Raw genomic sequence first — 144,179 nt, 5'->3', positions numbered from 1 at the left:
GCAGTCATCAAAAAACTCCCAACACACAAAAGCCCTGGACCAGATGATTTTACAGGAGAATTCCACAAAGCATTTAAGGAAGAGCTAACCCCTATCCTCCACAGGCTATTGGAAAAAATCCAAACTGATGGAAGACTCCCAAACTCTTTTTATGAAGCCAGCATCATCCTAATCCCAAAACCAGATAAAGACCCAACGAAGAAAGAAAACTTCAGGCCAATATCGCTGATGAATATAGACGCTAAAATTCTCAACAAAATATTGGCAAACCGCATCCAGCAATACATTTAAAAGATCATCCACCATGACCAAGTGGGATTCATCCCAGGGATGCAAGGATGGTACAATATTCGCAAATCAATAAACATAATACATCACATCAACAACAGCAAAGACAAAAATCATGTGATCATATCAATAGATGCAGAAAAAGCACTTGATAAGGTACAGCACCCATTTCTGATAAAAACACTGAGCAAAGTGGGAATAGAGAGAGCATTCCTCAACATAATAAAGGCCATATATGAGAGACCTACAGCCAACATCACACTCAAGGGACAAAAACTTAGAGCTTTGCCACTAAGATCAGGAACAAGACAAGGATGCCCTCTCTCACCACTCCTATTGAACATAGTGTTGGAAGTCCTAGCCACAGCAATCAGGCAAGAAAAAGCAATAAAAGGCATCCAAATTGGAAAGGAGGAAATGAAACTGTCACTGTTTGCAGACGACATGATAGTGTACATGGAAAATCCTATAGACTCCACCAAAAAACTACTCGACCTAATAAATGAATTTGGCAAAACAGCTGGACACAAAGTCAATACTCAGAAATCAAAGGCATTCCTGTATACCAACAATGAAACTGCAGAAACAGAAATCAGGAAAAAAATCCCATTTGATATAGCAACAAGAAAAATAAAGTACCTAGGAATAAACCTAACCAAGGAGGTAAAAGACCTGTACTCGGAAAACTACACAACATTGAAGAAAGAAATTAAGGAAGGCACAAACAAATGGAAGCATGTACCATGCTGATGGATTGGAAGAATTAACATCATCAAAATGGCCATACTACTCTAAGCAATTTATAGATTCAATGCAATCCCTATTAGAGTACCCATGACATATTTCACAGATATAGAACAAATATTTCAGAAATTTATATGGAACCATAAACAACCCCGAATAGCTGCAGCAATTTTGAGGAAGTAGAACAAAGCAGGAGGGATCACAATACCTGATATCAAACTGTATTACAAGGCCACTGTAATCAAAACAGCCTGGTCCTGGCATAAAAACAGGCACATAGACCAATGGAACAGAACAGAGAGCCCAGAAATATACTCAAGTCTTTGTGGTCAATTAATATTTGACAAAGGAGGCAGGAGCATAGAATGGAGCAAAAACAGCCTCTTCAACAGATGGTGTTTGGAGATCTGGACAGCTACGTGCAAAAAAATGAAACTTGATCACCAACTTACGCCACACACAAAAATAAACTCAAGATGGATAAAAGACTTAAATATAAGTTGTAACACCATAAAAGTCCTCGAGGAAAACATTGGCAGGAAAATCTCAGACATTCCACGCAGCAACATCCTCACAGACACATCCCCTAAAGCAAGGGACATGAAGGAAAGAATAAACAAGTGGGACCTCATCAAAATAAACAGCTTCTGCAAGGCTAAAGAAAATAGCACCAAATTACAAAGAGAACCAACAGTATGGGAAAACATATTTGCCAATGATACCTCAGACAAGGGCCTGATCTCCAAAATATATAAAGAACTCACACGACTCCACTCCAGGATGACAAACAACCCAATTAAAAAATGGGCAAAGGACTTGAACAGACACTTCTCCAAGGATGACATACAGAGGGCCCAGAGACATATGAAAAGATGCTCAGCATCACTAGCCATCAGAGAGATGCAAATTAAAACCACAATGAGGTACCATCTCACACCCGTCAGAGTGGCCAACATAAACAAATCCACAAACAAATGTTGGAGAGGATGTGGAGAAAAGGGAACCCTAGTGCACTGTTGTTGGAAATGCAGACTGGTGAGGCCACTGTGGAAAACGGTATGGAATTTCCTCAGAAAACTAAAAATGGAACTGCCCTTTGACCCAGCAATTCCGCTGCTGGGATTATACCTTAAGAACCATGAAACACCAATCCAAAAGAGCCTGTGCACCCCAATGTTCATAGTAGCACAATTTACAATAGCCAAGTACTGGAAGCAACCTAAGTGCCCATCAGCAAACGAGTGGATCCAAACACTATGGCATATTTACACAATGGAATTCTACGCAGCAGAGAGAAAGAAGGAGCTTATACCCTTTGCAACAGCATGGATGAAACTGGAGAGTATTATGCTAAGCGAAATAAGCCAGGCGGTGAGGGACAAATACCATATGATCTCACCTTTAACTGGAACATAATCAATAGAAGAAAAAAGCAAACAAAATATAACCAGAGACATTGAAGTTAAGAACAATCTAACAATAGCAAGGGCGGGGGGGGGGGGTGGCGGGGACAGTGGGAAGAGGGGATTACAGGAACTACTATAAAGGACACATGGACAAAACCAAGGGAGAGGGTGGAGGTGGGGGAGGGAGGTGGGTTCAGCTGGGGTGGGGTGGAGGGATGGGGAGAAAAGGCATACAACTGTAATTGAATAACAATAAAAATTTTTTAAAAATTGGCCCTTTATAGTTACCCTCTTTCCTGAGGCTGGTCTCCAGCTCTGAGTCTCTGATCATCTGCTCTGTAGTGCCTGGCTCTAATGTTGCCTCCCATTCACCCTCTAATCATGCATATTTTCTTTTTTAAAAAATGTTTTTAAAGATATTATTTATTGAGAATTTGGAAGATGGCAGTGAGGTGGGTGGGAGCAGAACCCAGTTCTCTCTGTGCCCAGCTGGAATACTTAGCCAATCTTCTGGAGAACAGAGTGAACAGCCAACAGAATCCCAGCTCATATGAAGTTTGGAGGACAAAAATTGCAGAGGACATTGAAAAACAAATGGTGAGGAGATTGCCCCTGGGATCTGCATGGGGACCAAGGCTGCTGTGTCCCCCGGCCTGGTGCCTGCCACAGGATACGGAGAGGAGAGTTAGATCACCAGCTCCCTCCCCTACCAGAGTAGGGAGGGCAGCCCATTACCAGGAGGGACCAGGATGCTGGAAGTCGCTGGGGGGTATAGAGACTAAGTGGGAGACACACAGAGGGGGTACACATCCGCTGGGACTGTGGACACCAGCACCAGAGAAATTGAGGTGCTGGGCAACACATGGAGAAAGGAAGAGGTGGGCTGAGTCGGACCCTGACTCTGATAGTATTGGGACTGGTTGGAAAGTTGGGCTGTGTGACATGGATGGAACTGGAGAGCATTATGCAAAGTGAAATAAGCCAGGCGGTGAGGGACAAATACCATATGATCTCACCTTTAACTGGAACATAATCAACAACAACAAAAAGCAAACAAAATATAACCAGAGACATGGAAATTAAGAACAATGTAACAATAGCCAGAGGGGAGTGAGGAAGGGATAGTGGGGAGAGGGGTTTACAGGAGCTACTATAAAGGACCCAGGGACAAAATCAAGGGGGAGGGTAGAGGTGGGGAAGGGAGGTGGGATTGGCTGGGGTGGGGTGGAGGGATGGGGAGAAAATGCACACAACTGTAATTGAATAACGATAAAAATAAAAAAAAAAAGCGTGTGCTTGTTTGGGGGGGGGGGGCAGCAGCTGCTTTATAAGGAACTCTCAAGCAGTGGCTGACTTGCCCCCAGGGTAATTTCAGCTGTGCTCGCACAGAGACTGAGTGGCTGAGGGTAACCGTGAGCTTTTCTCCTGCTGTGTGCCCAGAGGTTAGGTGGCAGCTAAGTGTAGAACCTCCTGCTCCACTCATCTCATGCTACATGCCCAGAGGCTGAGTGCCTGAGTGAAACAGCATTCCTGAGATTGACTCATGCTGTGAGCAGCTGAGTGGCTGATTTGAGCCTGGCAGCTCACAGAGCACCTGGGCCAGAGGCCAGGAAACTGTGAATATTGCAACCCAGACCTGGTCCCCATCCTCACAAAACCATAGGAAGGGAGAAAAGCAAAGCCCAGCCCCCCTCTTCCTGTCATTAAACTAGTCCTGGCATCTAGGACTAGTAGAACTCACTGAACAGGTTTAAAGTCAGCAGGAGGCTTACTATTATTATTTTCTTTTTTGTTTCTCTCTCTTTTTGTTTTTCCTTTTTTTTCTTCCCCAAAGTGAGACAATAAGATGTGGAGTTACAAAGGGTTCAGAGAAAGATCAAAAGGGGGAGAAGAAAGATAACCCCCAAAATTAAGAAACTGAGACAAATGTTGTTTTGCTATCCCATAGAGCTGGCATTTTATTGCTTATGTGTATTATTATTTTTTTTTTCATTATTTTTACCATGTTTTATTAGTATTTTTTTATTTCTCTTCCTTATGTTTAGTTTTCCTCATTTTATTTGTGTTTAATTTCATTGTTTGACTGCTTTTCCTTATTCTCTCTATCTTATATTTTAATTTTCCTTCTTTCACTTCACTTGTGTACAACTAACTCACTACCCTTGATTGGGTTCTCTCTATTCTGGTTACCCAAATCGTATACTTCTCATCATGTTATTGTTGTTCCAGTACTGTTGTAAATAATTATTGTTTCATACAATTGTACATACTACAAAACAACCCTCCAAGGTTAGCCCATTTTACTTTATCCCTGAGCATTATTATTGTTATGGTTAACTCTATTCTCTCTCACACTAAGCCTACTTTCTATCTTTTGCTCTCACTATATCTCATTATCTAACTTTGCACAAGTGCTCTGTTTTCTGGATTCATCTCACAATCCTCCTCCGCTCTTACAAGAGTATTATCTCTCTTTCACCTTTTATAAAAAGTGGCTAGTTGGGCGAAATATCACAGTTAATGCTATACTTATCCAAAGAATCTCCTATCTCTCCTCTACTTGTTGGTACTTTAAATCCCATAAAATACTCTCCTGCTGTCTTCATCCATTTTGCCACCCCCTGCCACTGACCACATACAACAATAGGTGGGAGCTGCAAACATCAGTATACCTCCAGGAGGAGAGAATCCACCGACAAAGGAACCACCTTTGGTAAACTTTTTGTTTTACCACTTGGTAAAAACACAAGTACAAAAAGACAGCCCACACAAACGGAAAAAAGGGCAAACGTAGAGCTTCCTGACAAGGAGATCAAAGAGACCACAACACAGAACCCGATAGAATGCCTACCATAGAAGTTCATCCTACAAAGACAGCAGGCAAAGTGAAACATCAGGAAGTGCAGAAACAAACAAAAAGAGTCAAGTAAAATGGGGAGACAAAAAAAGAACAATCAATCAAAAGGAATGGAAGACTCCCCATAAAAAAGCTAAATGAAATGGAGGTAACCAAACTATCAGATACAGAATTCAAAATAATAGTTATAAAGATGCTCAGGGAACACACAGACAACTACAAGGAACTGAGTGAGAACTACATCAGCATGAAAAAGGAAAAAGGCTATATCGAATGGGATTTTTTTCCTGATTTCTGTTTCTGCAGTTTCGTTGCTGGTGTACAGGAATGCCTTTGATTTCTGGGTATTGACTCTGTATCCAGCTGTTTTGCCAAATTCATTTATTAGGTCGAGTAGTTTTTGAGTGGAGTCTATAGGGTTTTCCATGTACACTATCATGTCGTCTGCAAACAGTGACAGTTTCATTTCCTCCTTTCCAATTTGGATGCCTTTTATTGCTTTTTCTTGTCTGATTGCTGTGGCTAGGACTTCCAACACTATGTTCAATAGGAGTGGTGAGAGAGGGCATCCTTGTCTTGTTCCTGATCTTAGTGGCAAAGCTCTAAGTTTTTGTCCATTGAGTGTGATGTTGGCTGTAGGTCTCTCATATATGGCCTTAATTATGTTGAGGACTGCTCCCTTTATTCCCACTTTGCTGAGTGTTTTTATCAGAAATGGGTGCTGTATCTTATCGAACGCTTTTTCCGCATCTATTGATATGATCATGTGATTTTTGTCTTTGCTGTTGTTGATGTGATGTATTATGTTTATTGATTTGCGAATATTGTACCATCCTTGCATCCCTGGGATGAATCCCACTTGGTCATGGTGGATGATCTTTTTAATATATTGCTGGATGCGGTTTGCTAATATTTTGTTGAGAATTTTAGCGTCTATGTTCATCAGCGATATTGGCCTGAAGTTTTCTTTCTTCGTTGTGTATTTATCTGGTTTTGGGATTAGGATGATGTTGGCTTCATAAAAAGAGTTTGGGAGTCTTCCATCAGTTTGGATTTTTTCGAATAGTCTGTGAAGGATAGGGGTTAGCTCTTCCTTAAATGCTTTGTAGAAATCTCCTGTGAAACCATCTGGTCCAGGGCTTTTGTGTGATGGGAGTTTCTTGATTGCTTCAATTTCCTTTGCTGATATTGGTCTGTTCAGGTTTTCTGCTTCTTCTTCATTCAGTTTTGGAAGATTATATTTTTCTAGAAATGTGTCCATTTCATCTAGGTTTTCAAGTTTCTTAGCATACAGGTCTTCATAGTAATTTCTTACGATCCTTTGTATTTCTGTGTTATCAGTTGTAATCTCTCCACTTTCATTTCTAATTCTGTTTATTTGGATCCTCTCTCTTTTCTTTTTGATGAGCCTACTTAGCAATAGAAGAAAAAAGCAAACAAAATATAACCAGAGACTTTGAAGTTAAGAACAATCTAACAATAGCCAGGGCGGGGGTGGGGGGTGGGGGCGGGGATAGTGGGAAGAGGGGATTACAGGAACTACTATAAAGGACACATGGACAAAACCAAGGGGGAGGGTGGAGAGGGGGGAGGGAGGTGGGTTCACCTGGGGTGGGGTAGAGGGATGGGGAGAAAAGGCATACAACTGTAATTGCATAACAATAAAAAAATAATAATAATAATACAAAAATAAATAAATAAATAAAAATAAAATAAAAGCTTAAAAAAAAAAAAAGGAAAAAGGCACTATAAACAAAAACCAGGAAGAAATGAACAACAAAATCTCAGAAATAGAAAACACATTAGAAGGAATTACAAGCAGGCTGGATGAAGCACAGGATCGAATCAGTGAGCTGGAGGACAAGGTAGAAAAAACACATGCAAGGTGCAAGAAAAGGAAAAGAGGCTCAGAAAGAATGAACAGGTGGTAAGGGAGCTGCAAGACAACATGAAATGCAACAATATCTGTATAATAGGAATACCAGATGAAGAAGAAGAGGAGCAAGGGATAGAAAACCTGCTTGAAAAAGTAATGATGGAAAACTTCCCTAATTTGATGAGAGAAAAAGTCACACACATCCAAGAAACACAGAGTGCCAATTAAAAGGAACCCAAAGAGTCCCACTTCAAGACACATAATTAAAATGGCAAAATTCCAAGACAAAGAGAGAAACTTAAAGGCTGCACCGGAGAAACAAAAAGTAACATTGAGGGGGCCCCGATAAGACTAGCAGCTGACTTCTCAATGGAAACCCTATAGCTTAGAAGAGAATAGTAAGAAATATTCCAAGTAATGAAAACCACAGGCCTGCAACCAAGGCAACTTTATCCAGCAAGGCTCTCAATTAAAATGGAAGGCCAAATAAGGAGCTTCCCAGAAAAAGAAGTCTAAAAGAATACACCTCTACCAAACCAGTTCTGCAGGAGATATTAAAGGGACTGTTTTAAGAAAAGGAAGGAAAAGAGTAAGAGAGAGAGGAACACAGGTATGAAAAAATGTCAATGAGTAAGTACCTATCAATAATAACCCTAAATGTAAATGGATTAAATGCTCCAATGAAAAGACATAGAATAGCTGAATGGTTAAGAAAGCATGACCCACATATATGCTGCCTACAAGAGACCCACCTCGGAAGAAAAGACTACACAGACTGAAAGTGAAGGGCTGGAAACAATATTCCAAGCAAATGGACAGGAAAAAAAGCCAGGGTAGGAATACTCATATCACACAAAATAGACTTCAAAAAAAAGGGCCATAAAAAGACATTCAGAATGTCATTTCATAATACTCAAGGGAAGAATCCATCAGGAACATATATACATTGTAAATATATATGCACCCAATATTAGAGCACCCAAACACATAAAGAAAATCTTGGAGGACTTCAAAAAGATATCGACAGCAACACAATCATAGTGGGTGAGTTTAACACGCCACTGTCAAAAATGGACAGATCTTCCAAACAAAATATCAACAAAGATATTGTATCATTGAACAATGTGCTAGATGAAATGGACTGAACTGATATATATAGAGCTTTTCATCCCAAAGAAGCAAAATACAATTTCTTTTCAAATTCACATGGAACATTTTCAAAGATAGACCACATGATAGGTCACAAAGCAAGCCTCAATGAGTTCAGGAAAATTGAAATCAAGCATTTTCTCTGACCACAAGGGACTGAAACTAGAAACCAACCCGAAAGGAAAAAATCCAAAAGACTCAAAATCATGGAGACTGAATAGCATGCTATTAAACAATGAATGAGTCAAGAACGAGATTAGGGAAGACATCAAAAACTTTCTGGAAACAAATGAAAATGAACTCACAACAACCCAAAACTTATGTGACACAGCAAAGGCAGTTCTGAGAGGGAAGTTCATAGCAATACAGGTCTACCTGGGAAAGATACAAACATTTCAAATAAACAACCTAACCCTACACCTTACAAGAACTCAAGGAACAACAAAACAGACAGCCCAGAGAAAGCAGAAGGAAGGAAATAACCAAGATCACAGCAGAATTAAACAACATAGCACAATTAAAAGCATAATTCTAAGGATCAATGAATCCAGGAGCTGCTTCTTTGAAAAGATAAACAAAATTGACAAGCTTTTAAGCAGACTCATCAAGAAAAAAGAGAGACGATCCAAATAAACACAATCAGAAATGAAAGAGGAGAGACTACAACTGATACCACAGAAATACAAAGGATTGTAAGAAATTAGTACGAAGAACTATATGCCAAGAAATTTGAAAACCTAGGTGAAATGGACAAATTTCTAGAAAAATATAATCTTCCAAAATTGAGTGAAGAAGAAGCAGACCAATTAAAGTCTGAACAGACCAATAGCAGGTGACAAAATTGAAGCAGTAATCGAAAAGCTCCTGACACACCAAAGCCCTGAACCAGATGGTTTCACAGGAGAATTCTACAAAGCATGTAAGGATGAGCTAACCCCTCTCCTTCACAGATTATTCCAAAACATTCAAGAAGATGGAAGACTCCCAAACTCGTTTTATGAAGCCAGCATCATCCTAATCCCAAAACCAGATAAAGACACAACAAAGAAAGAAAACTTCAGGCCAATATCACTGATGAACATAGACACTAAAATCCTCAAAAAATATTGACAAACTGCATCTAGCAACACATTAAAAAAATCATACACCATGATCCAATGGGATTCATCCCAGGGATGCAAGGATGGTATAATATTCGCAAATCAATACATATAATACATCACATAAATAAAACAACAGACAAAAATCATGTGATCATATCAATAGTTGAAGAAAAAGCATTTGATAAGGTACAGCACCCATTTATGATAAAAACACTGAGCAAAGTCGGAATAGAGGAAGTATTCCTCAACATAATAAAGGCCACATACTAGAGTCCTACAGCGAACACCATACTCAATGGACAAAAACTAAAAGCATTCCCACTAAGATCGGGAACAAGACAAGAATGTCTGCTTCCATGACTTCTATTCAACATAGTATTTTAAGTCCTAGCCACAGCAACCAGACAATAAAAGGAAATAAAAGGCATCCACATTGGAAAAGAGGCAGCAAATCTGTCATTATTTGCAGATGACCTGATAGTGTGCATAGAAAATCCTATAGTCTCCACAAAAAAACTGTTCAACGTAATAAATGAATTTGGCAAAACGGTGGGATACAAAATCCGAAATCAAAGGCATTTTTGTACACCAACAATGAAACATCAGAAACAGAAATCAGGTTAAAAATCCCATTTGATATAGCAACAAGGAAAATAAAATACCTTGGGATAAACTAACCAAGCAGGTAAAAGACCTGTACTCAGTAAAGTATATAACCCTGAAGAAAGAAATTAAAGAAGATACAATGGAAACCTATACTGTGTTCATGGATTGGAAGCATTAACATAATCAAAATGTCCATACTACCCAAAGCGATTTATAGATTCAGTGCAATACCTGTTAAAGTTCCAATGGCATATTTCACAGATATAGAACAAGCACTTCAAAAATTTATATGTAACAATGAATGACCCCAAATAGCTGCAGCAATTTTGAGAAAGAAGAACAAAGCAGGAGGGATCACGACACCTGATATCAAACTGTATTACAAGGCCACTGTCATCAAAACAGCCTGGTAGTGCCAAAGGAACAGACACATGGTCCAATGGAACAGAATAGAGAGCCCAGAAATAAACCCGTCTCTACTGCAATTAATTTCTACAAAGGGGGCAGCAGCATAAAATGAGGTAAAAGTAGCCTCTTCAACAAATGGTGTTGGGAGACCTGGGCAGCTACATGCAAACAAATGAAACTCGAGCACCAACTTACACCATTCACAAAAATAAATTCAAGGTGGATAAAAGATTTAAATATAAGTTGTAACACCATAAAAGTCCTAGAGGAAAACATTGGCAGGAAAATCTCAGACATTCCACGCAGCAACATCCTCACAGACATGTCCCCTAAAGCAAGGGACATGAAGGAAAGAATAAACAAGTGGGACCTCATCAAAATAAACAGCTTCTGCAAGGCTAAAGAAAATAGCATAAAAATGAAAAGAGAACCTACCATATGGGAAAACATATTTGTCAATGATACCTCAGACAAGGGTTTGATTTCCAAAATATATAAGGAACTCACATAACTCCACTCTAAGAAGGCAAGCGACCCAATTAAAAACTGGGCAAAGGACTTGAAGAGACACTTCTTTAAGGAGGACATACAGAGGGTCCAGAGACATATGAAAAGATATTCAGTATTGCTAGCCATCAGAGAGATGCAAATTAAAACCACAATGAGATACCACTTCATACTGCTGAGAATGGCCATCATAAAGAAAGCAACAAACAACAAGTGTTGTAGAGGTTGTGGAGAAAAGGGAACCCTAGTGCACTGTTGGTGGGAATGCAGACTGGTGAGGCCACTGTGGAAAACAGTATGGAATTTCCTCAGAAAACTAAAAATGGAACTGCCCTTTGACCCAGCAATTCCACTGCTGGGGTTATACTCTAAGAACCCTGAACACCAATACAAAAGAATCTATGCACCCCAACGTTCATAGCAGCACAATTTACAATAGCCAAGTACTGGAAGCAACCTAAGTGTCCATCAGCAAACGAGTGGATTAAAAAAACTATGGAACATTTACACAATGGAATTCTACACAGCAGAGAGAAAGAAGGAGCTTATACTCTTTGCAACAGCATGGATGAAACTGGAGAGCATTATGCTAAGTGAAATAAATACCATATGATCTCACCTTTAACTGGAACCTAATCAACAAAACAAAGAAGCAAGCAAATTATAACCAAAGACATTGAAATTGAGAACAGGCTGACAGCTACTAGAGGGGAGAGGGGAGGGGATGATGGGGGAAAAGGGTGAAGGGTCTGCAGCAACAATTATAAAGGACACATGGACAATCACAAGGCAGGGGTGGAAACAGAGGAGGGAGGTGAGGAGGGCTGGGGGGAAAGGCAGAAAACTGTACTTAAACAAGAATTTTAAAATGTTTAAAAAAAAGATTTTATTATATTTTTTGAGTGTGGGGAAGGGAAGGAGAAAGAGAGGAAGAGAAACATAGATGTGTGAGAGAAACATCAATCGGTTGCTTCTCCCCAACTGGGGACAATGTGGTCTGCAACCCAGGCATGTGTCCTGACTGGGAATCAAACTGGCGACCCTTCAGTCCACAGGCTGGTACTCAGTCTGCTGAGCCACACCAGCCAATGCAATCATGCATATTTCCATGGATCTTTGCTTGCATACCCTCTCTAAGACTAGATAATTTTTAAATAAATAAATAGGTTATCACCAAAACTATATGCCAACCCATGTGATGATCCATTCATTTCGGTTACGGCATCCAATAGGTGGGGAAAGACAACTTCACTGTCCCTTTGAATAAGCCAGTTGTCATTGCCTGGCCAGGTGGTGAAGAGGACTTTTTTACAGATGACGTTACAGATGAAGTTGATAAGTTTTCTTTTTCCCATTATTGTTGTTTCACTGCATAGAATCCCTGTGTAGTACTGCAACGACAATTATTGAAACCACAAAAATAGCATAGGTCCCCAGTGACTATATTGAGATTGGGCCCCTTTGTCTGCCACATGTAGGCCTCTCTATGGCAGGAATTTTCCTCTCAGTCTTCCTTATAGTGGCGAGGATAATGAAATCACCTTCCTTTCAATAGCTGTTGAATTAAGCTTATTCTACATTGAAGACATGGCAGAAACTTGGGAGTTTAATTTAAAAATCCAAAATAATTGATAACACCACTCAGTCTGTTGGCCTCCAAAGCTACCATGGTGAGAACTGGGGACAGAGGTGAGCAATAGGTGAGCACTTCCTGTGTCATTTCATTATTTTTTCACATTTTTTCATTGTTGTTCAAGTACAGTTGTCTCCATTTTCACCCCACAACTTCCCCCCACCCCAGCAATCTCCATCTCCCACCCTTGATCCTACCCGCCTTTGGCACTGTCCATGTGTCCTTTATACATGTTCCTGACAACCCTTTCCCCTTTCCCCCCTTTATCCTCTCATACCTCCCCTCTGGTTACTGTCAGTTTGTTCTTAATTTCAATGTCTCTGGTTATATTTTGCTTGCTTGTATGTTTTGTCTGTTGGATTCCACTTATAGGTGAGATCATATGGTATTTGTCTTTCACTGCCTGGCTTATTTCACTTAACATAATGCCCTCCAGATCCATCCATGCTGTCTCAAAGGGTAGGAGCTCCTTCTTTCTGCTGCATAGTATTCCATTGTGTAAATGTAGCATGGTTTTTTGGTCCATTCATTTACTGATGGGCACTTCGGTTACTTCCAGCACTTGACTATTATGAATTGTGGTGCTATGAACATTGGGGTGCATAGGTTCCTTTGGATTGGTGTTTCAGAATTCTTAGGGTATAGTCCCAGCAGTGGAATTGCCAGGTGAAAAGGCAGTTCCAACCTGGGTCATTTCTTTAAGTAAAAATCAGCTTCCACATTCATTTCTGAGTCTCCAAAGGCATGTCCTGTGAAGATTATTGTCTTCATGGAAAGGGTTTCATAAGTACTGTTCAAGTATTGTGTTGTGATAAGTGCCAACAAAGCAGATGAAGTGATCACAAGTGAACCCCTTGAGCTTTTCCAGCTGCTAGTTCACAGGGATGTAAACTGTTGAACTAACAAGAGAATAAGATGCCTCCCAACATATGTTCCCCAACACCCTACATTTCAGCTGTCAAAACCTTCACTCAATGTCTTTGAAATTATTTCAGTGTAATATCTTTTCTCCTTTTAAACCAGAAACTCTGTGAGAACAGACCTGTCTGCCATGGTCTGCCACAGTTACAACCACTAAGGCCTGACACAATGCCTGATATAGAGTAGTCACACAATGACTGTTTGATAAATGAGTAAGAGGTGGATGGATGGATGGATGGATGGATGGATGGATGGATGGATGGATGGATGGTGGGTGGGTGTAGTTGTATATATTCATATTGTACTGTGATCTTGCTTTTATTTTCCAAAGAAGACATATAAGAATAGCATGTTAACACAATGTAGAATGATAGAGAAATTGCCTTCCCTCTAATTTAATTGAAGAAAGTCTCAAGTGATTTTTTAAGACATGTCTTAAAGGTTGATGACCATATTTTTCTATTTAAATTTCTTTTCTATAGTAGCCCTGTATTCTGTGAACTTTTATTTATGACTTTTTTTCTGTTTTCTTTCATTCTAGGTTTTATTCATTGCTTTGTTTTTTGTTGTTTTTGTTGATATAACATCCCAGAATCTATGTGGCAATGGGCTGTTTATAAATTTTACCTGGAGATACCCTACCATTGTCCACATTTATTGATGAAGATATCATTGACACATGACCAAAAGAATACTTATACATTTTAAAATCTTTGCCTTTGGCTTTCCTTGCATCATCCTATGCGGAGATGCACAGTTAAATCTTGAGCAACATAGTTTTCAACTGTGTGGATACATTTATATGCAGATTGTTTTTCATTTGACCTGCTCAATTCAATTAACCTGAGCAAGTCAAACCTAGTTGTTCAAGGGTCAACTAGTGGTTGGAAATTCTCATACTCAAGACTAGCTTAAATTATACACTGATTTGCAACTTTGCAGGGAGTGGGTGCTTCTAACTCTACCAACTTCACCCACCCCATCCCCACCCCCAGTGTTGTTCAAAGGTCAAGTGTGTGTGTGTGTGTGTGTGTGTGTCTTCCAGTTTGAACATATCCTATGTCCTGAAACATTCTTGCCATTAAGCAGTTCAAAGTTCAATTCCCATTGTGATAACAACACTTAAGTGATAAAAAAAAAAGGGAGTGTTTTAATGGGTCCGTTTTTAGACCCTGAATCTACCTTCTCTGTTTTGAACAGAGTATTACACGAAAACATTGATCAGATGAATATCAAGTATTCTGCCCAGCTTTCAATGACTTGGGTTAGAGAATGAATTGACACAAATATTCCTGGAGCTTTGGAGAGTCTGGGAGGGAATGTAGGACATTCATGTGTGAGATGATAGCCATTTCCTTTCACCTGTTCTCTGATTCCCACCCCATCCCAGGCCATGTCTACCTTGAAAACATTGCTTCCAGAAGCAGAGTGTGTTTACATATAGTTGAAACAATCAGGTTTAAGAACATGTGTTGGAGTAGACAGAACTGCCACAGTTCTGAAGATAGCAAGGATACCGGAAGAGAGAAGCTACCATGTCTGGCATTTGGAGAACTCACATTCCCTTATGCAAAGTGAGGGTCCCTGGGTTCCCAATTTCACAAATACCCACAATTAAAGGGACCACACCACATGGATGAAACTGAGTTTATTCTTCATGATATATACATGTCTCTAGTGTAATATATGCATCCAAGAGGCATGGTAAGATGGAACTTACATGTTATTCTCAGTTTTCTTGTTCTGTGAAGTTGCTCTGCTATATCCCTCAACTCAGAGGATGTTATTGTTTCTGAACTGATCATTTTTAAAACCCCAGATCAGAAAGTATAAGACTTCATGTCCATGATGATTTTTCTTTTCTCACAAGAGCAAGTTCTACCCATGATGAAATCATATCCTTCTTCTATAAGGAATAATTTTTAAAAATAAAATATATTTGTCCTAGTTAGAGAAATGGATTTTTTATAACTGCAATAATCACCAGTTGTGGATAGAAACTTGAAAGATGGTTTTGAAATAAAAGTTATATCCCATACAAATAAACTCACTGCAAAAGAAGCTTCATTCCTGTGCTCAGAAATAGGCGTCTTACTAAAATTATTACTCTGTTATCTGTTCTGTCACAGTGGAGATATAATTGCCTTTGAAAATCCACTAATTATGATAGCATATCCAACAAGTTGGAACAGTGAGTACTGAATAAAATAGATTTACTATAGCAGACCCTGCAATATTCAGTAACTACTTAATTAGATGCAACTATTTTCCTGTGTGTAATGTTATTTGTGTGGCCTTAAACACTCACCCATTTGACCATTGTTGATTTTTTAATGTTTACAGTGTGCCACACATTATGTTGGGAGAGATAAGGTCCCTGTCTTCAAGGAGCATACTGTGTGGCTGCTCATCAGCTCTTTAATGTGTTTTTTACCCTATAATTTAAAAGGATGCATAGGTTTTGAACCAACAAATCTGTGTAAAAATGACTCCATATTACAGTTATAGCTCTTTGAATTAAGACACCAGAACTATTAATAGCTATGGCATCACGAGTTGAATTTTATTTTAGTGGCTAAGACAATATGCTAGCACTTTGATGCTGTCTTGTTGACAAGTGATTGGACATGTTTTAAAAACCTGTTTTGTGCCTTGACTGCTGTAGCTCAGTGGATTGAGTGTGGGCCATGAACCAAAGGGTCGCCAGTTTGATTCTCAGTCAGGGCACATGCCTGGGTTGCGGGCCGGTTCCCCAGTACGGGGTGCTGGAGAAGCAAACACGCATTGATATTTCTCTCCTTCTCTTCCCCTCTCTCTAAAAATGAATAAATAAAATCTTTTTTAGAAAGTGCCACATTAAAAAAAAAACCAACCCTGTTTTGTGACCAGCACTCTTGAAAGCTGAATAAGGTACAAAAGAAAACTAAAAACACAATCAACAACAAAAAAAACATTGTCCCTTTACTTGGGTAGAATACCGTTTTATAGCTGGAGACTGCAGGTAGACATGAAACAACTGTTCTCTTCAATGCACAGTGCAGGCTATCAGAAGTTTGGGAACTCCAAAGTTTCATGGGCCTCCCCAGAAAACATTGCCTGTGTCCATTTCCTATTGCTGCTGTAATAAATTAATATAAATGTGATGGCTTAAAGCAGCACAAACTTATTATCTTGCAGTTCTACATATCACAAGTCCAAAAGATTTCTCACCAGGCTAAGAGCAAACGGTTGGCAGAGCTGTGTTCCTTCTGGGGGACTTAAGGGAGAATTTATTCCTTGTATTTTCAAGTTTCTAGAGATTGCCCTGTTCCTTGTGGCTCTTCTCAGCCTTCAAAGATGGCAAAGGCTGGCTGAGTCCTTCTCTATGCTGCCTTCTCTGATTCTCTGCACCTGGGAAAGGTTCTTTGATTTTTAAGGACCTTTTTTTATTATATTGGGGATCACATGGATGACCCAACATCATCTCCCCATCTCAAGGTCCTTATCCTTAATCACATCTGCAAAGTCCCTTTTGCCAGGGATTATGATGTGGAAGTTTTGGGGGCCATTATTCTGCCTGCCACACTGCCCTTGAGCTAGTTCTTCTGGAAGGGTCAAAAGGATCCGTCTGTAGGAGACATTCATCTTGAGGGTGTTAGCTTGCATTTGTGCTGAAAGGTATGTGGGCAGTGAGGAGTCAGAAGTGAGAATGTGGTGGAGCAAGAAACTCTGAGTGAGGCCCAGATAATAGACAACTTGTCAATGCCAGGCTGAGGAATTTGGATTTCACCCAGGAGACTGCAGAAAACCATTGAGGCATATTTAGAAGGAAATTGACAGGATACGTTTGCCTTGGGGGTGGTAATTCTGGGAGTATTATCTTTAAGGATACAGGAAAAACAAAAAGTATTGAGGAGAATTGGTGGACTAACTCAAGGGAGGCAGATGATGCCAAAAGGGATGGGCATGACAGGAAGGACTCCCTATTGTATCTCCAGGTGTTGCCATATGATATGTGCTCACAGAAGGTTGGTGGAATAAATGAATGACAATAATTCCGATGACATTTCTGGGTCTGTTAAAAATCCCAAATGCATTTAGTATACATGGAAAAGCTAGATAGAATTTCTTGCTTTTTTTCTTTGTTATTTTGATGAATAACTTTTCTATTGTGGGAATCCCTCTAATTCATTACTGAGTGTCTTCTCCTGCAGAGATTCAAACGTGAGTAGAGTTCTTTCCCACACTTTTTTATGTTTCTGATTGTTTATATTTTGAAGAAAATATTTTGGTTTATGGTTTAAATTTTTTGTTTACTGAAAGTTCAGTTCTTTTCCCACAAAGAGGCCTGAGGGAATTAATTTCAGAGACACATGAATTTACTTTTTATTATTTTAATATAGGCTTACTCATATTCTCCTTGTAATAATTTCTTAAATTACTATGATAGTGTATTTTCATATGACTTCTTCTGAACAGATGAAACTATGTTGCATTTGCCATGTGGCAATATACAGATTCATGCAGAGTGGGACAAAGAACAGTCTGCCTAGAGCTGATGTTCTCAATTTGACTGTATATATGGCTCACTTGGGAAGCTAGTTAAAATTAGATTTCTGGCCTCATCTGATTTAGTAAAACCCTAAGGAGATGAACCCCAAGCACCCCCATGGATTCTAATATAGATGATTTCAGAACCATACTAAAAAAATACTGGCTTTGATCACTAACGGAAATGGTTTACCTTCCCATAAATTGTTCTTGTAAAGGAAAGTCTATACCTTTCATTCTCCTTGTTAGTTCAGGTCTAAGACTTCTGATACAACTAGCCATTTACAGATGTAGCGACTCAAGGGGAGACAATTTGGTGGGCAGTTGTAAAAATATATCTGTGGCTTTAAATTATTTATAGATAATATTTTCATTGCATGTAACTATACAGCACTTGTAATACATGACCACAAGAGTGATACACCTGGCTCATATATTAAGTTCTAACTCTTTCTTGCTTACTATAATTAATAGAATTATAAAGGAAGGGTAGTATCATTTGAAATGAAATAAGGGGGAAATTTGCTGGGATCAATAAAGTGTGCAGAGATATAGATAAAATATTACATAGAACATTAACCTATAGTAGTGATATGATTATTGCATGGTTTATATGTGAGAAAATACATATTATTTTAAAAAATAATCCATTGTGTAAGTTGTTCCTAGTGTGAAAATCATTCACTGATAACAGAGTCAGTAAGATTGCCTTTGAATTCAGGAGGTGTCTATTCTGGAGCAAGAACTGGCAAAGAAGTATTCCTATAAAATGGTAGGCTTGCACCCTGGGGAGACTATCTTTTTATGCCTTTGATACCTCAGGCAGTAAGTGTCTTTTTATTCACCTATTACGATTGCTGACCAGATGAGTAATATAGGCCTTGATCCAGACCCATGAAGACCAACCTTTTTCCTGGACTTGGTGGTGGTCAGGAAATTCAGGTTTCCTCTCTTGTTCTATAGAAAGGCTCCACCTGGGACCACTCTGTCATCTTCTAGAGTGAGGGCCTTCTGTAACAGAGGGTAGATTTTCTAGAAACTTGGACTGGGGTTATGGAGGGGGAAAATTGGGGTTTAAGGAGAAAGTTGTCAATGATCAATGATCTTTAAAAAGGGTGGTATAGACCCTGGAGTTATGATATTTAAATTGAAGCTACATCAGTTTTAAGCCAATAAGGTATACATTACTTCACAGATACTCAACTACTGTCATATCAGAAGTGCAACAGCCTCCAAGGATTTCAGAATGGCCTTTGAGGAGCAAGTTCATTCTTGAAGTAGCCTGCAAACTGAAATAATTTTTCATCTCCTGCTCAAATGTATTTTCTTCCTGATGAATACTGCAACTATTGTCAAGACATTTTACAGAACATGAGGAACCAAGAACTTGAAAGGGTAGGATTTTATCTGTAAAGTACAAACATTTATGACTCATTATTAACCATTTTACTTGAAAAGACCCCTCAAGAGATGCCTAGAGGTAATTCACTGTACTGAAGGGCTTAGCTATTTTATAGTTACTGAATTCTTGAGGGTGATATTTTTTTTACTTTTAATTAATTTATTTATTTTTATTCAGTTATAATTGTCTGCATTTTCTCCCCTTCCCTCCACCCCACCCCAGCCAGTCCCACCTCCCTCCCCCACCTCTACCCTCCCCCTTGATTTTGTCCTTGTTTTATTCAGTTTAATCATTTGGCAATTTTCCCAGGTGCTAATATATCTAATTTTATGCTTTAAATATAATCAGCTATTTTTTAGATCCTAATTACAGCTGATTTTGAAAGTATTGGTAATATTATTTACCCTGGGATTTTCAATAATGCTAAAGAGTTGCATTTTATTGATGCATACTAACTGAATAAGAAGGACGGCTTTGAAGTAGGGTGATTTGATGTGGATATAATCATGATGTTACAGAATAGTCCCGTGGAGGGGGAAAACAATATACTATTACTGAATGGACCCCTTCTTCTCCTGGGGCCCCCCTGTACTATGTTCACCTTGCCCACCACCAGGAAATTACATCTCTCAATGCCAGAGATTGATGAAAAGGAAAGGAATTATTTATTCAAAATTTATACAAACTTAAGAGCAATGAATTAATGTCTTCATTGAGATCCCAAAGTCCCTTAGAATACCCACAAATGCACACAGACCTTCCTTCCCCCTCTGCCCAGTCCATGGTACCATATCTCAGGAAAAGAAATAGAAGTCCATGGCTCAGGTAGCCCCTGAGTTATCAGCAATCCACCCTCAGCTGGCCGGCCTCCCTCGGTTCCCAGCACCATCAGCTGTGTTGCTGGTGCAATCTCCAGTTAATCCAAAACCATGTGGCACCATCTCATGGCTCACCAGCAAGAGTCCTTTCACCCCTTTTCTTCCCAGCAATGTCTCTCCTGCTTCCTAAGCCATGTGGCAAAAGGGAGCACCCCAAAGCCGCATGGTCCTGACTCTCACCAAAGCATGTGGTGCCCCCCTGCATGGCTGCCACATCTGGGTTTAAATCCCAATGCCAGTCTTTCTCTGCAGCCCCATTTCTGACTCCTTCCACAATCAGCTACACCTGCCAGCATTCCCATATTTTTTCCAGCTTTTCTGGGCTGCCATGGTAAGTCCAGGCGGTGTGGATCCGTGGCGTGGAGCCAATCATCTCTTAGCTTTTACACAGGCGCTGTAACTTGGGGGAGTTGCCTTCCAGTTACGTCATGGGTTCAAGTCACTCCCATCTCCCTGGCTCAAAGCATGGCCACAGCTATTTAATATATCCATGAAACCAGTTAAAAGTTATAGATATGTTAAATGACCATGCCTGAAGTTAGCTGCAAAACTTGCTATGCAGAACAACTCTCAATTGCCCAGCTCCATTTGTCCCATCCCCCACTTCAGACTTGTGGGGGTGAGGACATCCTATATATATATATTTTAATATTTCCTGGGCACTGAGTTATGGACCCCATTACAAATCCCTATCTGGGGGGCCCATGGCTACACCTTGTATCAATGACTGGATTGTGGAAAAATAAATAAATCCTTTAACCATTCTGAGTTTTACCCTTTGCAGGAAAAAACCGGAAATGTAGGGAAACAAGTACACATTTAAATTAAAACTTTTCCAATGCTTTATGTTCTAAATACTTCAGCTTTGGGTGATAATATTCATTCAGCATGAGTACATTTAGTAAATACATATTCAGTGTAAAGCATAATAGTGAGATAGAGACCAAGATGTCTTCAAAATGGCCCCTGTCCTATTAATGCAATGTTTAAAATGTCGACCCCCATTGGATATCTATTATATTTCTCATTTTCTTCATTCACTCATTAATATTAACTTAATTCTTACCCTGTGACCAATACCATTTCTGGAACTAGTAAATCAGTGTCCATAAATCTTGATAAGTTGATAGTCTAGTACTAAAAGGAACAACATAAACCCATAAATATGATACAGTATGGTAAGTTGTAGAATAGTGGTATGATTAGACTGTTGTGGGTGCCCAGAAGTAGAGATGGCTACGGTGGACTCCCAAGAGGGGGCCATGCAGCTGGACTCTAGTAGGAAAGTGTTGGGAACTGCCCTGCCTGGTGTCAGAAGCTGTAAACCCCCATGGCTAAGGCTGAATCAGAGACCTTGGGACCATAAGCCACTAAGGAGACAAAGCTTATCTCCCTGGCAGGGGTGCCATCTCTGCCCACTTTACTTCACCCTGCTTGGCCCTGAGCTTGACCATTTAGCCAATGACGGGTAAGATTTCTCAAGGGAGGAACAACCTAAGACAGGCATGGTCACAAAAAAGGCCCCCAAGGAATGACTCGGAGGCTATAGAAAAAGGGGGTGATGGACACTCGCCCCTCAGCTTTGACATAGCCTGAGTCCTCATTCTGTCTGCAAGAAGTCTCCTAATCTCTTGGCTGCCTTACTTCCCTTGCCTAACTTAAACCTGAAACAATGACAGAGGTGGGTGCAGCCCTGTGCTGGAAAGGGCGGATTCCCCGAGGTGATCAGATCAGGCCTAAGAAAGAATGCATACAATCCTGTGAAACCTGCTTTGTTTATACCCTCAGCTTAGATGATAAGGGTCCAAGCCTGAAATGAGTTTGTTTCCCAAAGTCTTATAGCCCTTTAACTAACTGACCCTAACTCAGAATAAACCCTCAAACAACCCCCAAGTTGTTTGACCCTTACTGCCCGACAATGATTGATGAGCTTTACCTGTATTTCTGTGCAAAATGAACCCAATAAAAGCCCATTGAGGAAAAGGCTCTTGGCCCTTCTCCTTTGAGAGATTGGCCACCTCTCCTCCCCAAGAAGATGATGTCTTGGTAGATTTATTTTCATCCATGGTGGACAGGGGGATCTGCAGTAAAGCTCCACCACAGAAAAGCAGGGGTTCAACAGACTCAAATAGAGTGGGAAAGGGATTCCAGGTAGAATAGTAAGTGTGTGCAAAGGCAGCAAGATGTTTATAGACAAATGACAAAAAGATCACTCTCTAAAGGAGGGAAGCCAAAGGGGAGGTGGGAAAGTAGGCTGGTGCTAGAAAAGGTCTTGCATGCCCTGTGAAGAATCATGATTTATTGAGAAGACAATGTGGGAGCAGTGACACAGATTGCCATATTGGAGAAGAGAGGGTTGTCAGAAGGTTTTGTCATAGGCAGGGTAAGAAGCAAGAAGGTTGTCACATCAAGGGCAGTGACAATGAAATCAGAGAGAAATATTTCTGAAGTAGACACAACAGGATTTGATCCCTTGGATGCAGGGAGTGAGGGAATCAGCAGAGATGAGCCCATGACTACTGTCTCATTCAAACCCATCAACCCCACAACGTCATGCTCCAAACTTACCAACCTGAGAAGGAAAGGGTTAGTATATTCCACTTGTCTCATTACTGGATTTTTTGGTTGAATAACCATGAGTCTGTGGAGATGGCTTCTCTAGAATTCATGCACCTAATAACAGGGTTTTAGATCAGGTAACCCAAGAGTTGCCCCAACTTCCTTGACAGCCTGCACGGGGAGAGTGGTGCCTTGCCTGAAATCCCTGGTGGGTCCTTGTGTCAGGGGTGCCATGCCTTAGAATACTGGAGCCTGCAGAAATCCCCAATAGTCAAGGGTCTTTATCAACTGGCAACTCAGTTTTGTCACCTGGTTCAGTCTTGGAATCAGAAACGTCAACATGGGAGAAAATAAAGAAAAGGAAGCTTCTATTTTGTCTGTCAGTGTAACAAACATAAGAACCTATAGAGAATTTTTGGTGAGTTTATTTGAGTCAAACTGACAACAATTGCCAGGAAGCAAAATCTCAATGAATTGAGAAATGCTCCTGAGAATGGCAGTTTAGCACCTTATTTTATACATTACAATCAAAGGAGGAGACATAAAAGGACTACCTGAAATCCACTGGTGATAGATTAGGGATGTGGGAGAAAGCAAAGCAGTTGGAGGATAGGGAACTCTGGGACTGGATAAAAAGTAAAATGATAAAATGCATATTTCTTTTATACAGGTGAGTACAGGGTAGTTAACAGTCAACAATTAATATTATAACAATAACAATGAAGGGATTTGTAGTCTCAGCTTGTGTACAAGGGGTTTGGAAAAAGAAAAATGACCTTGACATTCCAAAGGTATGTTATCATAGATGCAAAGAAACAACAGACAGGCTCAGTTAAGGTAAAGATTGACCTTTGTTAGGGAAAAATAGCAGCCTAGGACATGACAACCCACCATGAACTGCTTTTAGTTAATGAGTTTTAGTTTCAGACCATCCTTTGTGGTTACTTTAGGTCTCTGAGTTTGTAAGACTCCCTTGAAGGCCTTCCCTGAGCTTGTCAGGTTAATATGTGGCCCCTTTTCATCCACATGTGCCTCAATAAAAGTTGTCCACATCAGTCTTTAAAGAAGGCCCCTATGAAGAATGACTCCAGGCTGATTTTCTTTCACAATCCTTAGGTGAATTCTAACTCAAGGTCAAGGAGGAAGTCTCTTTGATTAAGTACTGGTACCCTCTTTCAGACCTGAAAAGTAATTGAGGGTCGATCAGTCAGTGAACATTCATTCTATACTCTGCTCTGTACCCTTCTGGCCATTTCCTCATCCTGTTATAATCAACAGAGGCCCTCTTGTGGTTAAAACTCTTTCCCTTCCAGAAAACTTCATGAAAATATGTTCCTCATTCTTTCACCCAAATGGAAAACCTGATAGGTTAAGTTTTACATTAATTAGAATGAAATTCATCCCATTATCAGTTGGGGCTGATTAAGTACATATGGAGGATCAGTCTCGCCAGACCCAAAATGAGTTTTTGGAGATAGCTTCCATTCCTTACCTCAGGTGCAGGACTTGCTTACTTCCTTCTAGAAATCCCTGCAGCAAGATACCATCATGCTTATGTCATTGCCTGAGGTATGCCACCTCTTTAAATGCTATGATGTGCAGGTGTACAAGGTAAGAAGACATTGGTTGAGTTGCTGGTTTGTACCTTTCCAGAAGTTGGTGCCAAAGGCTGGGGTTAGAACCACAGCCCTTCCTCTCCACAGTGCCCATGGCTTTAGGAGTCTGAGCAGTAAAGTGTGAGGTTGAAGGCTCACAAGCTTTTGATATTTCCCTAAAACTCAGCTTTTCTTTCTGAATTCAGTGAGAGTCTGACTCACTTCATGTAAGGAAAAAGCCAGTATGCATGGTAAACTTTGGTTTCAGTGACCAGAGAACCCCAAACTGAATCAAAATTCTTTCTCTGGCCATTTCAACAAAAGAAGACATTTTAAAATGAGTAATTAGAATAATTGCTTTAAAATAAAATATATATGACTGCCAGGGGTTTGGGGTTTGTTTTGTTTTAAACTCTATCTCTAGATTGATTATTATACTTTGGGGGTCAGTTATATTTTCACTACAGTTTCTGTGGTGAATATCTGGGTTTTTTTAAGCTAGTCATGAACCTTTACCTTTTTTTTCTTGTTTTTAGGAAACAGTCTTGTGCTTCTAAGTTTTTAACACAAATGTTGAAAGCCAGGGCCTGGGTTCAGCCATTAAATATTTTGGTTTGATCCACCTGTTTTTTTAAATTTTGAATTAGCCCTTGCTGTGTGACTCAGTTGGTTGGAGCATTGTCCCATAACCACCAAAATGTTGTGGTTTCAAGTCCTGGTCAGGGCACATACCTAGGTTTGATCCCTAGTCAGGGCACTTGTGGGAGGCCACCAATCTCTTGATCTCTCTCTGCCGCCCCCCCCCCCCCTTTCTCTCTCTCTCCCCCTTTCTTCCTAAGGTGAAGAATTAAAAACTATTTTTGAATCAATTATCAATATTGTAAGACCTTTGAAAAAATTCAAATTCTGTTCCTGCACAGTGAGCTGTGGCAATGGCTGCATGGTGTCTGCCCCCTCAGACTAGGTGGGGCCTTCCCTCTGAGTTCGGCACATGTTACCTTTGGGCACTTGTAATTAGAGGATATCTCTTCACTTTTGTTGTAGGGAATTGAAGATGTCCTCCTTAATGATTTTCTGGAAGATGTTTCTATTCAGTACCTGAAATCTGTCTGGTCATTTAGTGAGAAACTTAAGCTATGGCTACTTAATACTTTGGATGGTTTTCCAGCCCTCTTACAGATCTCCAAACTCAAAGATAGGCTTCAATGAGAAAGTAAATACTGTGAGAGTAGATTCAGAATTTGACTTTTAGACTGGGCAGGACCTCTCAGATGTGTAACTCTTCTTCCCCTTCATGCACGAATACAATTTTGCTTCAGACTATCTGGCTTGTGTTTTAGTGCCAATGGTGTATTCCTGTACTGATCCATCCACACCCTTTTATTGATTCCCCCTTATGAATAATAACATGGAATTTTGACAGGTCCAAGGGGTTAGAGGTATAGAAAAGGTGCCTGACTGTCATAAAGTCAGGGAGAATGTGGCTGGTGCTCCAAGCAGCCCACTGCACACCTTTCTTCTTCAACCAGCTCCTTGGGGCAGTCCACAGTCCTCACTCATTGCTCCTGCAGCAGGGCTGAGCAAGCTCTGGCACCAATATCCTTCCACCTCTTTATGCTCTATGAAGCCTCCCAGAGAGGCTTCAAAAAATATAGATTTCTCCTTAGAAATTCCTCCCATATCCTTAAGTTTCTCACAACCTGTGGGGGCATCAGCGTGTCTGCTTCTTTGTAATCTTGTCTCCCTGCTGACTTTCTAGAACACTTTTTCTTTCCGTCAGCTGCCAGGTTATGGTCTCTGACACAACTTTCATCAGGCTATCTGTCTATTCAAGGCCAACCATGGCTTCCTTTAAACATTAGTACACTCCTGCTGTATGAGTACCATCTTTATGGTCCCCTGGAAATAGCCACTTTCTCCCTTCTGCCAGTGTGAAGTTTCTCCATCATTGCTTGGAGCTCTTCCAATGTCCCCTACCCATTAAGTCCCAGTTTTCTTGGGTCAGCATAGAGCCACTGTCATCACCAAGCTTGCCACAGTTATCTTCCTATTCTTCTGTAAGTCTTTGCACATTTTTTGCTGGCTTCTCAGAGTGCCCACAGAATAGGATCACATCTAATTTTTAATCCGCCACCCCTGCACCCTGTTCAATACTCACGTTGGGAATCTTGATCCCAGTTAGACCCATCTGGAAATTTTTACCTTGCCAGTGTAGGCTCATGGGCCATGTGGTTGCCAGCCAGGAAGACAGTAGGATGGGGACACTGCAGAGAGAAAGTGAGGTCTGAGACTTTCTGCGAAAGGGCAAAAGAAGCCTACTCCAGTTTTCTTGGGATCACGTTACCACTTGCCCTAACTCAAGCCCTCAGTTTCTCTCTGTCACTCCTATAGCTTACTTCAGTAGCTTCCTAGTCAGTTGAATGTCCTGCTTCCAACCTCAGTCACACTCCCCTCTAGACCCAGTGATTATTTTAATTTTTCATTTAATCTTTATTGTATTTTTTCCATCACCATTTAGTCCCCTTATACCCCTCCCTGCAGCAATCACCACAATGTTGTCCTTGAGTCCTTTTTTTTTGCTCAATCCCTCTCTCCCCTCAGGTACCCCATCCCCACTAGCTGTCATCCTGCTCTCCATCTATGAGTCTGTCCCTATTTCCCTTTCAGTTTGTTCATTAGATTCCATACTTGAGTGAAATCATGGTATTTGACTTTCTCTAACTGACTTATTTCACTTAGCATAATGGTCTCAAGGTCTATCATGCTGTTGCAAAGGGTAAAATTTTCTTCTTTTTTATAGCTGAGTAGAATTACATTGTGTAAATGGCCCATACTTGATTTATCCATTCATCTACCAATGGACATTTCGGCTGGTTCCATATTTTGGCAATTGTAAATAATGCTGCAATGAACATAGAATTGCTTATGCTCTTTAGAATTAGTGTTTTGGGTTCCTTCAGATATATTCACAGAAGTGAGATTGCTGGGTCAAAAGGAAGATCCATTTTAATTTTTTCATATATCTCCATACTGCTTTCCACAGTGGCTTCACTACCAACAGTGCAAAAATGGTTTCCCTTTCTTCACATCCTCACCAGCACTTGTTATTTGTTGATTTATTGATGATAGCCATTATGACAGGTAAAGATGATATATCATTTTGGTTTTAATTGGCATTTCTGTGACAATTAGTGATGTTGAGCATCTTTTCATATGTTTATTGGCCATCTGTATGTCCTCCTTGGAGAAGTGTCTATTCAAGTCTTTTGCCAATTTTTTAACTGGGTTGTTTCTTTGTTTGGTGTTGAGTTTTATAAGTTCTTTATAAATTTTGGATACTAAACCCTTATCAGTTGTATCAGTGAACACGTTCTCCTATTCTGTGGGTTTTTAATTTTGTTGATGCTTCCCTTTGTGGTGTAAAATGTTTTTAGTTTGAGGTAGTCCCATTTGTTTATTTTTTTCTTTTGTTTATCTTGCCTGGGGAGATACATTCAATAAAATATTGCTATGAGCTATGTCCAAGATTTTTCTGCCCGTGTTTTCTTCTAGGATTTTTATGGTCTCGGTCTAACATTTAAGTCTTTGACCATTTTGAATTTATTCTTGTTTTTTTAATAATTATTTTATTGTTCTTCAATTACACTTGTCTGCATTTTCCACCAACCATTCCCACCCTTACCCCAGACATACCCACCTCCCTCCCTTGCTTCCATCCTCCTCCTTGGTTTTGTCTATGTATCTTTAATAGTAGTTCCTGAAAACCCTTCCCCTCATTATACCCTCGCAATTCCCCTCTACTTACTGTCAAATTGTTCTTAGTTACTTTGTCTCTGGTTATATTTTGCTTGCTTTTTTCTTTTGTTGATTATGTTCCAGTTAAAAGTGAGATCATATGGTATTTATTTCACTTAGCATAATGCTCTCCAGTTCCATCCATGCTGTTGCAAAGGGTATAAGCTCCTTCTTTCTCTCTGCTGCGTAGAATTCCATTGTGTAAATGTTCCATAGTTTTTTGACCCACTCATTTACTAATGGGCACTTAGGTTTCTTCCAGCACTTGGCTATAGTAAATTGTGCTGCTATAAACATTGGGATGCATAGGTTCTTTTGTATTGGTGTTTCAGGGTTCGTACGGTATAATCCTAGCAGTGGAAATGCTGGGTCAAATGGCAGTTTCATTTTTAGTTTTCTGAGGAAATTCCATACTGTTTTCCACAGTGGCCTCACCAGTCTGCATTCCCACCAACAGTGCAGTAGGGTTCTCCACGTCCTCTCCAACACTTGTCTGTTGATTTGTTTATGATGGCCATTCTGACCACTGTGAAGTGGTATCTCATTGTGGTTTTAATTTGCATCTGTCTGATGGCTAGTGATGCTGAACATCTTTTCATATGTCTCTGGGCCCTCTGTATATCCTGCTTGGATAAGTGTCTGTTCAAGTCCTTAGGCCATTTTTTAATTGGGTTGCTTGTCTTCCTGGAGTGGAGTCGTGAGAGTTCTTTATGTATTTTGGAGATCAAAACCCTTGTCAGAGGTATCACTGGCAAATATGTTTTCCCATACAGTTGGCTCTCTTTTCATTTTAATGCTGTTTTGTTTAGCCATGCAGAAGCTTTTTAATTTGATGAGATCCCATTTGTTTATTCTTTCCTTTATGTCCCTTGCTTTAGAGGATGTATTAGTGAAGATTTGCTATGTGGAAGGTCTGAGATTTTCCTACCTGCAATTTTCTCTAGGAATTTCATGGTGTCATCACTAATATTTAAGTCTATTGTCAAGCTTGAATTTATTTTTGTGTATGGTGTAATTTGGTAATCGAGTTTCATTTTTTTTGCATATAGCTGTCCAGATCTCCCACCACCATTTGTTGAAGAGGCTATTTTTACTCCATTTTATGCTTCTTCTCCCTTTGTCAAATATTAATTGACCATAGATACTTGGATTTATTTCTGGGCTCTCTATTCTGTTCCATTGGTCTATGTGTCTATTCTTATGCCTGTAACAGGCTGTTTTGATTACAGTAGCCTTGTAATACAGTTTGATGTCAGGTATTGTGATCCCTCCTGCTTTGCTCTTCTTTCTCAAAATTGCTGCAGCTATTTGGGGTCATTTTTGGTTACATATAAATTTTTGAAATGTTTGTTCTATATCTGTGAAATATGTCATTGGCACTTTAATAGGGATTGCATTGAATCTATAAATTGCTTTGGGTAGTATGGACATTTTGATGATGTTCATTCTTCCAATGCATGAGCATGGTACATACTTCCATTTGTTTGTATCTTCCTTAATTTCCTTCTTCAGTGTTGTGTAATTTTCTGAGTACAGGTCTTTTACCTCCTTAGTTAGCTTTATTCCTAGGTACTTTATTTTTCTTGTTGCTATATCAAATGGGATTTTTTTTCCCAATTTCTGTTTCTGATATTTTATTGCTGGTGTACAAAAATGCCTTTGATTTCTGTATATTGATTTTGTATCCCGCTCTTTTGCCAAATTTACTTATTAGGTCAAGAAGGTTTTTGGCGGAGTGTATAGGGTTTTCTGTGTCTACTATCATGTCAGGTGTACAGAGTGACAGTTTTGCTTCCTCCTTTCCAATTTGGATGCCTTTTATTTCTTTTTCTGGTGTGATTGCTGTGAGGAGGATTTCCAATACTATGTTGAATAGGAGTGGTGAAAGCAGGCATCCTTGTCTTGCTCCTGATCTTGGTGGGAAAGTTTTACTTCTTGCCTATTGAATATGATGTTGCCTGTAGGTCTCTCATATATGGCCTTTATTATGTTGAGAAATCCTCCTTCTATTGCCACTTTGCTAAGAGTTTTTATCATAAATGGGTGATGTATCATATCAAATGCTTTTTCCACATCTATTGATATGATCATGTGATTTTTCTCTTTCCTTTTGTTTCTGTGATATATTACCTTTATTGATTTGCTAATATTGTACCATCCTTGCATTTCTGGGGTGAATCCCACTTGATCATGGTGTATGATCTTTTTAATGTATTACTGGATGTGGTTTCCCAATATGTTCTTGACAATTTTAGCATCTAGGTTCATCAGCGATATTGGCCTTAAGTTTTCTTTTCTTGTTATGTCTTTATCTGGTTTGGGTGGTTAGGATGATTCTGTGTTTATACAAAGACTTCAGGAGTCTTCCATCTTCTTGAATTTTTTGAAATAGTCTGTGAAGGATAGAGGTTAGCTCATCCTTAAATGCTTTGTAAAATTCTCCTGTGAAACTATCTGGCCCAGGGCTTTTGTGTGTTGGGCGTTTTTTGATTACTGCTTCAATTCCATCAGCTGTTATTGGTCTGTTCAGGCTTTCTGCTTCATCTTCACTCAGACTTGGAAGATAATATTCTTCTAGAAATTTGTTCATTTCACCTAGGTTTTCCAATTTCTTGGCATATAGTTCTTCGTACTAATTTCTTACAATCCTTTGTATTTCTGTGGTATTAGTTGAAATCTCTCCTCTTTCATTTTTCATTATGCTTCTATGGGTCCTCTCTCTTTTTTTCTTGATGAGTTTGCTTAAAGGCTTGTCGATTTTGTTTATCTTTTCAAAAACCAGCTCTTGGATTTATTGATCCTTAGAATTCTGCTTTTCATATATATATATCATTTAATTCTGCTGCGATCTTGGTTATTTCCTTCCTTCTACTTACTCTTAGCTGTCTTTGTTGTTGTTCTTCAAGTTCTTGTAGGTGTCGGGTTACGTTCTTTATTTGAAATGTTTCTATCTTTTTCAGGTGGGCCTGTATCACCATGAACTTCCCTCTCAGGACTGCCTTTGCTGTGTCCCATAAGTTTAGGGTTGTTGTGAGTTCCTTTTCACTTGTTTCCAGAAATTTTTGATTTCTTCCTTAATATCATTTTTGACCCATTCGGTGTTTAATAGCATGCAATTAAACCTCCATGAATTTGAGTGTTTTTGAGTTTTTCTCTGAGCTTGGTTTCTATTTTCAGTCCCTTGTGGTCTCAGAATATGCTTGATATGATTTCAATATTCTTGAATTTGTTGAGGTTTTTTTTGTATCCTATCATGTGGTCTACCTTTGAAAATATTCTATGTGCATTTGTAAAGAATGTGTATTTTGCTTCCTTGGGATGAAAAGCTGTATATATATATATTAGTTAAATCCCTTTCATATAGGGCATTGTTCAATGACACAATATCTTTGTTGATATTTTATTTGGAATATCTGTCCATTTTTAACAGTGGGGTGTTAAAGTCCCCTACTATAATTGTGTTGCTGTCATTAACTTTCTTGAAGTCCTCCAAGATTTTCCTTATGTATTTGGGTGCTCCTATGTGGGGTGCATATATATTTGCAATGTGTATGTCTTTTTGATGGATTCTTCCCTTTAGTATTATCAAGTGACCTTCTGGGTCTCTTTTTATGACCTATTTTTTGAAGTGTATTTTGACTGAAATGAGTATTGCTACCCCGGCTTTTTTACCCCTGTTCATTTGCTTGGAATATTGTTTCCAACCCTTCACTTTCAGTCTGTGTAGGTCTTTTGTCCAGAGATGGTCTCTTTTAAGACCAGCATATGTATAGGTCATGATTTCTTATCCATTCAGCCTTTCTATGTCTTTTCATTGGGGCATTTAATCCATTTATGTTTAATGTTATTATTAATTCTTTAATTTTTATTGTTATTCAATTACAGTTGTCTTGCATTTTCTCCCCATCCCTCTACCCCAACACAGCCAAAACCACCTCCCTCTCCTGCTTCCACCCTCCCCCTTGATTTTGTCCATGTGTCCTTTATAGTCGTTCCTGTAATCCCCTCTCCCCACTGTACCCTCCCCACTACCCTCTGCCTATTGTTAGATTCTTCTTAACTTCAATGTCTCTGGCCATATTTTGTTTACGTTTTTCTTTTGTTGATTATGTTCCAGGTAAAGATGAGATCATGTGGTATTTGTCCTTCACCACTTGGCTTATTTCACTTATCATAATGCTCTCCAGTTTCATCCATGCTGTTGCAAAGGGTATAAGCTCCTTCTTTCTCTCTGCTGTGTAGAATTCCATTGTGTAAATATACCATAGTTTTGGATCCACTCGTTTGCTGATGGGCACTTAGGTTGCTTCCAGTACTTGGCTATTCTATATTGTGCTGCTATGAACATTAGGGTGCACAGGTTTTTGGATTGGTGTTTCAGGGTTCTTAGGGTATAATCCCAGCAGCAGAATTGCTGGGTCAAAGAGCAGTTCCATTTTTAGTTTTGTGAGGAAATACCATACTGTTTTCCACAGTGGCCTCACCAGACTGCATTCCCACAAACAGTACAATAGCGTTCTTTTTTCTCCGCTTCCTCTCCAACAGTTGTTTCTGGATTTATTTATGTTGCCCACTCTGACTGGTGTGAGATGGTATCTCATTGTGGTTTTAATTTGCATCTCTCTGATGGCTAGTGATGCTGAGCATCTTTCCATATGTCTCTGCGCCCTCTGCATGTCTTCTTTGGAGAAGTGTCTGTTCAAGTCATTTTCCCCATTTTTTAATTCTGTTATTTGTCTTCCTGGAGTGGAGTCGTGTGAGTTCTTTATATATTTTGGAGATCAGGCCCTTGTCTGAGGTATCATTGGCAAATATGTTTTCCCATACTGTTGGTTCTCTTTGTAATTTGGTGCTGTTTTCTTTAGCCATGCAGAAGCTTTTTATTTTGATGAGGTCCCATTTGTTTATTCTTTCCTTTATGTCCCTTGCTTTAGGGGACATGTCTGTGAGGATGTTGCTGCGTGGAATGTCTGAGATTTTCCTGCCAATGTTTTCCTCAAAGACGTTTATGGTGTTACAACTTATATTTAAGTCTTTTATACATCTTGAGTTTATTTTTGTGTATGCCGTAAGTTGATGATCATGTTTCATATTTTTACACGTAGCTGTCGAGATCTCCCAACACCATCTGTTGAAGAGGCCGTTTTTGCTCCATTTTATGCTCCTTCCTCCTTTGTCAAATATTAATTGACCACAAAGACTTGAGTATATTTCTGGGCTTTCTGTTCTGTTCCATTGGTCTATGTGCCTGAATTTATGCCAGTACCAGGCTGTTTTGATGACAGTGGCCTTGTAATACAGTTTGATATCAGGTATTGTGATCCCTCCTGCTTTGTTCTTCTTTCTCAAAATTCCTGCAGCTATTTGGGGTTGTTTATGGTTCCATATAAATTTCTGAAATGTTTGTTCTATATCTGTGAAATATGTCATGGGTACTCTAATAGGGATGCATTGAATCTATAAATTGCTTTGAGTAGTAAGGCCATTTTGATGATGTTCATTATACCAATCCATGAGCATGGTACATGCTTCCATTTGTTTGTGTCTTCCTTAATATCTTTCTTCAGTGTTGTGTAATTTTCTGAGTAGAGGTCTTTTACCTCCTTGGTTAGGTTTATTCCTAGGTACTTTATTTTTCCTGTTGCTATATCAAATGGGATTTTTTTTCCTGATTTCTATTTCTGCAGTTTCATTGTTGGTGTACAGGAATGCCTTTGATTTCTGAGTATTGACTTTGTATCGGGCTGTTTTGCCAAATTCATTTATTAGGTCGAGTACTTTTCTGGTGGAGTCTCTAGGATTTTCCATGTACACTGTCATGTCATCTGCAAACAGTGACAGTTTCATTTCCTCCTTTCCAATTTGGATGCCTTTTATTGCTTTTTCTTGTCTGATTGCTGTGGCTAGGACTTCCAACACTATGTTCAATAGGAGTGGTGAGAGAGGGCATCCTTGTCTTGTTCCTGATCTTAGTGGGAAAGCTCTAAGTTTTTGTCCATTGAGTATGATGTTGGCTGTAGGTCTCTCATATATGGCCTTTATTATGTTGAGGAATGCTCTCTCTATTCCCACTTTGCTCAGTGTTTTTATCAGAAATGGGTGCTGTACCTTATCAAGTGCTTTTTCTGCATCTATTGATATGATCATGTGATTTTTGTCTTTGCTGTTGTTGATGTGATGTATTATGTTTATTGATTTGCGAATATTGTACCATCCTTGCATCCCTGGGATGAATCCCACTTGGTCATGGTGGATGATCTTTTAAATGTATTGCTGGATGCGGTTTGCCAATATTTTGTTGAGAATTTTAGCGTCTATGTTCATCAGAGATATTGGCCTAAAGTTTTCTTTCTTCATTGTTTCTGTGTCTGGCTTTGGGGTTAGGATGATGCTGGCTTCATAAAAAGAGTTTGGGAGTCTTCCATCAGTTTGGATTTTTTCAAATAGTCTGTGAAGGATAGGCGTTAGCGCTTCCTTAAATGCTTTGTAGAATTCTCCTGACTCCAGGACCATCTGGTCCAGGGCTTTTGTCTGTTGGGAGTTTTTTGATGACTACTTCAATTTCGCCTGCTGTTATTGGTCTGTTCAGGTTTTCTGCTTCTTCTTCATTCAGTTTTGGAAGATTATATTTTTCTAGAAATATGTCCATTTCACCCAGGTTTTCAAATTCATTCGCATACAGTTCTTTGTAGTAATTTCTTACAATCCTTTGTATTTCTGTGGTATCAGTTGTGTTACATTTCTAATTGTGTTTATTTGAATCCTCTCTCTTTTTTTCCTGATGAGCCTACGTAAAGGCTTGTCGATTTTGTTTATCTTTTCAACGAACCAGCTCCTGGATTCATTGATCCTTAGAATTGTGCTTTTAGTCTCTATGTCATTTAACTCTGCTCTGATCTTGGTTATTTCCTTCCTTCTGCTTGCTCTGGGCTGTCTTTGTTGTTGTTCCTCCAGTTCTTGTAGGCGTAGAGTTAGGCTATTTGTTTGAAATGTTTCTTTCTTTTTAAGGTAGTCCTGTATTACTATGAACTTCCCTCTCAGGACTGCCTTTGCTGTTTCCCATAGGTTTTGGGTTGTTGTGAGTTCATTTTCATTTGTTTCCAGAAAGTTTTTGATTTCTTCCCTAATCTCGTTCTTGACCCATTCATTGTTTAATAGCATGCTATTCTTTCTCCATGATTTTGAGTGTTTGGGGTTTTTTCCTTTGAGTTTGGTTTGTAGTTTCACTCCCTCTGGTCAGAGAAAATGCTTGATATGATTTCAATTTTCTTGAATTTGTTCAGGCTTGCTTTGTGTCCTATCATGTGGTCTATTTTTGAAAATGTTGCATGTACACTTGAAAAGAATGTGTATTTTCCTTCTTTGGGATGAAAACCTCCATATATATCAGTTAAATCCATTTCATCTACGGTATTGTTAAGTGACACAATATCTTTGTTGATATTTTGTTTGGATGAGCTGTCCATTTTTGACAGTGGGGTGTTAAAGACCCCTACTATAATTGTGTTTCTGTCAGTATCTTTCTTGAAGTCCTCCAAGATCTCCTTTATGTATTTGGGTGCTCCTATGTTGGGTGCATATATATTTACCATGTTTATGTCTTCTTTGTGGATTCTTCTTTTGAGTATTATGAAGTGACCTTCTGGGTCTCTCCTTATTGCTCTTCTTTGGAAGTCTATTTTGTCTGATATCAGTATTGCTACCATGGCTCTTTTTTCCTGTCCGTTTGCTTTGGAAATTTTTTTCCAGCCTTTCACTTTCACTCTGTGTAGGTCTTTTGTCCTGAGGTGGTTCTCTTGTAGGCAGCATATGTGTAGGTCATGCTTTCTTATTCATTCAGCTATTCTATATCTTTTGATTGGAGCATTTAATCCATTTACATTTAAGGTTATTATCGATAGGTAGCTATTCCTTGCCATTTTTTCCTACCTGTGTTCCTCTCTCTTCTCTTTTCCCTCCTTTCCTTATAGCAGTCCCTTTAGCATCTCTTGCAGAGCTGGTTTTGTGGAGGTGTATTCTTTTAGACTTCTTTTGTCTGGAAAACTCCTTATTTGGCCTTCTATGTTGATTGAGAGCCTTGCTGGGTAAAGTAGCCTTGGTTGCAGGCCTCTGATTCTCATTACTTGGAATGTTTTTTGTTATTGTCTTCTGGCTTGGAACATTTCCATTGAGAAGTCAGTTGCTGACCTTATCGGGGCTCCCTTGTATGTCATTTCCTGTTTCTCCCTGGCTGCTTTAAAGATCTTCTCTTTGTTTTGGAATTTTGCCGTTTTACTTATTATGTGTCTTGCAGTGGGCCTCCTAGGGTTCCTCTTGCTTGGGACGCTCTGTGTTTCCTGGATTTGTGTGACTTTTTCTCGCGTCAGATTAGGGAAATTTTCCATCATTACTTTTTCAAACAGGTTTTGTATCCCTAGCTCTTCTCCTTCTCCTTCTAGTATCCCTATTATATGGATATTATCACATTTCATGTTGTCCTGCATGTCCCTTGATCCCTCTTCATTTTTTCTGAGCCCCTTATCATTTTCTTGCTCTTTCTGGGTGTTTTTTTTCTACTTTGTGCTCCACCTCACTGATCTGATCCTCTGCTTCATCAAGTGTGCTTTTGATTCCTTCTACTGTGTTCTTCAGTTCAGAAATTGTATTCTTCATTTCCTTTTGGCCCTTGTTGATATTTTCTATTTCCTTTTTCATGGTGATACAGTTTGAAGTGAGTTCATTGTAGTTTCCCTGTTGTTTTGGTAATTCTCTGTGAGCTCTTTGAGCTTCCTGGTAACCATTACTTTGAACTCAATATCTGATAGTTGACTTGCCTCTTTTTCAGTGAGCATTCTTTCTGAGGCTTCCTCCTTTCCTTTCATTTGGGGATTGTTTCTTTGTCTTCCCATTGTTTGTTTCTGTTCAGTTAAAGGGGGAATTCAAAATGGTCTAAGACAGCGGGAATGTATTCTATGGTATTTAAAGTACCAACCCATAGAGAAGAGATAGGAGATTCTTTGGATATGTATAGTGTTAACCGTGATATTTCACTGAAGTAGCCACTATTTCGAAAGGGTGGAAAAGAGATAAGATACTGTTGGGCGGGGGCTAAGGGTTGTGAGTTGGATCTAGAAAGCAGTGAGCTTATGGGAGGTCAGATTATGAGGTAAAGTGAGAGTAAAGGATAAAAAATAGGTGTAGTGTGAGAGTGAATAGAGTTAATCACAACAATATTGAAGTGTTCTGGGAAAAGTGAAGTGAGATAAGATCTGAGAGGGGTGCTGTGTAGTATTTACAATTGTATGGAACCATAATTATTTACAATAGTAATGGAGCAATTGTTATTTGACAGAATCTATGTGATCTTAATAACAAGAATAGGAAGTACAGGACCTAGAGTAATGTGCTATTGGAACCCAAGTGAAGTGAATGACAGAAAATTTAAAAATACACTATGAAAGACAGAGCAAGGGAAATCAGTCAAACAATGCATTTTGAACAAACCGAGTAAAGAAGAATAAACAAAAAGAAGAGAAATAAAAAAATAAACTAATAAAATAAAAGATGTAAAAATAATGAAAAAATAATAATAATACAAATATACAATAACTTGCAAGTTCTCTGGAGTAACAAAGTGAAATTTGTCTCACTGTCTCAGTTGTTGGAATGACCACTCTTTGGGTCTAACTCTGGTCCTTTCACAGCTCGACTTTTTATTGTCTCACTTATGGGAATAAAAAAAAAAGGAAAAAAAAAGGAAGGAAGGACGAAGGAATTAAGGAAGGAAGGAAGGAGGAATAAAAATGGAAAGAAGGAAAGAAAGGAAGAAGGAATTTAAAGAAAAAAAGGAAGCCTCCTGCTGGCTTTAAACAAGTGAAACCAGTTCTGCTGGTCTTCCTGGATACAGCAAGCTGAGGGGCTTTGGTGGGGTTGGGAGTGAGGTGCCTCTGGGCAGCGGGATCAGCTTCATTCCCAGGGCTGCGGGCATGAGCACTTGGCCTCTGCTGTTGGGGTGGGATGGGCAGCCGCCACACAGTCCCAGGGTTTCAGCTGTGAGCATGCAACCGCTTTGTTAGCAGCCAGGGTGGGATGGGGGGCGGCTGGGTCGGTGGCGCACCTCTGAGGTTGCCTGCACAGCTGGGTGCCCTCCACTGCCTTGGCCAGGGTTAGGGGCGCAGTCACAGTCCTGGCAGCAGAGGTGGGCCCACGGCTGAGGCTGCGGAGGATGCTCAGGTGCAGCGGGGAGAAGTAGGGGTGGCTGCCCTGGGACAATTCCCCAAACAGCCGCTGAGTGCCTCTTTTTCTTTTTCTTTTTGAAAAATTCCTCCTGCTCAAGCCTGCTGCTCCAAACAAGCACCTGGACTGTCACACAGCCCAACTCTCTAACCAGACGGGGACTATCCTGATCAGGGCCAGACACGGCCCAACTCTTCTCAGCCTGAGTCCACAGTCTCAGCGGGTACACACCACCCCTTTGTGTTTGCCACTTTGTCCTTATTCCCCCACCCACTTCAAGCATCCAAGTCCATCCTGGTGCTGCTCAAACCTTGTTTGGCAGGGGAGGGAGCCATTGACCTGGGTCTCCCCCAAGAATCTTGCAGCAGACCCAGCTGGCACCAGGCCTGGGGCTGCAGCCGCCCTGGTCCCCATGCTGGTCCAGGGGACCTTATTGTCCCAAAGCACTCTCCTGACCGTCTGATTTTTCAGTTTTGGCCTCCAATCTTCATATATGCTGGGATACTGTTGGCTATTCATGCTGTTCCTCAGAAGATCAGGTAAGTGTTCCACATGTGCTCAGGGGGAAGTAGACTCCACTTCCACCTATCTCACTGCCATCCTAAGAAGTCTTGAATTTATTCTTGTGTGTGGTATAAAAAGATGGCCCAGTTTCATGTTTCTGCACATATCTATCCAATTTTCCCAACACCATTTATTGAATAAACGATCTTTAGCCCATTGTATGTGCTTGCATCCTCTGTCAAGTATTAACTGACTATAAAGTGTGGATTTATTTCTGGGCTCTCTATTCTGTTCCATTGATCTGTGTGTTTATTTTCATGTCAGTACATGCTGTTTTGATTACTCTAACCTTATAGTATAGTTTAATATTAGGTAGCATGATTACTCCAACTTAGTTCTTCTTTCTCAAGATCACTTTTGCTCTTCAGGGCCTTTTGTGGATCCATATAAATTTTTGAAATATTTGTTCTACTTCTGTGAAATACATCATTGGAATATTGATAGGAATTGCACTGAACCTGTAGATTGCTTTGGGTAGTATGGACATTTTAATGATGTTAAGTCTTCCTACCCACGAACACAGTATGTGCTTCCACTTATTTGTATCTTCTTCTACTTCTTACTTTAGTGTCTTCTAATTTTCTGAGTGTAGTTCTTTTTCATCCTTGGTTAGGTTTATTCCTTGGTATTTTATTCTTTTTGAAGCAATTGTGGATGGGATTGTTTTTTAATTCCCTTTCTGTTAGTTTGTTATTGACATATAAAAATGCAACTAATTTCTGGGTATTAATTTTGTATCCTGCTATTTTGCTGAATTCATTGATCAATTCTAGTAGATTCTTGGAATCTTTGGGGTTTTCTGTGTATAATTTCATGTCATCTACACATAATGACAGTTTTACTTCCTTTTCCATTTGGATTCCTTTTATTTCTTCTTGTCTGAATGATGTGGCTAGGGCTTCCAGCACTTTATTGAATAAGAGGTAAAAGTGGACATCCGTTTTGTTCCCGATCTTAAAGGAACACTGGTAGATTTTGCCCATTGAGTATGATGTTGGTAGGGAGTTTGTCATATATGGCTTTTATTATGTTTAGGTATGATCTCTCTAATCCCACTTTGCTGAGAGTTTCTGTCATAAATGGTGCTGGATTTTATCAAAAGCTTTTCCTGCATCTACTGATATGATCATGTGGTTTTTATCCTTCATTTTGTTTATGTGGTGAATCACATTTATTGATTTGTGAATATTGTACCAACTTTGCATTTCCAGAATAAATCCTACTGGATCATGGTGTATGATCTTTTTGATGCATTGCTGTAATGAGTTTGCTAATATTTTGTTGAGGAGTTTAGCATCTATGTTTATCAGGGATATTGGCCTATGATTTTCTTTCTTTGTAATATCTTTATCTCATTTTGGAAGTAAGATCATCCTGGCCTCAAAAAATGACTTTGGGATCCTTCCTTCCTATTAAACTTTATGAAATAGTTTGAGAAAGAAGGTGTTAGTTCTTCTCAGAATGTTTGGTAAAACTCACCCGTGACGCCTTCTGGCCCAGAGCTTTTATTTGTTGGGAGTTTTTTGATTACTGCTTCAATTTCACTAAGTATAATCTGTCTATTCATATTCTCTATTCTTTCTGATTTATTTTTGAATGATTGTATACTTCTAGGAATTTATCCATTTGATCCAAGGTGTCTAGTTTGTTGGCATGTTGTTCGTAATATTTTCTTACAATCCTTTTTATTTCTTTGGTGTCCGTTGTCATTTCTTCTCTTTCATTTCCGATTCTATTTGAGTCCTTTCTCTTTTGTTCTTGGTGAGTCTGGTAAATGTTTGTCAATCTTGTTTATCTTTTCAAAGAACCATCTCTTGGATTCATTGATCTTCTGTATCATTTTTTGGACTCTATTTCATTTATTTCTGCTCTGATCTTTATTATTTCCTTCCTTATAATGCTATGAATTTCCCTCTTAGGATTGTTTTCCCAGTGTCCCACAGATTTTGGATTGTGTACTCATTTTCATTTGTTTCAGGTATCTTTAATTTCTTCCTTTATCGCATTGTTGACCCACTCATTATTTAATAACATGTTATTTAGCTTCCATGTATTTGCATATTTTTCAGTTTGATTTCTATGATTGATTTCTAGTTTCATAGCATTGTGGTCAGAGAAGATGCTTGATATGATTTCAATCTTTCCAAATTTATTAAGATTTGTTTTGTGTCCTAACATGTGGTCTACCCTAGAAAATATTCCACGTGCACTTGAAAAGTATGTATATTTTGCTGCTTTGGTGTGAAATGCTCTGAAGAGATCAATTAAATCCATTTGATCTACTGTGGCACTTAAGGCCACTGTCTCCTTGTTGATTTTCTGTCTGGAAGGTCTATCCATTGAAGTCAATGGGGTGTTAAAATCCCTGACTATGGCTGTATTTCTGTCAGTCTCCTTCTTTTTGTCCATCAAGATTTGCTTCACATATTTAGGTGCTCCTATGTTAGGTGCATAAATGTTTACTAGGCTTAGATTTTCTTGTTGGATTGTTCCCTTTATTATGATGTAGTGTCCTTCTTTGTCTCTTACTATAACCTTGATTTTAAAACCTATTTGGTTGGATATATGTACTTATACCTCAGTGTTCTTTTCCTTTGTGTTTGCATGAAATATCTTTTTCCATCCCTTTACTTTTCCTCTGTGTGTATCTTTCAATCTGAGATTGGTCTTTTGGAGGCAGCATATATATGGGTCTTGTTTCCTTATCCATTCAGCTACTCTATGTCTTTTGGTTGGACTACTTAACCCATTTACATTTAAGGTGATTATCTATAGATAGGTATTTAGTGCCATTTTATCATTAGACTACTTTCTTTCTTTCTTTTTTTATTTTTTTACTCTTTTTCTTTTTGTTCTTCCTAAACCAAGCTCTTTAAAATTTGTTGCAGTACTGGTTTGGTGTAAAATACTCCTTTAGCTTTTTCTTGTCTGGGAAGCTTTTTATTTCTCCTTCAATTTTAAATGATAGCCTTCCTAGATAAAGTAGCCTTGTTGTAAGTCCTTGGTCTTCCTCACCTTGAATATTTCACACCACTCCCTTCTGGCCTGAAATTTTTCAAATAATCAGATGAGAGTCTAATTGGTGCTGCCTTATACGGAACTACCTGCTTTTCTCTTGCTTCTTTAAGATTCTCTCCTTGTCCTTAAACCTTGTCATTTTAATTATGATGTCTCAGGGTAGGCCTCTTTTGATCCAACTTTTTGGGACCCTCTGAGCTTCCTGAACTTGTTGTCTTTTTCCTTCAACAGATTAGGAAACATTTCAGTGATTATTTCTTCAAATAGGATATTTTTTTTAATTTTAATTTTTTTATTGTTATTCAATTACAGTTGTGTGCCTTTTCTCCCCACTCCTCCACACCACCCCAGATGAACCCCCCTCCATCCCCCACCTCCAACCTCCGCCTCGATTTGTCCATGTGTCCTTTATAGTAGTTCTTGTAATCCCCTCTCCTCACTGTCCCTTCCCCACTCCCCCAAGACCATTGTTAGATTGTTCGTGACTTCAATGTCTCTGGTTATATTTTGTTTGCTTTTTTCTTCTATTTATTGTGTTCCAGTTAAAGGTGAGATCATATGGTATTTGCCCCTCACCGCCTGGCTTATTTCACTTAGCATAATGCTCTCCAGTTTCATCCATGCTGTTGCAAAGGGTATAAGCTCCTTCTTTCTCTCTGCTGCATAGAATTCCATTCTTTAAATATACCATAGTTTTTGGATTCACTCGTTTGCTGATGGGCACTTGGGTTGCTTCCAGTACTTGGCTATTGTAAATTGTGCTGCTATGAGCATTGGGATGCACAGGTTCTTTTGGATTGGTGTTTCAGGGTTCTTAGGGTATAATCCCAGCAGCAGAATTGCTGGGTCAAAGGGCAGTTCCATTTTTAGTTTTCTGAGGAAATTCCATACTGTTTTCCACAGTGGCCTCATCAGTCTGCATTCCCACTAACAGTGCACTAGGGTTCCCTTTTCTCCGCATCCTCTCCAACATTTGTTTGTGGATTTGTTTATTATGGCCACTCTGACGGGTGTGAGATGGTACCTCATTGTGGTTTTAATTTGCATCTCTCTGATGGCTAGTGATGCTGAACACCGTTTCATATGTCTCTGGGCCCTCTGTATGTCTTCCTTGGAGAACTGTCTTTTCAACTCTTTTGCCCATTTTTTAATTGGGTTGTTTGTCTTCCTGGAATGGAGTCATGGGAGTTCTTTATATATTTTGGAGATCAGGCCCTTGTCTGAGGTATCATTAGCAAATATGTTTTCCCATACTGTTGGTTCTCTTTGTAATTTGGTGCTGCTTTCTTTAGCCATGCAGAAGCTTTTTATTTTGATGAGGTCCCATTTGTTTATTCTTTCCTTTATGTTCCTTGCTTTAGGGGACGTGTCTGTGAGGATGTTGCTGCGTGGAATGTCTGACATCATCCTGCTAATGATTTCTTCTAGGACTTTTATGGTGTTACGACTTATATTTAAGTCTTTTACCCATCTTGAGTTTATTTTTGTGTATGGCTTAAGTTGGTGATATAGGTTCATTATTTGCATGTAGCTGTCCAGATCTTTCAACACCATCTGTTGAAGAGGCTGTTTTTGCTCCATTTTATGCTCCTGCTTCCTTTGTCAAATATTAATTGACCGTAAAGACTTTAGTTTATTTGTGGGCTCTCTGTTGTGTTCCATTGGTCTATGTGCTGGATTTAATGCCAGTACCAGGCTGTTTTCATGACAGTGGCCTTGTAATACAGTTTGATATAAAGTATTGTGATCCCTCCTGCTTTGTTCTTCTCTCTCAAAATTGCTGCAGCTATTCGGGGTTGTTTATGTTCCCATATAAATTTCTGAAATGTTTGTTCTATATCTATGAAATATGTCATGGGTACTCTAATAGGGATTCCACTGAATCTATAAATTGCTTTGGGTAGTATGGCCATTTTGATGATGTTCATTCTTCCAATCCATGAGCATGGCACATGCTTCAATTTGTTTGTCTCTTCCTTAATTTCTTTCTTCAGTGTTGTGTAGTTTTCTGAGTAGAGGTCTTTTACCTCCTTGGTTAGGTTTATTCCTAGGTACTTTATTTTTCTTGTTGCTATATCAAAAGGGATTGTTTTCCTGATTTCTTTTTCTGCAGTTTCGTTGTTGATGTACAGGAATGCCTTTGATTTCTGAGTATTGACTTTGTATCCAGCTGTTTTGCCAAATTCATTTATTAGATCGAGTAGTTTTTTGGTGGAATCTATAGCATTTTCCATGTGCTCAATCATGTCATCTGTAAACAGTGACAGTTTCATTTCCTCCTTTCCAAATTGGAGGCCTTTTATTTCTTTTTCTTGTCTGAGTGCTGTGGCTAGGGCTTCCAGTACTATGTTGAATAGGAGTGGTGAGAGAGAGCATCCTTGTCTTCTTCCTGATCTTAGTGGGAAAGCTCTAAGTTTTTGTCCATTAAGTATGATGTTGGCTGTAGGTCTCTCATATATGGCCTTTATTATGTTGAGGAATGCTACCTCTATTCCCACTTTGCTGAGTGTTTTTTTTTTTTTCAGAAATGTGTGCTGTATCTTATCAAATACGTTTTCCACATCTATTGCTATGGTCATGTGATTTTTGTCTTTGCTGTTGTTGATGTGATGTATTATGTTTATTGATTTGCGAATATTGTACCATCCTTGCATCGCTTGGATGAATCTCACTTGGTCATGGTGTATGATCTTTTTAATGTATTGGTGGATGAGGTTTGCCAATATTTTGAGAATTTTAGCGTCTATGTTCATCAGCGATATTGGCCTGAAGTTTTCTTTCTTCGTTGTGTCTTTATCTGGTTTGGGGATTAGGATGATGCTGGCTTCATAAAAAGAGTTTGGGAGTCTTCCATCAGTTTGGATTTTTTTTTTAATGGTCTGTGAAGGATATAGGGGTTAGCTCTTCCATAAATGCTTTGTAGAATTCGCCTGTGAAACCATCTGGTCCAGGGCTTTTGTGTGTTGGGAGTTTTTTGATGACTGCTTCAATTTCCTCTGCTGTTATTGGTCTGTTCAGGTTTTCTGCTTCTTCTTCATTCACTTTTGGAAGATTATATTTTTCTAGAAATATGTCCATTTCACCCAGGTTTTCAAATTCATTCGCATACAGTTCTTTGTAGTAATTTCTTACAATCCTTTGTATTTCTGTGGTATCAGTTGTGTTACATTTCTAATTGTGTTTATTTGAATCCTCTCTCTTTTTTTCCTGATGAGCCTACGTAAAGGCTTATCGATTTTGTTTATCTTTTCAAAGAACCAGCTCCTGGATTCATTGATCCTTAGAATTGTGCTTTTAGTCTCTATGTCATTTAACTCTGCTCTGATCTTGGTTATTTCCTTCCTTCTGCTTGCTCTGGGCTGTCTTTGTTGTTGTTCCTCCAGTTCTTGTAGGCGTAGAGTTAGGCTGTTTGTTTGAAATGTTTCTTTCTTTTTAAGGTAGTCCTGTATTACTATGAACTTCCCTCTCAGGACTGCCTTTGCTGTTTCCCATAGGTTTTGGGTTGTTGTGAGTTCATTTTCATTTGTTTCCAGAAAGTTTTTGATTTCTTCCCTAATCTCGTTTTTCACCCATTCATTGTTTAATAGCATGCTATTCTTTCTCCATGATTTTGAGTGTTTGGGGTTTTTTCCTTTGGGGTTGGTTTGTAGTTTCAGTCCCTCTGGTCGGAGAAAATGCTTGATTTGATTTCAATTTTCTTGAATTTGTTGAGGCTTGCTTTGTGTCCTATCATGTGGTCTATTTTTGAAAATGTTCCATGTACACTTGAAAAGAATGTGTATTTTGCTTCTTTGGGATGAAAAGCTCTATACATATCAGTTAAGTCGATTTCCTCCAGGGTATTGTTATGTGACACAATATCCTTCTCGATATTTTGTTTGGAAGATCTGTCCATTTTTGACAGTGGGGTGTTAAAGTCCCCTACTATGATTGTGTTGCTGTCAATATCTTTCTTGAAGTCCTCCAAGATTTCCTTTATGTATTTGGGTGCTCCTATGTTGCGTGCATATATATTTACAATGTTTATGTCTTCTTGGTGCATCCTTCCTTTGAGTATTATGAAGTGACCTTCTGGGTCTCTCATTATGGCCCTTCTATGGAAGTCTATTTTGTCTGATACGAGGATTGCTACCCCTGCTTTTTTTTTTCCTGTCCGTTTGCTTGGAAAATTTGTTTCCAGCCCTGCACTTTCAGTCTGTGTAAGTCTTTTGTCCTGAGATGGGTCTCTTGTAGGCAGCATATGTGTGGGTCATGTTTGCTTATCCATTCAGTTATTCTATGTCTCTTGATTAGAGCATTTAATCCATTTATGTTTAAGGTTATTATGGATAGGTAGTTATTCATTGCCATTTTTTCCTACCTGTGTTCCTCTCTCTTTCTCTTTTCCTTCCTTTCCTGAAAGCAGTCTCTTTAGCATCTCTTGCAATGCTGGTTTGGTGGAAGTGTATTCTTTTAGACTTCTTTTGTCTGGGAAACTCTTTATTTGGCCTTCTATCTTGATTGAGAGCCTTGCTGGGTAAAGTAGTCTTGGTTGCAGGCCTCTGGTTCTCATTACTTGGTATATTTTTTGCCATTCTCTTCTGGCTTGGAGCATTTCCATTGAGAAGTCAGTTGCTAACCTTATTGGGGCTGCCTTGTATGTTACTTCCTGTTTCTCCCTTGCTGCTTTTAAGATCCTCTCTTTGTCTTGGAATTTTGCCATTTTAATTATGATGTGTCTTGCAGTGGGCCTCTTTGGGTACATCTTGCTTGGGACTCTCTGTGATTCCTGGATTTGTGTGACTTTTCCTCTGATCAGATTAGGCAAATTTTCCATCATTACTGTTTCAGACAGGTTTTCTATCCCTTGCTCTTCTTCTTCTCCTTCTGGTATTCCTATTATACGGATATTGTTACGTTTCATGTTGTCCTGCATTTCCCTTAATTCCTCTTCATTCTTTCTGAGCCACTTTTCCCTTTCTTTCTCTTTCTGGGTGTTTTTTTCTACTTTGTTTTCCACCTCACTGATCCAGTCTTCTGCTTCATCAAGTCTGCTTTTCATTCCTTCTACTGTGTTCTTCAATTCAGAAATTGTATTCTTCATTTCCTCTTGGCCCTTGTTGATAGTTTCTATTTCCTTTTTCATGTTGATATAGTTTGCAGTGAGTTCATTGTAGTTTCCCTGTAGTTTCTGGTAGTTCTCTGTGAGCTCAGTGAGCTCAGTTAAGTTCCTGACGACCATTGCTTTGAACTCAGTATCTTATAGTTGACTTGCCTCTTTTTCAGTGAGCATTCTTTCTGAGGCTTCCTCCTTTCCTTTCATTTGGGGATTGTTTCTTTGTCTTCCCATTGTTTGTGAGACTCTTCTTGTTATTCTCTGCTTCTTAAATTGATCTATTCTGACTCCCTGGGTTTATGGTATGAACTTCTATGGTAGAATGCCAATGGGATTCAGTGGTGCTGTCTCCTTAATCTCCTGTGCTCACTGGTCTAGAGCTGACGTTTATGGGTGTAGCACAATCTAACTCTGGTCTTTTCAGCACTCCAGGTTTTTTGTCTCACCTGTGGGAAAAGAGAAAAGGGGGGGGAAGAAAAAAGAAGGGAAGGAGGGAAAAAGGGAATAGAAAAAGAAAGGAAGGAAGGAAGAAGGAATAAAGAAATATCGGAGGCAAGATAAGAAGTAATTTTAACAAAAATTAAAACAAAAGAATAAATAAAAAAAGGCAGGAAGAAGGAATAAAAAACGTAAAGGATGGAAGGAAGAAGGAATAAAAAAAGAAAGAAGGATAGAAAGGAAGAAGGAATTCAGGGGGAAAGGAGGAAAGAAAAAAAAAAGTTTTCTGCTGGCTTTAGGCAGGTCAGGTTAGTTCTGCTGGTTTTCCTGTCTGTGGAACGGGAGGGGGTGGTTGGAAGGATTGGTTTCACTTTTCTCCCTTCCTGAGCCACACTCTTCGCTGTTGTTCAGCCTCAAGTGCAGTTCCTCAGGTTCCGTCTGCTCCCCACTAGGCCATTTAGTTCACCAGTTGTGCTGTCCTTGAGTTGCACCAATTAGGGGCAACTCACACTCCACCTTCTTGCTGGGTCTACTTACAACCTGGCTCCAACCCCCACAGCCTTCCAATCCAAATAGGTTCTTGATTCCTTTGCTCACTCTCTTCTCCTTCTGATATTTCCATAATGTGGATATTGTTACGATTCATGTTATCCAAAAAATTTCTTAAATTCTCATTTTTTTATTCTTTTTTTTTTTTTGGCTACTCTGCTTGGGTGTTTTTTTTCTATCTTGTCTTCCAAATCACTGATTCAATCTTTTGCTTCATCTAACATACTACTTATTCCCTCCAGGGTATAATTCATTTCAGATGTTGCATTCTTTATTTCTGACTGGTCCTTTTTCATTGTTTCTATGTCTTTTGTCATGCTTTTGAATATCCTTATAATCATTACTCTAAACTCTCTATTTGATAAATTGCTTGCCTCCTTTTCATCTAGTTCTTCTGGAAAGTTCTCTTGTTCTTTAATTTGGGGTCCGTTTCCTTTTCTTCCCATTTTGGTGGATTCTTTGTATTTTCTGCCTTAGTTGCTAAATTAATCAGTTGTTAAACTGATCATTTGTTAAACTATTCAATTTGTGATCAGCAGCACAGCTTAAGCTCCACAGGGTTCGGCAGAGCAGTTCCTGTGGTTTGGGCTATTGCTTCTCCTCAGACTGATGCCACTTGGAGGGCAGTGTTTTGCCTGAGAAAGGTGGCTCCTGCAGTATGGGAAATGACTCAGCACAGGGATCTTGGCAGCTCTTCCTTCAATTCTCTCCCTAAAGCCACCAACCCTAGACTCTGCTCACATGTCTCTAGACCACTCTGCCCTCCCTCTGCCAGAGGTCAGGGTAAGTGGCTGCAAGCGAAATTTTTTGTGTTGCATCTTTAAGAGGCTCTCTTAGTCTCTAGCCATCTCTCCCTGGCAAACAGAAACCTTGCTGCTTTTCACAGCTGGATGTTATCCAGCTTCCTTTCTGGCTTTGGTGATATAGGCTTGGGAGACTAGCTTCTGGTTTAGACCCTACACTTCTCAGGCATAACCCCACAGCCACTGAAATGTCCCTCCAGAAATTTAGCTGTTGTCCATGGGAGCGCAGCCAGCCCTCTCTCACCTCCTCTGCACTCCCTATCAGTCTCATTGTGGTAAAGTGGTTTCTTCTGTCTGTCCTTGGTGATAAGGCTTCTCTCCAGCTAGTATTCAGTTGGTTATTCAGGATGATTTCTCTATAATTCAGATGCAATTCCAGATTGGTCTTGGGAAGAAGTTATTGTAGCTTCCACATATTCTTGGATCTCTAGAACCTATGATTATTTTAAAACAGAGGCTTGACCAATTAAAAACATTCCATGGGCCCTGCTGCCTGGAGGGTCTACTCTCCTTCTTTCATTGGGTAATATTATTCATTACTTGGCTCTGGTCCCCAGTTCCCAAGGGATCCCTTATTGATCTCCCCAGCAACACAAGACAGGGTGTCTCCAAAAAGGCCTTTCCTGCCCCTCTCTGTGCCTAAATTGCCTTCCCCATGCCAGTTCCCCTGGCTAACTCCTAACTTACACATTCAAACCCAGATTGAATGTCACCTTCTAGGTGAATCCATCTCTGACACCATCTTCCAAAAAGGCCTGTTCCTCTCCTGAACCTCTCACAGTGCCAGGGAGCACTTGCCCTGTGGTTGGGAAGTCAGTGGCATACCTGGTGACTTATCCTTGGAGCATTAGCCTTTTGAGGGTGGAGGCTGCCCTACTTCATCCAACAATTTGTAACCAGACAGCCTAGGGTCTTGCCACTTGCTGCCATGTACAAATGTAACACAAAGATTGGTGGAGAAGGAAAATGGTTTTTATTAACAGAGTACCCAATTTGGGGGGTCTGGGAGCATCCCGGCTCCAAGCCAACCTTGTTTGCAAAACACAGAAATTCCCTTGTTTCCAGAAAGACTAAAACCCAAACCCATGACCAGAAGTTCCCCCATCATTTCTAAACTATACTTTTAGAGCTGAAGGTGGCTATACAAACAGGTCTCCATCCTCAGGCTCTCTGTCCCTGGGGGGTGCACTTGTGGGTTCTGGCATCACCATCACTTCGTGTAGCTTTTCTCTCTCTCCCAGGGCCAGAGCACAGGGCTGGGGTACACTTCCTGGTCACTGCAGCCCATTGTTCTAGGGGCTCAGTCTGTTAGGTCCCGGTGTCCAAGGCTGCTCATACCCCTGGGGCTGAGGACATTTCCTGGCTTTTGCATCTGTGCTGCTCTCAGAGCGAGAGAATGGAAGCAGTCTAGGACACATGTGCTGTGCTGCCCATGGTCACAGTATCCCAAGGTCTAGCACCCGGTGAGGCACATCCCAGCTCAGGACTCCACCTCTGTGGACTGGCTTTGACCCTGTGAGGTAAAAAGCACTGTGTGGGCCCGGTGTATTCCAGTTCCACAAGTGCTCCCACCCATGTGAGGCAAAGAAGAGCAAGAAGTTTCCCCACATGTTCCATTTAAAGAAGTCTTGGCCCAGAAACCCAAGCACAACAGAGCGTCTGGCTTTTCAACCAATATGTGCTAATGTCCACCATGTTTGTCAGCCCCCCAGTGTCTTTGTTCCTCTCCTGGCTACCATTTTCTAGACGGGGGCAGAGTTTCCCAACCAAGTGCAAGGGCATGAGTGTCTCGGCAGGGACAGGGCATTCAGCCCCCACAGCCCACACAGGCTGTGTGCTAGCTCCCTCCAGCTGTGTCACAAGCTACTCAGTTGCTGGGGAAATGCATGCTGGTTTGTGCAACCACACTGCCTTTGTTTATTCTTGGGTACTGCCCTGCCTGGTTTCAGAAGCTGTAACTCCCCATGGTTAAGGCTGAGTCAGAGACCTTGGGACCATAAGCCATTAAGGAGACAAACCTTATCTCCCTGACAGGGGTGCCATCTCTGCCCACTTTACTTCACCCTGCTTGGCCCTGGGCTTGACCAGTTAGCCAATGACGGGTAAGATTCCTCAAGGGAGGAACGACCTAAGACAGGCATGGTCACAAAGGGGCCCTCAAGGAAGGACCTGGTGGGTTATAGAAAAAGGGGGTGATGGACCCTCGCCCCTCAGCTTTGACAGAGCCTGAGTCCTCATTCTGTCTGCAAGAAGTCTCCTAATCTCTTGGCTGCCTTACTTCCCCTGCCCAACTTAAGCATGAAACAATGCTGGAAGGCGGCAGAAATGGGTGGTTCCCTGGGTCAATCAGGCCTAAGAAAGAATGCATAAAATCCTGTGAAAAATGTTTTGCTAAGAATGTCCTCAATTTTCTGATAAGGGTCCAAGCATGAAATGAATTTGTTTCCCAAAGTTTTATAGCCATTTAGCCAACTGACCCTGACTCAGAATAATGCCTCAGAGTTCTTTGTATATTGTCTATTGTTTGATCCTTACTGCCTGACAATGATTGATGAGCTTTACCTGTATTCCTGTGCAAACTGAACCTAATAAAAGCCCATTGAAAAACAGGCTTCTGGCCCTTCTCCCTTGAGAGATCGGCCACCTCTCCTCCCCAAGCAGATTATGTCTTTGTAGACTTATTCTCATCCATGGCAGATGTGGGGCTCTGTGGTAAAGCTCCACAACAGTTTATAGTTGCCTTGGGACATGGAAGCCTATCAAATCTCAGCTCCAAGTTCATTCCCGGGCTTCAGCCCTTCTTAACCACTGCTTTGTGCAACTCCTTCCCTTTTTGGGGGTGGTGCTGGCTCTGGCTGGATCAGGATTTCTCCTGTATTGGAGTCTCCCATGGTCCCCAGTGATTTGGCCAGACACATTCTGTTACAATTTCAGCAAATGCCCAGAAAACATTTATGAGGCAAACGTGTACAAACAAGTGTCCTCAGAAATATTTGTTATATTAATAAATGATATATTCAAGAGGAAAGCACCCTTCTCTGTATATTTTCTCTCTTTTCAACCTTTACTTTCCTTTGGTCATTTTCTGAGAAAGGCACTGTAGAAATGAGAAAGTCCAGGGAACTCAGGGTTTCTAGGTAAAAATTCTAACCTCCTTTAATCAGGCATGGCAGATGCTGGGATTTCTTAGTCTTTCTTGGATGGATGGGGAGTATCTAGCAAAGTTGCCAATTGAGAAAGTGCTAGCAGACAGTGGAAGCAGGATGCATGCAGCCTTCCCTGTGTGCAAGGCTGATGAGGACTCCGGCCAGCAGTGTCCGAGGTGTTGTGGATGAGATAAAACAAATTCACACGTACTAATGAAGTCCTGTGGAGAAAAAAGGATGGCATGGCCACTCTCTCAAGGGGAAAGTGCCTCGACCCTTGCCTTGACAGGCTTTTATTAGCTTTCTAATAGCATACATCAAAGAAGGTTCTCATTCATTATGCTCAGGTTTGCTTTTGGTGATTACTTTTTACAGATAACAAAGGAAAGGATGTTACTGATCACTTCTTACAGATTAACAAGGAAAAATATTGCAAATGCAGGGGAATGATAAAGTGATTGGTCTGGTTACACTCTGTCCTTGGGAGAATTAGCACAGACTTCAGGAAGTTACTTTAAAGATATGCAGTAAGCATTTTCTGCTTCAACTCAGGATGAGGGAGTTTTAGCAAAAGCAAGCCTCAAAGCAGCCTAGGTATAATGCAGGCCTGGTTTCCCACAGGAAAGTCGATCCATGGGTTTGGCTTCCTGTGTGCCAACACACGCCTATAGGCTTTCCAATAGGGCTGGGCTACACATGGATAGGTTCCCTATACAAGGCATCTAGGCACATGCCTTGTCCTTTGCGCTATCCTACATGAGAATGTGGCACTATAGTATTAATAATGGTCATGTGTATTTCTCTTACAGAAGTTACTGTGTTTGTCAAAAGATTAAGAAGAAAGACATACCTTTCCAACATGGCAAAGATAGGCTTCTGCCAACCAGACAGGAGGGAACAAAGCTCTTTTCTGAAGTGAAAGCCGAAAGCTGCAAGTATGCCCTCAGAGCAGAGAGGCTATTACCATGCATCCACAGGGCAGTCAGAGGTCCTTGCTGGCTACTGGCTTGGCATGTCTAGTGGGCCCAGGCACTCAGCAATAAACCCACCCTCTCTTCCCTTCCTTAGAAGGGCCCTGTCACCAGCTCTCTCTGTTCAAGAGAGAAAGTGGGGTGATCAGGGAGACCCTGTGGAAGGGTCAACCAGTGCAGCCAGTGTCAGAGGTGAAAGGACAACATAGCAGAGCCAAGGACAGACAGGCAGAGCTTTGTCCCTAAATGTGGCCCCATGGACTCAGCATGTCTGGGCTGCCAGGTTCCTCAGCTCTGATATTTCTCTCCTGCGTAGATTGTGTCACTTCAGTGTTAGAAGAAGATAGGGAAGTGCTGAGAAGGAGGTTAAAAATGCTAGCATGTGGACCACTCAGGAATGTTCTGAAATCCTGTGGATACCGGATTAGGACAGAGTTAGAAACTGTCACCCTGTTCCAAATCAGTTCCAGCATGGGAGGAACTCAGCAGGGCCTTTGTTTACTGGCTCTATTCCTGACTGGGTCAGCTGATGTGGCCCTGGAGCAATGCCTTCATCCCAATCCAACTGAGTGCCCAGCCCAGGTTAGAGCCAGCCCTGCTCCGCATTGTACCTGTATACCTCCTGCCACTAGGAAAAGTATACTTCACATTGCAAGAGCCCTCACTTTTCTCCTCTGCAAAATGGAGGTGACTCTAAGGGTGTGAGGGTGACCTATAAACTCTGTAAGGGAACTGGATTGTCCCCTTTGGACAGCTGATAAAATCAGCCCTCAGGGGTTAAATTCATTGTCCAAGCCTCCCAAGAGATGAGGACGGATAGTTTCTGAAGCCCCACAGCCATCCTCTAGAATTGGTAAGCACTGCTGCTTCTTTAGAGCCGCATGTTCCCTGCAGACCCTCTGTCCCCACCCTAAATTTCCTCTCTTAGAGCAATTTAGGCTTGTTGACTGGAGTGCAGGGAGAGGAAGAGCTGAACGGTCCTGGGAGCCCTAGACACATCTGCCTATGAACAGAGGCATTCTAAATGCTGCTTTTAGACAGGCAATTCTGTTACCAAATGGACCCGTGAGGAGAGGGGCCCAGATACTGTTACTGAAACAAGGTTCCTCCTCCAGGGTCTCTCTGTTACTGTGGATTCTTTGCCTGCTGCCAGGTGTTAGGAATTATGGCTCTCAATGCCAGAGTTTGGTAAAAAGGAAAAGAATTATTTATTTACTTGAAAGTTACAGAGATTTAGAGTAATGACAGAATGTCACTGTTAAAATCCCAAAGTCCCTTAAAACACCCATAAACACACACAGTCCTTCCCTCCTTTGCCCTGGTAGGCCAGTCTCGGAACATGCCAATCAGAAGTACTGTCCTCCAGAAGAAAAAGAAGTCCACAGCTCACTTCTCCCAGTTCCTCTCAGTAATCTCTGCTTGACTGCACAGGTTTTCTGTGGTCCCCAGCACCATCAGCTATGTTGCCACGATCTCCAGTTCTTAATCCAAAACCACATGGCACCTTTCTCGTGGCCCACCAGCAAGAGTCCTTTCACCCCTTTTCTTCCTACAAGGGCTCTCATTGTCTCATGTCCTGCATTATCCCTCCTGCATTCTTTCAAACCACTAAGAGAAATAGTTGTGCATGGCTGCTACATCTTGTTTTCCTGCTTCCTAAGCCATGTGGTAAAGGGAGCCCCCTCTCCACCCCCAAAAACGCGTGGTTAGAACCAGTATGGCTGCTACACCTAGGTTTAAATCCCAGCATGAGTCTTCCTCCATAACCCCATTTACGACTCCTCCCAAAATTGGCTTCTCCTGCCAGCACTCCTGTATTCTCTGCCTTTCTTGGCTGCCATATTAGTCCCTGGCATGGAGCAAACCATTTCTAAGCTCTCACACACTGTAATGGGAGCTACTTCCCAGTTAACTCAATGGTCAAAGTCATGCTTATCTCCCTAGTTAGACTTGTTGATATGCAAGATAACCATTTTTGCATATCAGGTATGAAGCTGGCCAGCTGTTGATATGCAAAATAACTCTCAATGGCCCTGCTCCATTTGTCCCATTCCCCAGTCCAGACTTGTGAGGGTGGAGATATCCCATATTTCTATATTTCTTGGACACCCCAATTTCTGGACCCCACTTCAAATCCTTTGTTTGGAGGGCCCTGGCTGCACCCCATTATAGTTCTAGAATATGTGCAATCCAAACATTTTAATTATTACTAAGGATTCCATTTTAATGGACAATGCCCAAATCCACTTCTTTTCTCAACAACAACAAAAAAATCTTGTTAATTTGAAGGGTGGGGGGAATTAGGCAAAAGTAAAATGACAAGATTTAATTGAGTATTATGCTTCCCCATTGTACTTAGACTATGAGAATGGTATTGAGAAATAACAGGAGTCAGCCTTCTGAAGTAGAATCTGAAAGGTATCATGAATGTTTCTAAGGAAGCCCTGCCAAGGAACCTGAGCAGCACAGGTGACCTGGAGAGCTGGGAAATGAAATGTAACCTTCCCTCTTCTGCTTGCTTTATTGGACGGAGTATGTGGCATGTATTGAGGGCTGGTGGCATAGCCTGCACTAATTTGGGAATTTCTTAATAGAAGTAGAACACAATTTACTCTTTGATATTGTAATTTACCTGCTCCTTCAGGGGAGCAGATAATTGTGAAAATCAACCTGGAGTGTCTCTTGTAGGAAAAAAATTCTGCATCACTCTTGTACATTCAGAGATTCAACATGTCTCTTCTCTCCTGTCTGAATTGGATTGAGTTATCTCTCTGCCCTGCCAGACTTTGCGGGCACTACTGTGAGAATCGGCAAGTGTTATTTTTAACAACACAAACCATGGTGCTTTTACTGTATTTCATTATTTTACAAACAAGTGATTTGAAGCATGTGGATATTCTTGCCCTCTACTGTCTGATAATTATGATTATTTTTCAAAAAAAAAAAAAAAACACTCTCTCTTTTGCAAAGAGCACCACAAGCTGGCTGACAGTGTGGCTGCATGGGGTGGAGGTGGGAAGCTCCTCCACAACATAGCAGGAGAGCTGTTCTGGGCAACATATAAAGAGAGCTGTTTGAGTTAGGAAGCTGTGTATTTATGCCCCTCTCCCACACTCTGGGCCAATCTCTAGGCTTTTGTCTGAGGGTGGCTGAGAGGGGTCCTGGGGGCTATGCTCCCATATCTGCCCTTTCCAGGATACCCCAGGAAGCTTAGCAGCTTTTTCCTTGTGGGCCTGAACTCATTCTGGTGCACTCAGCTATGCAGAAACTGCCTCCCCAGCACCTGTAAGCTCCTTCAAGTGTCAGCTGTGTTTTATCATCTTAGTCCACCCTACATAGTGCTGGCACATGGTATCACTTCAGTATTTCATGAGTTGATGACACAGGGATTCATCAAGGCACACAAGCACCACAAATTATCCTGTCCTCTTTCTTTGACCTTGAAATAGGGCTGACTTTGGCAGGATTGTACCAGTTCTTGAAATATTGAAATTGGTCCATTCTTGTTGGTAAGCAGCCTCTGCCCACCGCCTCCCCTCCCACCCTATTCTCTCCTGCTTCTATTGCTATCCCAAATCCCAGTTCCTCCCCTAGTTATTACCCTACCAACCAAATTGGCAACTAAAGGTTGAACACCTAAGCCAATGTGCTTCAAAGCTATGGAGAACAATGCTGGTTAGTAAGAGCCCAATGAGCCCCCATCTGGGCTACTGGACCCCACAGAAATCTCATGTAGTTTCTCAAACCCTGTTATTGTTCCCAGCCCAAGCCAGGGGGAGCCCCAGAAAAGCATGCATCCTCTCCCCAAGGGGCCTGCCAAGAGGCCTGCCTTCCTGCCCAGGGCTCCTGTGGGCCTTTTGGCATCCTTGAGTGACCTTTCAAGAAGAAAGAGAGCCAGCAGGGACCTGGCATGCTAGTAGCCCCTGCAGACACATGGCAGGCAAATGCTTGAGGTACACCTGGAAGATCTATCACATGAACCCTGGCCATGCCTTAGCCAGGGACATGGCAACCAACTGGGTTTTCTACACTCTTCTTGGTACCCAGCAGCACCCAAAAAGAAGGCCAAAGACTGACTCATGTGCTCTCAGTGCTGACCGTGCAGGTAGAAGACTCAAGTCCCCCATGTCACACATGCTCAGGCTTCACCCTGCATGTCTGTACTGAGTCTGTAACCCCAGGCGAGGCAGTGAACATCCCTCAACAGTTTTGAGGTTCACCATGAATTAAGAGACACTAATAAATTACACTTTAATGAAAATGACAAGAATAAGCAAGGTCATGCCTATAACATGCAATGAGCTCATTTGAAGCTAGGTCTGTGTAATTAAATACAAGGTATAGTTATTATTTCAAAATATTTCTTTCCAATTCAGCAAGTAGCAGCTGTGTTTCCTAGGAGACAAGACCATGTAAATTTGAACTAGATGACTACAGAGGTGACAAACCTGGACTTAGAATGCATCTTTTGTATTCAAAATAAGTGTGAGGCCACAGGAAGTGCTTTTGAACTTGTTGTTCAAACATTTGAATATTGTTCAAATGTTGTCCCTTGGGTTACCTAGAATACAGATACCTAAAACAAAGCTCTTTTGTGTAGCTAGCAATCTTTTTGTTTATTTTGGTTTTTTTTACAGGTTTAAGCAGTTTAATTTCTTTGCTGGGGACATCAACAGACCTCAATGTATTCCTGAATTGTCTGTCTTCAAATCTCCAAACATTCACCTTCTAGGTACAAGACCATATTTTTCTTATAAAGGTAAGAAGTTGGTGTTGATCATTCTAGCTACATGATAGCACTGAGTACCCATGACCTGGTGGAATAAGAAAGAATTTTCTGTGGCCAGAAATGTGTCAAGGCTGGTATGGGTGTTAAGTACAGAAAAATAGTGTCTCGGTCCTGTAGCAAGGCAGGAATTAGAGGCTGGCACATCAGGAAGGTGTGTGTTTGCAGGTGAGCACACATGGTGAGCGTGTATGTGTTTGGGTGTGTATGTGTGCAATGAGCCCATATATGCAGGTGAGGGTAAGTGAGCATGTGTGCAGGTAACCATGGGTGAGTGTATGTGTGCAACAAGCAATAATGTATAGAAGGAGGAGGGGTTTTCTCTGTTTAGGGAGAACAGTACTTGTCTGGGTATTTTGCAGAAACATCCTAGCAAAGCATCAAGCTTGATATTACAAAATCAAAGATGAATTAGTATTGAATGTGGGTGGATTTGGTCCTTCTGGTCAATACGCCACTTAGGAGTTACTTCAACAGGGTCCTTTGGATCAGTCATCACCACCAGCATCAGCACTTTCAGAGCTGAAAATGTCATCAGAGAAAGCCACAGCACCCTTGACCCAGTGTGCCCATAGTGGGTGAGTGGATGGGGAGCTGGGGCTGTTCATTAAAACTTTAGACTAAAACAAGGTAGCCAGGGGCCTTCCACCCTTGAGGCTTGTCCTCTGCAAGGTGAGGCAGTTATGAAAGGTCTTGATGATGGAGGTTAAATTTAAATTAGGATGAAAAAGCTAGGTAAGATGAAAATAACATAAAAAGACAAATTCACAAGAGAACAACATGGGCACAGTGAGCATACGAAACACTGCAGGACCTCTTTAGGGAAGAAGAATAGGACTTCTCTGGAGCAGAGCCAACACTTGGAGGTGTGGCACAGGGAACTGGACTTTGTGGATTTTCTCCTTTAAATCTCAGTCATATTTCTTTCTCTCCCCTTTCCTCCCCACCTGGCTTTGTCTGTGTCCCTGCCCTCCCAGTCAAGGAGAAGGGGCAGAAACATAACTGGGTTCATTAACAAAGACTGCAGGGGGAATTAGGTCACAAACCTCACTGAGATGAACCAAAAATGTAAACCTGGGCTTGTCAGAGATGACTAATGGCTTCAGTTGTTTGCACCTGACAGCATGCTAGCAGAAGAAGTGTTCAGTGATGTCATGTTCTCTCTTCTCCCAGTTCTCATGTAGTTGGGCCCAGGAGAATTTCTAAATGTAGGACCCTGAAGTGCCACACTAATGGTGAGCAGAGTAATGCTCATTGTTTGTGGTTCACATATAAACATTTGTGCAGAGAATACCAACCACTGGAGCTACTGCTCTCAATGCTTTTAGAAAGTGTACTTGTATTTGTTGAATGCATGGTTCCTTCCAGGAGCCCCATTTCAGGTGGTCAGAAATACTAGCTTGGGTGGTCAGAAGTCATGTGGGATGTTGCTACTGAAGATAATTCCCATGTACCCAAAGCCTAGGACAACCCTTCTGTACATTGAGTGGGCTTCAGTTGGGACAGAAGGGAAGACAAGGAAAGATGAGAAACGGCATGTCTTCATGTCTAGCCAGTCTCTCCATCTCTTCTTCAGAGACTTGGGTTGAGCCAGTAGGTGGACCACACACATATGATGAGATGTGGGGAGTCTTCAGGGTCATTTTTCCCAACATGTGCATGTGAAATTCATATAACTCCATATGAAGTCATTCATATGACTTCATAGCTTTAAAATGCAGTCCAAAGCTACTCTCAGTGTACATGGAGAGTCTCTTTGTCCGCATGTAGAAGCATCCCACTGGTGCTCAGTTAAGTGTCACTGGAGCTGTCAGGTGGCCTTGGCTCTGCTGGATGCACAGGTGGGACCTTCTGGTCCTCAGATAATTTACATCATTCTGCCCTGCACTCATCTCTAGATAAAATGTATCAAGACCAGAAAAGGATTGGCATGCTGTTGCCTCTCTTCTCACCGTATCATTTCTTCTTCCTATTCTCATTTCTCCACTTGAACATGTCTGTGCCTGACAAATGTGTGCATTTGAAATCATGCTTATCTTCATTTTGTCAAAAATGTAATAGCCAATAGAAGCAAAGAGGAGTTCCTCAAGTTGGCTGCCAGCTTCTGGCTAAGAGGGAATTTCCTTCTCACCACCATGAGCAAAGACATGACCCTCTGCCATAGACAGACACTTTTGGTAAGTCAGAGAATGCAAAACACTTGTGTTCTACCTTTAAAATGTTATTACAGCATAATAATTTTTCATATTTCTATGTAGAATCCAAACTTCTTTTAACCTTTTAATATAAAATGCAACATAGACACAGAAAACCATAAAAAAACTTATCTTAACCCTCATTCGAGGATATGTTTATTGATTTTTTAGTGAGAGAGGAAGAGAGAGAAGCATCAATGTGTGAGAGAAACATTGTTTAGCTGCCTCCCTTACACAGCCCGACCAGTGATCAAACCCACAACCTTTTGGAGTACCGGACAACACTCCAACCAACTAAGCCACCTGACCAGGGCTATAACAACATTTTTTTTTTTTTTGATGGCAACATGAGAGTCCACCAAACAGTTGAACCACACTTTACTTTCCCATTCCTCATTGTTGGATGTGTAGGAAGCATCCCTTGTTTTTGAATTATGTGCTTTGGACATTTTGAGAAAAGCACAAAGGGAGATGAGTGAGATCTAGGGGAAAAAATGGGTTCTTGGGGGCACTTATATTTAACTTGAAGTAATGACAATTGATAAAGTCACCAATGTACAGTGGAAAAAGTAAAGTAGTATTCATTTTGCAAACTTTCTGGTCAAATACATGGTCTTCCTCTGTCAGGGAAGGTCACATCTGTTACCACCATGGCTCAGATGCAGCCTAGCAGAGTTTTAGGAAGTTCACCACAGCCCCAAGGAAGGGATTATTCATTTCAACAGATACTTATTGTGTCCCTACAAAGTCCTAGGCACCTTCCTGGGCACTGGGCATAGAGCAGGGGAAAGTCAAAGTCTTCTCGCCTTAAGCCTACACACTAAGCAGGGTGAGGAGCCCTGCTCCGGGGGTGCTTCCTGGTGCCCTCACAGTAGGCATGCGGTCACAATAGGCAAGCGGAATAGGAAGAGAAGACAAGTCCTACTCTAGGTCAGCTTTGCAAACACACTGGAGCTCTTTCAAGAGTTGTTGCTGTAAGCTGCCCTATTGGTGACAATCATTTGTAGTGAGGCTCTCCCCTCTAATGATGTCCAAATTGACCCTGCTTTATGCTAATGGTCTTCCAGACTAAAGTGATAAAGTACATTCACATGCAATCATGGGAAGAAATCCAGTCCTGTAGTTGTTGCTTTTCCCTGACTACCTTCTCTAGACCTCCATATGAAGTCAAAGTATTAACACGAGCTGTTTTTCCTCATCACTTGGACCATGGTTTCCAAGGTTAAACAGGCCAGGAGTTGTTAGGCTCACTCCAGACCAGATCATGCCATCCCACCAAGTCAGCATCTTTCACCATAGATCCATCAATGAATATACATCGTAAAAGGCTGTGGAATAGACAAGTCTTTGAAGTGGGCAAAAAGTTTGGACACCCCTTCTGAGTGGTCTCCACCTGCCATTGTCTTTGAGTTATTTTACAACTCTGTACCTTGTATGAAACTGATAGTAATGCAAATGGTAGTCCTCCCCAGAAATGCATGCTGGTGGTATCAAGTGGATGCAATGATTACCACCCCAAGGACGAATCCCTTTTGCATCTATTTGTAAATTAATGCCAGCATTCTCTACTATCTATGTTGGTACTTTGAATTCTCCACTGAACCAGCTGCAACAGCTTACTAGTTCCTTCATTCATTCAAGCTCATTTTATATTTGTATAAGATTTGTGGTTTTACCTTAATTAAAAATTTGTCTTTTAACAATTATAATAGGCTAGATCTCCTCCTCTGCTTCTAAGCTGAACATTAATTATCCTATTTCTTTCTCTCTCTTTTTTTTTTTGGAAGACCAAAGGCCTTAGGGTTTGAAGCAGTCAGCTGAGTCAGCTTGCCCTACTGTCTCACCTACACAATCTCCCCAGTGACAGGACCATGTGAGAGGATGTCTCTCCATGCTGAGCACCAACCTCCTTCCCTCAGACATTTCACTCATCAGAAGATGCAGCTACACAGACTGAGGCAAGGGAAGGGGCTGCATTTGCAGCATCACAAATAGTAGTGGGACCCCTCTGCATTCTGCCTGCACCTTCCTCCACCCTCTCCTTTGTTTCCCTGCATGCCACCCATGGGAGGCTGAGGGCACAAGTCTCCTGCTCTGAGAATTTCTGTAGGATTTGCTCCATCTCACACCAGATGGGTTTTAAGTTTCCTTACTTGGCTCAGGCTATTTACCTCTGTGTTCTTTCTGTCCAAAAGTCACCTTGCTGGGGTTCTCTGGATATGGAATGCCAGCCATGTGGGTGATGGAGTCTGCCCAGAACCCCTCAGAATCAACTATAGGAGTGAGGGTCTAGTACACAAGAGTTAAAAGCCTCAAAAAAATTAAGTTTCACCAATCCAAAAGAACCTGTGCACCCCAATGTTCATAGCAGCACAATTTACAATAGCCAAGTACTGGAAGCAACCCAAGTGCCCATCAGCAAACGAGTGGATCCAAAAACTATGGTGTATTTACACAATGGAATTCTACGCATCAGAGAGAAAGAAGGAGCTTCTACCCTTTACAACAGCATGGATGGAACTGGAGAGCATTATGTTAAGTGAAATAAGCCAGACGGTGAGGGACAAATACCATATGATCTCACCTTTAACTGGAGCATAATAAATAGAAGAAAAAAGGAAACAAAATATAACCAGAGACATTGAAGTTAAGAACAATCTAACAATGGGCAGGGGGGAGTGGGGAGGGGACAGTGAGGAGAGGGGATTACATGAACTACTATAAAGGACACATGGACAAAATCAAGGGGGTAGGGGGAGGTGGGGGAGGGAGGTGGGTTCAGCTGGAGTGGGGTGGAGGGATGGGGAGAAAAGGCACACAACTGTAACTGAATAACAATAAAAAATTAAAAATAAAAAAATTAAGTTTCACATTGATGTGTTTTGTTTATATAATTATTCATTTTGGGTTGTTATTTAAATGTAGGGTCCTGGCATATGCTTCATTTGCTGCTTTTGGAATATGTGATTCATGTACTGCAGTCATGCATAGAAGAGGAAAGGAAAAACAACATGGGAAATATCATGGAGAGGCTACCAGATGACCAGTCTGCTGTCCATTCCAGACCAGGCACCTTGCCACCCTCCAGGGCCTTCATCATCTCAGGAGTGTGAAAGCCCAAGTGTGGATCCAGCCTGGGTGATGCTGAAACCCCTGAGCCAGAGCCAGTGTCCTGTGGGTGTGAGCAGCATGGTCCTCAGGGTCCTGGGCTTCCTGGTGGGCACTGTCACAGGCAATAAGGTACAGACACTAGGGCCCCAACTCCAGGTTAGTTTTTCCAAGACCATTAAAAACTACCAGGTGGTTAATAAACCCACAAAGACCACATTATCCAATCAATGACACAGGATTTTAGAATGATCCTTGCTTTAGGTGATTTTGCCAAGCATGATAATAATAGCTTATCTGTTGGTCACTGGTCAACCCAGTTTGGGGTGCATTAATATGCACTGGAGGAGAGAGAGAAGATGGCGGTGAGATAGGTGGGAGCAGCGTCCACTTCCCCTCGGCACCAGTGAAACACCTAGCTGATCTGAGGAGCAGAGCGAACAGCCAATGGTATTCCAGCATATATGAAGATCGGGGACCAAAGATAGAGGACATTGAAAGATCTGACAGTAAGAAGAGTGCCTAAGGCCAATAAGGTCCCTGGGACCTGCACGGGGACCAGGGCGGCTGAAGCCCCAGCCTGGGTGCAGGGTCTGCTGTAGGATTCTTGGGAGAGAGCCAGGCTGGGCTGTGTGAGCAGCCAGGTGCTTGTTTGGACCAGGGGGGGTCTTGAATAGGAGGAATTTCTCGAAAAGAAAAAGAGAAAATAGAGGCACTCAGCTGCTAGTTAGAGAATTCTCCACAGCAGCTGTAACCTCTGGCGCCCCTCCCCCCCTCAGCCACTGGACTGTGAATGCAGGATAAGCATCCCCAGCTCTCACCTGAAACCTGGCTGGCACGCACCCAGATTAGTGGACAGGGCGCCCACACCTGAAACTCCAGCTGGGCACCCACACCTGAAACCTCTGGTGGGTGTGCACCCGGATCGGTGCCTGCCTGCCCCGTACACAGGCCCAAAGCCGTGGATTGGCGCTCAACCCAATGAATGGCCTGCTGCCTGCGGACGACACATGTAAAAGCACCAGTTCTGAATAACTCCTACATAGCCCATGAGCACAGAGCCCTTGCAGGGACTACGGGCTCTCTAGGAGGAAGGCAGAAGGCCCACCAGAGGGGAGCTGCAGGGCTGGGGGAGACTGCATTCCCCAGAAAGACTTGACCCAGTAGGGGGCTGAACTACCCTGTAGGAGCACCGAGAGCCCCTAGCATCTAAGACAGCAAAGAGCTAGAAGGTGGAGTGTGAGTTCCCCTAATTGGTGCAACTCAAGGACAGCAAACTAAAAGCCTAGTGGGGAGCAGAAAAACCCTTAGGAACTGGACCGGAGGCTGAACAACAGCGAAGAGTGTGGCTCAGGAAGGGAGAAAAGTGAAACCAATCCCTCCAACCACCCCCTCCCTTTTCACAGACAGGAAGACCAGCAGAACTAACCTGACAGGTTTAAAGCCAGGGGAAGACTTTTTTTTTTTCCCTCCTTTCCTCGTAAATTCCTTCTTCCTTTCTGTCTTTATATCTTTTTTTATTCCTTCTTCCTTTCATCCTTTACCTTCTTTATTCCTTCTTCCTGCCTTCTTTTATTTTTTCTTTTGTTTTAATTTTTGTTAAAATTACTTCTTCTAATCTCTCCTCTGATTTTTTTTTCACCTTCTTCCTTCCCTACTTCCTTCCATTCCTTTTCTATTCCCTTTTTCCCTCCTTCCCTTCTTTTTTTTTCCTTCTTTCTCTTTTTCCCACAGGTGAGACAATAAAACCTGTAGCGCTATAGAGTTCAGATTTAGACCGTGTTAGACCCATAAAAGTCAGCTCAAGACCAGTGATCACAGGAGATTAAGGAAACGACACCACTGAATCCCATTGGCATTCTACCATAGAAGTTCATACCATAAACCCAAGGTGTCAGAACAGATCAATGTAAGAAGCAGAGGATAACAAGAAGAGTCTCACAAACAATGGGAAGACAAATAAACAATCCTCAAACGAAAGGAAAGGAGGAAGCCTCAGAAAGAATGCTCACTGAAAAAGAGGCAACTCAATTATCAGATACTGAGTTCAAAGCAATCGTTATCAGGAAGCTCACGGAGCTCACAGAGAACTACCAGAAACTACAGGGAAACTACAATGAACTCACTTCAAACTGTATCATCATGAAAAAGGAAATAGAAACTATCAACAAGGGCCAACAGGAAATGAAGAATACAATATCTGAACTGAAGAACACAGTAGAAGGAATCAAAAGCAGACTTGATGAAGCAGAGGACCAGATCAGCGACCTAGAGGACAGAGTAGAAAAAAAAAAAACACCCAGAAAGAGCAAGAAAAGGATAAGGGGCTCAGAAAGAATGAAGAGAGATCAAGGGAAATGCAGGACAACATGAAACGTGATAATATCCATATAATAGGGATACTAGAAGGAGAAGGAGAAGAGCTAGGGATACAAAACCTGTCTGAAAAAGTAATGATGGAAAATTTCCCTAATCTGACGCGAGAAAAAGTCACACAAATCCAGGAAACACAGAGAGTCCCAAGCAAGAGGAACCCTAAGAGGCCCACTGCAAGACACATAATAATTAAAACGGCAAAATTCCAAAACAAAGAGAAGATCTTTAAAGCATCCAGGGAGAAACAAGAAGTCACATACAAGGGAGCCGCAGTAAGGTCAGCAACTTACTTCTCAATGGAAATGCCCCGGAGAACCAAGATGGCGGCGTAGGTAGACACACTGCGCCTCCTCGCACAACCAGAACTGACAGAGAATCGAACAGCAAGGGGGACCAACACCAAGAAAATAGAAAATAAACATTCATCCAGACTGGTAGGAGGGGCGGAGACGGGCACCGGGGTGGAGAGGACTCGCGTGGCTGTGGCGGGACTGAGACTGGCGGAGTGTGGGACAAATGGCGCAGGCAGTCCGAGCACTAGCAGACCCTGCGGCCCCACATTTGCACAGATAAACCCAGAGGGCCGGACTCAGAGTGGCAGAGATCAGGACAGGCAGAGCAGCGGGTAGCACCCCGCGGCCCCACATTCGTGCACAGATAAACCGGGACGAACGGCGGGGAGCGAAGCAGACCGCTTAACCCAGGGCTCCAGCACGGGAGAAATAAAGCCTCAAACCTCTGATTGAAAACGCCCGTGGAGGTTGGGGCGGCAGCAGGAGAGACTCCTAGCCTCACAGGAGAGGTTGTTGGAGAGACCCACAGGGGCCTAGAGTGTGCACAGACCCACTTACTCGGGAACCAGCACCAGAGTGGCCCAGTTTGATTGTGGGTAGCGGAGTGAAAGATTGAAATCCGGAGGAGAGTGAGGCGGGCGCCATTGCTCCCACTCGGCCCCTCCCCCATGTACAGCGTCACAGTGCAGCAACCAGCATTACCCCACCCCTGGGAACACCTAAGGCTCCGCCCCTTAAAGTAACAGACACGCCAAGACAAAAAAAAAAAAAAAAAAAGGCCCAAATGACAGAACACTTCAAAGCTCCAGAAGAAATACAACTAAGCGACGAAGAGATAGCCAACCTATCCGATGCACAGTTCAAAGCACTGGTTATCAATATGCTCACAGACTTGGTTGAATCTATTCGAAAAACAGATGAAAAAATGAAGCCTATGCTAAGAGAAACAAAGGAAAATGTACAGGGAACCAATAGTGATGCGAAGGAAACTGGGACTCAAATCAATGGTGTGGACCAGAAGGAAGAAACAAACATCCAACCAGAAAAGAATGAAGAAACAAGAACTTGGAAAAATGAGGAGAGGCTTAGGAACCTCCCGGACGCCTTGAAACGTTCCAACATCCGAATTATAGGGGTGCCAGAAGGAGAAGAGGAAGAACAAAAAATTGAAAACTTATTTGAACAAATAATGAAGGAGAACTTCCCTAATCTGGCAAAGGAAATAGACTTCCAGGAAGTCCAGGAAGCTCAGAGAGTCCCAAAGAAGCTGGACCCAAGGAGGAACACGCCAAGGCACATCATAATTACATTACCCAAGATTAAACGCAAGGATCTACATCCAAGATTACTGTATCCAGCAAAGCTATCACTTAGAATGGAAGGGAAGATAAAGTGCTTTTCAGATAAGGTCAAGTTAAAGAAGTTCATCATCACCAAGCCCTTATTATATGAAATGTTAAAGGGAGTTACCTAAGAAAAAGAAGATCAAAAATAGGAACAGTAAAAATGAGAGCAAACTCACAGTTATTAACGGCCACACATAAAACAAAAAAGAGGGCAAACTAGGCAAACAACTAGAACATGAGGGTTGTCATTAAGGGAGTGGGAGGGGGTGAGGGGGGGAAGGTACAGAGAATAAGTAGCATAGATGATAGGTGGAAAATAGACAGGGGGAGGGTAAAAATAGTGTAGGAAATGTAGAAGCCAAAGAACTTATAAGTATGACCTATGGACATGAACTATAGGGGGGGAATGTGGGAGGGAGGGGGGTGGGCAGGATGGAGTGGAGTGGGGGGGGAAATGGGACAACTGTAATAGCATAATCAATAAATATATTTAAAAAAAAAAAAAAAAAAGAAAGAAATGCCCCAAGCCAGAGGAGAATGACAAAAAATATACCAAGTAATGAGAACCAGAGGCCTGCAACCAAGACTACTTTACCCAACAAGGCTCTAATTCAAGATACAAGGCCAAATAAGGAGTTCCCCAGACAAAAGAAGTCTAAAAGAATACACTTCCACCAAACCAGCTCTTCAAGAGATGCTAATGGGACTGCTTTAAGGAAAGGAAGGAAAAGAGAAAGAGAGAGGAACACAGGTAGGAAAAAAATGGCAATGAATAGCTATGTATCGATAATAACCTTAAACGTGAATGGATTAAATGCTCCAATGAAGAGATATAGAATAGCTGAATGGGTAAGCAAACATGACCCACACATATGCTGCCTACAAGAGACCCATCTCAGGACAAAAGACTTACACAGATTGAAAGTGAAGGGCTGGAAACAAATTATCCAAGCAAACGGACAGGAAAAAAAAAGCAGGGGTAGCATACTAGTGTCAGACAAAAAGGACTTCCAAAGAAGGGCCATAAAGAGAGACGCAGAAGGTCAACTCATAATACTCAAAGGAAGAATCCACCAAGAAGACATAAACATTGTAAATATATATGCACCCAACATAGGAGCACCCAAATACATAAAGGAAATCTTGGAGGACTTCAAGAAAGATATTGACAGCAACACAATTATAGTAGGGGACTTTAACACCCCACTGTCAAAAAATGCACAGATCCAAACAAAATACCAACAACAACATTGTGTCACTTAAAAATACCCTAGATGAAATGGACTTAACTGATATATATAGAGCTTTTCATCCCAAAGAAGCAAAATACACATTCTTTTCAAGTGTAAATGGAACTTTTTCAAAGATAGACCACATGATAGGACACAAAGCAAGCCTCAAGAAATTCAAGAAAATTGAAATCATATCAAGCATTTTCTCTGACCACAAGGGACTGAAACTAGAAACCAACCCCAAAGGACAAAACCCAAAACACTCAAAATCATGGAGACTGAATAGCATGCTATTAAACAATGAATGGGTCAAAAACGAGATTAGGGAAGACATCAAAAACTTCCTGGAAACAAATGAAAATGAACTCACAACAACCCAAAACGTATGAGACACAGCAAAGGCAGTCCTGAGAGGGAAGTTCATAGCAATACAGGCCTACCTTAAGAAGACAGAAACAGTTCAAACAAACAACCTAACCCTACGCCAACAAGAACTGGAGGAACAACAACAAAGACAGCCCAGAGCAAGCAGAAGGAAGGAAATAACCAAGATCAGAGCAGAGTTAAATGACATAGAGACTAAAAGCACAATTCTAGGGATCAATTAATCCGGGAGCTGGTTCTTTGAAAAGATAAACAAAATCGACAAGCCTTTAAGTAGGTTCATCAGGAAAAAAAAGAGAGGATCCAAATGAACACAATTAGAAATGAAAGGAGAGAGATTAAAAGTGATACCACAGAAATACAAAGGATTGTAAGAAATTACTACGAAGAACTGTATGCAAAGAAATTTGAAAACCCAGGTGAAATGGACACATTTCTAGAAAAATAGAATCTTCCAAAACGGAATGAAGAAGAAGCAGAAAACCTGAACAGACCAATAACATCAGACGAAATTGAAGCAGTCATCAAAAAACTCTCAATACACCAAAGCCCTGAACCAGATGTTTTCACAGTAGAATTCTACAAAGCATTTAAGGAAGAGCTAACCCCTATCCTTCACAGACTATTCAAAAAAATCCAATCTGATGGAAGACTCCCAAACTTGTTTTATGAAGCCAGCATCATCCTAATCCTAAAACCAGATAAAGACACAACGAAGAAAGAAAACTTTGGCCAATATCGCTGATGAACACAGATGCTAAAATTCTCAACAAAATATTGGCAAACCACATCCAGCAATACATAAAAAGATCATACACCATGACCAAATGGGATTTATTCCAGGGATGCAAGGATGGTACAATATTTGCAAATCAATAAACATAATACATCACCTCAACAATAGCAAAGACAAATATCACATGATCATAGCAATAAATGTGGAAAACGCATTTGATAATATACAGCACCCATTTGTGATAAAAACACTCAGCAAAGTGGGAATAAAGGCAGCATTTCTCAACATAATGAAGGCCATATATGAGAGACCTACAGCCAACATCATACTCAATGGACAAAAACTTAGAGCTTTCCCACTAACATCAGGAACAAGACAAGGATGCCCTCTCTCACCACTCCTATTTGACATAGTATTGGAAATCCTATCCACAGCAATCAGACAAGAAAAAGAAATAAAAGGCATTCAAATTGGAAAGGAGGAAATGAAACTGTCACTGTTTGCAGATGACATGATAGTGTACCTGGAAAATCCTATAGATTCCACCAGAAACGTACTTGACCTAATAAATGAATTTGACAAAACAGCTGGATACAAAGTCAATACTCAGAAATCAAAGGCATTCTTGTATACCAACAACGAAACTGCAGAATCAGAAATCAGGAAAAAAAAAATCCCATTTGATATAGCAACAACAAAAATAAAATACCTAGGAATAAACCTAACCAAGGAGGTAAAAGACCTGTACTCGGAAAACTACACAACATTGAAGAAAGAAATTAAGGAAGACACAAACAAATGGAAGCATGTACCATGCTCATGGATTGGAAGAATTAACATCATCAAAATGGCCATACTACCCAAAGCGATTTATAGATTCAATGCAATCCCTATTAAAGTACCCATGACATATTGCACAGATATAGAACAAACATTTCAGAAATTCATATGGAACCATAAACGACCCCAAATAGCTGCAGCAGTTTTGAGAAAGAAGAAGAAAGCAGGAGGGATCACAATACCTGATATCAAACTGTATTACAAGGCCACTGTAATCAAAACAGCCTGGTACTGGCATAAAAACAGGCACATAGACCAATGGAACAGAACAGAGAGCCCAGAAATGAACCCAAGTGTTTATGGTCAATTAATATATGGCAATGGAGGCAGGAGCATAAACTGGAGCAAAAATACCCTCTTCAACAAATGGTGCTGAGAGATCTGGACAGCTATGTGCAAAGAAATGAAACTCGATCACCAACTTACACCATACACAAAAATAAATTCAAGGTGGGTAAAAGACTTAAATATAAGTTGTAACACCATAAAAGTCCTAGAGGGAAACACTGGCAGGAAAATCTCAGACATTCCATGCAGCAATATCCACACAAACATGTCCCCTAAAGCAAGGGACATAAAGGAAAGAATAAACAAATGGGACCTCATCAAAATAAAAAGCTTCTGCATGGCTAAAGAAAACAGCCTTAAAATATATGAGAACCAACAATATGGGAAAACATATTTGCCATTGATACCTTAGACAAGGGCCTGATCTCCAAAATATATAAAGAACTCACACGACTCCACTCCAGGAAAACAAACAACCCAATTAAAAAATGAGCAAAGGACTGGAACAGACAGTTCTCCAAGGAAGACATACAGAGGGCCCAGAGACATATGAAAAGAAGCTCGGCATCTCTAGCCATCAGAGAGATCCAAATTAAAACCACGATGAGGTACCATCTCACACCAGTAAGAGTGGCCAACATAAACAAATCAACAAACAAATGTTGGAGAGGATGCGGAGAGGAGGGAACTCTAGTAAATTGTTGGTGAGAATGCAGACTCATGGGGCCACTGTGGAAAACACTATGGAATTTCCTCAGAAAACTAAAAATGGAACTACCTTTTGACCCAGCAATTCCGCTGCTGGGAGTATATCCTAAGAACCCTGAAACACCAATCCAAAAGAACCTATGCACCCCAATGTTCATAGCAGCACAATTCACAATAGCCAAGTACTGGAAGCAACCTAAGTGCCCATCAGCAAACGAGTGGATCCAAAAACAATGGTATATTTACACAATGGAATTCTATGCAGCAGAGAGAAATAAGGCGCTTATACTGTTTGCAGCAGCATGGATGGAACTGGAGAGCATTATGCTAAGTGAAATAAGCCAGGTGGACAAATACCATATGACCTCACCTTTAACTGGAACATAATCAACAGAAGAAAAAAGCAAACAAAATATAACCAGAGACATTGAAGTTAAGAACTATCTATCAATAGCCAGAGGGGAGTGGAGAGTGTCCAGTGGGGAGAGGGGATTACAGGAATGACCTAAAGGACACATGGACAAAATCAAGGGGGAGGGTGGAAGTCGGGGAGGGAGGTGCGTTTGGCTGGGGTGGGGTAGAAGGATGGGGACAACATGCAGACAACTGTAATTGAATAACAATAAAAAAATAAAAATAAATTAAAAATACGATAGGTCTTTTGGATTGGTGTTTCAGGGTTTTTAGGGTATAATCCCAGAACTGGAATTGCTGGGTTGAAGGCAATTCCATTTTTAGTTTTCCACACTGTTTTCCACAGTGGCCTCACCAGTCTGCATTCCCACCAACAATGTAATGTTCTAGGGTCCCTTTTCTGCGCATCCTCTCCAGCATTTAGTTGTTGATTTATTTATGTTGACCACTCTGAGCTGTGAGATGGTACCTCATTGTGGTTTTAATTTGCATCTCTCTGATGGCTAATGATGCTGAGCATCATTTCCTATGTCTCTGGGTCCTCTGTATGACCTCCTTGGACAAGTGTCTGTTCAAGTCTATTGCCCATTTTTTAATTGGGTCTTTTGTGTTCCTGGAATGTAGTCATGTGAGTTCTTTATATATTTGGGAAAGCAAACCTTTTTCTGAAGTATCTTTGGCATTTTTCCCCATACGGTTGTTTGTCTTTTCATGTTAATACCGTTTTCTTCAGTCGAGTAGAATCTTTTTGTTTTGATGACGTCCCATTGTTGAAGAGTTTATTTTTACTCCATGTTATGCTTCTGCCCCCTTTGTCAAGTATAAATTGATTATAAAGACTTGGATTTATTTCTGGGTTTTCTATTTTGTTCCATTGATAAGTGTTATATTCAGCTATCCTATGTTTTTTGATTACAACATTTAATCCATTTACATTTAAGTTTATTATTGATAGATACTCAGTCATAGTTATTTTACTCCCTTCATACTTGTATTCCTCCCTCTCTCACTATTTTTCTTCCTTTTCTTAAAGCAGTCTCTTTAGCATATCTTGCAGTGTTGGTTTTGGTGGAGGTATATTTTTTCACCCTTCTTTTGTCAGGGAATCTCCTCATTTGGCCTTCCATTTTAATTGAGAGCCTTGCTAGGTAGAGTAGTCTTGGTTGCAGGCCTTTGTTTTTCATTACTTGGAATATTTCTTGCAATTCCCTATGGCTCATAGTATTCCATTGAGAAGTCAGCTGCTAGCCCTATTGCAGCTCCCTTGTATGTTACTTCCTGTTTCTCCCTTGCTGGCTTTGTCTTGGAATTTTACCATTTAATTATGATATGTCTTGAAGTGGGCCTCTTTGGGTTCCTCTTGATTGGGATTCTCTGTGTTCCCTGTATTTGTGTGACTTTTTCTCTCATCAAATTGGGGGAGTTTTCCATCATTACTTTTTCAAACAGGTTTTCTATCCCTTGCTCTTCTTCTTCTCCTTCTGGTATCCCTATTATACAGATATTATGTTTCATGTTGTCCTGCAGTTCCCTTACACCTCTTTGTTCATTCTGAGTCATTTTTCTTTTTCTTGCTTTCTTGGAGTTTTTTCTACCTTGTCCACCAGCTTGCTGATTTGATCCCTTGCTTCATCTAGCCTGCTTTTGATTCCTTCCACTGTGTTCTTCAGTTCAGAAATTGTATTCTTCATTTCTTCTTGATCCTTGTTGATAGTTTCTATTTCCTTTTTCATATTGATATAGTTTGCAGTGAGTTTGTTGTAGTTTCCCTGTAGTTTTTGGTAATTCTCTGTGAGCTCATGGTGCTTCCTTATAACCATTGCTTTGAACTCATCTGATAATTAATTTGCCTCTATTTTGCTTATTATTCTTTCTGAGCCTTCCTCTTTTATTTTAATTTGGTTTTTGTTTCTTTGTCTTCCCATTGTTTATGAGACTCCTCTTGTTGGCCTCTGCTTCTTTAGTTGATCTGTTCTGACTCCCTGAGTTTGTGGTTCGAACTTCTATGGCAGGAAACCTGTGAGATTCAGTGGTGCAGTATCATTGATCTCCTGAACTCTCTGCTCTTGGGATGCCATTTATATTGGCTGTGTGGATATATTTAGGTTTTGATTGTTGTTGGTTCTTTCTTTGGTGGGTCCTTGCCTCCAACTGATTGACTGTAAGTCACTCTACCCACCACACCTTGTATGCTGCTGTGCAGGTGCAGACAGGTTGTACTGAAGCTGGTTCTTCTGTCTATCCAAGTCTATAAGGCTTCTCTCTAGCTATTGTTTAGTTGTTTTTTTCTGGGTAATTTCTCCACAGTTTAGTTGTAAGTCTGGATTGGTCCTGGTAAGATGTTAGTGTGGCTTCCACTCACTAACCCACCATCTTCCTTTATTATCTGTTGGTGTTTCCTTTGTTGATAGGTTTCCTCTTCTAGCAGGTATATATGGTGTTCACAGCTCCCACCTACTCTTATATGTTATCAGTTGCAGTGGGAAGGGAAAATGAATTAAGACAGTGGGGGAGTATTCTATGAGGTTTAAAGTACCTACACATAGAGAAGATATAGGAGGTCCTTTGGGTAAGTATAGCGTTAACTGTGATATTTCACCCAACTAGACACTTTTTATAAAAGGTGGAAAAGAGATAAGACTCTTGTTAAAGGGGGGAAGGATTGTGAGCTAAATCCAGAAAACAGAGTGCTTGTCGGTGGTCAGATCATGAGATGAAGTGCGAGTAAAAGATAGAAAATAGCCATAGTGTGCAAGACAATAGAGTTAACCACAACAGTAATAAAGCTCCAGAAGATAGTGAAATGGACTAAGATCCAAGACAGGTGCTGTACAGTATTTACAATTATATGGAACAACATTATTTACAATAATACTGGAACAACAATAATATGACAAGGACTATATGATCTGAATAACAAGAACAGGAAGTTCATGACCTAGAGTAGTGTGCTATTGAAATACAAGTGAAGTGAAAGATGGAAAATTAAAATACACTGTGAAAGAGAGAACAAGGAACCCAGTCAATGCAATTAAACAAACAAAATGAAGAAAACTAAACAGAAAGAAGAGAAATAAAAATTACTATAAAAGAAGTAAAAATAATGAAATAATAATAATACAAATAAACAATAACATGCAAGTTTTCTTGAATAGCAAAGTGAAATTTGTGTCTCAGTTTCTTAGTTGTTGATGTTAGCCTTGTGTTCCCTTTTTAGGTCTATCTCTAGACCTTTCACAGCTCCAGTCTTATTGTCTCACTTGGGCAGGGAAGGAAAAAAAAGCCTCCTGCTGACTCTAAACCTGAAAAGCAAGTTCTGCTGGTCTTCCTGAATGGCACAGGCTGAGGGAGGTCAGGCTTCACTTTTCTCCCTTCCTTTGGTTTTGTGAGGATGGGGGCAAGACTGGGCCACAATCTTCACAGTTGCTCAGCCTCCAGCCCAGGCCTTCTGTGTGCTGCTGGATCCCCACTGTCCATCTGTGCCAGGCTGGTGCCATTAATCCACTAGTTGTGCTCTCTGTGAAGTGCACTAATTAGTGGCAACTCACACACCACCTTCTCCCTCTTTGCTCTTATAGGTGCTGGGTGCCCTCAAAGTCTTTTCAGGGTAGTTCAACTCCCCCTCTGAGTTAAGCCTTTCTGGAGACTGCTAAATGCAGGAGCCTTGCTGCCTTCCTCTGTGGGGCACCCCTCCTTCCTGTTAGCAAGCTATCTGTGTTGTGGTGATGGTGGGGGCAGTGGCGGCATCAGGTGGGGGATGCAGCCATTGTGCGAGATTTCCTTAAACAGCAACTGAGAGACTTTTTTTGAATAAAATCCTCCTGTTTAAGCCTGCCTCTTTCAACAAGCTCACGGCTTCTCACACAGCCCAACTTTCTAACCAGACTGGAGACTATCTGGGTCTGTCATGGCCCAATTCTTTGCCCTTCTCTAGCTGTCACCTGGCTCCCCAATTTTTCTGGTAATGACCCAACCGGTGTCCCCAGTCCCAGCAGGTGAGCACCGCCCCTGTGCATCTCCCATTTTGTCTTTATTCCACCCAGAGACTTCTAGCACCCAGGTCCATCCTGGTGCCAATCTGTCCTCCCAGTTTGGCAGGGGAGGGAACTGTTGATTTGGCTCTTGTCCAAGGATCCTGTGGCAGTTGCCAGGCTTGGAGTCTCAGCAGCTCTGGTCCATGCTGGTCCCAGGACACTTACTGTCCCAACGCAATCTCCTTACTGTTTTTCAATGTCATCTACAATTTTGGCCTCCAAGCTTCATATAAGCTGGGATTCCATTGGCTGTTCAGTCTTTTCCTCAGAAGATTGGCTAGGTGTTCCACCTGTGAGCAGGGGGAAGTGGGCTCTGCTCCAGCCTACCTTGTCACCAAAGCCTTTAAACATTAACAGACTTTGGGGAAATGTAAATACTCAATTGTGCCAGCTCCACAAACAACAAAAGAAGGATGAATTTCTTTTTTGTTTGTTTGTTGTTTTTAACTACATTTTATTGGTTTTGTTATTTCAGTTTTCCCAATTTTTTCTTTTTTTGTCCCCCCATCTGGCCCCCCTCCCAACCCCTCAGGCAATCCCTACACCATTGCCCATGTCCATGGGTCAGGCATATATGTTCTTCAGCTACTCTATTCCTTATGCTATACTTTACATCCCTGTGACTATTCTGTAACAATCAATTTGTACTTCTTAGTCTGTTTACCTTTTTACTTATCCCCTTGACCCATGTCCCATGTGGCAACCATCAAAACATTCTGTGTATCTATGAGTCTGTTTCTGTTCTTCTTGTTTATTTTGTTTTTTTAGGTTCAATTGTTGATAGATATATATTTACTGCCATTTTATTGTTCATATTTTTTATCTTTGCTACTTAGAGAAGACCCTTTAACATTTCATATAATACCAGTTTGTTGGTGGTGAACTCCTTTAGCTTTTTCTTGCCTGGGATGTCCTTTATCTGTCCTTCAATTCTAAATGATAGCTTTGATGGATACATTAATCTTGGTTGTAGGTCCTTGCTTCTCATCACTTAGGATATTTCTTGCCAATCCCTTCTAAGCTGCAAAATTTCTTTTGAGAAATCAATTGACAGTCTTATGAGAGCTCCCTTGTAGGTAACTAACTGTTTTTCTCTTGCTGCTGTCAAGATTTTCTCTTTGTCTTTAACCTTTGGCATTTTAATTATGATGTGTCTTTATATGGGCCTCTTTGGGTTCATCTCTTTTGGACTCTCTGTGCATCCTGGACTTCTTTGTCTATTTTCTTGAGCAAGTTAGGGAAGTTTTCTGTCATTATTTTTTCAGATAGGTTTCCAATTTCTTTCTCTCTCTCTTCACCTCCCAGCATTCCCTTGATGTGAAGTTGGTAGGTTTGAAGTTGTCCCGGAGGATCTTTACACTGTTCTCATTTTATGGATTCTTTTTTCTTCATGTTGTTCTGATTGGTTGTTTTTTGCTTCCTTATATTCCAATTCACTGATTTGATTCTCAGTATTATCCACTCTACTGTTGATTCCCTGTAAAGTGTTCTTTATTTCAATTACTGTGTCCTTTTTTTCTGACTAGATCTTTTTTATGCTGTTGAGGTTCTCACGAAGTTCTTTGAGCATCCTTATAACCATTATTTTGAATTCTGCACCTAGTAGTTTACTTGTCTCCATTTTGTTTAATTATTTTTCTGGAGTTTTGTTCTGTTCTTTCATTTGGGCCATGTTTCTTTGTCCCATCATTTTGGCAGTCTCCCTGTGTTTGTTTGTACATATTATGTAGAGCTTCTATGTCTCCCAGTTTTTGTAGAATGGCCTAATATAGTAGGTGTCCAGTAGAGTTCAGTGTTCAGCCTCCCATATTACCCACTTTGGGTACTCAATGTGTGCCCTCCATGTAGGCTGTGTACACCCTCTTGTTGTAGTTGAGCCTTTATTGCTGCTGGTACATCCAAGGTCACTCAACTCCTGTGTTCTGTCTGGGGTCACCAAGCATAAGCTACAAAGTGATCAACAGATGGCTGGTACTTGTGCTGGTCTTGGAGTTGCCTTGCAAGGATGGCTGCTGCTAGTGCTGGCCTTGAGGCAACTTAACAAGAGGTATGGGGTTCATTGAAGCCAGATGTTGTTTGCTTGAGATAATTTAGGAAAATCTAAAGCATGGGCCTAAACAAGCCATTCTTATGGAAAAGCTACCAGAAATAGCTTGGTGGGCAGAAAGATGGGTAGGTTAGGGTGATGTGGACTCTGGCCAGCAGTGTCTATGGTGTTGTGGATGTGATGAACAAAATCACACAGACTGCAGATGTCCTGTGGAGAAAGGGACAGCATGGCCACTCTCTGAGTGAGAGAGCACCCTGACACTTGCCTGGACAGGCTTTTATTGCTTTCTGGGAGCATTACATCAAGGAAGGTCCTCATTCATTATGCTCAGGTTTGCTTTAAGTGACTACTTCTTACAGATAACAAAGAAAAGAATGTTGCAAATGCAAGGAATGATAAAAGTGATTGATCTGGTTACATTCCATCCTTGAAATGGCTTAGCACAGACTTTAAGGAGTCACTTCAAAGATGTACATTAAACATCTGTTGTCTTAACTCAGGGTGAGGGAGTCAGCAAGGCTCAAAGCAGCCTAGATATAATGCAGGCCTGGTCCCCCATGAGGAAGCCAATGTGTGAGCCTGGCTCCTGTATGCTGCCTCGTGCCTGTTGGTTTTCTGAACCAGAGATGAGCTACATTCGTTGTTGCCACACAGACTGGTTCCCTATAGTAGGGCCTTGGAGAATCACCAGTTTGGAGCAAAAAGATTGATGGAGTCTCAGATATGGTGCTCACCTGCTGGCTTTGTGCATCGTGGGTAGGAGGGCTCAGAAAAGGAACAATGGCCTCTGCCAGCACTTCTCTCTTTGATAAACCTGTGCCCCATCTCTTGCCCTGATGCCAGACAATTCACTTCTTCTCCATATGTCTCCAATGACTTTCAATATGCTCTCCTTGTGCTGGAGTTAGAGGGCTTGAGTCCAGGTAAGTCTGTGTGGGGGCCCTTTAAAAGGAACTTCCTGGGGCTCCAGAAGTTTCTATCTTCCACAGTCTCAATCTCCACTGCTTTTATAGCCAGAAGTTATGGAGACTTATCTTCCTGGCACTGGAACCCTGGACTTGGGGAAGGGGGTGGTGTGGGGCTGGGACCCTTCACCTCTGAGATATCCCTCCCAATTTTTATCTACCATGTGTGGGGGTAGGCTAGCCCATTTCATGTCTCTGCTCCACCTATCTGGCTTGATGTGGTTTATTCTTTAATTGCATAGTAGTAGGACTTCCATTGAGCTTGATTTTTGCATTTCTGAATGATGGTTGTTTTTAGTTTAGATGTAATTTTGATGTGGTTGTGCAAGGAGAGAAGTTTATGTTTACCTAAGCCAGCATTGCGACTGGAAGTCTGGATGATTTTCATGAAAGTAATTTTGACAAAGTACAAAGACACAAAAAATACATAAATGATTCTATTTATGTAAAGTTCAAAACAGATAAAACCAATGTATACACAAGAGAGAAGATACATTTTAAAAAGCAGGGAACATATTACAAAGGACCTGTATGTCATTTAAGGAGCTTGGGTTTTATCCTGCTGGCAATGAGAAGACATTGAAAGATTTATAGCATTGTAATGATGAGAAATCCAATGAGAAAATATAAGGATTGGGCCAAGTTTGTGATGGAAAGCATAGAAAGAAGAGAATAGATACTGAGACATTTAAAATACTGAAGATATAAAATACCCAGGTCATGGTGGATGATTGGGTGAGTCAGATTACGTCTGTTTCAAACATGAGGTGACAACTAGGTTTCTTTGAGTGACCAGGTCCATAGTGAATGCTGATGACACACACTGTGGTGATTGCTGTAGGAAGAGCAGTGACTCTGGAAAGAGGATATATACCTTGAAGGATGTCCAAAGCTGAAGGGACTGAGATTTACTCTATGGACAAACTAACCATTAGCCTGTCATATTTGTGTGTGTATGCATGTATGTGTTTATAGAACTCAAGCCTCCTGAGTCAGAGAAATGGTCCGTTTATTACTCAAAGAAAACAACAGAGCACTATCATGCATAGGATGATATTTTCATAGGATGTTGCAGTGAAGGCTAACTGTTACCTATATGTCTACCTGTATGTGGAGAGCAACTCTGAAATTATGAGATGCTGAGCTCTTCTCAGTGCAGCTGGTGATACCCTGCAATGTAAGCAAATCTCCAGGTGTCTCTAGGTTTACTACCTTGAAATGTAAACAAATGTCTCTGGGGAGAGAAAGGGAAGGGCTTTATCTTACTACCTGGAATGTCTTGGGGAAAATAGGTCTCTAAGTGTCTCCAGAAGCATACACTACCTCTAGCTTTTCAAGAGTATTCAAACAGGTTCAGATTCTGTAGGAATGCAAGAAATCCACACAGAAATATCTCAATTTGAGTATGTATTTCAACTTGAGTATCTCAAGTTGAGAAACATCTCAAAGACCTGTTAGCTATTCAGGGTGGGAGTGCAGTGGCAGAAGGCTAAATTACAATGATTATGGTTTATCGAGCATTTGCTATCTCTTAGTGTTATGTGGTGGGATTTGAAAGGATTACTCTTCACCTTCTTAAACACCCCCTGACTTTGGATCTAATTGGGAAATATAGTACAAGAATCAGAGAGCTTAACATAATTGTGACAATCCTGACTAACTAGGACTCTTGCCTGGTTCTGCCATCAAACTTACTTTCTCAGTTACAGATGGAACAGAGCAGCCACAGCCCTCCTCCAAGGGAAGCATCCCAGGCCTGGCAAAAGAGTGGGTAGAGAGACTATTTAGGAAAGAAAAGAATAACCCTGCAGAGGCTGAAACAGCAGAGTGAGTTTCTCTTCCCAAACTCTGCCTTCAGATGAGTTATTCATCCTCCCACAGGATGGCAGGAATAAGAGGACAGCCAAAATCCTCCAGATATGCCCTTCCCAATGATTGAAATGGGATGTGCCACCTCCTCCGTGGAAGCACAAAGACGGGATGATATGTGCCCTCCATCAATAGTACAAATAGTATGTACTTCACATCTGATATCCCATTCCGTGATCATTTTCCCCCAGTAGAGAAGTTTTATTGAAAAAAATTGTACAAATACATTCTTGCTTTGATAGTAACAAATGCTCATTTCCCCCTCCCTCCCTGTCTTTGAAAATCTACAAAAGAAAAAAATATTCATGCCATGATGCCTGATGCAACCTTTACCAGACTTTGCCCAGTGCCCACCTGCAAAGTTTTTTATTGTTGGGGATTCTTGTTTTGTTTTGTTTGTTTTTAATGGAACAAGATAATGAATGAGTACACACTTTATTTTAAACTTACCACTGATAAAATATCTATCACTGTAGCTGTGATTCCACATCAAACCTGAATGCTAAGAACTGGACATTTATTGTTCACATCATGTACCAGGCTTGGCAGAGAGGACATCTACCACCACCAAAGCCTCCAAGGAACAAATGGTCCCTAATGGCCATGGGCCAAGTATGAGAGCCCTGGGGAGAAGTAGTCAGTCACAGGCTCCCCCTGTGCCTGCAGAGCACATGCAGGGAAAGGGGCTGTCATGAGCATCTCTTTTCCTCCTAGGCCACTAGGATAGATGTGACTGTCCTCTTTTACAGACATGGATCATAGGTAATAAAACAGGATTTAGATTCATTTGACTCAAGAGCCCATGTTTTTAATGACTCACTGGACTGCCTTTCCCAGACTAGAGGATGCTTCATTCTGGGGTAAGTGAGAGAGGAAGTGAGAGAGGGAACTAGGGGGGAAATGTAGTGGCAAAGTCAGCAGCACAAAAGGATGACAGAGCCACGAGGGTAGATGAGAGAAGACAGAGAGGAGAAGGCAAGAGACAGAACACCCCTGCAGCCAGCCAGGGAAGAAAATACCTGAAGAGGTAGCAAGTTTAGCTATGAGAAGCTATGAGAGCTGCAGGATGCTCCATTAAGAAAAGACTGGAAAGAAGTCATCCTGACAAGGGCAATTGAGTGGAATGAAAGACCAGCTGGAAGTGCATTGAGGAGTTTAAGTAGACTTTTTTAAGCAAAATGACTTTGAATAAAAGGGGACAGGAAGAGATAGCTGAATTGGAAGATGGGGTAGAAAATGGATCCTTTACTTATAGCGGAATGTAACATTTGCCAAAAGATCTTTAAAAAATTCTAGTGCAAGTTCAAATTATTTTCATCTATAACAAATTAGAAGCAGGACATTAGATTTTAGGTAGGAAATCTAGAACAGAAAATGTCTTCTTATGGGCCTGATTATAGATACCATAAGCAGAAGTTAAAAAGCATAAATAAATGGCCCAACAATTCCACTTCTGAGAATTTATTCAAAGAAACCCAAAACACTTATTTGAAAATACATATGCATCTTTCTGTTCATTGCAGCATTATTTGCAATAGCCAATTTGGAAGCAGCCTAAGTTTCCCTCAGTTGATAAGTGGATAAAAAAGCTGTGGTACATTTACATAATGGAATACTACTCAGCCATAAAAAAGAAGAAGGAAATCTTACCCTTTGTAACAGCATGGATGGACCTGGAGAGCATTACGCTAAGTGAAATAAATCAGTCAGAGAAAGACAAATACCATATGATTTCACCTATATGCAGAATCTAATGAGCAAAATGAACTAACAAGCAAAATACAGACAGACTCATAGATAGAGAGCAGGGTGACATCTTGAGGGGGATGGTGCAGCTGAGGGTAGGTCAAGGAACTGAGCAAATAAGAAACTAATGGACACCAACAACAGTGTGGTGATTGCAGGGGGAAGAGGGGTGGGTGAGGTAGGGGACAATGTAGTGGAGATAAATGGTGATGGAATGAGACTTGACTTGAGGTGGTGAACACACAGTACAGTGTGCAGATAATGTGTTGTGGAACTGTGCACCTGAATGACGCGGATCCTGGCCAGCAGGATCCGTTGTGGTAGCAGTTATTCACATACACATGGACTACAGAGATCCTGTGGGGGAAAAGGGACGGCGAGGCCACTCTCCCAAGAAGGGAGCACCTTGACCCTTGCCTTGACAGGCTTTTATTGTTTTTCTAGGCCCCTTACATCAAAGAAGATCCTCCTTTACTATGCAAAGGTTTGTTTGGGGTGGTTATCTTTTGCAGACAAAGGAGAGGGTGTTGCTGAATACATCAAAGGAGGATATTTGCAATGTAAAAGGAGAAGTGGTCCAAAGGGCTAGGTTCCATACCTGGAAGGTCTAGCCCAGATTTTAGGAAGATAAAGATACTCAGTAAACATTTGCTTGCCTCAGGGTGAGGGAGTTTTTAGCAAGAACAAGTCTCACAGCAGTCTAGGTACAATGCAGGCCTGATTTCCCACTGGAGAACTTATCCATGGACGTGGGTCCTGCCCACCAAATTCACTCCCCACTGGCTTTTCCAAGTGGGGGCTCAGCCACATCTCCCACATTTGGAACAGTTCCCCACACCTGAACCTGTATAATTTTGTTAAATTCAATAAAAGTGGGAAAAGCATACATAATTTAAAATTACTTTGATATCTATAAAACTTTACTATTGGAAACAGCCCAAATTTTCATTAATAAGAGAATGTTTTAAAATTGTGGCGCATCCATGCAATTCTCTTCCCACTCCATGTCAGCCACATTCTCTCTGGGTTCTGGATTGGCTTTATTTTATTTTATATGTAAAAAAAAAAACTTGGTTCTGCTTTTATTCTTTTCTTTATTTTATTATTGACATTATTATAGATGTCCCTATCCCCTCCCCACTTTGTCCACCTCCATCCAGCCCTGCCCCCTATTCCCTCTGGGCCATCACCACACTGTAGTCTGTGTCTATGGGTTATGCATATATGTTCTTTAGCTAATCCCTCCCCCTTCTTCCATCCAGTCCCCTCTGACAGCTGCCAGTCTCTTCCATGTATCCATGCACTTGGTTCTGCTTTTATATGAACTGGCAGAAATGCCCTTAACAAACATCTTAACAAAGTGTAAGATGGTAATTGTCCTTACAGAGCAACAAAATAGGCTATGACACCAGAAGGTCTCAGTGCTAATCTTAAGCACCATTTACTCAATTTCCTCCTCAGTAAAATATGATAACAATCTCTACCTTCATTTGTTCTCAAAATATAATGCTCTCTCCATGCTACGCACTGTTCTAAGCCTCTTCAAATATTAACTCATTTAATCCTCCCATCCATCACCCTTATGAGTTAAATACTGTTTTTCTTCGTTTTCTAATGAGTAACTGGGGCACAGACAAATTAAGTGACTTGGCAGGGTCACAGCAGGAAAGTGGAAGACTGTATTGAGCAGAGATTTGAATGTCCATTATCTGCTGCAAAACGTGAGCCATGCAGTGGGACCTGAGCCCGTTCCAGACCAGGCACTCGATTGGGACTCTGCACACTGCGACTGCTGATTGCCTTGTGCGCAGCTTTGGAGCTCAATATGATTTTCCAAGAGCCTCTACTTCTACAGGTGGTACGCAGCTGCCAGGGCATCCCACGGTCTAAGGGCTCCTGCTGCAGAGGGAAGGGAGCATCAGCTCCCCACTTCCGCCACCTGGGGGCGCTGCCAACACCTCCAGCCATTGGAGGGAGGCTGGCGGTCTGGTTCCCATGCAATGCTTGCAAAATGTCAGTGCGCCTCCTACAGCAGCGGGTGTTGCCCGGGACCACACTCTGCTGGTTATTGTGCTGCAGCTCCCTGCTGTCCCCGGCCGCAGGCTACGTGATCGTGAGCTCAGTGTCCTGGGCTGTCACCAACCAGGTGGACGAGGAGCTGGACAGCCGTTCCACCGAGGAGGCAATGCCCGCACTGCTGGAGGACTCGGGCAGTATCTGGCAGCGGAGTTTCCCGACCTCAGTGCACACGGAGAGCCCACACCTGCCGCACCCCTCAAGCACTACCCACGCTAGACCGCCTCCCATGCGACCCCGGATGTTCTCCTACCCACCAGAGAGCAGCTCTAGGCTGCGCCCGGGCACCGCCCGCTTCCTGGCCCACGCCAGTACCTGGGGCTGTCTGGCTACGCTGTCCACGCAAGAGAAGGTAAGCCACCCCGCAGGAAGCCGGCAGCAGGTGAATGCCTTCGGCAGGTGAATGCCTTGCAGTGTCCAGGCTCCCAGGCGACACACTCAAGGGTCAGGGAGATGCTAGCGACCACTCACTTACTCGGATCCAGGTCTAACAGATGTACCCAGTCTGGATTGGTCTGTAGACACTATGTAAATAATGGAACCAGATTTTGCTTCTGTTGGCCTGGCAAAGTGTGGGGGGGGGGGTGGTGGCAGGAGTAATTGGTGGGGGACTGACCACCAAACTTCCTGTCAGGTGGATGGGGACTGAAGCGTAATCTTGAGATGCTTAATCATAAAGACTTGTAAATAACCAGCTCACAACCAGAGACATGGAAAAAAAGAACCACTGGATGTCCTTTGACATCACAGATAGGTGTGATCAGCCCCTCCCAGCTCATAGCCCCCACTGATAGAACCGAACTTCCCTGTCACTTACTAACAGAGAACAAAATCTGGGACTGAGAGAAAGATGGGCTTTAACCTGGGCTTGATGAAAATTTATATTTTTAAAAAATAGAGACTCAAACGAAAAATGGAACTCAATAATTTTTCTGGAAAGGAGTCTTATTGTGCAAAGTGTGTAAATGCTGGAATGAGCTGTTATCACCTGTTAGACCTGATTCCACCTGAACCTGAAATGACATTCATAGATAAATTATGAGGGGTAACATCCAAAAATATACATCCACCAGAAAGCATTTACAGCTGTTAAGATAGATGTAAGGGGTTTTCTACAGGGTAGTAATGTAAACTCCTGTTTACTTCATGCCAAAAAAAATTATTTTATGGAATGTCTAGGTCATAGGGCAGGTTCTTGCCCCAACCAAGGGTCTCATCAGCTCTGAGACTGCCAAATCACTGGGTTCTCCACCTTGCTTTCTTCATCTCTGAAATTGAGTGGTTGACTAGGTTAATTTAAAAACATTATCTAAATGGCACCTTATTCTGATTATGGCAACATTCTTACCCTCTTTCACAGCATCCAAATGGTTTTTCACATTATATGTTATGCTTCTAAGACACACCTTAAAAAGGTGTGAAGCTTCAGTATGAAGCTGATTTTGGTTTAAAACACAGGTTGTTTTAAGCAACTAAATCTAATGTCATTGTTTTAAAGATATTTTGTACATTTGACATCCCTTTTCTTAGCTTCATTAGTAGTTCATCTTTCCAATATTGATATTTAATCCAAACTTAATGAATTCAGAAAACGTTTACTGAGTGCCTGCTGTGTGTGCAAAGCACAACTCTAGGCAATTTGTAACTAACAGAAAAGCAGAGTATTTGAATGAACTGATATTATGATTTTGAAGGACTCTTTAACATTGTTTCCTTAAAAGATTCAAGCCATCCTTATTACAATTCCACACATTGTTGTCACGCAGCACTTCAAAGACAAAGACAGCCCCTGATTTCTGAGCTAATTGACAATGAGGTGTCAGGGAGCTTTAATGCAGCCCCCTTCCGCCATGGATGAAGAATAAGTCTACAAAGACATGATCTGCTTGGGGAGGAGAGGTGGCCGATCTCTCAAAGGAGAAGGGCCCAGAGCCTTTCCTTCCTTGCACTTTTATTAGGTTCATTCGCACAGGAATACAGATAAAGCTCATCAATCATTGTTAGCCAGTAAGGGTTAAACAATACATGATTTACAGAGAACTTTGAGGGCTTATTCTGAGTTACAGCCAATTAGTCAGAGGGCTATAAAACTTTAGGCGCCAGACTCATCTCAGGTCTGGACCCTTATCTTTTAAGCTGAGGGTACAAATTAAGTAGGTTTCACAGGAATGTATGTATTTTTCTTAGGCTTGATTCCCCAGGGAATCCACCCCTCCCAGCACAGGACTGCCCTGCTCTCTGTTATTGCTTCAGGCTTAAGTCAGGCAAGGGAAGTAAGGCAGTCAAGAGCTTAGGAGACTTCTTGCAGACAGAATGAGGACTCAGGCTATTTCAAAGCCAAGGGGCAAGGGTCCATCACCCCCTTTTTCCACAGCCCCCCGAGTCCTTCCCTGCGAGTTTATTCCTGGTGACCAGAGCCTGTCTTAGGTTGATCCTCCCTTGAGGATTCTTACCCGTCATTGGCTAACTGGCCAAGCTCAGGGCCAAGCAGGGTGAAGTGGGCAGAGGTGGCACACCTGCCAGGGAGATAAGCTTTGTCTCCTTCATGGCTTATGGTCCCAACTCTGACTCAGCCTTAACCATGGTGGGTTACAGCCTCTGAAACCAGGCCGGGCGGTTCCCAACAATGAGGAACACTGTAAAGGAAAAAGTTCATGGGGATGCTGCACCCAGCAGGGCTTGGGAAGACCCAAAAAATACTTGTTTATATGTTTCAGAATTTCACAAACAAAAATTGGCCTAACATAATCCTGTTATTTCCTTTAAGCTAAAAGGGTGAGAGACCAATTTCCCATAGGTTGCTGAATTATATAATGAAGTATTACTGATTAAAATAAAAATATGACTAATATGTAAGAAAGTGGTGTATCCCTAAAAGAAACAATAACAGAAAGGTCCTGGAGTCCAAAGCCAAGGTAAAATGTCTAATTTAAGGCTTAAATCCTATCCTGCAAACCTTGGAGGAGGCAGTGAAGCCAGTGGGGCTTCTAGGGACAAGTTATGGAAAAGGTTTTAGTAGCCCTCCATAAATTTCATTTCCTCTCCCCAAAATAACTTCAGATTCAATAAAATGAGTGTGTTTAATATGTATTGTACTTAGAGCTTCAAGAACAACCTCCCTCTCAATCAGAATGTCACTGCTAAGTTCCTCTATAGAAATTCTAGAGGCATCACTGTGTGTAAACTGGGCAGAATAAGAACCACTGTGCCTTAATTATTACCTGTCAGAATCATCGTAATACCATGCTCCCTTCACAGCCCTGACACTATAATTCCTGGTCAAGAGACACAAGAAAGCTCCGGTCAATCCACAATCCTGCATTGAAAAAGCCTTTTTTGGTGTTTGTTAGATTCCAGGACTGCCATTTGGGAACTGTGTGCCCATCAGTGATGGCCCCTTGAACAACAGCACTGGGATTCCTTTCTTCTATGTGACACCAAAGGACTCCATGGTGGCTGATCTGATGAAAAACCCAATGGCTTCACTCCTGCTGCCAGAATTGGAAGGAGAGTTCTGCAGGTAGACAGGGGTTTGCCTCCACAACACAGATCTTCTGCATAAAACAGAGAGGCTGTGCGGTGGGCTCTCTCTGGGTCGAATGACTTGAACAAGGCCCTAAGATGCAAAGTGGTGTCTTCACCAACATGATATGGATAGTATAGGGTCAGATCAGCAGAATTCCACCAGTCACCAAACCGAGTGATTTGGGAGTTTCTATTTCCTTATTGGTAAAATAGGAATAATAATTTCTACCTTGTAGGGTTATTGGGAGTATTAACCTAAAAATAAAAGGGACTTTCAAAGTGAGAGGCAAGAAGCACTTATTGAGACAAGCACTGATTCAGCCCCAGCAGTGTTCTGATTAGGAGACAAGACGATGGGTATTTAACAAGAAAGAAAAGAGGAACAATTACATCAATAGAAAGAAGACATTTCTATTGGTACAAATAACATAACATAGTGATGTTAATTTTAAACAATATCTTTAATTTTTAGTCCAATAGTCATCAGTTCAGTAGTCATAATAAGCGCTTTCTTGTTACATTTGCAAATGTAACATTTACAGTGTTGATGGACACAAGGTTGCTTAGGTCCAGTCCAAGGGTGATTTTGCTCTGTTTTAACTTTCCAAGGTGTGAGACATTGGACATGCAAGGCAGCTCCTCTGGCATGGAAACTCTGGCTCCATTTTAAAGTGGTTCCATCTATTAGCGCCTTTTTTTTTTGACAAGAGGGTCGGAAATACTTACAAAGTGAGCTGGACAATACCAGGTGAATAGATGGTAGCTCTTGTTAGAAAAGGGTCAGGACGAGGAGGGGAGGAGGTTGGGGAAGGAAGAGCCACAGTAGTTTTCTCCAAGGCACATTCAGTATAGAATCTATTTATTGTTTTTCAAATTAATTTCTATCTCCCGAGAGACAAGTGCAATAAAGACTTGGACTCCTTTAATACACTTTCTCAAAAATTGTCCAAAAGAAAATACACTTAAACTCAAATGGAACATTAATCCAACACCTTTTTTCTGAATTTAAAATGTAGAGCTTGAAATCAAATTCTGCCAGGGAGATGTCTGCACTGAGCTGGTGTGGGGGCTGCAAGTGTGCCCCCTTCAAAAGCAGCAAATGCAGCAGGTGCCGTCAGAAGAATCCCTTAACCCCCAGGGCCTCAGTCACTCACCTGTAAAATGTAGTAACACTTTAGAAACTCGGATAAAATTCATCCCAGCTCCAAAATTCTATTATTTTTTAAAGCAAAGCATGAAAAATGTTAAGCAAAGAAATCTATTAGTAATAGATTTCTATTACTAATAGAAAAGTGGTAATAACCAAAGAACAATGCACTATAAAATGCAGTCTGGATAAGACCCTGTTACTTACCCTTGGGATGTTGACAATGAGAGACTCCATTGGGCTGGAGATCATTCAAATGACCCAGCACCCTATTGAAATGCCAAGAAGTCAGGAAAAGGAATGTTTCCTTTTTCATGGCATATTTTCCCTGTTCTTGACCACTCAAACTTGCTGTTATTAGAAGTATGTCCCCAGGGTAACTTTCTAAATGTCTGAGGTATTCCTAATTCAGGCATCCTAAAAGCAGTCATGCTGAAGTCGGTTGATCCCAGAACCCATAGTACATCTGCTCCTGGAAACAGGGTACAGAACACAGCAATGAAACAATCACTGCAGCACTCACATCATGAGAAGAATTGTCTACTGAAAAGTCCAGTAGACAGCTGCAGGAGGTGGAAGCTAGGAATGGTGACAAATCCAGCTCACTGAAGTCCTCACCAGAGGGTTCCAGGTCCATGAGAACTTGGTATGCTCACTCACGCATCCTGGAGCTATGTGTATAGACTGTGCTCATGCCACACACAGAAAGTGCAGACATCTGTGAAGCATGCTGGGGTAACAAGATGAGGCAGCTCATGGTCTGAAGTGACCACCAAGGGCTGAGGTCATTAATGTCTCAGCACACTTGTCACTCTGGCCTGGAAGAGAAGGGATGAGCCACAACTGATTGGTACCCTGATATCTAGATCCTCGTGTGAAATTTTACTTCTCAGAATTGCCACCCCCTTGTACTGGTTAAGCTTCTAAAGCATTAAAATATAACTTAAATATCTACACAATTAAGTTTATCCTCAGTAAGCAACAAAGCAAAGGTTTCCAGACCATGGGGCTTGTGATCACCCCAGAGTCCACCAGTTCCCATGAGCTGCTTAATCCCAGGTGGATTTACCTGTGTGAAGTTCATGTTCCAAATTTGCCATTACATGTTGGGTTTCACCTTCAGAATCTTGATAATGATTCTGAACCAGTCTCTGGTTCGAGAGACTGCACAGAGACTTAACCAGTTAAAGATGGGCAGACACCATTGCCCTGAACAAGCCAAGCAGGAGGTGCTCTGGCCCAGAGCACAATGGCATCAGTTAGAAATGTCCATGCCTAAGAATTGCCCTGACAAGCACCTGCATGAAGACACAGCTCTTGAGAAGGAAGGGCCCCAACAAATGGGGCCAAACACAATTCAGGCCCAAGGGGGAGAGGAATATAAGTCTGGGACTACTGCAAGAGCAGACTGCACTGACCCTTTTCACTTTTAGAGCTTCATTTGGCATAAAAAACAATTATGTATATATATATATATATATAGTGTATGTGCTTAATAAGCAGATAAGTAGGTGATAGAAAGACACAAATAGATATATTTGTGTATTTGTGTGTGTATTTTCACATATTCAACAATTATGAATCTGAGGATGTATACTACGGTTGCCTCCAACTGATCTTCCTACTCTATTCTTCATCACCTTGAATTTATCCTCAGTTCAGTAACAGAAGTAATCTTTCAAAACAAAAATCAGATTTTGGGATTCCCCAACTTAACCTCTTTCATTGGGGAAAATAACAGTTATTTTTTTAAGTTTTTTTTGTGTGTGTTTTCCATTACCATTTATCCCCCTTATACTCTCTTCTACCTCCACCCACCCACCATCCCCTGCAATCCCCACACAGTTGTCCATGTCCATGAGTTTGTTCTTTCTTTTTCTTTTTTGCTTGACATCTCCATCCCAACAACCCCCACCCCAGAGCTTCAGCTTGCTCTCTATCTATAGTCTCTCCCTGTTTTGCTTGTTAGTTCAGTTTGTTCACTAGATTCCACGTATAAGTGAAATTGTATAGCAATTGCCTCTCTCTGACTGGATTATTTCACTTAACATAATGTTCCCCAGGTCCATTCATGCTGTTGCAAAGGGTAAAATTTCTTACTTTTCTATGACTGAGTAGTATTCCATTGAGTAAATGTACCTTAGCTGTTTTTATTCACTTGGACACTTGGGCTGCTTCCAAATCTTGGCTATTGTAAATAATGCTAAATGAACATAAGGGAGCAGGTATTCTTTCAAATTAGTGTTTTGGGTTTCTTTGGATAAATGGTCATAAGTGTAATCATTGGGTTCTAAGGGAGTTCCATTTTTATTTTGAGGTAATTCCATACTACTTTCCACAATGGGTACACCAAATATGCATTCCCACCAACACTGCAAAAAGATTCCTTTTTCTCAACATCCTCACCAACACTTGTTTGTTGACTTACTGATGACCACCATTATGACAGGTGTGAGGTTATGTCTCCGTGGTTTTAATTTGCACTGACAATTAGTGATGTTGAGCATCCTTTCATATGTGTATCGGCCACTTGTATGTCCTCTTTGGAGAAGTGTTTATTCAAAACCTTTCTGCATTTATTAATTGGATTTTGGGGGGAGTTTTGGTATTGAGTTTTATAACATTATTGGATATTAACACCTTATCAGATGTATTGAGGAATATGTTCTCCCATTCAATGAGTTATCTTTTAATCTTGTTGATAGTTTCTTCTGCTGTGCAAAACTTTTTATTTTGGTTCCGTTGCCTAAGGAGACATATTTTTTTAAAATGTTGCTACAAGAAGTGTTCAAGATTTTACCGCCTATAAACATAGGATTTTTATGGTTTCGAGTCTAACATTTAAGTTTCAGTTTATCCTCATGAGTGGTCTAAGGAGGTGGTCTAGTTTTATCTTCCACATACCTGTTCAATTTTCCCAATACCATTTACTGAATAAACTGTCTTTAGCACATTGTATGTTCCTGTCTCCTCTGTCAAATATTAATTGACTGTAAAGGCATGGGTTTATTTCTGGGTTCTCTATTCGGTTCCATTGATCTATTGAATATGTCTGTTTTTATGCCAGGACCATGATGATTTGATTAGCCTTATAGTATACTTTGATTTTAGGTAGCATGATTCCTACAACTTTGTTCTTATTTCTCAAGATTGCTCTTGCTATTTGGGTCCTTTTATTGCTGTTTGGGGCCAAATAAATGTTCTGTGAAATACATTATTGGCACCTTGATAGGAATTGCATTGAATCTATAAATTGCTTTGGGTAACATGGACATTTTAATGGTGTTAATTCTTCCTATCCATTAACACGGTATATGCTCCCACTTACTTGTATATTCTTCAATTTCTTTCTTTGGTGTCTTATAACTTTCTAAGTATAGGTCTTTTACATTCTTGGTTAAATTTACTCCTAGGTTATTTGGGGGATTTTTTTTGCAGAAACTGTAAATGGGATTGGTTTCTTAATTTCCCTTTCTGATAGTTCATTATTGGCATATAAAATGCAACTGATTTCTGGATATTTGGTATCCTGTTACTTTACTGAATTCATTTATCAGTTATAGTAGTTTTTTTTGTGCAATCTTTAGGGTTCTCTGTATACAGTATCATGTCATCTGTAGGTAATAAGTTTTACTTCTTCCTTTTCAATTTGGATATCTTTTATTTCTTCTTTCTTATCTGATTTCTACGCCTAGGACTTCAAGTACTACATTGAGTAAGAGTACCAAAAGCAGACACCCCTGTCTTGTTCTAGATCTTAATGGGAACACTTGTAGTTTTTGCCCATTGACTATGATGTTAGCTATACGTTTGTCATATGACATTTATTATGTTAAGGTATGATCCCTCTGTTCTCACTTTGCTGTGAGTTTTTATCATACATGTGTGCTGAATTTTATCAAATGTTTTTTTAGCATCTATTGATATAATCATGAGGTTTTCATCCTTCATTTTGTTTATGTAGTATATCACATTTGTCAATTTATGGGTATTATACCAGTCTTACATTGCTGGAATAAATACCACTTGATCATGGTGTATGATTTTTCTGATGTATTGCTCTATTCGGTTTGCTAATATTTTGTTGAGGATTTTAGCATCTGTGTTCATCAAGGATATTGGCCTATAATTTTCTCTCTTTGTGGTGTCTTTATATGGTTTTGGAATTAGGATAATGCTTGCCTGATAAAATGAGCTTGGGGTTCTTCCCTCCTCTTGAAATTTTTGGAATAGTTTGAGGAGAGGTGTTAGTTCTTTGAATGTTTGGTAAAATTCACCTGTGAAGCCATCCAGTCCAGGGCTTTTGTTTGTTGGGAGGTGTTTTATATATATATATTGATTATGCTATTAAAGTTGTCCCATTTCCCCCCCTTCACTCAGCTCCCTCCTGCCCACCCCCTCCCTCCCACATTCCCCCCCTATAGTTCATGCCCATGGGTCATACTTATAAGTTCTTTGGCTTCTACATTTCCTACACTATTCTTACCCTCCCCCTGTCTATTTTCCACCTATCATTTATGCTATTTATTCTCTGTACCTTCCCCCCCTCTCTCCCCCTCCCAAACCCCTATTGATAACCCTCCATGTGATCTCCATTTCTGTGGTTCTGTTTCTGTTCTAGTTGTTTCCTTAGTTTTCTTTTGTTTTGGTTTTAGGTGTGGTTGTTTATAACTGTGAGTTTGCTGTCATTTTTACTTTTCATATTTTTTATCTTCTTTTTCTTAGATAAGTCCCTTTAACATTTCATATAATAAGGGCTTGGTGATGATGAACTCCTTTAACTTGACCTTATCTGAGAAGCACTTTATCTTCCCTTCCATTCTAAATGATAGCTTTGCTGGATACAGTAATCTTGGATGTAGGTCCTTGCCTTTCATGACTTGGAATACTTCTTGCCAGTCCCTTCTTGCCTGTAAGGTCTCTTTGGAGAAATCAGCTGACAGTCTTATGGGAACTCCTTTGTAGGTAACTGTGTCCTTTTCTCTTGCTGCTTCTAAGATTCTCTCCTTCTTTTAATCTTGGGCAATGTAATTATGATGTGCCTTGGTGTGTTCCTCCTTGGGTCCAGCTTCTTTGGGACTCTCTGAGCTTCCTGGACTTCCTGGGAGTCTATTTCCTTTGCAAGACTGGGGAAGTTCTCCTTCATATTTGTTCAAATAAGTTTTCAATTTTTTTTTCTTCCTCTTCTCCTTCTGGCACCCCTATAATTCGGATGTTGGAACATTTCAAGATATCCTGGAGGTTCCTAAGCCTCTCCTCATTTTTCTGAATTCTTGTTTCTTCATTCTTTTCTGGTTTGATGTTTCTTTCTTCCTTCTGGTCCACACCGTTGATTTGAGCCCCAGTTTCCTTCGCATCACTATTGGTTCCCTGTACATTTTCCTTTGTTTCTCTTACCATAGGCTTCATTTTTTCATCTAGTTTTCAAACAAATTCAACCAATTCTGTGAGCGTCTTAATAACCAGTGTTTTGAACTGTGCATCCGGTAGGTTGGCTATCTCTTCCTCGCTTAGTTGTATTTTTTCTGGAGCTTTGAAGTGTTCTGTCATTTGGGCCATTTTTTTTTTTTTTGTCTTGGCGCATCTGTTACTTAAAGGGGAGGAGCCTTAGGTGTTCACCAGGGCGGGGTAACGCTGGTTGCTGCGCTGTGATGCTTTACATAGGGGAGGGGCTGAGAGGGAGCAATGGCGCCCGCTCCACTCTCCACCGGATTTCAGCCACTCCCTCGGCTACCCACAATCAAACTGGGCCCCTCTGGTGCTGGTTCCCGAGTGGGTGGGCTTGTGCACACTCATGGCCCCTGTGGGTCTCTCCAATGACCTCTCCTGTGAGGCTGGGAGTCTCTCCTGCTGCCGCCCCAACCTCCACGGGCATTTTCAATCAGAGGTTTGAGACTTTATTTCCCCGCGATGGAGCCCTGGGTTACGCGGTCTGCTTCGCTTCCCACCCTTCCTCCCGGTTTATCTGTGCGCAAGTGTGGGGCCACAGGGTCTGCTAGTGATCAGACTGCCTGCCCTGTTCGTCCCACACTCTGCCAGTCTGGGTCCCGCCACGGCCATGCAAGTCCTCTCCGCCCTGGTGCCCGTCTCCGCCCCTCCTACCGGTCTGGATGTATGGTTCTTTTTTATCTACTTGGTGTCAGACTTCCTTACTGTTCGATTTTCTGTCAGTTCTGGTTGTGCAAGGAGGCGCAGTGTGTCTACCTACACCACCATCTTGGTTCTCCCTTTTTTTTTTAACTGCTTCAATTTCACTAGCTGTAGTCTATCTATTCAGATTTTATGATTCTTCCTAGCATAGTTTTGGAAGATTTTATGTTTCTAGAAATTTGTCCATTTCATCCAGATTGTCCATTTTTTTGGCATATAGTTGTTTATAATATTTTCTTACAGTTTTCTGTATTGCTTTGGGGTCAGCTGTTATTTCTCCTCTTTCATTTCTGATTGTGTTTATTTGGGTCCTCTTTCTATTTTCCTTGATGGGTCTGGTTAAAGGTTTGTCAATCTAATTTATCCATTTCAAGAATAGCTCTTGGATTCATTGATCTTTGTATTATTTTTTTTTACTCTATTTTTGCTCTGATTTTTATTATTTCCTCCCTTCTACTCACTTTATTCTCTGTTAGTACTTTTCCAAGATCCTTTAAGTGTAATTATAGATCATGTATTTGAGCTTTTTCTTGTTCCTTGAGACAGGCTGTAATACTATGAATTTCCCTCTTAGTACTTACTTTTGCTATGTCCCATAGATTTTTGGGTTGTTTGTTCTCATATTCATTTTTTTCAAGGTATCTTTGTATTTCTTCCTTTATCTCATTGTTGACCCATTCATTGTTTAGTAACATGTTATTTAGCTTCCATGTCTATGTGTATTTTTCAGTTTTCTTCCTGTAATTATTGGCTAATTTCATAGCATTACGGTCAGAGAAGTCGCTTGATATGATTTCAGTTTTCTTAAATTTATTGATACATGTTTTGTGTCCTAACATGTGATCTATTCTAGACAAAGTTCCATGTGCACTTGAAAAGAATGTATATTCTGCTGCTTTGGGGTGAAATGCTCTGAAGATTATAATTAAGTACATTTGATCTAGTGTATCATTTAAGTCCATCATCACATTGTTGATTTTCTGTCTGGGAGATCTAGCCATTGTGTCAATGGGGGGTGTTAAAAATTCCCTACTATGACTGTGTTTCTCCCTTTATGTCCTGTAATATTTGCTTTACATATTTAGGTGTACCTATGTTGGGTGCATAAATATTTACGAGGTTATAGCCTCTTGTTGGAATGTTCCCTTTATCATTATGTAGTGTTCTTCTTTGTCTCTTACTATAGCATTTGTTTTAAAGTCTGTTTTGTCAGGTATAAGTATTGCTACCCCAGGGGGTTTTTTTTCTTTCCACTCACATGGAACACCTTTTTCCATCCTTTTATTTTTAGCCTGTGTGTATCTTTCATTCTGAGGTGGGTCTCTTGAAGACAACATATATATGGGTCTTGTGTTTTATCCATTTAGCTACACTATGTCTTTTGATTGGAGAATTTAAGCCATTTACATTACAGTGAATATTGATACATATGTATTTATTGCCATTTTATTCTTTTTACTATGTTCCCTTCTCCTCCTCCTCTTCCTCCTCCTCCTCCTCCTCCTCCTCCTCCTCATCTTTTCTTTTTCTTTCTTCTTCTTCTTCTTCTTCTTCTTCTTCAAGCTAGCCCTTTAGCATTTGTTGTAATACTGGTTTGGTGGTAACAAACTCCTTTAGCTTCTTCTTGTCTGGGAAGCATTTTATTTCTCCTTCAATTTTAAATGATAACCTTGCTGAGTAAAGTAGCCATGGATATAGGTCCTTGCATTTCATCACTTTGAATATTTCATGTCACTCCTTGTGGCTTGAAATGTTTCTGTTGAAACATATCAGATGACAGTCTTACGAAAGCTCACTTGTAGGTAACTAACTGCCTTTCTCGTGTGACTTTTAAGATTCTTTCCCTGTCTTTAGCTTTGCCTCTTAATTATGATGAATGTTGGTATGGCCTCTTTGGGTTCATCTTGTTTGGGACTCTCCTCACTTCCTGGACTGGTGTATCTTTCTCCTTCACCAGGTTGGGGAAGTTTTCCATTATTATTTGTTCTAATTGGTTCTCAATCCTTTGCTTTCTCTTTTCTCATTTTCGTGTTCCTGTGATGTGGATATTGTGTGCTTAATGTTGTCCCAAAGGTCTCTTAAACTATCCTCATTTTTTTAAATTTATTTTTCTTGTTGATGCTCTGCTTGGGTGCTTTTTTCCTACCTTGTCTTCTAAATTGCTGATTTGATCTTCTGCTTCACCTAAACTACTGTTTGTACAGTGTATTATTTATTTCAGATATTGCATTCTTGATTTCTGACTTGTCCTTTTTTATGGTTCCTATGTCCTTTTTCATGCTGTTGAACATCCTTATAATCATTACTCTGAACTCTATATCTGATACATTTCTTACCTACATTCCATTCCATTAAGTTCTTCTGGAGAATTCTCTTGTTCTTTTATTTGGAGCCTGTTTCTTTATCTTCCCATTTTGGCAGACTCTGTGTTTGTTTCTAGGTATTAGGGAAATCAGCAAAGACTCTGGTGTAGATATTTGTCAGACACTGCCTGTGACTGGCCCTGGGCAGTCACGAGCTGGATCAAAAATCCACAGCTTGTAGTTCCCTTTGTGGGGCCTGGGTGTGGGGAACTGTTCCAAGCGTGGGAAATGTGGCTCAGCCCCCACTCAGAAAAGCCAGTGGGGAGCGAGGTTGGCAGGCAGGACCCACGTCCATGGATAGGTTCTCCCGTGGGAAATCAGGCCTGCATTGACTTGCTCTTGCTAAAACTCCTTCACCCTGAATTGAGGCAGCAAATGTTTATTGAGCATCTTTAACTTCCTAATGTCTGTGCTAAACCACCCAAGTATGGAATGTGAGCAGTTTTCCCCTTAAGCTGTAACATCCTTCTCTTTGAAGTAATTAGCAGTATTCTGTCCTTTGTTGTCCTTAAAAGGTAATCACCTCTGGTGAACCTGTGCATAGTAAATGAGGACCATCCTCAATGTAATGTGCCCAGAAAAGCAATAAAAGCCTGTCCAGGCGGGGGTCGGTTCTCTCTCTTGGGTTCTCTCTAGCCCTCTTGCCCGCTCTCACTTAGAGAATGGCCATGCCATCCCTTTTTCTCCACAGGATTTCTGTAGTCCGTGTGTATTTGTATATTACAGCCACAACACCAGATCCTGCAGGCCGGGATCTGCATCACCTGGGTGCATGTGGAAAGTACCAAGGTGCACACCAAGTCTGGCTTTTACCAGAACTTGTCCTAGGGTTGGTCAGCAAAAGTCTCAAAACACCCAGATATCTTTTTTCTGCCAGCAGGTTGCTTAGTCACTGAAAGACCCTCCAGCTGTACTTTTCATCAGGTCTTAAGCTCCACAGGGTGGGTCAAGAGAAGATTTCCGTAGGTGGGGTTATTGCCTCCCTCCAGGTTGATGCTGCATGGAGGGAAGTGCTCTGCCTGAAAAAGATGGCTTTTGCAGTATGAAAAAGATGGGGGGATGACTGAACACAGGGATCCTAGCAGTTGACCCTTCAGCTCTTTCTCTAGAGCCACGAACCTCAGACTCTCCACACACAGCTCTAGTCCACTCTGCCTTACCACTGCTGGATCCCAGGGTAAGTAGCTGCAAGTAAAATTTTGTGTGTTGTCCCATGAAGAGGGTGGTTGCATCCCTAGCAATCTCTCCCTAGCAGACATGAGTGCTGGTGCTTTTCACAGCTGGATGTTATGTAAGCACCTTTCCCTGTTCTGGTGCTCTAGGCTGGTAGCCTGGCTTGGGGTCTAGACTCTACACTTCTCAATCAGAATCCCACCCTCCACAATTGAGATATCCCTCCAAAACATCAGCTGTTGCCCATGGTGCCCAGCAGGCCCTTTCTGCACTTACTACCAGTCTCAATGTAACTTCTTCTGCAAGTCCTTGGTTATAAGGCTTCTCTCCAGCTAGTCTTCAGTTGTTTATTCAGGATGATTTTTCTATAATTTGTTTGTAATTCCAGTTTGGTCCTGGGAGGAAGTTTGTGTAACTCCCATCCAATCTGCTGCCATCTTGGACCTAACAAAATTCTTAAAATGACCTTCGTAGACCTGCACCACAGGGTGCCTGTCTCTCTCTCAAAATAGATAATAGTGCCTGATCCTTTGCTAATTAACTTAATATTTGATTTATACCCTAGTTTTATTAAGTTGAGAGCTTTAACCAGAAAGCATGTTATAATCAAAGCTGATATATGTCCTTGGCACATAGCTAAGAAATGCTTTGTCTTTTACTATGGATATAATTATTGACATATAGTTTTATGTATGTTTAAGGTATTGATTTCATTCATTTGCAATTGCAATATGATCACCACTGTAGCATTAGCCAATACCTCTACTATATTACATAATTATAATTTTGTGTGTGTGTGGTGAGAACATTTCAAATCGAGTCTCTTAGCAACTTTGAAGTTTACAACATGGTCACATTGGCTATGATAACTATGCTGTGCATTACATCTCTAGAACTTATTCAGCTTCCAACTGCCAAGTTTGTACCCTTTGACCAGCACCATCTCATTTCCCCAACTTCCAGCCCCTGGTGACTGCCATTCTACTCTCTGTTTGTGCAACTTCAAGTTTTTCTGAATTTCACATATAAATGGGATCATACAGTACTTGTCTTTTTCTGACTAATTTCACCTAGCATAATGCCCTCACAGTCTATCCATGTTGTCACAAATTGCAGAATTCCCTTGTTTCTCATGGCTGAGTAATATTCCATTGTATATATAAGAAATGCTGTACACTAAGTAGCATGTATGTTGACACATATCATGTCTCCCCAAAATGATGTTTAGGTTCATTAACCTGCCTGTGTATTAAAAGGAAAGTTATATCTAAACTGATATGGGTGAAAAACATTGAGTATCCAAAAATCTCAGGCATTTAATGATGAAGAAAATACACAAGAGATGTTGTTTCCTTAACTGATGCTGGGAGAAGCCAATATCTTCAAAATAATGAAAGGAAGAAATATTTCTGCATATTTTACAGGTTTATAGGAGCCTTAAACAGTTTTTAAATGAATCTGTAAAATTCAACCTGGGATAGTCCATTCCATCTAGTTATAGATTTTTCCCAGGACATTTCATTACCTTGATCCTCTAGCTCCTGAACTTCCCCTAAAAATGTCATGATATAGTTACTAGATTTAATTAAACACAGTTTTCCTGACTCCCAACCTCAAGGTGCATAGAATTGACTGCTATTATTCTTCCCTTCCTCCTGGAGGAGGTAATTTGGAAAACAAATCTGACTGGATAAGAAGAAGGTTCCTTCAGTTCATAAAAGGACTAGTTTGGTGGTTTCCATGGAACAAAGTAACCATGAGAAGTTTCTGGAGTACAATGAGCTATCTCATCCATCAGTACCTCCCTTTTGCCATTGGTGTACAGGAGAGGGAAAGGGAAGCTACCTGAAGACATTATGGCTCCATGGTTTATTGGAGACAGGATATTCCAAAAATAATAAGACAGAGTAAATGAAACAGCACATCTAGACTGCTACAGTGCTACAAGAATGTTATTAAATGGGACTCTCACAAATTTAGAGTGGTAGTGAGACTCCCAACTACATGGAGACAGAATGAAAAGGCCATATTATAATACCTGGATAATCTTGACCCTACCCCAGTCCAAGGATTACAACATCCTAGGGGACCAGGGTTCATAGTTGAAGGAGATCCTGGGCAATTCTGACACTGTTTTAAGATAATGAGGATATTGAGTCTGTTTCCAGTAAAGGCTTAATGATAATTGGGATTTGGTTGCCAGGATTGCTCATGTTATTTGTAAAGTGAAGTCAATATTACAGTCTGAGAAACATATGGAAGTGGCTTTCCCATTTCATCTGGCATTATACCATCCAAACAAGAACCTACAGGCATATATTGCCTACTTTTTGTTACTTTATATAAAGTCTGTTTAATTCCATTGTTCAGTTTATTCCTTGGTGCTTTGATTTTGTTTAATTACTTACATAAATTAGTAATGGGAATCTACTTCCTAGTTCAGGTTAGGAAACCAACTGAGAATAAGATTTCAGTTTAAAGGAGCAACGCCTCCTCACTCATTTTCCTCTCCCTTAAACACACAGTAGCATGTACAAGATGCTTCTGTGAGTAAATGAATTTATGCTCAGACCAAAGACCCAGTTGTATGGACATTCAATAAATATTGATTGACAAAAAACATAGGGTAGCTAAATGAATAAGAAAACATCACCCATACATATACTGCCCACAAGAGACCCACCTCAGAACAAATGACCTATACAGACAGAAAGTGAAAGATTGGAAGAAAATACTCCAAGAAAATACACAGGAAAAAAAGCTGGGGTAGAAATACTGATATCAGACAAAATAGACTTCAAAACAAAAGTGATAAAAAGAGACACAGAAGGACACTTCATAATACTGAAGGGAAGAATCCATCAAGAAGACATAAAGATTGTAAATATATATCCACCCAACATAGGAGTACTCAAATATATAAGGAAAAGCTTGGAGTACTTCAAGAAAGATATAGACGGCAACACACTTATAGTAGGGGATATTTTTTTCTTTTTGTATTTATTTTAATTTTGTATTGTTATTCAAATACAGTTGTGTGCCTTTTCTCCCCATCCCTCCACCCCACTGCAGCTGAAACCAACTCCATCCCCCACCTCCACCCTCACCCTTGATTTTGTCCTTGTGTACTTTAGAGTAGTTCCTGTAATCCCCTCTCCTCACTGTCCCCTCCCCACTCCCACCTGGCCATTGTTAGATTGTTCTTAACTTCAATGTCTCTGGTTATATTTTCTTTCCTTTTTTCTTCTATTTATTATGTTCCAGTTAAAGGTGAGATCATATGCTATTTGTCCCTCACCGTCTGATTTATTTCACTTACCATAATGATCTCCAGTTCCATCCATGCTGTTGCAAAGGGTATAGGCTCCTTTTTTCTCCCTGCTGCGTAGAATTCCATTGTGTAGATATACCATGGTTTTTGGATCCACTCATTTGCTGATGGGCACTTAGGTTGCTTCCAGTACTTGGCTATTGTCAATTTTGCTGCTATGAACATTGGGGTGCACAGGTTCTTTCGGATGGCAGTTTCAAGGTTCTTAGGGTATAATCCCAGCAGCGGAATTGCTGGGTCAAAGGGCAATTCCATTTTTAGTTTTCTGAGGAAATTACATACTGTTTTCCACAGTGGCTTCACCAGTCTGCATTCCCACCAACAGTGCACTAGTGTTCCCTTTTCTCCACATCCTCTCCAACATTTGTTTGTGGATTTGTTTATGTTGGCCACTCTGACTGGTGTGAGATGGTGCCTCATTGTGGTTTAAATTTGCATCTCTCTGATGGCTAGTGATGCTGAGCATCTTTTCATATGTCTCTGGGCCCTCTGTATGTCTTCCTTGGAGAAGTGTCTGTTCAAGTCATTTTGCCCATTTTTTAATTGGGTTGTTTGTCTTCCTGGAGTGGAGTCGTGTGAGTTCTTTATATATTTTGGAGATCAGGCCCTTGTCTGAGGTATCATTAGCAAATATGTTTTCCCATACTGTTGGTTCTCTTTGTATTTTAATGCTGTTTTCTTTAGCCCGGCAGAAGCTTTTTATTTTGATGAGGTCCCATTTCTTAATTCTTTCCTTCATGTCCCTTGCTTTAGGGGACATGTCTGTGAGGATGTTGCTGCGTGGAATGTCTGAGATTTTCCTGCCAATGTTTTCCTCGAGGACTTTTATGGTGTTACAACTTATATTTAAGTCTTTTATCCATCTTGAGTTTATTTTTGGGTATGGCGTAAGTTGGTGACCGAGTTTCATTTTTTTGCACGTAGCTGTCCAGATCTCCCAACACCATCTGTTGAAGAGGCTGTTTTTGCTCCATTTTATGCTCCTGCCTCCTTTGTCAAATATTAACATACCATAAAGGCTTGAGATTATTTCTGGGCTCTCTGTTCTCTTCCATTGGTCTATGTGCCTGTTTTTATGCCAGTACCAGGCTGTTTTGATTACAGTGGCCTTGAAATACAGTTTGATATCAGGTATTGTGATCCCTCCTGCTTTCTTCTTCTTTCTCAAAATTGCTGCAGCTATTTGGGGTCGTTTATGCTTCCATATAAATTTCTGAAATGTTTGTTCTATATCTGTGAAATATGTCATGGGTACTCTAATGGGGATTACATTGAATCTGTAAATTGCTTTGGGTAGTATGGCCATTTTGATGATGTCAATTTTTCCACTCCATGAGCATGGTACATGCTTCCATTTGTTTGTGTCTTCCTTAATTTCTTTCTTCAGTGTTGTGTAGTTTTCTGAGTACAGGTCTTTTACCTCCTTGGTTAGGTTTATTCCTAGGTACTTTATTTTTCTTGTTGCTATATCAAATGGGATTTTTTTCCTGATTTCTTTTTCTGCAGTTTTGTTGTTGGTGTACAGGAATGCCTTTGATTTCTGAGTATTTACTTTGTATTAAGCTGTTTTGCCAAATTCATTTAAGGTCGAGTAGTTTTTTGGTGGAGTCTATAGCATTTTCCACGTACACTATCATGTCATCTGCAAACGGTGACAGTTTCATTTCCTCCAACCCATTTGGATGCCTTTTATTGCTTTTTCTTGTCTCATTGCTGTGGCTAGGACTTCCAGTACTATGTTGAATAGGAGTGGTGAGAGAAGGCATCCTTGTCTTGTTCGTGATCTTAGTGGGAAAGCTCTAAGTTTTTGTCCATTGAGTATGATGTTGGCTGTAGGTCTCTCATATATGGCCTTTATTATGTTGAGGAATGCTCCCTCTATTCCCACTTTGCTGAGTGTTTTTATCAGAAATGGGTGCTGTATCTTATCAAATGCTTTTTCCGCATCTACTGATATAATCATGTGATTTTTGTCTTTGCTGTTGTTGATGTGATGTATTATGTTTATTGATTTGCGAATATTGTACCATCCTTGCATCCCTGGGATGAATCCCACTTGGTCATGGTGGATGATCTTTTAAATGTATTGCTGGATGCGGTTTGCCAATATTTTGTTGAGGATTTTAGCGTCTAGGTTCATCAGCTATATTGGCCTGAAATTTTCTTTTTTCGTTGTGTCTTTATCTGGTTTTGGGATTTGGATGATGCTAGCTTCATAAAACGAGTTTGGGAGTCTTCCATCAGTTTGGATTTTTTTGAATAGTCTGTGAAGGATAGGGGTTAGCTCTTCCTTAAATGCTTTGTAGAATTCTCCTGTGAAACCATCTGGCCCAGGGCTTTTGTGTGTTGGGAGTTTTTTGATGACTGCTTCAATTTCGTCTGATGTTATTGGTCTGTTCAGGTTTTCTGCTTCTTCTTCATTCCGTTTTGGAAGATTCTATTTTTCTAGAAATGTGTCCATTTCACCTGGGTTTTCAAATTTCTTTGCATACAGTTCTTCGTAGTAATTTCTTACAATCCTTTGTATTTCTGTGGTATCACTTGTAATCTCTCCTCTTTCATTTCTAATTGTGTTCATTTGGATCCTCTCACTTGTTTCCTTAATGAGCCTCCTTAAAGGCTTGTCAATTTTCTTTGTCTTTTCAAAGAACCAGTTCCTGGGTTCATTGATCCTTAGAGCTGTGCTTTTAGTCTGTATGTAATTTAACTCTGCTCTGATCTTGGTTATTTCCTTCCTTCTACTTGCTCTGGGCTGTCTTTGTTGTTGTTCCTTGAGTTCTAGTACCTATAGGGTTAGGTTGTTTGTTTGAAATGTTTCTATCTTTTTAACGTAGGCCTGTATTGCTATGAACTTCCCTCTCAGGACTGCCTTTGCTGTGTCTCATACGTTTTGGGTTGTTGTGAGTTCATTTTCATTTGTTTCCAGAAAGTTTTTGATTTCTTCCCTAATCTCGTTCTTGACTCACTCATTGTTTAATAGCATGCTATTCAGTCTGCATGATTTTGAGTGTTTGGGGTTTTTTCCTTTGGGAAAGGTGTTTTCCTTTCTAGTTTTAGTCCCTTGTAGTCAGAGAAAATGCTTGATGTGATTTTAATTCTCTTGAATTTGTTGAGGCTTGCATTGTGTCCTATCATGTGGTCTATTTTTGAAAGAGTTCCATGTACATTTGAAAAGAATGTGTATTTTGCTTCTTTGGGATGAAAAGCTCTCTATATATCAGTTAAGTCCATTTCCTCTAGGGTATTGTTAAGTGACACAATATCCTTCTTGATATTTTGTTTGGAAGTTCTGTCCATTTTTGACAGTGGGATTTTAAAGTCCCCTAGTATAATTGTGTTGCTGTCAATATCTTTCTTGAAGTCCTCCAAGATTTTCTTAATGTATTTGGGTGCTCCTATGTTGGGTGCATATATATTTACAATGTTTATGTCTTCTTGGTGCATCCTTCCTTTGAGTATTATGAAGTGACCTTCTGGGTCTCTCTTTATGGCCCTTCTTTGGAAGTCTATTTTGTCTGATATGAGTATTGCTACCCCTGCTTTTTTTTCCTGTCCGTTTCATTGGAAAATTTGTTTCCAGCCCTTCACTTTCAGTCTGTGTAGGTCTTTTGTCCTGAGATGGGTCTCTTGTAGGCAGCATATGTGTGAGTCATGTTTTCTTATCCATTCAGCTATTCTATGTCTTTTGATTGGAGCATTTAATCCATTTATGTTTAAGGTTATTATCGATAGGTAGTTATTCATTGCCATTTTTTCCTACCTGTGGTCCTCTCTCTTTCTCTTTTCCTTCCTTTCCTTACAGCAGTCCCTTTAGCATCTCTTGCAGAGCTGGTTTGGTGGAAGTGTATTCTTTTAGACTTCTTTTGTCTGGGAGACTCTTTATTTGGCCTTCTAACTTGATTGAGAGCCTTGCTGGGTAAAGTAGTCTTGGTTGCAGGCCTCTGGTTCTCATTACTTGGTATATTTTTTGCCATTCTCTTCTGGCTTGGAGCGTTTCCATTGAGAAGTCAGTTGCTAATCTTATTGGGGCTCCCTTGTACGTTACTTCCTGTTTCTCCCTTGCTGCCTTTAAGATCCTCTCTTTGTCTTGGATATTGCCATTTTAATTATGATGTGACTTGCAGTGGGCCTCTTTGGGTACATCTTGCTTGGTACTCTCTGTGTTTCCTGGATTTGGGTGACTTTTTCTCTCATCAGATTAGGCAAATTTTCCATCATTACTGTTTCAGACAGGTTTTCTATCCCTTGCTCTTCTTCTTCTCCTTCTGGTATTCCTATTATACGGATATTGTTACGTTTCAAATTGTCCTGCATTTCCCTTAATCCCTCTTCATTCTTTCTGAGCCTCTTTTCCTTTTCTTGCTCTTTCTGGGTGTTTTTTTCTACTTTGTCCTCCAATTTGCTGATCCAGTCTTCTGCTTCATCAAGTCTGGTTTTCATTCCTTCTACTGTGTTCTTCAATTCAGAAATTGTATTCTTCATTTCCTCTTGGCCCTTGTTGATAGTTTCTATTTCCTTTATCATGGTAATATAATTTGCTGTGAGTTCATTGTAATTTCCCTGTAGTTTCTGGTAGTTCTCTGTGAGCTCAGTGAGCTCAGTTAAGTTCCTGATAACCATTGCTTTGAACTCAGTATCTGATAGTTGACTTGCCTCTTTTTCAGTTAGCATTCTTTCTGAGACTTCCTCCTTTCCTTTCATTTGGGGATTGTTTCTTTGTCTTCCCATTGTTTGTGAGACTGTTCTTGTTAGCCTCTGCTTCTTAAATTGATCTATTCTGACTCCCTGGGTTTATGGTATGAACTTCTATGGTAGAATGCCAATGGGATTCAGTGGTGCTGTCTCCTTAATCTCCTGTGCTCACTGGTCTAGAGCTGACATTTATGGGTGTAGCACAGTCTAACTCTGGTCTTTTCAGCACTCCAGGTTTTGTTGTCTCACCTGTGGGAAAAAGAGAATGCATGGGAGGTGCGGAAGAAAATGAAAAGAAGAGAAGGAGGGAAAAATGGAATAGAAATGGAAAGGAAAGAAGGAAGAAGCAATAAAGAAAGATCGGAGGCAAGATAAGAAGTAATTTTAACATAAATTAAAACAAAAGAATAAATAAAAGAAGGCAGGAAGAAGGCATAAAAAAGGTAAAGGATGGAAGGAAGAAGGAATACAAAAAGAAAGATGGACAGAAAGGAAGAAGGAATTTAGGGGGAAAGGAAAAAAGAAAGTCTTCTGCTGGCTTTAAACCAGTCAGTTTAGTTCTGCTGGTCTTCCTGTCTGTGGAACGGGAGGGGGTGGTTGGAAGGATTGGTTTCACTTTTCTCCCTTCCTGAGCCACGCTCTTTGCTGTTGTTCAGCCTCCAGTCCAGTTCCTCAGGTTGCTTCTGCTCCCCACTAGGCCTTTAGTTCACCAGTTGTGCTGTCCTTGAGTTGCACCAATTAGGGGCAACTCACACTCCCCCTTCTGGCTCTTTGGTGTCTTAGATGCTAGGGGCTCTCTGTGCTGCTATGAGGTAGTTCAGCCCCCTAGTGGGTCGAGTCTTTCTGGGGAATGCAGTCTCCCCTGACCTTTCAGCTCCCCTCAGCTGGGTGTTCTGCCTTCATCCTAGAGAGCCAGTAGGCCCTGCAGGGCTCCGTGTGCAGGGGCTAGGTAGGAGTTGTTCAGAACCGGTGCTTTTAGGTGTGATACCTCACAGGATGCCAGGCTGCTGATCAGCCGATCTGCTGCTTTGGGCCTGAGTTGGGTGGGGCCGGCCGTTCTGCTGCTTTGGGCCTTAGTCACGCACGGCCAGTGGGTCTGCCACCTTGGGCCTGTGCATGGGACAGCTAGCCTCCGCTCCCAGTGCGCACCCATCCTCGGTTTCAGGTGTGGGCAGCCAGCCGGGGTTTCAGGTGTGGGCTCCCAGTTCGCTAATCAGGGTGTGCGCAACCTGGCTTCAGGTGAGCGCCGGGGCTGCTTAACCGGCAGTCACAGTCTGGGGCTGAGGGAGGAGGTGTGCCAGAGGCCACGGATGCTGTGCAGAGTTCTCTAATTAGCCGCTGTGTGCCTCTATTTTCTTTTTCTTTTTGAGAAATTCTTCCTATTCAAGCCCCCCTGGTCCAAACAAGCACCTGGCTGCTCACACAGCTCAGCCTGGCTCTTTCTCAAGAATCCTGCAGCAGACGCTGTGCCCGGGCCGGGGCTCCAGCCGCCCTGGTCCCCGTGCAGTTCCCAGGGACCTTATTGTCCTTAAGCACTCTTCTTACTGTCAGATCTTTTAGTGTCCTCTATCTTTGGTCTCCGATCTTCATATATGCTGGAATACCATTGGCTGTTCGCTCTGCTCCTCAGATCAGCTAGGTGTTTCACTGGTGTTGAGGGGAAGTGGACTCAGCTCCTACCTATCTCGCCGCCATCTTGGAACATTATCTATAGTAGGGGATTTTAACACCACATTGTCAACAATGGATAGATCTTCCAAATAAAATGTTAACAAGAATATTGTGAGACTGAAAAACACCTTAGATCAAATGGACTTAACTGATTTTATATATATAAAGAAATAAATAAATATATATATATCTATATACATATATATATAGAGAGAGAGAGAAACTTCCATCCTAAAAATATATATATATATATACACATTCTTTTCAAATGCACATGGAACATTTTCAAAGATAGACCACATCATAGGACACAAAACCAGCCTCAACAAATTCAAGAACATTGAATCATATCAAACATCTTCTCAGACCACAAGGGCCTCAAATTAGAAACCAACCCCAAGTAAAAAACTTGAAAACACTCAAAATCATGGCGATTGAACAGCATGCTATTAAAGAATGAGTGGGTTAAGAATGAGAGCAAAGAAGAAATCAGAAAGTTTCTGGAAACAAATGAAAATGAACTCACATGGGTCCAAAACTTACAGGACACAGTGAAGGCAGTTCTGAGAGGGAAGTTCATAGCAACACAGGCCTACATAAAAAAGATAGGAGCATTTCAAATAAACAACCTAACTCTACATCTGCAAGAACTGCAGGAACAACAAAGATAAAGCCCAGAATGAGTATAAAAAAGGAATGAACCAAGATGAAAGCAGAATTAAAAGACATAGAGACTAAAAGAATAATCCCAAGGATCAATAAATCCAGGAGCTAGTTCTTTGAAAAGATAAACATTATCAACAAGCCTTTAAGCAAGGTCATCAAGAAAAAAAGAGAGAGGACCCAAATAAACAAAATTGGAAATGAAAGAGGAGAGATTACAACTGATACCACAGAAATACAAAGGATTGTAAGACATTACTACAAAGAACTATATGCCAAGAAACTTGAAAACGTAGGCAAAATGGACAAATTTCTAGAAAAACTTTATCTTCCAAAACTCAATGAAGAAGAAGCAGAAAGCCTAAACAGACCAATAACAGCTGATGAAATTGAAGCAGTACTCAAAAAGCTTCTGACACACAAAAGCCATAGACCCTACAGTTTCATGGGAGAATTTTACAAGGCATTTAAGGATGAGCTAACCCCTATCCTTCACAGATCATTCCAAAAAATTCAAGAAGATGGAAGACTCCCAAACTCTTTTTATGAAGCCAGCATCATCCTAATCCCAAAACTAGATAAAGACATAACAACAAAAGAAAACTTCAGGCCAATATCACTGATGAACATAGATGCTAAAATCCTCAACAAAATATTGGCAAACCTCATCCAGCAATATGTTAAAAAGATCCTACACCATGACCAAGTGGGATTCACCCCAGGGATGCAAGGATGGTACCATATTTGCAAACCAATAAATGTAAAATATCACATGATCATATCAATAGATGAGGAAAAAGCATTTGATAAGGTACACCACCAATTTGTGATAAAGTCACTTAGCAAAGGGGGAATACAGGGAGCATTCCTCAACATAATAAAGGCCATATATGAGAGACCTACAGTCAACATCATAATCAATGGGCAAAAACTTAGCGCTTTCCCACTAAGATCAGGAACAAGACAAGAATGCCCACTCTCACCCTCCTATTCAACATAGTATTGGAAGTCTTAGCCACAGTAATCAGACAAGAAAATAAAAGAAAAGAAAAGGCAACCAAATCAGAAAGGAGGAAGTAAAACTGTCATTGTTTCCAGATGAGATGATAGTATACGTAGAAAATCCTATAGACTCCACAAAAAAAACTACTGGACCTAATAAGTGAATTTGGCAAAACAGCAGGATACAAAAAAAATATTCAAAAATCAAAGGCATTTTTGTACACCAGCAATAAGATATCAGAAACAGAAATTGGGGAAAAAATTCCACTTGATATAGCACCAAGAAAAATAAAGTACCTAGGAATAAACCTAACCAAGCAGGTAAAAGATCTGTACTGAGGAAACTATACAACATTGAAGAAAGAAATTAAAGAAGACACAAACAAATGGGAGCATATACTGTGTTCATGGATGGGAAGAATGAACTCCATCAAAATGTCCATACTACCCAAAGCAATTTATAGATTCAAAGCAATACCAATTAAAGTACCAATGACATAATTCACAGATACAGAACTTGATCACCCACTATACCATACACAAAAATAAATTCAAGGTGGATAAAAGACTTAAGTATAAGTCATGACATCATAAAAGTCCTTCATGAGAACTTAGACAGGAAAATCTCAGATATTCCATGCAACAGTATTTTCACCGATATTGTAACAGGGTGCAGCCAAGTGGGGAGCCCCAAATACGGGTTTGTAATGGGGTCCAGAACTCAACGTGTCCAGGAAATATTAGAAAAATATATATAGGATGTCCTCACCCCCACAAGTCTGAGCTCGGGGATGGACCAGGGCCATTCCGAGCTCTTTTGTATAGCAACAGCTGTGCAGCTAACCTCTTGCATGGTCATTTGACATATCTATAACATTTAACTGGTTTCATAGATGTGTTAAATAGCTGTGGCCATGCTGTCAGTCAGGGAGATGGGAGTGACTTCCATGCAAGATGTAACTGGGAAGCAACTCCCCCTGGTTACAGCACCTGTGTGAGAGCTTGGAGAAGATTGGCTCCATGCCATGGGGGCACACCTGCCCAGACTTACTGTGGCAGCCCAGTAAAGCTGGAATAATACAGGAATGCTGGCAGGTGTAACTGATTGTAGGAGGAGTCAGAAATGGGGCTGCGGAGGAAGAATGGTGCTGGGATTTAAACCCAGACCCGGCAGCCATACCAGGGAGAGGACCATGAGGCTTTGGCAGAGAATGAGGAGAGAACCACACTGCTTTGGCCGAGTGCAGACCCTGTGGCAGCAACATAGCTGATGGTGCTGGGAGCCTGAATCATGGACTTTGACTTCTGTTCTTGAGACACAGTACCCCAGACTGGCAGAGGGACAAGGAAGTACTGTGTGCATCTGTGGGTATTCTAAAGGACTTTAGTATTTTAATGAAGACATTAAGTTATTACTCTAAGTCTGTATAACTTTTAAATAAATAATTCCTTTCCTTTTCACCAGTCTCTGGCATTGAGAGACATCTTTCCTCTGGCAGCAGGCAAGGCGAACCTAGTAGGTGGCGGGGGGTACCCCCAGAGCAAAAGGTGGGTCCTTTTGGTAATAGTATATTGTCCACCTCCCTGTCTGCTCTGTAACAATATGTCCCCAAAAGCAAGGGACATAATGGAAGGAATAAAAAAATTGGATCACATCAAAATAAAAAGCTTCTGCACAGCTAAAGAAAACAACATTAAAATGAAAAGAGAATCAACTATATGGAAAAACATATTCACCAATGGTACCTTGGACAAGGGTTTGATCTCCAAAATATATAAAGAACTCATACAACCCCTCTACAGGAAGACAAAAAACCCAACTAAAAATGGGAAAAAGACCTAAACAGACAATTCTCTAAAGTGGACATACAGAGGTCCCAGAGACACACGAAAAGGTGCCCATCATCACTAGCCATCAGAAAGATACAAATTATAACCACAATGAAAATGCAGATAACTGTAATTGAACAATTATATAATTTTTTTAAAAAAAAACACAATGAGATATCAGTTCACACTGATGAGAATGGCCATCCTAAACAAATCAACAGACAAGTGTTGGAGAGGATGTGTAGAAAAGGGAACCCCAGTGCCCTGTTGGTGGGATTGCAGACTGGTGCAGCCACTGTGGAAAACACTATGCAGTTTCCTCAGAAAACTAAAAATGGAACTGCCTTTTGACCCAGCAATTCAATTGCTGGGATTATACCCTAAGAAGCCTGAAACACCAAATTCAGGGGAACATTGCATCCCAATGTTCATAGCAGGACAATTTACAATAACCAAGTGCTGGAAGCAATAAATGCCTATCAATAAATGAACAGATTTAAAAAACTGTTGTACATTTACACAATGGAATACTATGCAGGAGAAAGAAGGAGGAACTCCTACCCTTCTCATCAGCATGGATGGAACTGGAGAGCATTATGCTAAGTGAAATAAGCCAGGTGGTGAAAGACAAATACCATATGATCTCACCTTTAACAGGAACCTAATCAACAAACGAACAAGCAAGCAAAATATAACCAGAGACATTGAAATTAAGAACAATCTGACAGTAACCAGAGGGGAGGTGGGAGGGGACGTGGGGGAAGGGGGGAAGGGTTTTCAGGAACAACCATGAAGGACTGGTGGACAAAACCATGGGGAGGGAGGTGGGGATGACTGGGGTGGGTGGGAAATTGGTGAGGGGTAAATGCAGACAACTGTACTTGAACAACAATAAAACAATTTTTTAAAGGCTCATGGATAAAGGCTAATGGGGTAGGTTTGAGGGTGGGAGATAAGGATCGGTGGGGCGGGGAGCCATGGTGGGGTGAAAATGGAGACAACTGTACCTGAACAATAATAAAAAGTAAATATATAAATAAAATATACAAGTTTTAAAAGAAAAATAAATTTCAAACTGATAACTAAAAAATAGAATATTGTACAAAAGAGAAAAGTGAATATGAGAGGTCTACTGAAGTGGATCCCGGCCCATGGGATCAGTGTGTTGTGGCTGCAATGGACAAATTCACATGGACTACTGAGTCCTGTGGAGGAAAAGGGATGTCACAGCCACTCTCTTAGGAGAGCGCCCCAACCCTTGCCTTGACAGGCTTTTATTGCTCTTCTGGACACATTACATTGAGGATGGTCCTCATTTACTATGCACAGGTTCACTTTGGGTGGTTAAGTTTCACAGAAAACAAAGGAGAGGATGTTGCTAATTACATCAAAAAGGAAGGATATTTGCAAATGTAAAGGGAAAAGTGGTTGAACTGATTACACTCCACCTTGGAAGGTTTAGCATAGATTTTAGGAAGTTACTTTAAACATATGCAGTAAATGTTTGCTGTCTCACAGGGTGGGGAAGTTTTAGCAAAGAGCAAGTCTCAAAGCGACCTAGGTGCAATGAAGGCCTGATTCCCTATGGAGAACCTATCCATGGGCATAGGTCCTGTGTGCTGGACCTTGCTCCCCACTGGCCTTTGCTGGGCCCATTCCACGCAGAATGGTCTCTTATAGTCTACAGTAAAGAAAAGTGATTTTAAGAGGATCAGGGAAGCAAAGTAATAAGAATAAGGAGCTGGTCCCAGGCTATGTGAGGGTAAAAAAAATGAAATAAAATCCCTCACTCAACTGATCAGGGGTGGGGGCAAGACAAAATGGTGTAAGACAGTGTAAGAGTATCCTATTGGATTTAAAGTACAAACAAATAGTGAACAAGTAAGAGTTGTGTTGTAGAACTACAGCAATAACAATGTTATTTCACCCAACTAGCTTTGCTTATAAAATTGGAAAAGATGTCTATGGCCATACCACCTTGAATGTACCCAGTCTCGTCTAATCTTGGGAGCTAAGCAGAGTCAGGCCTGGTTAGTACTTGGATGGGAGAAATAAGACTCTTGTAAGATGGGAAAAAGAATGTGAGCTGACTTAAGAAAGAAGAGCACTTATGTGAGGTTAGATGGAGGAGAAATAATGAGAGTAAGGGATAGGAACATGGCATAATGTAAGAGAAAGTTTACAGCAACAGTAACAAAGATCAGGAAGATGGCAAAATGGATCAAGACAAGGTAAGTGTGCTTTGTTGGATTTAGAATAACAATAATATGAGGCTTCCAGCCAAGATGGAGGTGTAGGTAGACACACTGCGTCTCCTCGCACAACCAAAAGAAGGACAACAACAATTTAAAAACAAAAAACAACTAGAACTGTGAGAAAATCGAACCACACACAAGTCTGACAACCAAGGAGATAAAGAAGAAACATTCATCCAGACTGGTAGAAGGGGTGGAGATGGGCAGCTGGGGCAGAGAGGGCTTGTGGCAAGGTGGGGGGCTGGCGGACCCAGGGAGGAGGCAGATTGTGCAGTAGGGCAGGCAGTGCAGCCCCACATTCATGCATAGATAAACTGGGAGGAACAAAGGAACAGCGGGGGAGTAAAACAGACCACTCAATCCAGTGCTCCAGCATGGGGAAATAAAGCCTCAAACCCCTGATTGAAAACACCCATGGGGGTTGAGGCGGCAATGGGAGAAACTCCCAGCCTCATAGGGGAGTTCATTGGAGAAACCCACAGGAGCCTAGAGAGTGCACAAGCGCACACACTCAGGAATCAGCACCAGAGGGTCCCAATTTGATTGTGGGTAGTGAAGGGAGTGACTGAAATCCGGCAGAGAGTGGATCAGGTGCCATTGCTCCCTCTCAGCCCCTCCCCCATGTACAGTGTCACAAGATAGCGACCAGCGTTACCCTGCCCCGGTGAACACCTAAGGCTCTGCCCATTTACATAACAGGCATGCCAAGACAAAAAAATGGCCCAAATGAAAGAACACATCAAAGCTCCAGAAATAATTCAACTAAGGAGTGAAGAGATAGCCCACCTATCAGATGCACAGTTCAAAACACTGGTAATCAGGATGCTCACAGAATTGGTTGAATTTGGTCGCAAATTAGATGAAAAAATGAAAGCTATGCTAAGAGCAACAAAGGAAAATGTACAGGGAACCAACAGTGATGGGAAGGAAACTGGGACTCAAATCAACGGTGTGGACCAGAAGGAAGAAACATCCAACCAGAAAAGAATGAAGCAACAAGAATTCAGAAAAATGAGGAGAGGCTTAAGAACCTCCAGGACATCTTTAAACGTTCCAACATCCGAATTATAGGGGTACCAGAAGAAGAAGAGGAAGAACAAAAAATTGAAAACTTATTTGAACAAATAATGAAGGAGAACTTCCCTAATCTGGCAAAGGAAATAGACTTCCGGGAAGTCCAGGAAGCTCAAGAGAGTCCCAAAGAAGCTGGACCCAAGGAGGAACACACCAAGGCACATCATAATTACATTACCCAAGATTAAACGCAAGGACCTACATCCAAGATTACTGTATCCAGCAAAGCTATCATTTAGAATGGAAGGGCAGATAAAGTGCTTCTCAGATAAGGTCAAGTTCAAGAAGTTCATCATCACCAAGCCCTTATTATATGAAATGTTAAAGGGATTTATCTAAAGAAAAAGAAGATAAAAAATATGAACAGTAAAAATGACAGCAAACTCACAGTTATTAACACACACACCTAAAACAAAAACAAAAGCAAACTAAGCAAACAACTAGAAGAGGAACAGAACCACAGAAATGGAGATCACATGAAGGGTTATCAACAAAGAAGTGGGAGGGGGAGAGAGGGGGGAAAGGTACAGAGAATAAGTAGCATAAATGGTAGGTAGAAAATAGACAGGGGGAGGTTAAGAATAGTATAGAAAATGTAGAAGCCAAAGAACTTATAAGTATGACCCATGGACATGAACTATAGGTGGGGAATGTGGGAGGGAGAGGGTGGGCTGGATGGAGTGGAGTGAAGGGGGGAAATGGGACAACTGTAATAGCATAATCAATAAATATATTTTAAAAAATAGAAGATCTATCCATTTTTGACAGTGGGGTGTTGAAACCCCCTACTATAATTGTGTCATTATCTTTCTTGAACTCCAGTATTTTATATATGTATTTGGGTGCTCCTATGTTGGGTGCATGTGTACTTACAATGTTTTTGTCCTCTTGATGGATTCTTCCCTTGAGTATTATGAAGTGATCTTCTGGGTCTCTTTTTATGGATCTTTTTTGGAGTCTACTTTGTCTGAGTATTGCTACCCTAGCTTTTTTACCCTGTCATTTGCTTCAAATATTTTTTTTTCTAATCTTTCACTTTTAGTCTGTGTAGGTGTTTTGTCTGAGGTGGGTCTCTTGTAGGCAACATATGTGTGGGTCATGCTTTCTTATCCATTCAGCTATTCTATGTCTTTTGATTGGGGCATTTAATCCATTTATATTTAAGGTTATTATGGATAGGTGCTTATTCATTGTCATTTTTCATACCCGTGTTCCTCTCTCACTCTCCTTGTTTCTCTGTGGGGTTTTATTTTTTTTCCTTTTCTTAAAGCAGACCCTTTAGCATCTCTTGCAGTGATTGTTTGGAGAGGTGTATTCTTTGAGGCTTCTTTTGTCTGTGAATCTCCTCATTTGGACTTCCATTTTAATTGAGAGCCTTGCTGGATGAGTAGTCTTGGGTGCAGGCCTGTGGTTTTCATTACTTGGAATATTTCTTGCCATTCTCTTCTGGCTTGGACCTTTTCCATTGAGAAATCAGCTGCTGGTCTTATCGGGGCTTCCTTGTATGTTACTTCCTGTTTCTCCCTTGCTGCCTTTAAGATTCTCTCTTTGTCTTAGAATTTTGCTATTTTTATTATAATGTGTCTTGAAGTGGGACTCTTTGGATTCCTCTTGCTTGGGACTCTCTGTTTTTCCTAGATTTGTGTGACTTTTATCAGATTAGGGGAGTTTTCCATCATTACTTTTTGAAATAGGTTTTCTATCCCTTGCTCTTCTTCTTCTTCTCTTTCTGGTATCCCTATTATACGGATATTATTACATTTCATGTTGTTCTGCAGTTCCCTTCAAACCTCTTCCTTCTTTCTGACTCTCTTTTCCTTTTCTTGCTCTCTTTGGGTGTTTTTCTCTACCTTGTCCATCAGCTCACTAATTCAATCATCTTCTTCATCCAGACTGCTTGTAATTCCTTCTGGTGTGTTTTCTATTTCCAAGATTTTGTTGTTCATTTCTTCCTTTTTTTTGTTTATAGTTTCTATTTCCTTTTTAATACTCTTGTAGTTCTCACTTAGTTCCCTGCAGTTGTCTGTGAACTCCTTGAGCAACTTTATAACCATTATTTTGAATTCTATATTGTATAGTTTGGTTACCCCCATTACATTTAGCTCTTTTAGTGAGGAGTCTTCCACGCCTTTTGATTGAATGTTCTTTTTTCATCTCCCCATTTTAGGTGACTCTTTTTGTTTGTTTCTGTATTTCCTGATATTTTGCTTTGTTGGTTATCTTTATAGGGTGAACTTCTATGGTAGGAATTCTATGGTGTTCAGTGGTGTGGTCTCTTTGATCTCCTGTCTGGACGCTCTAGGTTTTCCCTTTCTTCTGTTTGTGTGGGCTGTCTTGTTGTACTTGGGGTTTTACCTTTTGGTGCTTCCTTTGTTGGTGGTTTTTCTCCTCCAGTGGGTATACTGATATTTGCAGTTCCCACCTATTCTTGTATGTGATCAGTGGCAGGGGGTAGGCAAAATGGATTAAGATAGCAGGAGATTATTTTATGGGATTTAAAGTACCAGCAAGTAGAGGAAAGATAGGAGATTATTTGGTTAAGTATAGCATTAACTGTGATATTTCACCCCACTAGCCACTTTTTATAAAAGGTGAGAGATAAGACTGTTGTTAGAGGGGAGGAGGATTTTGAGCTGAATCCAGAAAACAGAGTGCTTGTCCAAGGTTAGGTGATGAGATATAATGAGAGTAAAGCATAGAAAGTAGGTGTAGTGTGAGAGAAAATAGAGTTAACCACAACAATAATAATGCTCAGGGATAAAGTGAAGTGGTCTATAATCAGGGAGAGGTGCTGTGTAGTATGTATAATTGTATGGAATAACAATTATTTACAATAGTACTGGAACAGCAATAATATGACAATAAGTATATGATTTGGATAGCCAGAATAGAAAGTACACAATCAAGAGTTGTGTTATTGGAACACAAGATAAGTGAAAGATGGAAAGTTAAAATACAGTAAAGAGAGAATAAGGAAAACCAGTCAAACAATGCAATTAAACAGAGAAAGTACTCCCCCTTTGAATCTGTCTCTAGACCTTTCATAACTCCATGTCTTATTGTCTTACTTGGGGGAAGAAAAAAAGGAAAAAGAGAGAGGAAAGAAAAAAAAGCCTGCTGACTTTAAACCTGTTGAGCAAGTTCTGCTAGTCTTTTTGGATGCCACAGGAAGAGTGGGGCTGGGCTTCTCCTTTCTCCCTTCCTAGGTTTTGCAAGTATGGGGACCAGGTCTGGGCCACAATATTGACAGTTGCCCAGCTTCCAGCCCAGATCCTCTGTGAGCTGCCAGGCTCAAATCAGCTATTCTGTCTCTGGGTGCACAGTGCAAGTCAAGCCCGGGCGCATGGCTCCAGTCACCCACTCAGTCTCTGGGCATGCAGCATGGTCCAAGCCTTGGCACACAGCTCAAATCACCCTTGGGGCAGCCAGTGAGTTCCTTACAAAGCAGCTGCCCACTGTTCTTCACAGGTGCAAGGCTTTTCACACAGCTTTCTAACCAGTCTGGAGAGTATCTGGGTCAGAGTCTGACATGGCCCAGCTCTTCTCTCTTCTCTCTGTGTTGCCTGGCACCCCAATTTCTTGTAATGACCTAGCCGGCATCCACAGTCTCAGGAGATGTATACTGCCTCTGTGTGTCTCTCACCTCATCTCTATTCCCCCCAGTGACTTCCAGCATCCAGGTGCCTTTTGATGCCAGGCTTCCCTCCCTGCTCTAGTAGGGGAGAGAGCTGATGATCTAACACTCTTCCCAGTATCCTGCCCCAGGCGCTGGGCCGGGGTCCACAGCAGCCTAGGTCCCTGCGCAAATCCCAGGGACCCTACCATCCCAGCGCAATCTCCTCACTGTCTGTTTTTCAATGTCCTCTATACTTTTTGTCCTCCAAACTTCACATAAGCTGGGATTCTGTTGGCTGTTCACTCTGTTCCTCAGAAGAACGGCTAGGAGTTCCAGCTGGGCACAGGGAGAACTGGGCTCTGCTCCTACCTACGTCACCTCCATCTTGCTCCTCTCTATTTTTTGTTTTTTAAGTGTAATTTATTGATTATGCTATTAAAGTTGTCCCTTTTTTTCTCTCCTTTATCCCCCTCCACCCTGCACTCACCTTCATCCAGTACTCCCCCCACCCTTAGTTCATATCCATGGGACACACCTATAAATTCTTTGGCTTCTCCATTTCCTATATGATTCTTAACCTCTGTCTATTTTGTACCTATCAATTGTGCTCCTTATTCCCTGTACCTCCATTCTCCTCCAGCCCCCTCCCCATGGATAACCCTCTATGTGATCTCCATTTCTATGATTCTGTTCCTGTTCTAGTTGTTTGCTTAGTTCATTTTTGTTTTTGTTTTTTAGATTCAGTTGTTGATAGGTGTGAGTTTGTTGCCATTTTACTGTTCAGAGTTTTGAATTTCTTTATCTTTAATAAATCTCTTTAACATTTCATATAATAAGGACTTGGTGATGATGAACTCCTTTAACTTGACCTTATCTGAGAAGCACTTTGTCTGCCCTTCCATTCTAAATGGTAGCATTGCTGGATAGAGTAATATTGGATGTAAGTCCTTGCCTTTCATGACTTTGAATACTTTTTTCCAGCCCCATCTTGCCTGCAAGTTTTCTTTTGAGAAATCAGCTGATAGTCTTATGGGAACTCCTTTGTAGGTAACTGTCTCCTTTTCTCTTGCTGCTTTTAAGATTCCACCTTATTTTTACACTTGGGTGATTTAATTATGATGTGTCTTGGTGTGTTCCTTCTCGAGTCCAACTTCTTTTGGACTCTCCGAACTTCCTGGACTAGCATGTCTAGTTCCTTTGGCAGATTAGGGAAGTTTTCCTTCATTATTTGTTCAAATAAGTTATCAATTTCTTGCTCTTCCTCTTCTCTTTCTGGTACTTCTATAATGCAGATGTAGAAATATTTAAAGTTTTCCCAGACATTTCTAAACCTCTCCTCATTTTTTTGAATTCTTGTTTCTTCATTCTGTTACAGTTAAATGTTTATTTCTTCCCTTTGTTCCAAATCGTTGTTTTGAGTCCCAGTTTCCTTCTCTTCACTGTTGGTTACCTGTATACTTTTCTCTATTTCCCTTTGTATAACCTTCACTTCTTCCTTTATTTTCTGGCCATACTCAATCATTTCTGTGAAAATCCTGATTACCAGTGTTTTGGACTCTGCACCTCATAGGCTGGCTCTCTCTTTTTGCTTAATTCTTTTTCTGGAGTTTTGATCTGTTCTTTCATTTGGGTCATGTTTCCATGTTTCTTCAATTGTCACACCTATTACAATGTAAGATGGCGGCTTAGGTATTCCCCAGGGCAGGGCAACCCACTTTACCATATCATGGTGCTGTATGTGGGGAAGCAGTTAAAGAGGAAACAATGCCATTTGCTGAGCTCTCACCTCACTTTCAGTCACTCCTCCTTTTCCTGCAAGCAATTGGCACATTTCCAGGTGCTGCTGTGGTGCTGAGTCTTCAGTGGGTGGGCTTGTGTATATTTCTAGGTCTCCGAGGGTCCCTCAAATGACTCTCCTGAGAGACTGGCAGTTTCTTCCACTGCCACAGCTGTTGCAGGTTTTTACAGCTAGAGTTTATGAGGAAGGGTCAGAAATGGATTAATGCCACTTGCTCAGCTCTTGCTCTGCTTTCAGTCACTTCCCCTTCTTGCAAGCATATGGCGCCCTTCCTGGTGCTGTCCTGGAGCTGATTTCTGAGTGGGTGGGCTTGTGTATATTCTAGGATTCCATGATCCCCTGAAATGGACTCTTCTGACAGACTGTCAATTTCTTCTACCACCACAGCCCCCACAGATTTTTATAGCCAGAGGTTATGAGGCTTTAATTTTCTGGCACTGGAACCTTGAGTTGCATGGTCTGTCCTGGGCTGTGATTGCTCACTCCTGTTGTTCTTCCCCATTTTTATCCACAGACAAATGTGGGACCACCCAGTCTATGAGGCATTTTTTCTGCCCTGGTGGCCCTCCTACCAGTCTGGATGAATATTTCTTCTCTAACTCCTTGGTTGTCAGACATTCATACAGTTCGATTTTCTGGCAGTTCTTATTGTTTTTTTGTTTTTAGATTGGTTGTTATCTTTCTTTTGGTTGTGTGAGGAGGCCAAGAGTATCTACCACACCTCCATCTTGGCTGGAAGTCTCAAAATGGAACAATTATAACAATATACTGTAATAAAAGCTATATGAATGCAGGCTTTCTCTGTCTTTGTCTCTTTTTGTGTGCCTCTCTGCCTCTCTCTCTCTCCCTCTCTCTCTTTCTCTCTCTCTGTCTCTCTCACCCAAGAGAGCTAACTAGCAGGAAGTGTATACAGCATGGAGACATGGAAAAAAGAATGATTCACTTCCTGAGCTGAAAAGAGCAGGAAGGCATTAGATTTCATTATTATACTCACAATGCTTGCAATTAAAAACTCATGATTTACTTATTTCTGGAATTTTCCCATTTTGTATTTTCAGGCCATAACCACAGAAAGCAAAACCTTGTATAAGGCAGGGAGTACTACACTTATTTTTGAGAAAAACTGATACTCTAAAAATTATGCATCCAGTTGGAGTTGGTGCCAAAACCAGGGTACTTTTACCTGGGGTTTAGAGATCACAAGGCTGGAAGGCCCCTGAAGGCTGAATGTTTATGGATTATGTGAGTAAATCTCACTCACTTGGGTTGAGGAGATTGTAGATCAGCACACACACATCTTGTGAAGCCTCATGAAGCTGGGACAGGATCCTCCCCACCACTGATGTCATGGTGTGATGATGGGCAGCTCACTTAAACCATGTAAAGCACAATTTCTTCATCTATAAAATGGGGACATGTATAGCACCTACACTTGGCCATGTCCTCCATCCTCATGCTCCCAAGGAGGTCCTAATCCCAGTGCACAATAGCCAACTCTAACCAGTCCAGCTTCCCAAGAGATATGGGGGGCTTTGTCCAGACAACCTCAACCCCAAGGAAGTGGTCAGGTTGCCCTTTACCTCTACACAGTGAGAAGCTCCACGTTACCAATTTTCTCAGAACAAGGAGAACTGCTATAGATGACCTACTGGGTCCATTTAGGTCCAGAAACAATGGACAACTTTTAAAGTCAGCATCTCTGTTTTTATGTTATTTTTATTTTCTTTCATTTTCAAATTCTAATAAAATTTTTAGTATTTTCTGGCTGATGGTCTATAATCATATTAATATTTGAAAATATTCTTTGAATGCAGAAAAAATATTGTTGACCCAGAAGAACCCCAATGTGCTCGATTAACACTCACTGGCCAGATGATCTCCGTGTCTCCAGAAGAAGTTGAATTTGCCAAACATGCCATGTTTTCAAGGTTTGTATGTGCTTTATAGTTTGTTTGCCAAAAATATACAATAATTAAAAAGCAGAGGTCAGGGCTGTACCATTTGATGCCTCTGAGTCAATGACAAAATGGTCTGTGCTGCCCTTTGGTGGGAGCACTGCCCAACCTCACACTGTCTATCATAAGTATTTTCTCCAGTTCTCACTTGGACTTTGAATTTTGTTTATAACATTTTTATATATAAATAAATGTTTATTTGTATTAATATTTTATTTTTATTTTTTCTGTACAGTACTTTCTTTTTAAAAATTTGTTATTGTTTTTCAATTATAGTTGTCCTCAATTTTCCCCCATTGCTCTCCAGTGCCCTCCCCACCACCCATCTCCCACATTCAATCCCCCCCACCCCAATGTCCTTGTCCATGGAATCTTTATACATGTTCCTTCCCTTGATCCTTCCCCTTCTTTCCCCCATTAACCCATCCCCCCTCCCCCCGGGCCACTGTAAGTTTGTTCTTTATTTCCAAGTCTCTGGTTCTATTTTGCTGATTTGATTGTTTTGTTGAGTAGTTTCCATTTATAGGTGAGATCATATGGTATTTGTCTTTCACTGTCTGGTTTATTTCATTTAGCATAATACTCTCTAGTTCCATTTATGCTGTCACAAAGTCTAGGAGTTCCTTCTTTCTTTCTGCTGCATAGTATTGCATTCTGTAAATTTACCATAGTTTTTTGATCCATTCATTTCCTGATGCACTTTTTCCAGTACTTGGCTATTATAAATAACACTGCTATGAACATTGGGGTGAATAAGTTCTTTTGAATTGGTGATTCAGGATTCTGAGGGTATAATCCCAGCATTAGAACCACTGGATCAAAAGGCATTTCCATTTTTAGTTTCTTGAGGAAATTCCATATGGTTTTCTACACTGGCTGCACCAGTCTGCATTCCTACTAACAGTGCACTGGGGTTCCTTTTTCTCCACAATGTCACCAGCACCTGTTGTGTGTTGATTTGGTTATGATGGCCATTCTGACTGGTGTGAAGTGGTATTTCACAGTGGTTTTCATTTGCATCTCTCTAATGGCTAGTGATGTTGGGCATTCTTTCATATGTCTATGAGCCCTCTGTATGTCCTCCTTGGAGAAATGTCTGTTAAGGTCCTTTGCCCATTTTTTAATTGGGTTTTTTGTCTTCTTGGTGTGGATTCATGTGAGTTCTTTATACATTTTGGAGATCAAACCCTTGTGTGAGTTATCTTTGACAAATATGTTTTCCCATATGGTTGGTTCCCTTTTGATTTTGCTGATGTTTTCTTCAGCCATGCAGAAGCTTTTTTGTTTATTCTTACCTTTATATCCCTTGCCCTAGGGGACATAACAGGGAAAATATTATTGTGTAGGATATGTGAAATTTTCCTGCCTATGTTCTCCTCCAGGACTTTTATTGTGTCATGACCTATATTTAAGAGTTTTATCCATATTTAGTTTATTTTTGTTTATGGTGAAGTTGGTGGTCTTGTTTTATTTTTCTCATGTATCTATGCAAGTCTCCCAACACCATTTATTGAAGAGGCTATTTTTATCCCATTTTATGCTCTGTCTGTCCCCTTTGTCAAATATTAACTGACCATATTTACATGGCTTTATTTCTGGGCTCTGTATTCTTTTTAATAATTTTCTCTCTGTAATAATTTTAAAAAATTATTTTATTGTTGTTCAATTACACTTGTCTGCATTTACCCTTCACCACCCCCTCCCTTACCCCAGCCAAACCCACCTCCCTCCCTTGCTTCCGAGGTTCTGTATTCTTTATTGTTTCTGGGGGTTCCTCCTTTCCATTTGATTAGGAATTGCTTCTTTGTTTCCCTATCTTAGGGGAGTCTGTTCTTGCTGATTTCCACTTCTTAGATTTATCTGCTTTGACTCCCTTTGTGGTGTGAACTTCTATGGTAGGAGAACTGTGTGATTCAGTGGTGCAGTCTCCTTGATCCTCAGCATGTGATACTCTTGGGATGCCCTTTATGCCATGTATGTTGGCTTTCCTGATGTAATGTGGTTTTGTTTGCTTTTGGGTTATTCTTTGGTGGGTACTTTCCTCCAGCTGGCTGACTGAGAGTCACTCCTCCCACCACATCTTGTATGCTGTTGTGCAGGTGCTGCCATAACAAAATCACTCAGCTCTGGAAACAAACCCACACCCATAAAAATAACTACCACCCACAATCCCACTATCAAGAGCAAATGAAACAGTATTAATATGAGTATAAAGATATTAAGACTATTATAAGAAAGGAGAGTGAATATTAGATGACTAATTGAAAGAAAAATGATTTTGAGATGGTAGAGGAAGGTTCACTATAATAGTATGGAATCAGAGCAATGCAAAGAAAGAAAAATTTACATCTTAAATAACAAAGGGAATAAAGAAGGTGGAATGGAGTAAGAGAAGAAATGTATAGTATTAGGTTTAAACAGATATTAAAAAATAAAGTGAGAGAGAGAAAGAAAAAGTAAATAAATAATTAAAAAATAGGAATCAAATTGGATGAAAAGATCCACCACAGCACTATCAACAACAAATAAGCTAAGATTAATACAAGTGGTATGGGAATAAGAGGGGGGAAGAGAAGCTTAAAAGATGTCTAAAGGAAAGGGAAGTGAATTTGAAATGATAGAAGGAGAGGGAATAGTAAAAGTGGGGAATGAAAACCAGACTAAGACATGGAAAAATTAAAATTTGAGACCAAAAAATAACAGATGGGTTGAAGGCTGAATGGAGTACGAGAGGGGAATGGTAAAATTTGAGATTTGCAATACAAAAATAGTGAAGTGCTAGAGATAAAATTGAAAAATTGAACAACTACTCTATCCACAACCAACAAGCAAAAATCACTAAAGTTGGAGACAGAGCATGGATAGCTTAGAGCAGGAAAAAGAATGTGAGATGATCATTGACAAGAAAATTGGTTTTGAGAGGCTGGAAGGGGGAGAAATAGTAAAGGTGTAGAATGGAAACAAGTTGTAGCAAGAGAGAAAACAAAACTTAAAACAAAAATAATAATAGGAATGAAGAAGGTAAAATGGGGGTAAGAGAAGGGAGGAGCAAAATATGGGGATTAAAATAAGGTATAATATAAAATCTAGTGACTTAATATGCACAAACTTGAAGGACAAGAAATGAATGTTTACAGAGAAGGGAAGATGGTGGCAACATAGGTGGGAGCGGAGTCTTCTTCCCCTCAACGCCAGTGAAATACCTAGCTGATCTGAGGAGCAGAGCGAACAGCCAACAGTATTCCAGCATATATGAAGATCAGAGACCAAAGATAGAGGACATTGAAAGATCTGATGGTAAGAAGAGTGCTTAAGGACAATAAGGTCCCTGGGACCCCTGCGGGGACCAAGGCAGCAGAAGCCCTGGCCCGGGCGCAGGGTCTGCTGCAGGATTCTTGGGAGAGAGCCAGGCTGAGCTGTGAGCATCCAGGTGCTTGTTTGGACCAGGGGGGCTTCAATAGGAAGAATTTCTCAAAAAGAAAAAGAAAATAGAGGCACTCAGGGGCTAATTAGAGAACTCTCCCCAGCAGCCGCTGCCTCTGGCGCCCCTCCCCCCTCAGCCCCTGGACTGTGAACTCGGGATAAGCAGCCCTGGCGCTCACCTGAAGCCCGGTTGTGAGCCAGCAGATTAGCGGACTGGGGACCCACACCTGAAACCCCTGCAAGGCGCTCACACCTGAAACCTCAGGTGGGTGCGCATCTGGAGCAGACGCTAGCTGCTCCACCCACAGGCCCAAAACAGTGGACTCAAGCGCCTTGTGACTCTGTCCCAACGTGGCCCCGCCCGCCCACGAGACTCAGGCCCAAAGCAGCAGATTGGCTGATCAATGGCTTGGCTGCCTGCCAGGGACCACACCTACAACTCCTACATAACGCCTGCACACAGAGCCCTGCAGGGCCTACTGACTCTCTAGGACAAAGGAGGAAAACCCAGCAGAGGGGAGTTGCAGGGCTGGGGGAGATTGCATTCCCCAGAAAGAATCGACCCAGTAGGGGGCTGAACTACCCCATAGCAGCACCCAGATCCCCTAACATCTAAGACAGCAAAGAGCAAGAAGGTACAGTGTGAGTGGCCCCTAATTGGTGCAACTCAAGGACAGCACAACTGGTGAACTAAAGGCCTACTGGGGAGCAGAAGGACCAAGAGGAACTGGACTGCAGGCTGAACAACAGCGAAGAGTGTGGCCCAGGAAGGGAGAAAAGTGAAACCAATCCTTCCAACCACCCCCTCCCATTCCACAGACAGGACGACCAGCAGAACTAACCTGATGGGTTTAAAGCCAGCAGAAGACACTTTTTTTTTTCCATTCCTCCTTTCCCCCTGAATTCCTTCTTCCTTTCTTTTTTTTTTTATTCCTTCTTCCTCCCATCCTTTCCCATTTTTATGGCTTCTTCCTGCCTTCTTTTATTTATTCCTTTGTTTTAATTTTTGTTAAAATTCCTTCTTATCTTGCCTCTGATCTTTCTTTATTCCCTCTTCCTTCCTTCCTTTCCTTTTCTATTTCCTTTTTCCTTCCTTCCCTTCTTTTCATTTTCTTCTCCCCCCACCCCCGCATTCTCTTTTTCCCAAAGGTGAGACAACAAAACCTGGAGTGCTGAAAAGACCAGAGTTAGACCGTGTTACACCCATAAATCTCAGCTCAAGACCAGTGAGCACAGGAGATTAAGGGGACAGCACCACTGAATCCCATTGGCATTCTACCATAGAAGTTCATACCATAAACCCAGGGAGTCAGAATACATCAATTTAAGAAGCAGAGGCTAACAAGAAGAGTCTCACAAACAATGGGAAGACAAAGAAACAATTCCCAAATGAAAGGAAAGGAGGAGGCCTCAGAAAGAATGCTAACTGAAAAAGAGGCAAGTCAACTATCAGATACTGAGGTCAAAGCAATGGTTATCAGGAAGCTCACTGAGCTCTCTGAGCTCAAAGAGAACTAACAGAAACTACAGGGAAACTACAATGAACTCACTGCAAACTATATCAACATGAAAAAGGAAATAGAAACTATCAACAAGGGCCAAGAGGAAATGAAGAATACAATTTCTGAATTGAAGAACACAGTAGAAGGAATGAAAACCAGACTTGATGAAGCAGAAGACTGGATCAGCAAATTGGAGGACAAAGTAGAAAAAAACACCCAGAAAGAGCAAGAAAAGGAAAAGAGGCTCAGAAAGAATGAAGAGGTAATAAGAGAAATGCAGAACAACATGAAACGTAACAATATCCGTATAACAGGAATACCAGAAGGAGAAGAAGAAGAGCAAGGGATAGAAAACCTGTTTGAAAACGTAATGATGGAAATTTCCCTAATTTGAGGAGAGAAAAGTCACACAAAAACAGGAAACACAGAGAGTCCCAAGCAAGAGGAACCCAAAGAGAACCACTGCAAGACACATCATAATTAAAATGGCAAATTTCCAAGACAAAGAGAGGATCTTAAAGGCAGCAAGGGAGAAACAGGAAGTAACGTACAACGGAGCCCCAATAAGGTTAGCAACTGACTTCTCAATGGAAACGCTCCAAGCCAGAAGAGAATGGCAAAAAATGTTCCAAGTAATGAGAACCAGAGGCCTGCAACCAAGACTACTTTACCCAGCAAGTCTCTCAATCAAGATAGAAGGCCAAATAAAGAATTTCCCAGACAAAAGAAGTCTAAAAGAATACACTTCCACCAAACCAGCTCTGCAAGAGATGCTAAAGGGACTCCGTTCAGGAAAGGAAGGAAAAGAGAAAGAGAGAGGAACACAGGCAGGAAAAAATGGTAATGAAAAACTACCTATCCATCATAACCTTCAACGTAAATGGATTAAATGCTCCAATCAAAAGACATAGAATAGCTAAATAGATAAGAAAACATGACCCACACTTATGCTGCCTACAAGAGACCCATCTCAGGAGAAAAGACTTACACAGACTGAAAGTGAAGGGCTGGAAACAAATTGTCCAAGCAAATGGACAGGAAAAAAAGCAGAGGTAGCAATACTCATATCAGACAAAATACACTTCAAAAGAAAGGCCATAAACAGACACCCAGAAGGTCACTTCATAATACTCAAAGGAAGAATCCACCAAGAAGACATAAACATTGTAAATATATATATGCACCCAACATAGGAGCACCCAAATACATAAAGAAAATCTCGGAGGACTTCAAGAAAGATATTGACAGCAACACAATTATACTAGGGGACTTTAAAATCCCACTGTCAAAAATGGACAGAACTTCCAAACAAAATATCAAGAAGGATATTGTGTCACTTAACAATACCCTAGAGGAAATGGACTTAACTGATATATAGAGAGCTTTTCATCCCAAAGAAGCAAAATACACATTCTTTTCAAGTATACATGGAACTTTTTCAAAGATACACCACATGATAGCACACAAAGCAAGCCTCAACAAATTCAAGAAAATTGAAATCATACCAAGCATTTTCTCTGACCACAAGGGACTGAAACTAGAAACCAACCCCAAAGGAAAAAACACAAAACACTCAAAATCATGCAGACTGAATAGCATGCTATTAAACAATGAATGGATCAAGAACGAGATTAGGGAAGAAATCAAAAACTTTCTGGAAACAAATGAAAATGAACTTGGCCTCAACCCAAAACCTATGGAACAGAGCAAAGGCAGTCCTGAGAGGGAAGTTCATAGCAATACAGGCCTACCTTTAAAAAATAGAAACATTTCAAACAAACAACCTAACCCTATGCCTACAAGAACTCGAGGAACAACAATAAAGACAGCCTAGAGCAAGCAGAAGGAAGGAAATAACCAAGATCAGAGCAGAATTAAATGACATAGAGACTAAAAGCACAATTCTAAGGATCAATGAATCCAGGAGCTGGTTCTTTGAAAAGATAAACAAAATTGACAAGCCTTTAAGTAGGCTCATCAAGAAGAAAAGAGAGAGGATCCAAATAAACAGAATTAGAAATGAAAGGGGAGAGATTACAAGTGATACCACAGAAATACAAAGGATTGTAAGAAATTACTATGAAGAACTGTAGGCCAAGAAATTTGAAAACCTAGGTGAAATGGACACATTTCTAGAAAAATATAATCTTCCAAAACTGAAAGAGGAAGAAGCAGAAAGCCTGAACAGACCAATAACAGCTGATGAAATTGAAGCAGTACTCAAAAAGCTTCTGACACACAAAAGCCCTGGACCAGATGGTTTTACAGGAGAATTCTACAAAGCATTTAAGGAAGAGCTAACCCCTATCCTTCACAGACTATTGGAAAAAATCCAAACTGATGGAAGACTCCCAAACTCTTTTTATGAAGCCAGCATCATCCTAATCCCAAAACCAGACAAAGACACAATGAAGAAAGAAAACTTCAGGCCAATATCTCTGATGAACATAGACGCTAAAATTCTCAACAAAATATTGGCAAACCGCATCCAGCAATACATTTAAAAGATCATCCACCATGACCAAGTGGGATTCATCCCAGGGATGCAAGGATGGTACAATATTCGCAAATCAATAAACATAATACATCACATCAACAACAGCAAAGACAAAAATCACATGATCATATCAATAGATGCAGAAAAAGCACTTGATAAGGTACAGCACCCATTTCTGATAAAAACACTCAGCAAAGTGGGAATAGAGGGAGCATTCCTCAACATAATAAAGGCCATATATGAGAGACCTACAGCCAACATCATACTCAATGGACAAAAACTTAGAGCTTTCCCACTAAGATCAGGAACAAGACAAGGATGCCCTCTCTCACCACTCATATTCAACATAGTATTGGAAGTCCTAGCCACAGCAATCAGACAAGAAAGAGCAATAAAAGGCATCCAAATTGGAAAGGAGGAAATGAAACTGTCACCGTTTGCAGATGACATGATAGTCTACATGGAAAATCCTATAGACTCCACCAAAAAACTACTTGACCTAATAAATGAATTTGGCAAAACAGCTGGATACAAAGTCAATACTCAGAAATCAAAGGCATTCCTGTACACCAACAACGAAACTGCAGAAAAAGAAATCAGGAAAAAAATCCCATTTGATATAGCAACAAGAAAAATAAAGTACTTAGGAATAAACCTAACCAAGGAGGTAAAAGACCTGTACTCAGAAAACTACACAACACTGAAGAAAGAAATTAAGGAAGACACAAACAAATGGAAGCATGTACCATGCTCATGGATTGGAAGAATTAACATCATCAAAATGGCCATACTACCCAAAGCAATTCATAGATTCAATGCAATCCCTATTAGAGTACCCATGACATATTTCAGAGATATAGAACAAACATTTCAGAAATTTATATGGAACCATAAATGACCCCGAATAGCTGCAGCAATTTTGAGAGAGAAGAACAAAGAAGGAGAGATCACAATACCTGATATCAAACTGTATTACAAGGCCACTGTAATCAAAACAGCCTGGTACTGGCATAAAAACATGCACATAGACCAATGGAACAGAACAGAGAGCCCAGAAATAAACTCAAGTGTATACGGTCAATTAATATTTGACAAAGGAGGCAGGAGAATAAAATGGAGCAAAAACAGCCTCCTAACAGATGGTGTTGGGAGAACTGGACAGCTACATGCAAAAAAATGAAACTCAATCACCAACTTAAGCCATACACAAAAATAAACTCAAGATGGATAAAAGACTTAAATATAAGTTGTAACACCATAAAAGTCCTAAAGAAAAACATTGGCAGGAAAATCTCAGACATTCCACACAGCAACATCCTCACAGACATGTCCCCTAAAGCAAGGGACATAAAGGAAAGAATAAACAAATGGGACCTCATCAAAATAAAAAGCTTCTGCATGGCTAAAGAAAACAGCACCAAATTACAAAGAGAACCAACAGTATGGGAAAACATATTTGCCAATGATACCTCCGACAAGGGCCTGATCTCCAAAATATATAAAGAACTCACACGACCGCACTCCAGGAAGACGAACAACCCAATTAAAAAATGGGCAAGGGACTTGAACAGACACTTCTCCAAGGAAGACCTACAGAGGGCCCAGAGACATATGAAAAGATGCTCAGCATCACTAGCCATCAGAGAGATGCAAATTAAAACCACACTGAGGTACCATCTCACACCAGTCAGAGTGGCCAACATAAACAAATCCACAGACAAATGTTGGAGAGGATGTGGAGAAAAGGGAACCCTAGTGCACTGTTGGTGGGAATGCAGACTGGTGAGGCCACTGTGGAAAACAGTATGGAATTTCCTCAGAAAACTAAAACTGGAACTGCCCTTTGACCCAGCAATTCCACTGCTGGGATTATACCCTAAGAACCCTGAAACACCAATCCAAAAGAACCTGTGCACCCCAATGTTTATAGCAGCACAATTTACAATAGCCAAGTACTGGAAGCAACCTAAGTGCCCATCAGCAAACGAGTGGATCCAAAACTATGGTATATTTACACAATGGAATTCTACACAGCAGAGAGAAAGAAGGAGCTTATACCCTTTGCAACAGCATGGATGGAACTGGAGAGCATTATGCTAAGTGAAATAAGCCAGGCGGTGAGGGACAGATACCATATGATCTCACCCTTAACTGGAACATAATCAACAAAAGAAAAAAGCGAACAAAATACAACCAGAGACATCGAGGTTGGGAACAGTGTAGCAGTGGCCAGGGGGCGTGGTGTGGGGACAGTGGGAAGAGGGGATTGCAGGAACTATTATAAAGGACACATGGACAAAATCGGGGGCGATGGTGGAGGTGGGGGAGGGAGGTGGGTTCAGCTGGGGTGGGGTGGAGGGATGGGGAGAAAGGCATACAACTGTAATTGAATAACTATAAAAACTTAAAAAAGAAAAAAAAAGAATGTTTAAAAACTATGCAGGAGATAAAATATCACAAATCACAGAGAAGACCATGGTGGATTTCATCTTGGTAGCATCTAGTATTTACCACTTTTTTTTTTCCTTTCTGGGTCCACCTCTGGTGATTTCAGGTGGTGTCCCAGTCTGGCCTTAGGCAGCCTGTTCGAGATTCCAGAGATCTACCATCTGTGCCTGATGCCTTCAGTTGGTAATTTAGTCATTCTGTAATGGTCACGCTTAAGCACCACAGCATTGGACAGAGTAACCCCTCCTGGAGGTGGGGTTACTGCTTTCCCTCTGGTAGGGATACTTATATGCTCCTGGGAGGGGAGCAGTCTGCCTGAGCAAGATGGCTCCTGCATTATGGGGGACGACTCAGCACTTGGATCCTGGCAGCTGCTCTCTCAGTTCTTTCCCCAAAGCCACCACTACCAGTCCCTTCTCAAGCATATTTAGTCCATTCTACACTCCCCTTTGCTGGAACCCAGGGTAAGCAGTTGCAAACAAAATTTTATGTTTTGGCCCTTTAAAAAGCTCTCTGCATCTCTAGCCATCCATTTATGGCAGTGAGAAACCCTGCCGCTTTTCACAGATGGATGTTACCTGTGTACTTTTTGTGTTCTCATACAGTAGGCTGGGGAACCAAGCTTGGGTTTCACACTCTACACTTCTCAGGGGGATCCCCTCAACCACTGAAATATCTCTCTGGCACATTAGCTGCCATCCATGGGAGCCCAGCCAGCCCTTTCATGTCTGCTCTGCACTCCCTACCAGTCATATTGTGGTGAAGCTGTTTCTTTTGTCTGTCCATGGTCATAAGGCTTCTCTCCCACTATTGTTCAGTTGTTTATTCTGGATGATTTCTCCAAAATTTAGTTATAATTCCAGATTGGTCCTGGAGGGAGGTTTGTGTAACTCCCACTTACTCCTCCACCATCTTGAATCTTTTTTTTAATGAAGTTTTTAAAAACTGAGATACAGCCCCTGCCCTTAAGGATACCTTATATGTGTTTATATGTGTTTATGTATTTACATGTGTATTTACATATGGTATATGCATTTAGGTCTATGCATAGGGGATAAGTCAAGTCAATAAAGCATGATGTGAATGACAACCCTGCCCACTTCGGCTGGCTCTCAAATTGACCCACCAGTCCCAAGGATGCTACAGGAGCAGAAACCTTCCCATGAACAGATTTATTTCATGGCCTCATATTTCTTTCAATATTTTATACAAAGATGCATAAAGCCTTTCTTTCTGCCACCTGACACAATAACTGACCACTTCCTTTATGCAGGTGCTTTATGTGTGCCTAATTGTTTGCTCCCCATGGAGCCCTATGGTCTCAAAACCATCACTGTCATCCCACATGACAGGTGAGGAGACCTGGACTTGAGAGGGAAAACTGACCATGAGGCCTCACAGCCCCTCACTAGTCAAACTGGGATTCAAACCAAGGAGCCTGGCTCCAGAATCAAGCTGTTTGCCACCCTATGCAACATTTTCTGCCTTCCTGAGGCTGCCCCAGGCCTCATCTCTGACCTCCTGGCTTCTGCCCTTGGCTGTTTTGAGCAGGTCTCAGCCCAATGAGGTCCAAAGTCTGTAGGGCTGTATAATCTAGCCAAGGACACCAGAGTCTTAACCTGTGCTCTGTGAGGGTTGCAATCTCTGGTAAGAACAGCTTTGTCACACGCTCTATTTATTTTCACAGACACCCGGTTATGAGGAAGTGGCCCCGTCAGTATGAATGGTTCTTTATGAAGATGAAGATAGAACACATCTGGCTTCATAAATGGTATGGAGGAGTATCAGGAATTCCAAGGGAGGAATATTTCAAAGCATTTCCAAGAAAGGCCTGATGGCGTGAGAAGCAAATTCTTGGTGTTTGCATAAAATGAAATCTTATAAGTTATGCTGCCAGACAGCTACTATCTCTCTGTGTAAAATTCATAGTAGCCCCATCATCCTCCCAGCAGAATGGGAGAGAGTGGCCAGGGGACCCTGTGCTAAGAATGGAGAGTAAAGTCATCATTTGAAAATCCCCAATTCACATAGGTACTTCACATGCATTGTCTTTGTTTATGTTGTAGTAAATCCAACTCACCTATTTGGGAATCATTGTTGGCTGTCAAAGTGGCATGTTGAGACAGTTGCTGTTCCATTCTTTAAGACAAAAAAAAAAAAAAAAAAAAAAGCCTGTATGTACAATGTGATTGCTTTGTATTGTGAGAGTATTTTTGTTGCTTGCTGTGCCAAAAACAGTATGTTGGTTCTAAGCTCACGGCAACCACGAAGAAACTAAATATGCATCTCACAACCACAATCTTGTTACAGTGAGTATGCAGGACTGTTTTTCTATGGATTACTGATCATGCTACTGGACTGAAAATGCATTATTAAGTCACATTTGAGCTAGAATGTATTGGTCACTTAGAAACAAACTTCTTGCCCACTGTAGCATGATGAACTGTTTAAGCATATGTAGAGTATCACACACAGCCCTATTCTATGCAAAAAGGCCATGGAGGTACATTAGCAAGGAAAGGCAGCTTCAGCACCAAGTTCCTTGGGTCCCCACTGCTAGTGCTTCTGAGAGAGGGGTCCCTTCTATTAGGCATGAGGAATGAAATCCAAAATAAAAAAGGACCTTAGTCTGTGGTACATAGGAGGAAAAGGAGAGGGTTAACCTGGGACAAAACCAAAGGCAACATGTAAGAGAAGGAAGGAAAGAAAGAAGTCAGTAGCTGCAGGCATGCTTCCTGCCCAGCCATGGGTAAGCTTTGGCAGGGTCATCTCACTTAAGCCTTATAAACAATGATATGCGTATTATCATTTCCACTTACAGAAAAGAAAACTAAGGCTCAGAAAAAGCTAAGTCAACATCCCAAGGCCTGACTGTAGACCTTACTGTACACATGAACTGAGTGGTACCCAGAAGATCTCCAGTTTTAAGAACAAAACAAAAGAGTTATTGAAGTGCACAGGTAGTCACTGAACCAGGAAAACCAGTAAAATGATGACTAATCTACCTTTAGATGATTTGATTCTACTTTCTGCAGAAAAAAGAAAAGGTTAGGGGAGGACTCTGAAATTTGATTCTTGCCACAAATTATAAATGTTATTCAAATTATATGCAGGATCTCTTGGTGTTTGCAAGAAACTACATTGCACTCATGTACACATCTAAGGCCTAAATGGACCTATGTGTATACATCTAAGACCTCTTATGTTGACATCAACAAAGCATATAGCAGTACCCAGTCTTCTGTCTTTCTATAATGGCTATAAATTTTCTTTAGTGGGTTAGGTACGTTTTATAACATAAAAACACATCACATCACTGTAGAAAGATAAAATACATTTTTAAAATAAATAAAAATGGGGGAAAGGGCACAGGGTTTGAAACATGGCGGACGACGTGGACCAGCAACAAACTACCAACACTGTAGAAGAGCCCCTGGATCTTATCAGGCTCAGCCTGGACTAGCGAATTTATGTGAAAATGAGAAATGACAGAGAGCTTCGAGGTAGATTACATGCTTATGATCAACATTTAAATATAATATTGGGAGATGTGGAAGAAACTGTGACTACTATAGAAATTGATGAAGAAACATATGAAGAGATATATAAATCAACAAAACGCAATATCCCGATGCTCTTTGTCCGAGGAGATGGTGTTGGGCTGGTCGCGCCTCCGTTGAGAGTTGGCTGAAACAAAGAATTTATCCTACATGGAAGTTAGGAGACTGTGTGTGATCGCATCTTTAAATGTAGAAGATATTCAAAAGAGAAGCCTGCATAAATTCTGATGTTGAGAAACGACCAAGGATTCTTCTGCTCCTGAAATAAGTTGCTGTGCACATAACCTAGAAGTTCTTAAGCTAAACGACATTTTTATTTTTCTCTAATCTTTCCAATAAATGTGATCGCCAACATGCAACCCTTCTTTTTTGGGAGTTGATTTGCTCCATTGATTTTTTTCAGATAATTTCTGATATTTTTAAATTTAAATGAAATATAATGCTTTCAAAAAAAAGTAAATAAAAATGTTACTAATGTTCATACTTTTATTTACAAAATTGAGACCAGAAGACTTGGAGTTCTCCAAATATTTTTAGGTGCCCATTACTAAAAGCATAGCAAAATACACAATATTATTTATCAAAAGTCAATTCTCAAGAATTCCTAACAATAGCAATTTTAATATATAAGAATAAGATAACAGGATATGTCATATTTTCAGAGTTTAAAATCATTGCTAACCCCATTTTAGGAGTAAAAAGGAAAAACTGACCCTGGCTGGGTAGCTCAGTTTGTTAGAGTGTCATTCCAGTGTGCCAAGGTTGCAGGTTCAATCCCAGTCAGGGCACATACAAGAGTCAACAAATGAATATATAAATGAGTGAAATAACAAATCAGTCTGTGTGTGTGTGTGTGTGTCTAAAAAATAAAAAGAAATAAGGGAAAACTAGAAGAACAAACCACATACTCCATAACTCAACCTCAAACCTTAATTCTTTGAAGATCATTACCTCCTGTTCCTATCTTATGGATAATCTTCCTGTGCTGAGTTTGCATTTATAATAAGGTTTCACTTAACTCATTAAAAGTTACTCTGCTGCTTCAAGGGTCTTTGCCATGTGGGTGTCCTTTATAATCACTGAGTAATGTTAACAGTTATTTATCCAAATTACAGGAAATTGAATCCAAACAGGTTGGAAGATTAAGAAGTGTTGAAAATGCATCTGTTTGGGGTTAATGGGCTCCATTGAGGGCAGTAAGTTTCAGTAGAAAATTGACATTGATGAAAATCTCAAAGATTATACTGAAAGTTCTAGGCACAGCAATAAGGCAAGAAAACTAAATGAAAATCTATATGATTGGAAAGAAAGAAATAAAAGTATCCTTATTTGCGGGTGACATAATTGTCTACATAAAAAATTTCAAAGAATCTATTTTTAAGAAAAAAAAACCTCCTAAACTAGTAAGTGAGTTCATCAACGTGTCAAGATACAAGATCAGCACACAAAATATAATTGCATTTCTATATATCAACAATGAACAAAGTAGAAACCAAAATTAACAACATAATACCATTTACAATCACTCCAAAGAAAATGCTTAAGTATAAATTTAATAAAACATATACAGAATCTAAATTCTAAAAATTAAAAGATGCAAATGAAATCAAAAACCTAAATAAATGAAAAGACATGCCATGATCATGGTTTGGAAGGCACAAAATAGTAAAGATATCAATTGTTCCCAGATTCATCTATAAGTTTAATGCAATGTCTATCAAAATCACAGCAAAGTTATTGTATATACAGTCAAATTTATTCTAAAAGGTCCAAGGCAGAGACCATGAAATAGCTAAAAGAATCTTGTAAAAGAAGAATGAGTAGGAGAATCACTCTTCTCAATATAAATATTTATTACATAGCTACAGTAATCAAGACAATGTGGTATTGATTGAGGCATAGATGCACAGACAAATAGAAGAGAAAGAGAATCTAGGAACAGACTCATACAAATATGCTCAATTAATTTTTATAAAAGTACAAAGTAATTCAGTACAGGAAAGATAGTTTTTAATAAATGTGTTGAAGCAATCAGATATCCATAGGCAAATAAAAAAAACCTAAACCTTATACCTTACATAAAAATTAACTCAAAATAGATCAGAACCTTAAACATAAAATGTAAAACTATAAGTTTCTTTTTAAAATGGAAAATTTGGGGAACTAGTGATAAAAAAGAGTCCTTAGACTTGACACCAAAAGCACGATACATGAAAAAAGAGTTTGATAAATTAAACTTCATCGAAATGAAAACCTGAGCACAATGGACAAAGTTCTAGAAACATATAAATACATGAATATATAAACATAATATTTCTGGTCTATTTCTAGAAGTGGAAACATATCGGCTTCTTCATGACTCCAAAACTGAGTAAAGAAAAACCAGAAAGTCTGAAGATGGATAGTAAAGTTGAAGCACTAAAAAAAATTTCTCACCTCACAAAAACCCTGGACTGGACAATTTCATAGGATAATTTTACAAAACAATTAAGGGAGAGTTAACCCCTATCCTTCTCAACTATTCCAAAAAATCCAAGACGAAAGACAACTCCCAACTCTTTTTTTGAGGCTACCATCACCCAAATCCAAAAACCAGATAACGACAAACAGAAACAAAAATTCAGGCCAATATTGCTGGTGAATATAGACACTAAAATTCTCAACAAAATGCCGGCAATATGCATCCAGCAATACGTTAAAAAGATCATACACCATGATCAAGTGGGATTCATCCCAGGGATGCAAGAACTGTACAATATTAACAAGACAATAAAGGCAATATACTACATAAACAAAATGAAGGACAAAAACTGCATGATCATATCAGTAGATGTGAAAAGAGTATTTGAAAAGGTACACCACCCATTTATGATTAAAAAAAAAACCTCAACAAAGTGGAAATAGAGGGATATTCCTCAACATAATAAAGGTCATATATGAGAGACCTACAGCCAACATCATACTCAATGGACAAAAACTTAGAGCTTTCCCACTAACATCAGGAACAAGACAAGGATGCCCACATTCACCACAGCTATTCAACATAGTACTGGAAGTCAAGCCACAGCAATCAGACAAAAAAAGAAATAAAAGGCATCTAAATGGGAAAGGATGAAGTAAAACTGTCATTGTTTGCAGATGACATCATAGTATACATGGAGAATCCTATAGACTCAACCAAAAAACTACTCGACCTAATAAATGAATTTGGCAAAACAGCTGGACACAAAGTCAATACTCAGAAATCAAAGGCATTTTTGTACACCAACAATGAAACAACAGAAACAGAAATCAGGAAAAATAATCCATTTGATATAGAAACAAGAAAAATAAAGTACCTAGGAATAAACCTAATCAGGAGGTAAAAACCCTGTACTCAGAAAACTACACAACACTGAAGAAAGAAATTAAGGAAGACACAAACAAATGGAAGCATGTACCATGCTCATGGATTGGAAGAATTAACATCATCAAAATGGCCATACTACCCAAAGCAATTTATAGATTCAATGCAATACCTATTAGAGTACCCATGACATATTTCACAGATATAGAACAAACATTTCAGAAATTTATATGGAACCATAAATGACCCTGAATAGCTGCAGCGATTTTGAGAAAGAGGAACAAAGCAGGAGGGATCACAATACCTGATATCAAACTGTATTACAAGGCCACTGTAATCAAAACAGCCTGGTACTGGCATAAAAACAGACACATAGACCAATGGAACAGAACAGAGAGCCCAGAAATAAACTCAAGCCTTCACAGTCAATTAATATTTGACAAAGGAGGCAGGAGCATAAAATGGAGCAAAAACAGCCTCTTGAGCAGATGGTGTTGGGAGATCTGGACAGCTACCTGCAAAAAAATGACACTCGATCACCAACTTACAGCATACACAAAAATAAATTCAAGATGGATAAAGGTATTAAATATAAGTTGTGACATCATAAAAGTCCTAGAGGAAAACATTGGCAGGAAAATCTCAGATATTCCATGCCACAACATCTTCACTGATATGTCTCCTAAAGCAAGGGACATAAAGGAAAGAATAAACAAATGGGACCTCATCAAATTAAAAAGCTTCGGCATGGGTAAAGAAAACAGCCTTAAAATACAAAGAGAACCAACAGTATGGGAAAACATATTTGTCAATGAAACCTCAGACAAGGCCCTGATCTCCAAAATATATAAAGAACTCACATGACTGCACTCCACGAAGTCAAACAACCCAATTAAGAAATGGGCAAAAGACTTGAACAGACACTTCTCCAAGGAAGACATACAGAGGGCCCAGAGACATACGAAATGTTGCTCAGCATCACTAGCCATCAGAGAGATGCAAATTAAAACCACACTGAGGTACCATCTCACACCGTTCATAGTGCCCAACATAAACAAATCAACAAAAAATGTTGGAGAGGATGCGGAGAAAAGGGAACCCTAGTGCACTGTTGGTGGGAATGCAGACTGGTGAGGCCACTGTGGAAAACAGTATGGAATTTCCTCAGAAAACTAAAAATGGTACTGCCATTTGACCTAGCAATTCCACTGCTGGGATTATACCCTAAGAACCCTGAAACACCAATCCAAAAGAACCTATGCACCCCAATGTTCATAGTAGCACCATTTACAATAGTCAAGTGCTGGAAGCACCCTAAGTGCCCATCTGTAAATGAGTAGATCAAAAAACTATGGTACATTTACACAATGCAATTCTGCACAGTAGAGAGAAAGAAGGAGCTCATACCCTTTGTGACAGCATGGATGGAACTAGAGAGCATTATGCTAAGTGAAAGAAGCCAGGTGTTGAGGGACAAATACCATATGATGTCACCTTTAACTGGAACATAATCAATAGAAGAAAAAAGCAAGCAAAGATAACCAGAGACATTGAAGTTAAGAACAATCTAACAATAGCCGGGGAGCAGGGGACAGTGGGAAGAGGGGATTACAGGAACTACTATAAAGGACACATGGACAAAATCAAGGGGGAGGGTGGAGGTAGGGGAGGGAGGTGGGTTCAGCTGGGGTGGGGTGGAGGGATGGGGAGAAAAGACATACAACTGTAATTGAATAACAATAAAAAAATTTTTAAAAATTCAAAAAATAAAAATAAAAAAATAAAGTGATGGCAACATATTGGCCAAAAAAAAAAAAAAAAAGATAAACTGTCAATGTTTGCAGATTTCAGGATAGTGTACATAGAAAACCGTGTAGAATCCACCAAAAAACTACTTGACCTAATAAATGAATATGGCAAAACAGGGGGGTACAAAGTCAATATTGAGAAGTCAAAGGCATTTTTGTACACCAACAATGTATTATCAGAAACAGAAATAAGGAAATAAATCCCATTTACTAGAGCAACAACAAAAGTAAAACACTTAGGAATTAACTTAACCAAGGAGTAAAAGACCTATACTCAGAAAAGTACACAATAGTGAAGAAAGAAATTAAGGAACACACAAACAAATAGAGGCATATACCATGTTCATGGATTGGAAGAATTAACATCATTAAAATCTCCATTATACCCTAAGGAATCTATAGATTCTATGCAATACCTATCAAAATATAAATGACATATTTCACAGATATAGAGTAAACATTTCAAAAATTTATATGGAACCATAAATAACCACAAAAGCTGCAACAATTTTGAGAAAGAAAAACAAAGCAGGAGGGATCACAACACCTGATATCAAATTGTATTACAAGGCCACTGTAATCAAAACAGCCTGGTATTGGCATAAGTACAGACACATGGACCAATGGAACAGAATAGAGAGCCCAGAAATAAACCCATGTCAATACAGTCGGTTAATATTTGACAAAGTGGGCAGGAACATAAAATGGAGCAAAAATAGCCTTGTCAATAAATGGTGTTGGGAGATCTGGACAAATACCTGCAAATATATATGTAAATACATAAGTAAATATATATATAGTAAAAATATATATATAGTAAAACCAGGCCACCAATTTCCACTATACACAAAAATAAACTCGAGATGGATAAAAGACTTAAATATAAGTCATTACTCTGTAAAAATCCTAGAGGAGAACATAGGCAGGAAAATTTCAAATATCCGACTCAGCAATATTTTCACCAATACATACCCTAGGGCAAGGTATATAAAGGTAAGAACAAAGAAATGGGGCTACACCAAACTAAAAAAGCTTCTCTATGGCTAAAGAAAGCATCAACAAAATGGAAAGTGAATGAACTGGGTAAACAAACATATTTGCCGATGATACCTCAGGCAAGGATTTGATCTCCAAAATATATAAAGAACTTAGACAAGTCTACACAAGGAAGACAAGCAATCCAATTTAAAAATCGGCAAAGGACCTGAACAGAAGCTTCTCCAAGGAGGATATACAGAGGGCCCAGAGACACATGAAAAAAGGTTCAACATCACTAGCCATTAGGGAAATGCAAATTAGCAGAAAGAGAGAAGGAGCATGGATGGAACTGCTAAGTGAAAAGAGCCAGGTGGTGAAAGATAAATACCATATGATCTCACCTTTAAGTGGAACCTAATCAACAAAACAAACAAGCAAGCAAAATATAACCAGAGACATTGAAATTCAGAACAAGTGGACAGTAACCAGAGGGAATATGGCAGGGGATAGTGTGTGTGGGGGGGAGGGGGGTGGGAAGGATGAAGGGTTTTTAGAAACTATAAAAGACACATGGACAAAATCAGGTGGGGAGGAATCAGGGGAGGGAAGTAGGGATGGCTGGGGTGGGGTGGAAAGGTGGGGGGAAAGGCAGAAAACTGTACTTGAACAACAAGAAAATTTTGAAAATGGAAAAAAATTGTAAAATAATGAAACCACAATGAGATACCTCTTCATAGAAGTCAAAATAGTCATCATTAACAAATCAACAAAAAACAAGTGCTGGCGAAGTTGTGGAGAAAAAGGAACCCTAGTTCACTGTTGGTGGTAATTTAGACTGTGTGGCCACTGTGGAAAACAGTATGGAATGTCCTCAAGAAACTAAACATAGAACTGCCTTTCCATCCAGCAATCCCACTGCTGGGACTATACCCTAAGAATCTTGAATCACCAATTCAAAATAACCTATGCACCCTAATATTCATAGAAACATTATTTATAATAGCCAAGTGCTGGAAACAGCCTAAGTGCTCCTAAAAACTTTGGTACATTAACACAATGCAATACTACGCAGCAGAAAGAAGGAACTCCTGCACTTCATGACAGCGTGTTTGGAACTGGAAAGCATTAGGCTAAGTGAAATAAGCCAGGTGGTGAAAGGCAAATACCATATGATCACACCTTTAACTGGAGCCTAATCAACAAAACAATCAAATGAGCAAAATAGAAACAGAGACTTGGAAATGAACAAACTGACAGTAACCAGTGGGGAGTAAGATGGGGATAATAGAGGAAAGAAGTGGAACAGGCAAGCAAAAACCACAAATAGAGGACTCATGTGCATGGACAATGAGGGGGAGATTGTTAGAGTGCGGATGGATGGGGTTGGGGTGAGCAAGGGGGAAAGAGTGGGACAACTGTAACTGAACAATAAATTTAAAATTTTAAGTTTTATTCTGAAAATAAAAAGGCATCTTAAGGGAATGAAAAGATAAAAAATACTGGGAGAAAAGATTTGCAAATCACATATCCAACAAAAGATTAGTATCTAGAATATATGGATAACTCTTAAAATTCAAGTTTTATAAATCCAATTAGGAAACAGAACATGAACAAATCTTTCACTGAGGGGAGTATACAAAGAGCAAATAAGCACATAAAAAGGTACATCATTAGTCAACATGGAACTGCAAACTAAAACCACAATGTGACACCACTATGCACCTACCAAACTGCTAAAATACAGTAACAACTTCAAATGCTGGCAGGATGCAGAGCAGTGGAATCACTCACACATAACTGGTGGGATTATAAAATAGGAACAATCTGGAAAACCATCTGGCAGTTTCTTATCAAGCTAAACCATATAACT

At 40.7% G+C, this 144,179-nt stretch overlaps 1 protein-coding gene and 1 pseudogene across 2 annotated transcripts; both read left to right on the top strand.

Moving 5' to 3' along the window:
• The first annotated feature begins 84,417 nt into the window (after positions 1–84,417).
• On the top strand, positions 84,418–136,529 carry CREG2 (cellular repressor of E1A stimulated genes 2). 2 transcript variants are annotated; one of them, XM_053925898.2, is made up of 5 exons: positions 84,418–84,854; positions 87,853–88,022; positions 122,607–122,720; positions 134,305–134,388; positions 135,439–136,529. In XM_053925898.2, coding segments are annotated over exons 1-5 (786 nt in total). In that variant the 5' UTR covers positions 84,418–84,437; the 3' UTR covers positions 135,440–136,529. The 2 variants fall into 2 exon arrangements, with proteins under 2 accessions (XP_053781873.1, XP_024427559.1); XM_024571791.4 differs by lacking the exon at positions 135,439–136,529 and having other exon boundaries at positions 134,305–134,734.
• On the top strand, positions 135,911–136,529 carry LOC112315213 (U6 snRNA-associated Sm-like protein LSm3 pseudogene; annotated as a pseudogene).
• Positions 136,530–144,179: the final 7,650 nt, after the last annotated feature.

This window comes from Desmodus rotundus, chromosome 5, assembly GCF_022682495.2.
Source record: "Desmodus rotundus isolate HL8 chromosome 5, HLdesRot8A.1, whole genome shotgun sequence".
NCBI lineage: Eukaryota > Metazoa > Chordata > Mammalia > Chiroptera > Phyllostomidae > Desmodus > Desmodus rotundus.
This window is presented reverse-complemented; position numbering and strand designations above follow the sequence as displayed.

Coding starts and splice junctions, on each gene's coding strand:
- CREG2 (XM_024571791.4), top strand. CDS start 84,438: ATGTCAGTGCGCCTCCTACAGCAGCGGGTGTTGCCCGGGACCACACTC. Junction 84,855..87,852: donor CGCTGTCCACGCAAGAGAAG/GTAAGCCACCCC, acceptor GGTGTTTGTTAG/ATTCCAGGACTGCCATTTGG. Junction 88,023..122,606: donor TTGGAAGGAGAGTTCTGCAG/GTAGACAGGGGT, acceptor CTTTGAATGCAG/AAAAAATATTGTTGACCCAG.